The following is a 143,824-nucleotide window of genomic DNA, read 5'->3' as shown; positions in this document are numbered from 1 at the left end:
GAGGTAGTCAGCACAGCACAGGGATGGTGGGAGCCCCTCATAATAAGTAGCCCCAGGAGGATGTCAGCATAGCACAGGTATGGTGGGAGCCCCTCATAATAAGCAGCCCCAGGAGGATGTCAGCATAGCACAGGGATGGTGGGAGCCCCTCATAATAAGCAGCCCCAGGAGGATGTCAGCATAGCACAGGGATGGTGGGAGCCCTTCATAATAAGCAGCCCCAGGAGGATGTCAGCATAGCACAGGGATGGTGGGAGCCCCTCATAATAAGCAGCCCCAGGAGGAAGTCAGCACAGCACAGGGATGGTGGGAGCCCCTCATAATAAGCAGCCCCAGGAGGAAGTCAGCACAGCACAGGGATGGTGGGAGCCCCTCATAATAAGCAGCCCCAGGAGAATGTCAGCACAGCACAGGGATGGTGGGAGCCCCTCATAATAAGCAGCCCCAGGAGGAAGTCAGCACAGCACAGGGATGGTGGGAGCCCCTCATAATAAGCAGCCCCAGGAGGATGTCAGCATAGCACAGGGATGGTGTGAGCCCCTCATAATAAGCAGCCCCAGGAGGATGTCAGCATAGCACAGGTATGGTGGGAGCCCCTCATAATAAGCAGCCCCAGGAGGATGTCAGCATAGCACAGGGATGGTGGGAGCCCCTCATAATAAGCAGCCCCAGGAGGATGTCAGCATAGCACAGGGATGGTGGGAGCCCCTCATAATAAGCAGCCCCAGGAGGAAGTCAGCACAGCACCGGGACGGTGGGAGCCCCTCATAATAAGCAGCCCCAGGAGGATGTCAGCATAGCACAGGGATGGTGGGAGCCCCTCATAATAAGCAGCCCCAGGAGGAAGTCAGCACAGCACAGGGATGGTGGGAGCCCCTCATAATGAGCATAGCACAGGGATGGTGGGAGCCTCTCATAATATGCACAGCAGAGGTACAGCCCCAGCAGGAAGTCAGCACAGGGATGGTGGGAGCCCCCCATAATAAGCAGCCCGAGGAGGAAGTCGTGACACCACAGGGATGGTGGGAGCCCCTCATAATAAGCAGCCCCAGTAGAAATATGACACCGCTCAACCTCTTCAAACAGGAGTGTACGGGCATATAGTACGGTGTGCTTTTTTTGGACAAGGAAGTGAGCCAAATGAAGAAAGAAGGTCTGTGTGCTCGATTAAAAAAATCATTTATAGACATATACATGGTCTACTGGTCACATGTGTTGAATTCCTCCGAGATCCATGCCTCATTCATTTTTAGAAATTTGAGGTAGTTAACACTGTCGTGAGCTAGGCAATTACGCTTATTGGTCACGATCCCCCCTGCTGCGCTGAACGTCCTTTCGGACAGGACACTGAATGAGGGGCAAGCCAACAGTTCGATTGCAAATTGGGCAAGCTCTGGCCAGAGGTCAAGCCTGCCCACCCAGTAGTCCAGGGGTTCATCACTCCTCAGAGCGTCCACATCGGCCGTTAACCCAATGTAGTCGGACACCTGACGGTCTAGGTGTTCCCTGATGCTGGATCCGGATGACACCTGTCGATGGGTCGGCTGAAAGAATGACCTCATATCCGAAGTCACCAACACATCTTCAAACCGGCCTCTTCTTGCAGGCGCTGTTGGATTGGTACCCGCAACTCCTTCTCTGGGAGTCGGAATTGCTCCTCTGCCAGCGCACGCAAAAGCAGAATGCAGCATTTCTCTAAGCAAGGCCTGGAAGTGCTCCATTCTGCCAGCCCTCTGTGACGGCGGTAACATTTCCGCCATTTTGTGTTTGTACCGGGGGTCTAAGTATGTTGCCACCCAGTACTGGTCCTTGACCCTTATGCTTTTTATAGGGGTCCCTATTAAAACACTGGAGCATGAAGGCCCCCATTTTCACTAAACTGGAAGCGGTGTGGTGGCCTGGCTCCTGCTCATCATCCAGGATATTGTCGTCCTCTTCATTCTCCTCTCCCCATCCACGCACAACAACAGGGATCCCAGAAAGGTTTAAAGCATGCTCTTCTTGCTCCTCCTCATCCGCCCCGGCACCATCCTCCTCTGACTCCTCTTCAGACTCCTGTTGTTCACTTGTCTCAGATAGAGTAGCCCCCCCTGGGAATTCATTCAGCATTGCGACTTACTCATCTTCCCGCTCCTGCTCCTCCACAGCTTGATCAATGACACGACGCAATGCACGCTCCATAAAGAAGGCTTAAGGTACCATGTCACTGATGGCGCCATGGCTACGATTGACCAGTTTGGTGATCTCCTCAAATGCCTGCAGAAGTCTGCATGCGTCACGCATGAGCAGCCACTGGCGCAGTGAAAAAAAACCCAGCTCCCCAGAACCTGTTCTGCCGCAGAGTTCATACAGGTAGACGTTAACTGCACGTTTCTGCTGGAGCAGCCTATCAGGCATATAGAAGGTTGAGTTCCATCGCGTCGGGCAATCGCAAATAAGACGTCTGACCGGTAGATTGTGTCGCCGCTGAATGTCAGCAAGGCGAGCCGTGGCCGTGTAAGATCTTCTGAAATGGGCCGAGATTTTCCTTGTCTTCCGCAAGATGTCCTGGACCCCGGGGTATTTGACAACAAATCGCTGCACGACCAAGTTTAAGACATGTGCCATGCATGGCACGTGCGTAATTTTGCCCTGTTTCAATGCGCTAAGCAGATTGGCACCGTTGTCACACACCACTTTACCAACTGTCAAATTGAGCGGTGTTAGCCACTGATCTGCCTGTGAACGCAAACCTGAAAGGAGTGCCGGGCCAGTGTGGCTCTTGGCTTCCAGGCACAACAGACGCAGCACGGCATGGCAACGTCTCACCTGGCATGTCGAATAGGTTCTGGGGAGCTTGGGCGGCGCAGTGGAAGAGACGTTAGCAGCGGAAAAGGAGGAGTCAGCCGAGGAGGAGAGGGAGGAGGATGGAGTAGGAGGAGGAGGAGGAGGAGAAGAGCCAGGCCTGCATGCAATCCGTGGCGGTAAAACCAAATCTACACGGGTGCCACGGGTTACATGCTTGACGGCCGTCAGAAGGTTCACCCAGTGGGAAGTAAAAGTGATATACCTTCTCTGCCCGTGTTTGCTAGACCACGTGTCTGTGGTCAGATGTATCTTGGCACCGACACTGTGTGCCAGAGATACATTCACTTGCCGCTGAACATGGCCATATAGCTCTGGGATGCCCTTCTCTGAGAAATACCTCCTTCCTGGGACCTTCCATTGTGGTGTTCCAATGGCCACAAATTTGCGAAAGGCCTCCGAGTCCACCAGTTTATATGGCAGTAGTTGGCGGGCTATCAGTTCTGACAAGCCAGCCATCAACCGTTGGGCAAGAGGGTTATCCGGCATCATCATTTTTTTACGCTCGAACATTAGGCCCACGGAAGCCTGCCTTTTTGCAGAAAAACGTGAGCTTGGTGTGATGGAAGGTGGAGTGGAGGACAATTGTGAGGAGAGAGGAGAAGGAGAAGTAGAAGACGAGGCTGGACGGTGAGAGCCTGGAGTGTGGCTTTGTGTGTTCCGTTGCTCCCACTGGGCTCAGTGATGGCTGCTCATGTGCCTTCTTAAGACGGTCGACCCTAGGTGAGTGATGGGCTTACCGCGACTAATACGTTGACTGCAAAGATTGCAGATGGCAACACTATTGTCAGCAGTGGACACGTTAAAAAAAAGCCCACACTGCGGAGCCATGTGCCGGCATCCTGGGAGCGCCAGATGTGACCGTACTTGGTCGATGCCTCGCTCCTGATACATTAGCAGTCTGCTTTGTCCCTCCTGTGCAATGTAAGTTATTCCTGCTTCTCCTCCCTATCTGCTGGTCCATATCTCCCTCTGAACTCCCCTCCTCTTCCTCTCTTGTGGGCACCCACGTGACATCACTAGACACGTCATCATCAACCTCACCTTTCCCACCGCTATAAGTAGAGATCTCGGAGTAGGCAGCAACACCGGGGACCAACCTCCTCCTTGGGCTGATCTGGGTACTGTTGTCAGATTGCTGAGTGGCGGTTCTTGCTACCTCCTCTTCCTGATCCAATGCCAAGAGTGGCTGCGCATCAGAAATGTCTTGATATGGATCAGAAAATAATTCCTGTGACTCAAGCGGAAGGTATGTGGTGGTGGTGGTGGTGGTGTTGTTGGTGGTAGTGTCTTTGGGGGTGCACATAGCAGAGAGTGAAGAAGAGGGTGCAGATCGAGAGGATGAGGAGGGTGCAGAAGAGTAAGGCTGAGCGAGCCACTCAACCAAGTCTGGTGTGTCCTTTAAAGTAATTGAACGCACCTTCTGCAACTTCCCACTTTGGCTCAAGCCTGTTGCTCCTGCCCTACCCCTACCACCCCTGTGGAAGGGCCTGCCTCTTCCTCTGCCTGTCATTTTTTAAATGACCCTGTGACAAAACTCTCAGTCCCTATACTGATAAAGGACTGCTGCAGTATAGGGCAGCAGTCAGCAGTAGTGCACCTCAACCCTATATATTGTGGACCTATACCAGTCCTTAAGGAATAGCAGACTGTACCTCACTCAACCCTATGTACTGTAGTACCGTATACCTTACCAGTCCTTATAAGGACCTTTGTGGAACTAGTAGGATGTGAATGATTAGCAGGCTGTACCTCAGTCCCTATACTGATAAAGGACTACTGCAGCAGAAGGGCAGCAGTCAGCAGTAGTGCACCTCAACCCTATATATTGTGGACCTATACCAGTCCTTAAGGAATAGCAGACTGTACCTCACTCAACCCTATGTACTGTAGTACCCTATACCTTACCAGTCCTTATAAGGACCTTTGTGGATCTAGTAGGTTGTAAATGAATAGCAGACTGTACCTCAGTCCCTATACTGATAAAGGACTGCTGCAGTATAGGGCAGCAGTCAGCAGTAGTGCACCTCAACCCTATATATTGTGGACCTATACCAGTCCTTAAGGAATAGCAGACTGTACCTCACTCAACCCTATGTACTGTAGTACCCTATACCTTACCAGTCCTTATAAGGACCTTTGTGGAACTAGTAGGTTGTAAATGAATAGCAGACTGTACCTCAGTCCCTATACTGATAAAGGACTACTGCAGCAGAAGGGCAGCAGTCAAGTATAATATTCTTTCTATATTTGGAAGAAAGAATATTATACGTGTACAAGCCTATTACCATACCAGTCCTGAAAAGAACCTTTGTGGACCTAATAGTAACAGCTACTGATTAAACTGACTGTCCCTCACTGCCACACACTGCTTCCTGCCTGTCCCTATTTAAACTGACAAAACACAGGCTGCTGGAACAATAACTTGAATAGCACTCAAAACTATATCATGTACTACTTTACCATACCAGCCCTGAAAGGACTTTTGTGGACCTAATAGTAACAGCTAATGATTAAACTGACTGTCCCTGCTGCACACAGCGTCCTGTCCCTCTCTCTACACTGACAAAAGACAGGCTGCTGCAACAATCACTAGCACAGCAGTGCCTTAAACCTATATCCTGAACTACACCTAACACCTATACCATACCAGTCCTGAAAAGAACTTTTGTGGACCTAATAGCTAGCGATTTGGGTCACTGCAGTCTCTCCCTGCTCCACACAGCAACCTCTCCCTAGAGTGACATACGAAAGAATGTAAAATGGCCGCCGGATTGGGTCTATTTATAAGTTAGGGGGAATGTCCACGTGTCCATGTGCTGTAATGTCTCAATTGGCTGTCCTGTACCCCATGATGGATGTGTCATCATAGGTCAAAGTTCTTTTACACAGTAAACACGGAAGTCCGCCGGGCGAACGGCGGCAATAGTCCGCCGATCAGGCGGACCGCGAACAGTCGAAATTCGCCACGAAACGACCGCCGGGCGAACCGTTCGGCCATCCCTAACTGTGACTGTTCTAAGGACACTGGCAGGTAAGTGGTTAACATCAGGGGCCATCAAAGGGTTAACTGTGTTCCCTGGGAGTGCTGTCAAACTATGTGGGGTATGGTTTAACTGTAGGAAGATAGAGATCTGTGTTCCTGCTTAGCAAAAGTCTTTCTTACTAGCAGAACGGCGATCTGCCTTGTTTACGTTCTGCCTCTCTCAGGACAATCGTCGGGTTTCCGACGGACATTGGATCCCGCTGTGTTCAAGCACAATGGGAGCGGGGATCACGCACATGCCCCGAAGATCAAGAAAAACAATCATGGAAGGTGATTTTGCACGTAAGAGCCACCCTGCCACAGTATACGTATGTGGGGTGGTCCTTAAGTGGTTAATAATGTGGAGTTACAGATATTTCTTCTCACAAATGCATTCTAATCATTAAAGCTGAATTCCAGGTATGGACACTTTTGCATAGTTGCATTGATGCAACATGGACCAATGTAAGTATGTAAGTGCCATACATATAGGTGTGAGCAGCCTATTGCATTAGGGTGTGCACCCCAAAGGTCAGACACAGAACAACAAAGACAGTGGTTAGGGGTATGCGCATGCCACGGCTGTGATGCTATGACATGGCAGAAATTTTTGAAATTATTATTTTTTCATTCTTTTAATTTGTATTTATTTATTTTTACATTTTTAAGTGTCCTGTTGGGGGGGGGCTTTGGTGAAATAATAGGGGCCTAAACAGACCCCCAATGTTTCACATTTAGGACTCTGAGCCTCAGCTGCACAGATGGTTGAATGAATAGGAAGCACTTATGTGCTTCCTATTCATTCACAAACTGAAGCATAGTAAACAAAGTTTACTATACTTCAAAGATGAATGGACACAGGAGCCATTTGCTATTTCCAATGACATTTACCAGCCCCGTCCCCCCGATCCCGCTGTAGTGCAGCTGGAGGGAGGAAGATGAGGAGAAGCTGGCAGTGCTGCTGGGAGAGGAACAAGAGGATTGGTGTCTGCAATAAGGCAGTCCTCCTGTTCAGTCCCTCTAAAACGAATAGGACCCAGGCCTGGTATAGGAGGGCTGCACTGCCTTATTCAGTGGTCCCGGTGCACGGGGGTGATTAGGGTATGCCCAGGCACCCCTGTGCATGCATGTGGTGGCATACCTGGCTGCAGGGCTGTTGTTGATGCAGTTACAAATCACTGGGCCCCTTACAGCTTACCTGACAATTGTTTACTTTTTTTTACTTTTTTTACAATGCTGTTGGGGGAAGGGGGGCTTGGATGAAATATCTGGGGTCTAAACAGACCTCGGGCATCTCACCTTTGAGACAGATAAAGGAACTGAGTATACAGATTATTCATTTTTTATGTAGCCTCAGCTGTACTGAAGATGAATGAACAGGAGACAGAGGCTTCTGTTCATTTATAAACAAGCATATTATGCTCAGTTATCGGTACTGATCGATCACTGTGTCCAGTTCAGGAATAGAAGGCTATACCTGCCCCTTCCCCTACTCTCCATCTGCCTGTGTACTTACCATAGCTGGTGGGAGAGGAAAGCTGCCAGCGATGTCAGGGGGAGACGAGCACACAGAGAGTAATCAGATGTGGGTAGCACAGAGAGGGGGCTTGGTGCAGCGGGATGGGAGGACAATTATAGAATGATGCACTGTGTCTGTGTCTCCAGCAGCTGAAAGCTGGCAACCAGAAGAGAGAGAGAAACCGCCTTTCAGCAGCTAGAGGGAGAGACACAGTACACTGTTCTGTCATTGTCCTCCCGTCCTACCACACCGATCCCCCGACTGTCTAGACCACTGTGTGCCCCTGTGGTACCCCCTATTGGTGGACCTGCCTGGCTGATCCCTGTGGAATCTGGAAATGATTGTAGTAGGCATCGCAATTACAGTAATTGCTGCTGTCTTCCAGGCCTCTTACTGAGTGGCTGCCCTGCTGCAAACTGAACTAAGGAGGTCACTTGTTTGGTACAGTCATCTTTTAGAAAACACTTTGGATTTTCTCTTTAAATGCAAAGCCTTCTCTGAATGAACAAGGTGAAGATCTTGACGTCACCACCCCACATCATCCAATCCGTGAATGCGTTGCATGCTTTGAGAAAATACAATTCCAAATGTTGACTGTGCATTATTATTATACAGGATTTATATAGCGCCAACAGTTTGTACAGTGCTTTACAATGTAAAGAGCGAAAATACAGCAACAATAAAATTCAGTACAGGAGGGTTAGGAGGGCTCTGGTTCTGGGAGCTTACAATCTAATAGGGAGAGGCTGGTGGAACAAAAGGTAATAACTGTGAGGGGTGAACTGGGAGAAATAGAAAATGTATTAGTTATTAGCTGAAGGCAGGATAGGCTTCCCTGAAGAGATAAGTTTTCAGGGATCGCCTAAAAGTAGACAGAGTAGAAGATAGCCAGACAGATTTTAGTAGGGAATGCCAGAGGATGCAAGAGGCTCTTGAGAAGTCCTGGAGACATGCATGGGAAAAGGAGACAAGTGAGTAAGAGAGAAGGAGGTCTTGGGAGGAGTGGGGAGGACAGTTCGGATGATATTTGGAGACAAGGTTGGTGATGTAGCTTGGGGCAGAGTTGTCGATCGGCTTTGTATGCTATTATCAATGTTTTGAATTTTATTTGTTGGGCAATGGGAAGCAAAGCGAGGTATTGGCAGAGAGGGGTGGGGGACACTGAACGGTCGGTAAGGTCGATGAGTCTGGCAGCATTATTCATGATAGACTAAGTGGGGATAGCTTGAGAAGCGGTAGGCGAATGAGGATGGAGTTAAAATAGTCAAAGTGTGAGATAACAAGCGAGTAAATAAGTTGCTTAGTGGTTTCAATTGTTAAAAAGGAATGTATTTTGGAGGTGTTACAAAGGTAAAGTCTACAAGATTTGGATAGTGATTAGATTTGGGGCTGAAAGGACAGGTCAGAGTCCAGGATTACACATAGCACTCTGGCATGAGAGGAGGGACTGATGTTTGTATTATTTCATCTTGATTGAGAAGTCAGGGGAGGGGGCACAGGCAGGAGGGAATAATATGAGCTCAGTTTTAGAAAGCGTTTTGAGGAAGTGGTGTGACATCCATTCTGATATGTCAGTTAGTAAGTTGGTAATGCAAGAGGAGACTGAAGGAGTGAGGAGAGGAGTTGAGAGACAGAATTGTGTGTCATTGGCATAGAGATGGTACTGGAAGACATGGGAGTTTATCAAGAGAAGAGGCGTACAGTGCATCCGGAAAGTATTCACAACACTTCACTCACAGCCAAATTTAGAAGAGAGGAGTCAAATCAAGACACCACATCCCTGAATATATGAAGAAAAAGGACTGGAGGTCACATGCCTCGGGACTTTAAAGGTGTCTATATAAATAAGATAATGGTACCAAATGTGTATGCTAAAAATTACAAATATACTTTTATTGTTTACAAAATTGAATAGAAAATTACAAAATTGAATAGAAAAACATGTAAAAACAATTTACAAATTACATAAAAACAAACTTATAATAACACATATACTGATTCGCTGTGGATATGTTTATACACAGTTGCTACTACTCTGTCAACATGTTTCGCTCTACAGAGCTTCCTCAGGAGATAATGTATGTGGAGACTGTAATGCTTAGTCTACAATCATCTGGCTAGCCTACCTCACTGACAACAACCTTCTTGAACCCTTTACAGTCTGGCTTTCGCTTACTACACTTCACTGAAACCGCCCTACTAAAACTCACTAATGACCCGCTAACTGCTAAAATCAATGGCTACTACTCATACTACCAGACCTCTCTGTGGCCTTTGATACTGTTGACCATCCCTTCCTCTTCAAAAATACTTTACTTACTTGGCCTTCAAGACTCTGCTCTCTCCTGGTTCTCCTCCTACCTAAGGCAGCGCTCCTTCAGTGTCACCTTAAACTCTGTCCACTCCTCTTCGCTTCCTCTTTCTGTAGGTATCCCCCAAGGTTCTGTTCTTGGACCCCTCCTCTTCTCCATCTACAGTGCATCTGGAAAGTATTCACAAATCATCTCAGTTTCCATTATTTCTGATGGGAAAATTAGCTTTGATATATGAGTGCTTTGGATTACAATACAAGCACATTTCTGGAATGAATTATGCTCTCAATTTATACACAATGTATACACGTACAATGCATCCGGAAAGTATTCACAGTTTTTCCACATTTTGTTATGTTTCAGTCTTATTCCAAAATTGATTAAATTCATTATTTTCCTTAAAATTCTACAAACAATACCCCATAATGACAATGTGAAAGAAGTTTGTTGGAAATCTTTGCAAATGTATTAAAAATAAAAAACGAAAAATCACATATACATAAGTGTTCACAGACTTGCCATGACACTCAAAATTGAGTTCACGTGTATCCTGTTTCCACAACTTGATTGGAGTCCACCTGTGGTAACTTCAGTTGATTTGGACATGATTTGGAAAGGCACACGCCTGTCTATATAAGGTCATACAGTTAATAGTGCATGTCAGAACACAAACCAAGCCATGAAGTCCAAGGAATTGTCTGTAGACCTCCTAGACAGGATTGTTTCAAGGCACAGATCTTCTGCAGCACTGAAGGTCCAATGAGCATAGTGGCCTCCATAATCTGTAAATGGTAGAAGAAAAAGAAAAAGAACTGGAGGTCACATGCCATGGGACTTTAAAGGTGTCTATATCAATAAGATAATGGTACCAAATTAGTATGCTAAAAATTACAAATATAATTTTATTGTTTACAAAATTGAATAGAAAAACATGTAAAAAACTATTTCCAAATTACATAAAAACAAACTTATAATAACACATATACTGATTCGCTGCGGATATGTTTATACACAGTTGCTACCACTTGCTCAACATGTTTCGCTCTACAGAGCTTCCTCAGGAAATAATGTATGTGGAGACTGTTAAGTAATGAGAAAAATAATATATATAATATAATAGAACAAATGAATGACATAATATACATAAATATATAAATCAAACAAAAACAATATAAACATTACAATATAGAGAAAAAACTAAATCAATAAGTCAATGAAAATGATATTTTCTTGTTAAGTAAATCAATAAAAAACTATTAATCAAAATTAGAAATTCAGGAAAAAAAACAAAAAACAAAGGGGGCTTACCAACACAGCTGCGCAGCATAGATCAGAGATGAAAAAGCAAAACTACATATTGATACATGCACAGAGGCTCATCCGTGTACTGATGCCCATTTTTTGAATGCAGAGTAGATAAACAATAAAATCAGAGAAAGTCTTTTTTCTATAGAGAAAAAACATTAAATAAAAAATGTGGATCTGAAATCGACCATCGGTTTTTTATCACAGAACTACCATCAATTAATAAGAATTTCCAATAGTTTACCTCAAAGAATTGGGTGATAATAGAATCAATGAAGAAATAAGGTGCGTCAATTCTAGATATGGATCCTCGAACCTCAGAAAGGATCAGGCTGAAGACAAATCCAAATGGTATAAAAACCACCAAGTGTCCTTACAGCTGAAGTAGTTAATTAATAGCAAGCTGAAGGGATCATATACTGATCCTTATTCAGAGACTTGAAAGACAATCTGTGAAAAGGGAGATTGATTACAATTATATTAGAAAGGGTACACCTCACTTAAAATATATCAATAATTAGTCTACCAGGCTTCCACTAACAGAAAAAGAAGTCTCACCTTGGTTGTTGCAAAAGCATCAGGTATAGGAAGCTGTCAGAGGAGAAATAGAGTTCTACCCTGCTTACGGAAGTTTCTGACAGACATTGAGAAGAAAAGAATCCTCATATTTATGGCCACTCCATGCGCAGCGGCGTCTGACATCACCACTACGCCGTAGACCGTATGCGCCTGCCATGCGCATGCACCCTGACAGCCAGTACTGGCGCACAGAAGAACGCCAATGCCATACATTGTATGCAACCATGCGCATGCACCTATTCAGGCGGCGATGGCGCATAGAATGACGCCAAAGTGAATCCATAGCAGCCGTTGATAAAAATCTATGTGCCCTCAGTAAATAAATTTAAAGGGGCAAACTAGGACTCTGGATGATGCCTCAGAGACTCCAAAGGGCATCCATCATGCATCAATCCTTAAAGTCTAAAGGACTGACAAAAAAAGGCAAACTAACAGGGGGCACAGCAAGGCAAACTAACATTAGGGCAAGAAAGAGGGAACCATTGATTAAATACCCATCAATAATTTCCCTGGGTGTCCGTACATTCAAGACAAAGGGAATATCCTTACACAGGGTCTCTTAAAGCGACATGCAAAATACATTGAATTGCATCAATCTTATATAGATTATTTGAATAACTTTTATCAAAATTGTATATATATTTAAACTTATATTGCTCACAATTTTTAAATAAATGAATACTGACATATAATCAAATATGTTTGAAATCGAATATTCTGAATATTAGGGGGGAAAAAAAAATCATGAAAATGGCTTAAAGCTTAAAGTGTCATTCAACCCTGGGGATTTGAGAGCAGACAGGTCAGAAATCCATTTAGCTTCGCTCTGCAGTAAAACCCTATCGTAATCACCTCCTCTTTCAGTAGGAAGAATATGTTCAATAGCGAAAAAATGATTTTTTTTTGTCGTCAAATTGATGGCACAAACCCATGCGCCGACTGATGGATTTTTCCATCTTTTCTTTGACACTAAGGAGACTGTCAGGTCACCTTGAGGCCAGGTGACAGATGCACACCGTAGGGATTAAGAGTGCACCGCAAGGTTGTGGACCCCACGGCTGACTGCTGCGGACGGGGGTCAAGGTGATAGGAAGGCAGGACCGCCAGAACACCAAGATGGATCCCACCGGGGTTAGAGCGTAAGATTCCCTGGGGCACGGAGTCTAAGAGCCAGCAGGTGTTCACCAGAGCCTCTAGTGGTGAGGATGGACTTGGCTGCAACTGGCTCCAGGTCGCGACCCCCAGGGTCCCCCAGCTCACACCCACAGTAGGCAACAGGAGGATAGGGATGGTGAGGGACAAAGCCAAGGTCAAGGCTACAAGCAGACAGGAATAGTCAGGGACACGCCAAAAGGTCAGGATCACAGGCAAACAGGGATAGTCAAGGAAATGCCAAAGTCGGTAACGGAATAACAGCAGAGCACACGGCAGGTAACAGGAAGCTAACACACAAAAGTAGATCAGCGGGGTTGGCCTGCAGTGCACAGGTTAATATAGAGTTGTCTGATAGGAGCTAGGGTGGAGCCATGCCAGAGGATGGATTACAAAGGCAGTCAGGTGAGGGTTGGCTGGTCTCTAGAGATGAACACATGGAGACAGGTAAGCAGACGAACTCTATTGCATAACCATGACAGTACCCCCCCTCTTACGAGGCCTCCCCCTTCCCCGCCTAGGACCAGGTTTAGAGAGAACTTCAAATTAAACTTCCTCAACAGACGAGGTGCAAAGACCTCGGAAGCCAAAATCCACGTCCTCTCCTGAGGACCAAAACCTTTCCAGTGCACGAGGTACTGGAGAATGCCTCTACAGAGTCGGGAATCCAAAATTTGGCTAACCTCGTCCTCTTGCTCATTCTCAGAGACCGGTCGGAGACGAGAGAACTTATTGAGGACTAAAGGCTTCAGAAGGGCAACATGGAAGGAGTTAGAGATTTTGAGGCTTTTGGGAATCTGGAGCTTGAAACAAACCGGATTCAGTTTAGAAATTATTGTGTATGGGCCAATGAATCTTGGAGCAAATTTGAGAGAAGGAACCCGGAGTTTGATGTTCCTGGTGGAGAGCCAGACTTTGTTTCCTGGCTGAAGAGAAGGTGGCTTACGCCTGCGACGGTCAGCAAAACTCTTGAATTTGTTGGCAGCTTTCTGGAGGGAATCATGAACGTCAGCCCAGATGGAATTGAATGATTCCTGAACAGTAGCCAAAGCTGGAATGTCAGAAGAACAAGTCATGGGAAGAGGGAGTTGAGGATGTCTTCCATAAACAGTGACAAAGGGTGTTTTCTGAGAACTGACGTTGACATGATTATTGTGGGAGAACTCAGCCCACGGTAATAGTGATGCCCAGTCATCATGATGGGCAGAGACCAAGGTACGGAGAAAGACCTCCAACTCCTGATTAACTCTCTCAGTCTGGCCGTTGGATTGGGGATGATAAGAAGAGGTAAAATCCAAGGTAATGTCGAGGGATTTGCAAAAGGCTCTCCAAAAACGAGAAGTAAACTGTACACCCCTGTCCATAATGACATGAGAAGGAACACCATGAAGGCGGAAAATCTCTCGTACAAAAATGGGAACCAAGGCAGGGGCAGAAGGGAGACCAGGAAGAGGAACAAAATGAGCCATCTTGGAGAACCGATCGATTACTACCCAAATGGCCGTATTATTCTCCGACAGTGAAAGATCAGTGATGAAATCCATGGCGATATGAGACCAGGGCTCCTTAGGAATGGGCAAGGGCATGAGAAGACCAGCAGGGGCTTGAGTGGAAGATTTGGACTGAGCACAGACGTGACAAGCCTTAACGTAGTCTTTAACATCCGAGCGGAGATTAGGCCACCAGTAGTGACGACTGATGAGCAGGAAGGATCGGAGGAACCCAGCATGACCTGCCACCTTGGAATCATGTCCCCAACGAAGGATCTTAGCGCTTAGCTCTGTGGGAACAAAGGTCTTGCCAGGAGGAATTTTTGATTCCAGGGTGGTAGAATGGGCAACAATGCATGAGGTAGGAATGATCGGCTCAGGATCAGGGTTGGACTCCTCGTCCAAAGTGTCAAATGACCTAGAGAGCGCATCAGCTCAACCGTTGCAGGAACCAGGTTTGTACGTAATCGTGAATTTAAAACGGGAAAAGAAGAGACTCCACCTGGCCTGTCTGGGGTTCAGACGTTTAGCATTCTGTAGGTACTGTAGATTCTTATGATCAGTAAAGATCGTTATGGAGTGAGGGGAACCTTCCAAGAGATGATGCCACTCCTCCAACGCCAATTTAATTGCGAGAAGTTCCCGATCACCAATGGCATAATTTCTCTCTGCCTGAGAATTTTTTTGGAGAAGAACGCACATGGTTGACGTTTCTTCTCAAAAAACTGAAGAAGCATAGCTCCCACCCCCTTCAAAGAAGCGTCTACTTCAATAAAAAATGGGTCCCCAGGATTTGGTCTCCTCAAGAGAGGTCCAGAGACAAAGGCCTGTTTCAGATCGTGAAATGCAGAGACAGCCTCGGGAGGCCAGTCCCTGGCATTCACACCCTTCTTGGTCAAAGCGATCATAGGTGCGACAATGGAAGAGTAATTGCTTATGAACTGCCTATAATAATTTGTGAAGCCAAGAAAGCGCTGTGTGGCCTTGAGGCTAGCAGGAAGGGGCCAGTTGGTAATGGCTGAGACCTTTCCGGGATCCATGCGTAGACCCACACTAGAAACAAAACATCCCAGAAACAGGACCTCGGAACATTCAAAGGAACATTTCTCCATCTTGGCATAGAGATTGTTCTCTCTAAGGCGCTGAAGTACGGTGCGTACATGGTTTCTGTGAGCAGGCAGATTTTCGGAAAAGATGAGAATATCATCCAGATAGATGACAACAAACTGGTACAGTAGATCCCTGAATATCTCATTGACAAAGTTCTGGAACACAGCTGGAGCATTACACAAACCAAAAGGCATAACCAGGTATTCGTAATGCCCGTCCCTAGTGTTAAACGCGGTCTTCCATTCGTCACCTTCCCGTATTCGAATGATGGATCCCACCGGGGTTAGAGCATAAGATTCCCTGGGGCGCGGAGTCTAAGAGCCAGCAGCTGTTCACCAGAGCCTCTAGTGGTGAGGAGGGACTTGGCTGCAACTGGCTCCAGGTCCCGACCCCCAGGGTCCCCCAGCTCACACCCACAGTAGGCAACAGGAGGATAGGGATGGTGAGGGACAAAGCCAAGGTCTGGGCCACAAACAGACAGGAATAGTCAGGGACACGCCAAAAGGTCAGAATCACAGGCAAACAGAGATAGTCAAGGACACGCCAAAGTCCGTAACGGAATAACAGCAGAGCACATGGCAGGTAACAGGAAGCTAACACACAAAGGTTGATCAGCAGGGTTGGCCTGCAGTGCACAGATTAATATAGAGTTGTCTGATAGGAGCTAGGGTGGGGCCATGCCAGAGGATGGATTACAGGCAGTCAGGTGAGGGTTGGCTGGTCTCTAGAGATGAACACATGGAGACAGGTAAGCAGACGAACTCTATTGCATAACCATGACAGAGACATGGTCAAGTATCCTATGAAAAAAGGGGCGCTTTGTTTTCCCCACATAGAATGCATCGCATTCACACATCATCAAGTACACTATGCCAATGGATTGGCATGTGGCTAAAAAATTGGGGGAAAATATACAGTGCCTTGCGAAAGTATTCGGCCCCCTTGAACTTTTCAACCTTTTGCCACATTTCAGGCTTCAAACATAAAGATATAAAATTTTTATTTTTTGTGAAGAATCACCAACAAGTGGGACACAATTGTGAAGTGGAACGAAATCTATTGGATTTTTAAAACTTTTTTAACTAATAAAAAAATGAAAAGTGGGGCGTGCAAAATTATTCGGCCCCCTTGCGTTAATACTTTGTAGAGCCACCTTTTGCTGCGATTACAGCTGCAAGTCACTTGGGGTATGTCTCTATCAGTTTTGCACATCGAGAGACTGAAATTCTTGCCCATTCTTCCTTGCAAAACAGCTCAAGCTCAGTGAGGTTGGATGGAGAGCATTTGTGAACAGCAGTTTTCAGCTCTTTCCACAGATTCTCGATTGGATTCAGGTCTGGACTTTGACTTGGCCATTCTAACACCTGGATACGTTTATTTGTGAACCATTCCTTTGTAGATTTTGCTGTATGTTTGGGATCATTGTCTTGTTGGAAGATAAATCTCCGTCCCAGTTTCAGGTCTTTTGCAGACTCCAACAGGTTTTCATCCAGAATGGTCCTGTATTTGGCTGCATCCATCTTCCCCTCAATTTTAACCATCTTCCCTGTCCCTGGTCCTTGGTTTTGGTAGTACAAGAGGAAGGAGGAGTGTAGTGACTATGTACAATCTTGTCTTTGATCGAACGTGACCTTCTGTAGGTAATTTCAGGATGATCTTTTAAATGTTTGGAGACCAGTGGATCCCCATCAGGAGGTACCAATGTCTCTGCATGAGATCTCAAATTTGTGTTGTCTGCAAAAAGTGGTGATCATCCTTAATTCACTTCCCGACTCTCGAGGATCGATCCTCCTTTTTGGCTCTAGCGTAGGCTTTCTTCAAGCATTTATTGCTATATCCACGTGCTAGTAGGCGAGTTCATAAAGCTTGAGCTTCCTGTTCAAAATGTCTAGTTTCATTACAATTCCTTCTAAGTCTTAAATACTGTCCATACGGCACATTGGTAATCAAGAAAGTGGGATGGGAGCTGGTGGCATGTAGAAGGGAATTCCCTGCCGAGGGTTTCCTAAATAAGGTTGTACCATTCAGTCCCTCTGAATTCACATAGATGTGAATGTCTAAAAAGGTCAACGATTGCTGACTAACTTCAATTATGAAAGTAAGATTATATTTATTTATTTTAAGAGTTTCAAAGAAAATGGACAAATCCCTCCCACTATCAGTCCAGATGAAAAAGACATTGTCTATATATCTTCTCCAAATGGGTATCTGTTCCAAAAAAGTTTGTAAATCCTCCCTGAAAAATAAATCAAGCTCCCACTCCCCCAGGTACAGGCCCGCATATGAGGCCGCAAACTTGGTCCCCATAGCTACTCCTGGAGGTAGTGGGAGCGTCCAAAGAGAAAAATGTTGGTTAGAATAAAACACAAAAGATCCAAAATGAATTTATTATATGCTGGAGAAGCACCATCATTTTGGGAAATGAAGCCCTCCACAACTCCAACCTCTGTGTCATGGGGTATGGAGTTGTAGAGGGCTTCTACATGCCACCAGCTCTCATCCCACTTCCATGACTACCAATGTGCTGTATGGACAGTATTAAAGCATTAGAAGGAATTGTAGTGAAACTAGACATTTTGAACAGGAAGCTCAGGCTTTACAAACTTGCCTACTAGCACCTGGATATAGCAATAAATGCCTGAAGAAAGCTTACACTAGAGCCAAAAAGGAGGATCGATCCATCCTGATTCACGGCCGAAAACCTCGAGAGTCGGGAAGTGAATTAAGGATGATCACCACTTGACTTGACATGATGACAACACAAACAAATTCGAGATCTCATGCAGAGACATTGGTACCTCCTGATGGGGGATTCACTGGTCTCCAAACATTTAAAAAATCATCCTGAAATTACTTACAGAAGGTCACGTTCGATCAAAGACAAGATTGTACATAGTCACTACACTCCACCCTCCTCTTGTACTACCAAAAGCAAGGGCACTAGACCTTGCCATAAATGCAATTATTGTAGATACATTTATGCATCAAGAAGTGTGGTTCTTCCCAATGGACGTATATTTTCCCCCAATTTTATGGCCACATGCCAATCCATTGGCATAGTGTACTTGATGATGTGTGAATGCAATGCATTCTATGTGGGGAAAACAAAGCGCCCCTTTTTTCATAGGATACATGACCATGTCTCCTTAGTGCCAAAGAAAAAGATGGAAACACCCATCAGTCGGCACATGGGTTTGTGCCATCAATTTGACGACACAATAATGCATTTTATCGCTATTGAACATATTCCTCCTACTGAAAGAGGAGGTGATTACGATAGAGTTTTACTCCCGCTCAAAGCTAAATGGATATCTGACCTGTCTGCACTCAAATCCCCAGGGTTGAATGACACTTTAAAGTGGCTGTAAACCCTTACAAACCACTTTGACCTACAGGTAGGCCTAGATTAAGGCTTACCTGTAGGTCCAAGAAATATCTCCTAAACCTACACGGTTTAGGAGATATTTGCCAAAAGACAGGCACCGCTGTCTACGGCGCATGCACCGTAGACAGCTGTGCGCAGGCGCACTGAGCGCGCCACAATTAACGGCGATATGCCGCGAGTGGCGGCTCCCATGCGCATGCACTGGAGTGACGTCATCGCGGCTCCGGCGAATGACAGCGCCGAAGCAGCAAGACCCACCAAGAAGATGGAGGCTCCGGACTACAGGGGACAGCGGTGACATCGCTGGCTCCTGTGTCAGGTAAGTGACACATAATGGATTACTATGCGATACATAGTAGTCCATTATGCTTTACCTTTGCAGGGAATCAAAGAGGAAGTAAACCCATAAGGGTTTACTTCCTCTTTAAGCTTTAAGCCATTTTTATGATTTTTTTCCCCCCCAATATTCAGAATATTAGATTGCAAACATATTTGATTATATGTCAGTATTCATTTATTTAAAAATTGTGAGCAATATAAGTTTAAACATATATACAATTTTGATAAAACATATTCAAATAATCTATATAAGATTGATGCAATTCTATGTATTGTGTGTGCTGCTTTAAGAGACCCTGTGTAAGGATATTCCCTTTGTCTTGAATGTACGGACACCCAGGGAAATTATTGATGCGTATTTAATCAATGGTTCCCTCTTTCTTGCCCTAATCTTAGTTTGCCTTGCTGTGCCCCCTGTTAGTTTTCCCTTTTTTGTCAGTCCTTTAGACTTAAGGATTAATGCTTGATGGATGCCCTTTAGTGTCTCTGAGGCATCATCCACAGTCCTAGTTTGCCCCTTTAAATGTATTTACTGAGGGCACATAGATTTTTATCAATGGCTGCTATGGATTCACTTTGGCGTCATTCTATGACCCATCGCCGCCTGAATTGGCGCATGCTCATGGTTGCATACAATGTATGGCATTGGCGTTGCTCTGTGTGCCAGTACTGGCTGGTAGGGCGCATGCGCACGGCAGGAGCATACGGTCCACGGCGCAACGGTGATGTCAGACGCATGGTGTGGCCATAAATATGGGGATTCTTTTCCTCTCAATGTCTGTCAGAAACGTCCGTAAGCAGGGGAGAACTCTATTTCTCCTCTGACAGCTTCCTATACCTGATTCTTTTGCAACAACCAAGGTGAGACTTCTTTTTATGCTAGTGGAAGCCTGGTGGACCCTTTCTAATATAATTGTAATCAATCTCCCTTTTCACAGATTGTCTTTCAAGTTTCTGAATAAGGATCAGTGTAATTAACTACTTCAGCTGTAAGGACACTTGGTGGTTTTTATACCATTTGGATTTGTCTTCAGCCTGATCCTTTCTGGGGTGCGAGGGTCCCATTGACGCACCTTATTCCTTCATTGATTCTATTATCACCCAATTCTTTGAGGTAAATTTTTGGAAATTTTTATTAATTGATGGTAGTTCTGTGATAAAAAAACTGAATGTCGATTTCAGATCCACATTTTTTTTAAAATGTTTTTTCTCTATAGAAAAAAGACTTTCTCAGATTTTATTGTTTATCTACTCTGCATTCAAAAAATGGGCATCAGTACACGGATGGGCCTCTGTGCATGTATCAATATGTAGTTTTGTTTTTTCATCTCTGATCATTACTGCGCAGCTGTGTTGGTAAGCCCCTCTCCCCTTTGTTTTTTTTGTTTAATAGTTTCTTATTGATTTACTTAACAAGAAAATATAGTTTTCAATGATTTAGTTTTTTCTCTATATTGTAATGTTTATATTGTTTTGTTTGATTTATATATTTATGTATATTATGTCATTCATTTGTTCTATTATATTATATATATTCTTTTTCTCATTGCTTAACAGTCTCCACATACATTATCTCCTGAGGAAGCTCTGTAGAGCGAAACATGTTGAGCGAGTGGTAGCAACAGTGTATAAACATATCCGCAGCGAATCAGTATATGTGTTATTATAAGTTTGTTTTTATGTAATTTGGAAATAGTTTTTTACATGTTTTTCTATTCAATTTTGTAAACAATAAAAGTATATTTGTAATTTTTAGCATACAAATTTGGTACCATTATCTTATTGATATAGATACCTTTAAAGTCCCATGGCATGTGACCTCCAGTTCTTTTTCTTTTTCTTCTGCCATTTACAGATTATGGAGGCCACTATGCTCATTGGACCTTCAGTGCTGCAGAAATTTTCCTGTACCCTTCCTCAGATCTGTGCCTTGAAACAATCCTGTCTAGGAGGTCTACAGACAATTCCTTGGACTTCATGGCTTGGTTTGTGTTCTGACATGCACTATTAACTGTGGGACCTTATATAGACAGGCGTGTGCCTTTTCAAATCATGTCCAAATCAACTGAAGTTACCACAGGTGGACTCCAATCAAGTTGTGGAAACAGGATACACGTGAACTCAATTTTGAGTGTCATGGCAAGTCTATGAACACTTATGTATATGTGATTTTTCGTTTTTTATTTTTAATAAATTTTCAAAGATTTACAACAAATTTCTTTCACATGCCATTATGGGGTATTGTTTGTAGAATTTTGAGGAAAATAATGAATTTAATCCATTTTGGAATAAGACTGAAACATAACAAAATGTGGAAAATCTTAAGCGCAGTGAATACTTTCCGGATGCATTGTACGTGTATACATTGTGTATAAATTGCAAGCATAACTCATTCCAGAAACGTGCTTGTATTGTAATCCAAAGCACTCGTATGTGAAAAGGGAATTTTCCCATCAGAAATAATGGAAACTGAGATGATTTGTGAATACTTTCCAGATGCTCTGTAGATGGAGAAGAGGAGGGGTCTGAGAACAGAACCTTGGGGGATACCTACAGAAAGAGGAAGCGAAGAGGAGTGGACAGAGTTTAAGGTAACACTGAAGGAGCGCTGCCTTAAGTAGGAGGAGAACCAGGAGAGAGCAGAGTCTTCAAGGCCAAGAAAGTGGAGTTTTTTTGAAGAGGAGGGGATGGTCAACAGTATCAAATGTCACAGAGAGGTCTGGTAGTATGAGTAGTAGCCATTGATTATAAAAAATAGGGGATCGTTTTATTGCATTTTTATTAATAATTTTTTTTTTTACTAGTAATGGCAGCGATCAGCGATTTTTATTGTGACTGCGACATTATGGCGGACACATCGTACATTTTTGACACATTTTTGGGACCATTGTCATTCATACAGCAATCACTGCTATATAAATGCAGTGATTCCTGTGTAAATGACACTGGCAGTGAAGGGGTTAACCAGTGGGTGGCAGTGTAGGGGTTAAGTGTTCCTAGGGGTGTGTTACTAACTGTGGGGGGCTGGGCTTTTCATTTAGTGAACACTGATCTCTGCTCCAATCCCATGGAGCAGAGATCAGCGTCATTAGTTGCTAGGCAGAATGGGGAAATGCTGTTTACAATGGCATTTCTCCATTCAGCCACCCCGTGAGACGATCGTGGGTATGCCCGCGGTGATTGAGTCCACGGGACCCGCGACTGGACTCATGGGGGTCCGAGCGTAGGCAGGGCGGCATTAAAGATTGGACGTACCTGTACGCCAATATGCCTGCCCGTGCCATTCTGCCGACGTACATCGGCGTGCGCCGGTCAGGAACCGGTTAAGTATGGGGTTGTACGCATGTTTTAAAGGAGAGGGGAAGAAAGTAGAGAGGGAGACATTGAAGATGTGAGTGAGGGAGCATAGGATAGAAGAAGAGGGTGGCCATAGTAATGAGGGAACAGGGTCCAGCGTACAGGTGGTAAGACAAGCTTCTGAGAAAACTTTAGCAGCCTCTCTGGTAGTAGCAAGGTCAAAAGAGGAAACTGTTAACTGCTGAGGGTGGTTTTATACAGGGGATAGATGCGCAGTGGAGATGTCCCCACGAATGGCATCAATCTTGTTTTTGAAGTGATTTGCAATCTTATGAACAGTGTGCAAGTTACTGGGTGGAGGTGGTGGTAGAGTAAATAGAGAATTAAAAGTAGAGAAGAGATGACGAGGACTAGATGACACAGTATTAATGAGAGCGACAAAGGCTTGTTTGGCAGCATGGGGAGAGGAATTGTATTTTAAGAAGGCTGATTTATATAGGGTGAATGCCTGCTGGGATTTGGTTTTACGCCACAATCGCTCCAGTGCACCGCTATGTACTTTAAAGTGATTGTAAAGGCAGAAGGTTTTTTATCTTAATGCCGTCTATGCATTAAAGCAGAGTTCCACCCAAAAATTGAACTTCCGCTTTAAACACTCCTCGCCCTCTTAGATGCCACATTTGGCATGTAAATTTTTTTAGGGGGAGAGTGGGGGGCTTCGTTAGGAGGGGGACTTCCTGTCCCACTTCCTCCTTCCGCCCAGAGACCATCAAGGTGACTCCTCCTTTAGCCTTAGGCGGCCCCTCCCTCTAGGCAATCTCCTGGGACACGTGACAGGTCCCAGGAAATTGCTTGTCCACGCCGGGAGCGCAACACAACTCGTGCATGCGCCGTGCATGCCTTGCCGTGAAGCCGAAAGCTGTCACGGCCGGGTGCCCAGAGTGGCAATGAAGACGATGGTGGAGTGGAGGGGGAGAGGAACGACGCTCTGTTCCGCCGCTTCGCTGGACCAAGGTAAGTGTCTGTTTATTAAAAGTCAGCAACTACACTTTTTGTGGAATGACTTTTAGAAATGTACCTGCCTACTCACAAACAAACTGTCCTATTTGAATCAAAACATAGGCAAGTATTTTGAGAAAATACAATCTCTATTTATTCTGGGTAACAAAATAAAGAGGAAGGCAACGCTGGATAAACTTTTGGAATCTGCAAAGCCTTTTGGCCCCCAGGGCACACATCAAGTCTGTGGAAAAGAAAATTGGTAGCTTGAGGAGTCCATATAATTTGGAACACAATCTGGTCCAGGACTCCCAGAGATTAGGACCAGCAGTAGATAACATATAGGGTCTACACTACATATAGGGTCTACACTAGGGTCTAGTACTACACCAGCCAGCGTCTTCTGTCAGATCAGACTGAAGCCAGGTCATCACTTTCTTCTCTTCACTGCAGCCTTCCCTCCACGCTTCCGTGCAGCCTTCCCTGCAGCTTTCCTTGGATGCTATGGCTCTGGTAGTGGACTTGTGACAGGAGGAGGAGGAGAAGGAGGAGGATGGGCAAGCTCACATACATGGCTGCTCTCAGTCAGCTGGCACCTCAACTCCTTCTTTAGGGCCTCACCAATAATTCCCTCACAGAGGAGGCGTTGGCCCTCCTCCAATTTAAGCAATCTAGTGGATAGATAGCAGCCATAGGCCTCTTCAGCATCGAGGTGGCTCCTGAGGACATCACTTGCTTCCCTAATGAGGCCCAGTGCTGCCTCCTCCGTCATCGTCCCCTTCCTGGGCCTTTTGGTTGTAAGGCAGAGGGGAGGCACCTGGGATTGGGTGAGGCTCCTACTGGGCCCGGCCTCGTCCTGGCTGCCACTGGGCATGGCCTCGTCTTGGCTGAGCTCATCCTGTGTATAAAAAAAGGGACATTTTTTGCTTCATCAATCACACACAATTTTCAGCTCATGATTTGCAAATTGAATGTTAATAAATAGAAAAGACTATCATTCTGACCCCAGCATTTTTCATTCTTGTCCCAAACATTTTTGGCCACTACTGTCAATTGATATGTATACATCACTTTTTTTTTAAATCATTAATTTGTTATCGATTATAACATCTAATTAACATCATTAATATTAGGACAATAAATATGTCTAAAAATAATATACCTGGCTCCAGCTGGGAGCATCCACTTCTTCCAGGATGGAAGGTCCAGGTTTTTCCTCGTCAGCCTCTGCTGGGGTTTAGGGAAGGCTGCAGGGAAGGGTAGAAAGTGATTCCCTGGCTTCAGACTGGTCATCCAGAAAACGCAGTTTGTTGAAGTACCACAGCCTGGGGACATACACTTGCGCTGCTGATGCTCCTGATCGGAGTGATTTCTGGATCTTATAATGCTCCTTCTTATACATGTTCCTGAAGATCCCAATTTTCTTTTCCAAGAACATGATGGTTGCATCGGGAACCCGAGTCTTCACAAATTCCAGAAGTTTCTCTACCGTTGACCTCCTAGCTTGTTTATTATAATATAAGCTGTTTTTCACCTCCCACAAATTCCATATCTCGCTGTACTTGTTAATGAAACTGGCCATAAATTCTAGGTCCTTAAATTGATACATATTTTCTGTCAGACAATACACAAGACAAAAACACTAATGTCAGCCTAAACTCTCATTATCTTATCCCAATATAGGCCTCAATCTTGAAGCAGTATAGGCCAATATAGGCCACTGATGTCCCAAAGATTTTACCTTCAATAGAACGTTCGTCCTCCTTCCTCAGCACACCGAACATACATACGACACACCAGTGTTACTTTATATACACTGCGCATGCGTCGCCTGCCCCTGACGTTCTTTCTAGTTTATTCTCTGCCCCTTCTCTTCAGTGGGCAGTAGGAGCAACATGGCGGAGACCCAGCAGGTGTGTGTTATTACTAATAATTCCAGTAAAGAGGAGGAGGAAAGCCCAGAAACGTCCCGATCCCCGAGGCGAAGATTTAAGGCTTCAAATATGTCCTTTGGTGAGATGGCTGAAATGGTGGACATCTTGAGGAGGAACGACTATGATGGGAACAATGGACCGTACAACAACCCGAATGTGAGAAAGGACAAAATCATGATGAAAGTTGTGAAGTCTGCACACAAATTTTGGGGTACGAGGATCCAAGGAGCAAATAAGGAAACGGTGATCAGACCTGAATCTGAGGGAGCTGGATCAGTACAGAAGGATCAAGAAAGTGCTGAGAAAAAGTAAGTAGTTTTCGTGTATTCCGATTATTATTGTTGCTTATATGCTGCGCCATGTGATTTTATTTACTCTAGGACATTTTAAAATGGCAAGTTTCAGGTTAGTGGGGAAAGTAACCCATCATAGTAAACATCGTTCTCTCATTAAATATGATGTTTTGGGCAGATACATGTTAAATACATTTGGTCATGCCTAAATATCTGCGTGCTAAAGTATACCTTTTGTTTTATCCTCATAGGAGACCAAAGACTCGGAGGACACCACTCAACAGAGGACACCAGGATCCCCCGACCTGACAAAGAAGGGGAACTCTGAAAAACACCACAGCAACACCCGAGGATCTGGAGGAAGGAGAGGTGGAGGAAGTGGGCAAACTTGAGTGTCTGACACCCCAGCTTCAGGTAATATATGTATTCCTGCATATATATAATACATGTTTTTCCAAACAATTTTTTTTAATCAAATCCTTTTTATTATTTTATATGAAAATGACATTGACACAATACAGACAAAACCACAAAAATAGAAATCACACCAAACCAAAGCCCCCCCAGAAAAAAAAAAACAAGCCCCACCAACCCCCCCTCCCCCCCACTCGGAGTATATATCTGGGGAAAATCGGGGGTGCGTGATATACGCAGATCCCTTGCCATTCCTAACCTTCTCTGCCGCTCTCGGCAGCTTTCAGGTATTTTCAGCTGTTCTCGTGTATTTTCAGCCATTCCCGGCTATTTTCGGCCACACTCGGCCATGCTCGGCGGCTTTTGGAAAACCGAAAGCCACAGAGAACGGCTGAGTGCGGCTGAAAATAGGCAAGAAGTGCCGAAAATAGCCGAAAGCTACCAAGAACAGGAGAGAACGAGCACCGCTGAGATACACAGGACATCCACTCTGTATCTTGGCGGAGCCATTTTTTTAAATGGCAAAGGCACTGACAAGCCTGGAAAATAACTGATAAGGCTGCAAACAACTGACAAGGCTGCAATGGAAGGCTGCAAACGACTGACAAGTCTGCAATGCAAGGCTGCAAATGACTGACAATGCTGCAATGGAAGACTGCAATGCAAAGCTGCAAATGACTGACAAGGCTGCAACGCAAGGCTGCAAATGACGACAAGGCTGCAATGTAAGGCTGCAAATGACACTGACAAGGCTGCATTGATGGGCATTTAAATGTAAGTTTTTTTCCTTAAACTTCCCTCCTAAAAATAGGATTTTTGTACTCACCGTAAAATCCTTTACTCTGTAATTCACCGACCGACACAGCTCCTCTCTGTAACTAAATGGGTTGTATAGCCTGCCATTAGGAGAAACTAGGCAAAATTGTTACACAATACACAGAACTTTAATCCCGCCCCGTGCTATCAACCCTCCTCCTGCTCCCAGCAGCTTCAGTACATCAACAAGCAGTACAACGTAGAAAAAAAGGAGGCGTGGGTGCTGTATCAGTCGGTGAATTACAGAGAAAAGGATTTTATGGTGAGCACAAAAAATCCTATTTTCTCTTATGTTCACCGACTGACACAGCTCCTCTCTGTAAATGGGATGTCCCCAAGCAGTGCCAAATGAGGGGTGGGAAAAAAACAGCATAAAAACTTCAACCACCATGGCAAGTGGGAACTAGTGAAACTAAACCCACACAAAAACAGCAGTATGTGGAAAAACTCCACCATATAACCGGGCATACTCATCAGGAATGAACCCCAAGACCGCAACAGTGCGGAGGTAATGCAACAGAGCATTAACAAAACAGTACTGTGTTTTTCTCGAAAACCAGGAAAAAACTCAATTGCAACTACATGGCCACCTGCAAAACCTTGCGACCAAAACCAGCATCAGCCGATGCACTGACATCTACTTTTTAGAACTTGGTAAACGTATGAGCAGACGACCAGGTCGCCACCTTACACACCTGAGCGACAGACGCTTGGTGTCGGAAGGCCCAAGACATTCCAATTGCTCTTGTAGAGTGGGCCGTGACTGGAAAAGGAGGCACCTGCCCCTTCAAGGCGTAGGCTTGGACCACAATCTGTCTGATCCACCTGGAAATGGTGGCCGACGAGACCGCCATGCCCTTCTTAGGACCAGTCACCGAAACAAACAGTGAGTCTGACTTCCGAAAGGAAGCTGTGGCAGACAAGTACACCTTCAGAGCCCTAACATTTAGAGCGTGAAGGGCCACCTCCTTGGGGTGCTTCAGCTTAGGACACAATGATGGCAATACAATGTCCTCATTGATATGAAAAGCCAAAACCACCTTCGGTAGAAAGGTCGTTTGCGGACGCAACACCACCTTATCCCTGTGGATGACCAGATAAGACAACTTGCAGGACAAGGCCGCCAGTTTCCGAAACCCTCCTGGCCAATGTGATGGCCACTAGAAAGACCACCTTCTGTGAAAGGGTCAGCAGAGGAATCTCCCTGATATTCTCAAAGGGTGGATTCTGAAGCACCGACAACACCAGGTTCCAATCCCACGGAAGGTAACGGAGGACGCACCGGAGGGACTAAAAGTCGCACCCCCTGCACAAAGGTACTCACTAATGAGTGAGATGCCAGGGGTCGTTGAAAAAAGACAACCAGAGCTGAAATTTGCCCCTTGATGGTTCTCAAAGCCAACCTCTGGTCTACACCTTACTGAAGAAACAGCAGGAATCCTGGATATAGAGAAGGAGCGCGGATGCCACCCCTTCTCCTCACACATGGAGATATAGGCCTTCCAAGTATGATGGTATATCTTCCTGGAAGAAGATTTCTGCGCCCTCAGCACAGTTGGAATCACCGAGTCTGACAGACCCCGTTCCTCAATACCTGGCTTTCAACAGCCAGGCCATTAAAGCCAGCGATGGTAAAGCAGGGTGAAGGATTGGACCTTGAGATAGGAGGTCCTCTCTCAATGGCAGTCGCCAGGGAGCATCTGCCATCAGGCGCACCAGGTCTGTGTACCAGGCCCGCTGAGGCCAATCTGGGGCAATCAGGATTACTGGAATCCCCTCGGCTTCCACTCTGCGAAGCAGACGTGGCAACAGTTTCAGTGGAGGAAAGGCGTATATCAGCTGGTACTGATCCCACGGAGCCACCAGCGCATCTGACACGTCTGCCCACGGATCTCCGGTCCTGGACACGAATCTCAGTACCTTCCATTTGAGACGGGAGGCCAGTAGATCCACATCTGGTGTGCCCCACCTCAGGCACAGCAGCCTGAAAACCTCCGGATGCAATGCCCATTCTTCTGGGTCCAGCATCTGTTGACTCAGATAGTCTGCCTGCCAATTTTCCACCCCTGGGATGTAAATGGCCGACAGGGCCAGTACATGTCGCTGTGCCCACCGAAGTATGTGAGCGACCTCCCGAGCAGCGGCTGAGCTTCTTGTTCCTCCTTGGTGATTCATGTACGCCACAGCCGTGGCATTGTCTGACTGAATTCTGATTCGGACGCCCTTGGAGGATCATCGACCACGTGTGGAGGCACAACCTGATCGCTCCCAATTCGAGCAGGTTGATCGGCAACCTGGATTCGTCCGTCGACCAGAGGCCCTGAGCCAACTGAATCCCTATCACTCCGTCCCAGCCGGATAGACTGGCGTCTGTAGTGATCACCGTCCATTTCAGGGGAAGGAACAATTTTCCGGACTGAACCACCGGGGACCTCAACCACCAGATCAGACTGGCTGGCTCACCTGGATATGCCGATCCAGGGACAACGGAGATTTGTCCCATTTTGTCAAGATCTCCTTCTGCAGGACTCTGGTGTGGAACTGGGCATAAGGTACTGCCTCGAAGGAGGCTACCATGAGCCCCAGCACCCGCATGCAAAAGCGGATTGATGACCACTTGCGGTTCATCAGTAGTTTGACCGCAGATCTGAGAGTCAGCTATTTGTCTGAGGAGAGAAAAACCCTCACTTCCCTGGAGTCCAACAGCAACCCCAGGTACTCCAGATGCTGAGTTGGTACAAACACTGCCTTCCTTAGGTTCAACAGCCACCCAAATTCTTGCAGGGACTGCAAGGTGATCGCCACATCCTCCTCTAATTCTGAGGTGGAAGAAGCTCTCAGGAGGAGATCGTCTAGGTAACCCACGATCGCGATCCCGCGTTGTCTCAACAATGCCAATACTGGAGCCAGTACTTTGGTAAAGACTCGGGGGGCTGATGCCAGGCCAAAAGGAAGAGCCACAAACTGGTAGTGGGCTTCCCCGACTGCCAAGCGCAGAAACTTTTGATGCCGAAGGCATATGGGTATGTGCAGGTAGGCATCCTAAATGTCCAAGGACGCCAGGAAGTCCCCTTGATGGAGTGCAGCGACTATTGAGCGAACTGATTCCATTCTGAACCTCTGCACTTTTACAAAGTGATTTAGGGCTTTTAGGTCCAATATTGAACGTACCCCTTCCTTCTTGGGAACAACAAACAGATTTGAGTAGAACCCCTGGAAGCATTCTGATTCTGGAACCGGTACAATCACCCCCTGATTCAGCAAGTCCCTCACAGCCCCTAACAGGGCCTCCCGGTGAACCGGGGACATGGGTATGCTGGAGGGAAAGAATCAGTTTGGCGGCCAAGAGAGAAACTCTATCTTGTAGCCTGTGGAAATCAGATCGCAGACCCATTGGTCTGATAACCGGGAGGTCCACCGGGCTGCAAACTCCCGTAGACGACCCCCCACCCGAAACGTGGGTGGGGGCAAACCTTCATGCTGTAGCACTTTTTTTCGCAGGCTTGTTAGGCTTGCGGTTCCAGGGACGCTTCTGACCGTCCGTGGACGTCCTGTCGGGCTGGGGTCGTTTTGCCGAAGCACCGGACGGACGAAGAAGCCGCTTGTGAGCAGAAAAAGAAGGCCCTTGCCTGTGGTGTGGCTCCTTAGCCTTCCTGGCCTGTGGGAGTAGTGTACTCTTACCACCCGTGGCATTTTTAATAATATCATCCAACGAGGCTCCAAAGAGCTGGTCGCCAAGGAAGGGAAGATCCGTCAGGGCTTTCTTGGATGCCTGGTCAGCAGATCAGCATTTCAGGCAAATGAGGCGCCTCAGCACCACGGCTGACACTGAGGCCCTAAATAGAAGGGGAAGAGTATCCAGGGCCGCATCACAAACGTACTAAAGGCCATGCACTAGTTGGTCTGCTAGTTCCACGCAGACAGGGGAGGTGTTCTGCTCTCCCAATTCGTGGTGCAAACGTTTTGCCCACTCAGTCAGTGTCTGCGACACCAGTGCGGATGCCAGTACAGGTCGCACGGCTGACCCCACAACCGTAAACAAGGAATGAGCCACTGCTTCGGCCTTCCTGTCTGTGGGATCCTTGAAAGCAGGAGTCCCCTCAACCAGGATCGTGGTTACTTTATTTAGCCTAGATACTGGGGGGTCCATGACCGGAGGAGCCACTTTTTGAGAAGGCTTTCTTCAAAGGGGTAACGCACCGCCAAATTTTTGGGGACCAAAAAAGTCCGTTGCGGGTGACCCCATTCTCTGTAGATGAATTTGTCAAAATAAGTCAAATACGGAAACACCTTAGGTGAACGTGCTGGCTTGCGGGACCCAAAAGGGACCGGTACATCAGCAGAGGAATCCGCTGGCTCCTGAATCTTCAGGGTATCACGCACAGCTGTGATAAGTGCTCCAACAAGTGCCTTGTTGTGCCCGGACGGGGAATCATCCTCACTGTCTGAACGGTCCTGGTCAGACACGTCTTATAGGTCAGAGCAGGGGTCTCCAGCCGCACCAGGGCCCGAGTCTGCATCAGAGCTCTCCCCAGAGGATGGAGGGGGCAGGTGCCTCTTAGGTGCACCTTTCCTGCCATGTGCCGCCTCTATCTTAGCAACATAGGAGTCAAGGACCGCCGTCAGGGTGTCCATGCGCACTGCGCTAACTGCAGGTGACCCGGTTGCTATAGCCTGGATTATAACTCAGGCTTTAAGAAAATGGCCGCCAATGTAATCAATAGGAATCCTAAAGAAAATGGCTGCTGAAGCTCACCAGCTTCCCCAAATCCAAGATGGCTGCCGGAACGGCACCATACGGTGACAGAGCAAAAGATAAAAACGTGCTGCCTGCTAACAGTCAGAACAACCTCCATAAACCTGTTTTGGGACCCCCAGATCTAGACCAGGACTAACGCCAGCCACACAGACCCCCACAGGTGAGAAACAGCGACCCACACACACTGCCCCGCAGCGCATGCAGACACCCCCCTCAGAGGGGGGAAGGAGGGGTGATAGGGACTTGGGAGAGAAGATAGGGAGGTGAGGTGGCCCCCGAATCGACCCCCCAGGGAATGCCCAGCTGCTCACCCCACAGAAGCAGAGAGAGCCTTACTTGCCAGTCCTGAAGAGCTGGGAGACATTCCATCACAGACCTACTCTTGTGCAGTTTCCGGGTAGCTGTCGGCCTCGGTTTACTGTGATCCAGACATCAGTAGCCCGGTCATATGTATACTCGGAGCATTGAAGCTCATGACCAACTCTGGAGTGTCGTGGCCTGTCAAGCCTTAGCTGCGGCCTGCTCATGCTCGATGGCCGGACTGGGGAGACTACAAGGATATCATTAACCAGCCTCTCACCCAGCCGGCAGTTGATAGAAGATCTCAGGATCTTTCATCTTGCGCAAAAAGCAGCAAACCTGCAGCAAAAATATGGACCGAGAGGCCCGCAGGGTTTCCTAGGTCATTCGCCTTGCTAGGCAAAATAAAAACTGAAGCTGCTGGGAGCAGGAGGAGGGTTGATAGCACGGGGCACGCCCTCCCGGGGCGGGATTAAAGTTCTGTGTATTGTGTAACAATTTTGCCTAGTTTCTTCTAATGGCAGGCTATACATTTAGTTACAGAGAGGAGCTGTGTCGGTCGGTGAATATAAGAGAACGTTTTTTTATTTTAAATTCCCTCCTAAACTTGGGGTGCGTGTTATACGCTAATTAAATATAAATTAAAGATTAAAGATAAATGCGGTAATTGTCTACTAGTTTTCCAGTATCCAGATCCACAATGTAGCACACCAATTGGCCTCCTTGATCAATGTTACCAGACTAGACATAATGTATAAATGCATAGATCTAAGAGTTGTTAATGAATGCATTGACATCGGTGTCTACGTTGAGGCCATAGGCGAGATAAGATTTCAATCTATATATCCAAGCCATTTCCTGTTTTGAAATCTCCCTCACCAGAGAGCTTCCTCTCCAGTGGGGTCTATACTTATCAATGCCCAAAAAACAGAGTACCTGAAGGGTCCCTATCATGCATCAAGACATAGTGCCTAGATACGGAATGATTTTAAAACCTTTTCTAATATTATTTATCTGCTCATTGTATAGTACAGCACATATAGCACATACAGTATAAAAGATATTAGAATCACGCTAAAAAAATATATAATAATTCTATAGATCAGTCCATCTGCTGAATGTGATGGACACATCAATGCAAGGAGTTGTTAGTAGTGGATCTGGGATGAACCCCACTATAGCCAGGTTGAGAGGAGACCCGTATCACTCACGAAGAGGGGCTCTCCTCAAAATAAATCCAGAACCCAGGGGAAAGGTAATCACCATGTCTATCAGGGGTCACCACCTAGGGGACAAAATAACAATAGGAACAATTATTGGAATGGTCCCCAGAACCAATATAGGCAGGGACCCCCTATGTAAACACAGGGTAACAACCAATATAGAAAGGGATCTCCTATAAAATCACAGGGCACGAACCACCAGGCTACACTTTGATGGAGAAGCCCCTGACACTTTTGGATTTGATAATAGAGGATTTATAAATGATACACCTAGGAGAGATCCAGACATGTATCATCCTAATAGTTACAGACCTAATAACAATCACTATGAAACGGGCCAGTACTTTGGACCCCCACCCAATCAGGGCTATCAGAGTTGGGGTTTTCCCAAAAGCAACCAGGGTATGAAAATACCCGTAGAACTACAAGAGGAACTAGAGGGGGGTACAATCAGCAAAAAAGAAAGAGAACTTAGGAGTGGGAATTTATAATTTAAGTAAGCAAACTTTAACTGATTACGGAAAATAAACTTTTGGACAAGGGTCTGAAGTTTGCTCCACCTAGGAAGTTGAGCAAATTCCAGAGCTATATGGATGTACACAAGTACGTGCGAAAACTCAGTATCAAACAATACTTGTTGTTCAATCCTATTAAAGAGAATAGAGTTACATCATCCGAGTTTCAAAACTCCAATCTCTCTAATGCCTCTCTATTCAGTCCCCCATGCACACTAGCACCCTCCATTAGGGTATTTAGGGATATTGTCCTATGGGACTTAGATCAGATTAGGGTGAAGAATGTTAAGATGCAGGGAGATTTAGAGATGGGATTGGATCCCCCGTGTAACAACAAAGCGCTAGTCATTAGACCTGCGGATAAGGGAGGGGGGATAGTTGTGCTTGATCGATGCGATTACCTGACGGAAATGTATCGCATAGTGGGGGACTGTGAAACCTATACCCCTTTGAATAGGGACCCTGTCATCAAATATAAAAAGGATATAGAGAGTATTGTAGCCTGAGGGTTTAAGAGCGGTATTATAAATAAGAAGAAGTTATTCCCAGTGCCGAGTACCCCACATACCCCCATTATTTATTACCAAAGGTAATCTACCAAAGGTCCATTAAATCAGTCTTGCCCCCCGGGACATCCTATAGTGAGTGGGATTGACTGTCATGTCCCTGATGGGCAAGTATATTGACCATTATCTGCAGCCACTGGTGCAGAAGATGCCATTGTATATTAAAGATACTAGGCATGTTATCAATTTACTGTCCAGAATCACCCCCAAATAGGAATTGTGGTTAGTTACAGCTGATCAAACTTTGTTGTACATGATTATCCCCTTTTTAGGGGGTTTAGAGGCAGTTGGTTTAAATCGAACTAGTTCATTATGGAATCATTAGAATATGCTGCGATGCATAATTACTTCTGGTTCGATCACCAGTTTTACCGCCAGAACAGGGGAGTGGCTATGGGGGCCAATTATGCCCCAAGTCTAGCCTACCTGTTCATGGCCAAATGGGAGGAGGACATCATCTATGCCCAACAGAGACCTCAGATGGTCCTGTGGGCTAGATATATAGATGATGTCCTCCTCCTAAGGGAGGGCAGCAACTTCAAACTTTTTGAATTTATGGAGATGCTTAATAATAACAATAGGGGCATCAAATTCAATTTTGAGTCCAGCATGGAGGCAATCAACCTTTGGCCCATAAGAGTTTGGGGAAGGGGGAGAGGTTTGTTATGACTACTTTCTTCAAACCCACTGATAGGAATTCTTACATTACTTCAGACAGCTGCCATTATGAACCCTGGCTAAGATCGGTACCTCGGAATCAATTTATGCACCTCAGGGGTAACTGTACTGCGATAGATGAGTTTGATATTCAAGTGGGAGCGTGGCTTGATGGTAGAGAGCAGACGTGTAGCGGCATAGCTCCGGCTACCAAACCGAATCCTACAGCTATCCTAGGTCCATTCTCCTCCAGACCAACACCAAAATACTTCCCACAGCTGTGGGAATACTTCAAGCTGGAGCACATGGTGAAATACGGGCCACCCGCACTGCCATCTGTGGTGAGCCAGCTAGCCCAGTTCAGGTGGCAAGATGGCGCCGGGACACAGGTAGAGGAGCGTGACATGCTGCAGCCATCCACCACAGCTTCACACAGACATCCTGCAGCCTCGGTGAGTGACTCTGCCCCTGTCTTGTTTGAGACCCAGCCAGATCCACTACAGGCACAGGACTCCCCTCTGAATAATGTGGACAGCTCAGGCCCTGGGTCCCCTTCCACAGAACCTACACTTGCCACCATAATGCTAGCTATACCGGATTTTAATGCCCCCCTTCACTGCACAAACTGCATCCATCCGCATGGATTTCTCTTTACTGAAACAAAATGTGAAAAATCTGAGGGACAGAACGGGCGCTAGAGAAGAACATATCAGCTCCCTGGAGGATGTAGTACACCCCTTACCTGTTAACGTGAGAGATCAAGCGGCAGCCCTCTGTGCAAAAATAGAGGATTTGGAAAATCGTTTGAGTAGGAACAATCCGCTTTGTGGGGTTCCCAGAGCGCAAAGAGGGCTCCGACCCCGAAAAATTTCTGTATACGTGGATGAGGGATATTTTTGAGGCAGATGCACCCTCCTTCTCCTATGTTACTGAATGTGCACATCGCACCCCCCCATGTCTCTGTCCTTCTGAAGCTCCCCTACGCTCCATAATTGCACGGATCCTTAACTTTCAAGAAAAAGTTGCCATTTTGTGTCTTGCACGAGAGAAAGGCCCATTGAAGTATAATGAAAACACCATTTAAGTTTACACTGACTTTTCAGCTGATGAACAGCGACAATGCATCTCCTTCGCAGTGGTAAAAAAAACCTATGCACAGAAGGTCTCCCTTACGCCATGCTTTTTCCCGCCAAACTGCGTATCATCCATGATGGCAAGGCTCACTTTTACACCAACCCCAAAGAAGCCATGGCATGGCTGAATGACCGGTATTGTACCGCGACGTAGAGCAGTTTGAACACGAGTCACTGAGCTCCCTGCATATCTCTATTTGTTGCTGTCTGGCGGTTTCACCACCCACCATGTCTATGGGAAGAAAGGGGGCCCATACACCTTGTCACCCACAGTTGTTCTTCAATCCTGAGGAAAAGCCATACCCCGCTTCCTATTGGTTTCAGAAACAGAACCTTAATGTTTACAACCTGGGCGGCACAGTGGTGTAGTGGTTAGCACTCTCACCTAGCAGTAAAAAGGGTCGCTGGTTCAAATCCCAATCACGACACTACCTGCCTGGAGTTTGCATGTTCTCCCTGTGCCTGCGTGGGTTTCCTCCGGGTACTCCAGTTTCCTCCCACACTCCAAAGACATGCAGGTAGGTTGGCCCTAGTATATGAATAGGGACCTTGGATTGTGGGCTCCTTGAGGGTAGGGACCAATGTGAGTGTGCAATGTACTGGGATAGGGACAATTGTAGACACTTACTCAGGTTGAACTGGATGGACTGGTGTCTTTATTCAACCTTACTAACTATGTAACCTGTTCAGATCAAAAACCCTTTAAGGCCAAATCCATTTTGATGAAGATGTTACTACGTTATTATATCCCTCTTGCATCCCCTCAACAGCAAGTGTTGACTATCCTGGAGCCGCACCACTTCAATGCTGAGGCATTTCTCTCTCATCTCCTGTTTTGTGGTTCGGAAGCCACACCAGACACCACAAACCCCCACACTAGTTAGTGGCAAGGCCACAGAATAGTTCACTCTTCACTTAAGTCAAGTTTATTTTTCCATATTCAGGGACCCAAGGCTCGCTATATTTGGGATGGCCAAGCGGGGATGGGGATACAGGATTTTTCAGGAGCTTCCAATGTTTTTCCTTTTTTGGCTGATCTTATCTTTGGCCTTGTTTTTGCACTTTGGTTTTTCATTTGTATTTGTGCTGGTCTAACTTGAATTGTGCCTTATACCTGTTATTGTATGTCTCTGCTTGTATATAACCCAAACAGCATGGCTTGCAATGGTGTGCCTGTGCCCCCAGCCTTCAGGTTATATACCTTATACTGATCACTGTGCCATGGGTAGACAGCTAAAAATAATTTCCTGGAACACTAGAGGATTGAACTTGCCTCAGAAGCGATCTCTAGTGTTCTCAATCCTTAAAAAGCAGCGTCCCCACATTATTTGTCTCCAGGAAACACATTTGGTTGATTCTAAAACAAGGTCCCTGAAGCGGCTCTGGCTGGCTCAATATTTTCATGCTACTCATATGGCTTACTCCAGAGGGGTCTCAGTTTTGCTGGCTAAGTCTCCACATGCAGAGGTTGTAGTCCTCATGATTCAGAGTGCCTCAGTAACTTTTACCTTGGTAACAGTTTATGTACCCCCCCCCCCCATTCTCCGCAGATATGTTGGTAAAACTTTCACTTATGTAATTGTCTAGGGCGGCCTTTAGGCCCACTGTTATATATAGGCGACTTTAATGCAGTAATGAGCACGGCCATGGACCGTCTGGGGGGTGGGGGCAGATCCTATCACTCCTTCCCTGACTGGGCCCAGGTACGTGGACTTACCGAGATATGGAGGTGGAAACATCCGGATGAGTACCAATTTTCCTGCCATTTGGCTCTCTCCGCACCATGTCCTGGATAAATCTGGCATTTGGCACACGGGAGACTCTCCCGGTGGTACCTGCCATAACTTACCTACCTAGGGAAGTGTCAGACCATGCTCCTCTGGTGGTGGATCTCCTTATGCTCCCAGAAACTGGCCCGAGTGTGTGGTGCCTGAACTCATACTGGCTGGAGTATGAGATAGTACAGGGAGAATGTGGAAAGAGTATAGTGAACTACTGGACCGAAAATACTGGTACAGTGGACTCGCTTACTGACCGGGAGGCCTTTAAGTCCACATTGCGGGGTACCTTTATGTCTATCACTGGCGTTATATGTAAAAATACCCAACAACATACTGTGGAACTAGAGGCTGAAATGACGTCCGCAGAAACTTTCTATACCTCTGATCCCAGTTCAACCAACAAAGACAAATGGTTGCAATGTCGCAGAAAATATGAGCTCTTTTTATTAGACCTTACACAAAAACGCATGCTACATTCTACACAGAAATCATTTGAGCATGGTAACAAGGCAGGCCATCTCTTAGCTTATCTGACCAGACCTGAACACTCCTCCATCTCAATCCCCAGAATTCTGACTGCACAAGGACAAATTAGTGACGCCCCTAGAGACATCATGGAGACATTTCTGATCTTTTAGTTACATAGTCACATAGTAGGTGAGGTTAAAAAAAGACCAACCTATGTGTGCGATTATATGTCAGCATTACATTGTATATCCCTGTATGTTGCGGTCGTTCAGGTGCTTATCTAATAGTTTCTTGAAACTATCAATGCCCCTCGCTGAGACCACCGCCTGTGGAAGAGAATTCCACATCCTTGCCCTTCTTACAGTACAGTACCCTCTACGTAGTTTAAGGTTAAACCTCTTTTCTTCTAATTTTAATGAGTGGCCATGAGTCTTGTTAAACTCCCTTTTGCGAAAAAGTTTTATCTCTATTGTGGGGGTCACCAGTTTGCTATTTGTATACTGAAATCATATCCCCTCTCAAGTTTCTTCTCCAGAGAGAATTTCAGTGCTTGCAACCTTTTCTCATAACCAATATCCTCCAGACCATTTATCAGTTTTGTTGCCCTTCTTTGTACTTGCTCCATTTCCAGTACATCCTTCCTGCTCCAGCTGCGGCCGGACCAGAGTCTTGTAGAGCGGGAGAATTATCGTTTTATCTCTGGAGTTGATCCCCTTTTTAATGCATGCCAAGATTCTGTTTGCTTTGTTAGCAGCAGCTATGGTCGAAGTCTCCTAATAACCATCTGTGGTTTAACCCCAACTACAAAGAATTGTACTCTTTGCTTAACCCTCAATGTTGGTACACAAAAGGAGTTAAATACCCGTGCCATCTGTATGACTCACAGTCTAAACTCATCTCCACATACTACGCTACCCTCATGACTGATAGCAACCCCATATTCCGAATGGCTCAAAAAAAAAACAGACCCTTATGGACGCTACACTTACTGAAGATGACTGGTCAGAATTTAGGAACACATACATAACTTCAGTGAAATCATCGAGGGACTGTATCATCGATGTTAAAATTTTTCATCTTTCTCCTGACCCCTGCTAGGTTATATAAACTGGGACTAACACCCACAGCAGAATGCTTTAGTGGCTGTGGCCAAGCGGCAGATTTTTTACATAGTTTCTGGACCTGCTCAATAGTCCAGCACTTCTGGACAGAAGTTCTTATATCTGCTGGACTGATCTATATAATTATTATATATTATTTTTGCGCGATTCTAATATCTTTTATATGATCATCTATACCGTCCAGTTCTGTGGACACAAAGATGCAAGAGTGCAACTATAAGCTACTTAACCGTTGGTATAGAGTCCCTGCTAAACTTATAAAAGGGAAAAAAAACTGTGCTGTATGCTGATGAAACCTAAATAACAGCAGACTCTGCTGCATAGGTGTGAGTAGCCTATTGCATTAGGGTGTGCATCCCAAAGTTCAAACACACATACACAGTAGAGCAGTGGATGGTGTCAGTAGAGCAGTGGATGGTGTCAGTAGGGGTGAGATTGGTGTCAGTAGTTTTTTGTTTTTATACATTTTTTTACAATATTTTTTTTTTTTACAGTTTGTTAGGAACCCCATTGAGGGGGCTTTGGTGAAATAGCAGAGAAAGGTACTCAGGAGAGAGATTCCCCAGGCCCTTTCTCTGTATCCTCAACTGCCACAGGGGTTCCGCAGGGGGAATCTGTTTTGCTTCGATGCCCACACTCCCTCCAGCAAGCATCTGATAGAGCTGGCATTTTGGCAATTTTAGCAGGGATAATAAAGGACATATAAGCCTGTGATGAATGGTGGTGAATAAGTATGATGAGCCACGTATACTATAATGATATATGTCCACATATATTCAGAAAAAGCAGTGTTCCTTGATGAGTAGGAGTACATAAAATGGCATTGTGTCCCCAATATAGATGGGTGCAATATAATCAATAAAGGAAATCATCCTCGTGATGACAGAAGTACCAGATTCTCCATTGGAGCTCTTGCTTCATGTGCCCTCCATTCCTCTCAGCCATTACGGCAGGTTGGCCCTGCCTCATCACTTAAATGCAGCAAGATGACTGATTTCCAGCTATTAGAAGAAGGCTCAGAGTCCGGATCGAACTGAATGGATTAGTCTTGTGACTACCATTATGGCTGTGGAGGAGTGGATGGCGACATGCAAGGGTCGTCCATGTTTAACCGTACAGTGTATGGGCCACGTGGATCAATTACACTACTAATTCCCCACCGGGATCTCAAGCTGCCCTGCCAGAGCAATCTCTCCTTCCAACATAGTTGAGGATCTTGAAAGCCTATTTGCCAGTGTATGAGCTTTGGGATGTTAATATGAGATTTTAGACCTATATCTCATCCCTGGAAGAGGCTTATTCTTCTGCATAGTTGTATATGTTGATGTTAGTTTCATTGTTTATTACATGTGAGTCGTTTAATTGCTTGACAATTATTAGGTCAGTGCTGCCCTGATCTACAGGGTTTCTCAATAGACAGCTGGGGGTTCATTCATGTTGGAGTGCACTCCTTGTTATCCTTCTCACCTTCCCCTTGTCTCCTTCCTTAGTCCCTCCCTCTCCTATACTGTTGTACTTTATGCCTCCTTGCTCGGTTTTGTGTTCTAGCCATAAGGACTAAACTGCCACCTGCCCTGGGAGCTGTTCACAGATTTGAGTGGATAATTATTGTTCTATTTCATCTGCAATGATACTGATATGTTGATTCTGCTCTTCGTTGTGAACAGCAGACGGGCACACTGACTCCCATGCTAAGCATGCTATGATCATTGCCCACATGGACTTTTTCTCTATTCTTTATTTCCTATTTTTGCTTTCCGTGTTAGTATGGTAATTACATTTGCAAATTTAAATAAAGCTTACATTTTTTTTCTTCACAGGATTTCATCTTTGGATGTGATAACACAAAGGTGGGAGGTGTATTGTAGTACATTTTTTTTTTTTATGGATGAATACAAGTAAATCATTTTTTTCCGTTAAGTGTTTAAATCACTATCACAAGGGGAATGTTTTTTATTGTATTTGGACAAACAATGCTGCACTTCACTCTTTGTACATACTTTAACATCTTTTGAATAAAATGAACTAAAAAAATAAAGTTAAGTGCACATACAGTAATAGTTAGCCTTTACTTACATTTTAAGGCTGCATGCTTACTATAGCGTTTCATGAATGTGCGCACATGCTTATCACGCTACACAAATAGGGCAGCCTATTCATTTCAATGGGCTGCCCTATGCGCAACAAATAAAGTAGCTCATGTACCTTTTTGAGTTTCAAGTGCGTGTTGCTCTTTTTTTTTTTTTTTTTAACCATACTTTACCATTTGTAGCTTGTTCTTTCACACGAAAGCTGCATGTCTGTTTTGACACATTTAGGGTGGCATTAGCAATGAATGGCACAAGTGCAAGATGCATTTTTGTATGTTGCCTAAACTCATGCAAAATCAAACAATTGTGTGCATGATTGCGAAACACTATAATGTGAATGCAGCCATATAAGTTTAATTAGCAGTTAAAAGCTGGTGACTTACATGTTAATATACTTGCCCTGGCACTGAGTGTATTTTGCATGGATTCAACATTGTCCTACAGTTTAGATTTAACAATAGTAAGTGTAAAGGGTAAGAGGGAAGACAGGCCAGAATAGGAGTACTTATAAACTGTGCAATGGTTAAAAAAAAATAATGCAGAAGGCAGGGCCAGAAGTCAATGACAGACTGCAAGAGGCAAATGAACAGAGATATACTGAAGTGAGGACAGGCAGAGACACTGAGCAGCACTGCTTGAGAGCAGAAAGTTCTCTAATACTTCTCAGAAGAAACATCTTACATTAAAAAGCTGATATATCAAATGGGATTGCTTCAGAGGTACACATTTATCATCTGCTTGATGATTCTTGTGATATCCTGGGTCTCCACAATATCCAATCAGACAGCAGACTTCAAACGCTTTGACGAAAAACAAGCGGACCCCGATGTGGCTGCTTTGCGGCAAAGACTTTCCTCTGGTATCCGTCCTTACAGTTTATCCTTGTCACCACTGGATTATCACTATGCTCCAAAACCAAAGCACCTTCGTGTGCCCCGTCTACTTCGGCTTCTGGGGTCCTCCTTTAACCCATTCTGGATGTCTGTGGAGAAACCAGTACACAACGATACCAACAACCATCTGTCACCCTTTAGCCAGGACATTGTCGAGGGTGCCAGTCGTTACCGAAAGAAGCTTACCCAGGAGGCACAATACATTGACTTTGGTGCTTTCAGACTGCCAGCAGAACTGTCTGCAAATAGTAGCCAGGCCTTGTTGAATGAACTACGTCAGTGGCTGGTACAGAAAGCAAGCTGCCAGCTAATGTCTACATGGGTGGATCTGGGCCCTGTGTTCTGGCCGCGGTGGGTCCGACACACTAACTGTGATGAAAGGAACACTGCATGTTCCTGGCCCCCTGGAATGTCTTGCCGTCAGGCTCAGCTCACTCAAATTAAATTGCTAGCCTGGCACTGCTGGATACAAGATGCTGGCAAAGGATGGACATCTCAGAACTGCATGTGGAGGCAGGTACCTTATCCAGTAGTGGCTGCCTGCAAGTGTACGTGCAGGTGAAGATACATTTCCGAGATGAGATTAGCATATTCAATTTTTTTTTTTTTTTTAATACATGCCACTGCAAAATATAAAGCCTTCTTCAATATAACATTTACATTTTTCATGTATTTTTATTGTTTATTTTACATTAGACACTTTCTATAGAAAACAAAAAAAACTGCATGTATTTTATAAATTATGTTTTACTCACCTTTTGCCAATTAAAAAGTTAAAAATGCAAGCTGGGAAGGAAATTTGTGATGTGGGGTTAATTTGTTCACCAAGAGCACAAAACAAGCCAGAGACAGCTTGTCTAGGAGAAGAGTGAAGGTCACAGGGTAACCCAAACACAGCTGACAGTAAACAGGGTACAGCAACCTTTACATGGAACACAAAGAGTGTGTGCGCATTTTACCCCTAGCATTGGATGCTGTGGTTTACCAATATTGCCATACATAAAATCTGTTTTATTTTGTTATTATTGTCTAAAAATGATTAGAGCAAAATGCATTAAGACAAACATTTAAAGTAAATTATGTGTTTATATTGAACAATTATATTTTTGACCAGCTAAACTTACTGTACTACACCAAAATGAACTTCTGTTATGTACCGTATAGATAAACATTATATATTGTGTATTTCCCATCCATTATTTGTCTTAAATATTTTCCGGGCTTTTCATAAAAGACATACAAAAAAGATAAGAGCAAAGATTTATTTTATTGAGGACAGATCTGGACAAGTTAAAAAAAAAAAAATTACAAATCATGAAGTTTAACCTATTCATGTATTTCGGAGGATCAAAAAATAAATTTTAAATTTGTATAAAACTATGAACCCAACCGCATTTACTCATTGATAAATTGATGCAAAGTACAATGTGCAAAGTGAATTAAAGTAGTACTATAGACATTTAAAAAAGTAAGAGTAAGGAAGGGTTACAACCCATTTTTTTATTTTATTTTTTTGCAATCTGTGTCCTATTTGGGTGATTTCCCTTCACTTCCTGTCCCATAGCCAAAATGGGAAGTGGGAGGAAATCACTGCAAATTAAAGGGAATTCATTATGGTCCCCCAGGTCACCAGAACCAATGTCCTCATTGGAAGACTTGCACTCTATTATTGTTCTGGGGACAGCCCAACATTTGAGATGTTCCCTTACTTTCACTTTTGACGATAACTGTAAAACAGGACAAATAGAGAGGATGAATCATCCTAACAGGGGGCAGAGGTAGCAATAAAACCTGAAAGGTGTTCTAATCCAAACCCACTCTTTCCAAAATTAAAAAGTTTTGCCTTTAGGTATACTTTTATACCTAAACCAACTCATTTCCACTACTGTAACCAGTAAACATACCAGATAATAGGTTACTATACTTTGTGCATCATCATAGTGTTTCTTGGAAAAACAGTCCTATTTATGCAGTCTATGACACTGGTATGAAAATGTCATACATCTCTCCCTGAACCTCATTAGAGGAGATAGTCAAGCAGATACTTTTGGTACAGAGGACCACTATATAGTAATATCTTGCTATTTCCAGTAAAAACCTAAAATTAATATTTTAATATATTTGTGAATGTTTTCACCTTAGTGCTGTCCAGAATCACTGGCAGTTAAACCAGTTCCAAGTAATAAAGTTTATGTACACCTTGTCCCCATGCTACAAAATACTGTCCAGTGCTTGAGATGCTTTTCAGCAGATCTGGGCATTGTTATGCGAGTTGACAACGTGCTTGGCTCTTTTTATGTAGCAAGAAAAGAACAGCTGCACACCACTGGAACATTCCAATGATTTTAATCCAAAAAATAGCAAACAGCCAACAGACAGTATCCGAACCCAGGAGGTGATGTGTGCATTTCACACTGACCTCAGAGCTTCTTCTGAAGAAGCACCAAGGTCAGTGTGCAACGCACGCATCACCTCCTGGGTTCGGATACTGTCTTTGCTGGCTGTTTATTGCCATTTATTGTAATAAAATCATTGAAATGTTCCTGTGGTATGCAGTCGGTCTTTTCTTCCTATTGATCATCAGTGGCGCGCCGTAGCTTGCACCCAGTGCATTTGGACTGTAGTGACTGCTCACCTGGAGCGGCATCTTCCTTGTTGGAATCTTTATGTAGACCATGACTTTGGAAAAGTTGCTTTTTGCATATACAGTAAAACCTTGGATTATGGGCATAATCCAAAGCATTCGTATATCAAAGCGAATTTCCCCATAAGAAATAATGGAAACTCAGATGATTAGTTCCACAACCATTTATTCATAAGTCCTTCCGTCTATAGTCCATATAAAAAGATTATAGCAATGTGACTTTTAGGCAATTTCGGGGAATAGAATACCTGGGTAATCTTCCTGTATTGTTGGATCCAAATAACATCAATTAAGATGAGGATCTGACTTAGGGCTGCAGCCCAACACACACTGCAGCCCAAAAAAAAAAAAAATAAGCATTTGAGCTTTTTTTTCACCTTGAAGAAGCTTGTGCTTTTCTTTATGCTCTTTTGCATGTTTTATTGCGCTTTGAGCATAACCCTTTTTTTTTTTTCGCAAGCCCTCCTTACAGTCTATGGACACAAGCCACCTTGAAGTAGTACAGGAAACTTTTCTAATGTCAGAGCGACTTCTGTAGTGCTAATAAGACAGCTCTCATTGACTAAAATGGGATTTCTCTTCTCTTTTATAATCAGTTGTGACATGACGCTACTCGTATTGTAAGACATTGCAGGTTTATCAAGTTAAAATTTATAAACAAATATTGCTCGTCTTGTAAAACAATCGCAGATCACGTTACTCCCAGATCCAAGGTTTTACTGTACAGTATAATTGTGAGGCTTTGATCACCTACCTGCTGTTGCCTGTGGCACGTGTGCCGGTCGGGACCCCCGTGAGTCTGTTTGCGGGTCCCGCGGACTCGATCACGGGTAGACTGAACGGGGAGATGCCAATGTAAACAGCATCTCCCCGTTCTGCCTAGCAACAAGTGACACTGATCTCTGCTCCCTGTGATTGGAGCAGAGATCGGTGTTCACTAACACACAGCCCAGCCCCCCACAGTTAGTAACATGCCCCTAGGACACACTTAACCCCTACACTGCCACCCCCTGGTTAACCCCTTCACTGGCAGTGTCATTTACACAGGAATTAGTGCATTTGTATAGCACAGATTGCTGTATAAAATGACAATGGTCCCAAAAATGTGTCAAATGCATCCACCCAAATGTCGCAGTCACAGTGAAAATCGCCGATCACTGCCATTACTAGTTAAAAAAAAAATATTAATAAAAATGCCATAAAACTATCCCCTATTTTGTAAACACTATAAATTTTGCGCAAACCAATCGCTTATTGCGTTTTTTTAACCAAAAATATGTAGAAGAATATGTATCGGCCTAAACTGAGGAAAAAAAACTTTTTTTATATATTTTTGGGGGATATTTATTATAGCAAAAAGTAAAAAAGAATGCGTTTTTTTTAAATTGTTGCTTTTTTGTTTATAGCGCAAATAAAAACCGTAGGGTTTTTACCACCAAATACCACCAAAAGAAAGCTCTATTTGTGGGAAAAAAAGCAATTGCCAGTTAAACCGACACACTGCCAAATCGCAAAAAAGTGGTCTGGTCTTAAGCCAGCAAAATGGTCCGGTCTGAAAGTGGTTAATGAAACCTGAACTAACAGAATTGTTATGCTGTCTTTGCCGACTTCAACTTTAAGTTTCTTTAATTGCATGATTTTTTGTGCATCAAAGACTCAGAACAAATATTTACATAATTTCTGGCTTTAGACGCCTGCTGCATTCTTGTTTGGTGTCAGCGATTCAGGGTATTGAAGCCAGAGTAAACAGTAGCAGCCTGCACGTGTTTTAGCAATAAAGTTCCCATGTTAGGGTTGGCACAATTTGTTCAAACCAAACCCGTACACTTCAATAGTGCAAAATACATTGTTTTGTTTTAGTAAACACTATAGGATTGTAACAGACCTGGGACAGTTTTGGGCACTCCAAAGAGAATAGAAATGTGGCGCACATAGTGCCCCTGCATCCTGCTGTCAAGCCCGGACTGTCCGGGTGAATCCTGGACAGGTGGCAACCCTACCCCATGCACACAGGGCATTTTTACAACTGGCCGGTGGCTTCCAGTTTAACAGATCAGATGCCTACTCTGATCTGTGACACTGGAAGCCACCGGCGCTGACAGACAAGAGCATACAGCCTGAGAGGATCATCTCCTGTGAAGCCTCGCTGTCCATCCTGCTGTCCATTTGGATTTCTTTTATCATATGCCTGCTTACATCTTACACAGAGTGAGTGCATTTTAAACTATAATGAAAAGCATGTTTTAAACTACTACACTCAGGTTGGCGCTGCTTGTTCTCTGTTCCTCCTGCTCGTGTCAGTTACATCTCCCTGCGGTCATTCACCCAGGTTACAGACTTTAATCTTCCCAATACTTGAACTCACATCAGGAACCAGTCCTTTTTGAATGACCTTTTATTGACATTGTTTTATTTGTGCCCCACTCCGGGACAATTTTTAACCCCTTCTCCCATACAATACAGCCTTGCTTATGTTTGATATCTCTAGCGCAACCAAAAAAAAACTTTTTTTTTTTACACTATCCATTCAGTATCCTAAAACTTACTTCACATGTGTCAGTAGATGCAGTTTGAACTGTGCTGGCGTTGTGTTTTGGTGGATGAGACTGAGACTTGTTTGTTCTCCAGCCTTCTCATAGCCTATACTGTGTCATAGGCCTATACCTCACAAGTCCTTGAACAAAGCAGGCTGTAGAAAGTTTCAACTGTGTACATGCCAGGCATTGGGAGTTGAACTACGAGACTATGTAGACACAGCTGCAGCTTGAACGTCGCTAGATATGTGTTGTGGTGCATGAGACTGTTGATCCTAGATGAGGGAGTACCTTGATATACTGGATGGGTAGCATGAATTATTTTTTTTTTACAAACTTACTTTGCATTGATCTAAGGTGGGTAGGCAACCTTGGCACAGCTATTGTAAAACTACAAGTCCCACAAGACATTGCAATACTGACAGCCAAGTACATGACTGCTAGGCAGAGGCATGATGGGATTTTTAGTTTCACCAAAGCTGGAGTGTTGAGGTTGTACTTTTATATATCTTTCATAAATATGAAACTGGATAGTGAACCCACCACTGTCTGGTTACCCATGTAACAATTGCATGATATAAAGTGCATTGCTACAGATATTACATCCAAAGGGCAAACTTATTTTTCTTTCACTGTTGCAGCATCTTCATGATAGGCAATTCCAAAATGAGACTTTATGACCAGTCATGTCCTCCGTTAGTTCCACTGTCTTATGGCACTATGCTGTATTTACGGCCCACTTCTGTGAATGCCTGTACACAGGTGTCAATATCTTCATCACTATGAGCTGCTGAAATCTGTACTCGAATGCGAGCTTTACCCTTTGGCACCACAGGGTAGCTAAATCCAATGACATAGATTCCTGGAAGAAGAAAGATGGGATAAATGTAAACATGTCATACATAATTAAAGTGGTTGTAAACCTTCACAGGTTTTCATCTTAATGCACTCAATACATTAAGGTGAAAAACCGTTTGTGCTGCACCCCTCCTCCAGACCACCCCCCCCCCCCCCTTTACTTACCTGAGCCTGAATGTTCCTGCGATGGGGACAATCTCATCAGCTATAGCTGCTGTCTCAGGTCCTCATTGGCTAGATTGATAGCAGCAGGAGCTATTGGCGCTCGCTGCTGTCAATCAAATCCAGAGATAAGGGAGCCTGGGTGCAGGGCCGAGTCCAACTGTCTCAGTCAATGGACGCAGCAGCAGAACTTGGGAGCACGCCTGCATGAGTGCCCCCATGGAAACCGGCCCTCCGTGGAGTCACTTGAAAAAAAAAGGAGGAGCCAGGAGCGACATGGGGGAACCCCAGAAAAGGAGGATTGGGGCCACTCTGTGCAAAACCCTTGCACAGGGAAGTCAAGTATAACTTTTTTTTTTTTTTTAATAACATAAGGACGAAGCTTTAAAATCACTTTAATACTTCAAATGTTACTGTATCGATTATATACATGGAGAGACCATGGAAGAATCCAAGTTCTAAAAAGCATGACTGGCTAAATCAGGAGAGCAGCTTAGCATTCACAAAGGGATCTGGCAGATCTGCTTTTTTTCCTGAAGAATCATGGCTCATTCACCAACACAACCAAAGACACATCAGTGATTGCACACGTTTAAAGTGCATTGCATTGCTCTGTCTTTCGTTGCCGTGTGATACTATTTTCTCTACATGATTGACTTTAAAGCACAACTGTAGGTCAACCCATCCAAAACTATTCTGAAACATACTGCAATGCATCACTCTGCTGAGACCAATCTCTAAAGTCATAATCACTTGCTCAGTCATGTAGGCAAGTGACAAAGTCTCTTTGCTTGCACTCCATCATATGCTTATGGCAGCTTTAGTAAGGATTGGTCATAATCATTAAAAGTTAAAGTGGAATGCCAGATATTACCCAACTATTCTCTAAAAATGCTCCATCATCCCGCCTAACACCTATTCTGACTAACCTGTGTAGGTAAAAGGTGTATACTTTTTTTTCAGTCCACTCTGGTCCGGTCACATGATCCAGCTCTCCTGTGTCAGCCAGCCACCACTGCAGAGGAGAGGAGGGAGTGCAGACAAGAGATCGGACATAGTAAGCCTTTGGGTGACATCACCTCTTTCAGGCATAACCAGCTGTTGACTAGTGCTCTCTCCTATCCCTGCAGCCAGCAGTAGATCATTTTCTGAAAGCAGAGACCCTGTGCAATATAATGGTGGTGGTTGCAGATTTTTATGTCACAAGTTTTTGTGCAGTTATCAAACGCATGTTTTCCAGAACAAAATACACTAAAATTTAATTGTGCAAACAAAACAATATAAGTATTTTTTGACAACATATTAGATTGCATTAAGTAAATACAGTTGCAATAAAAAGTATGTGAACCCTTTTGGAATGATATGGATTTCTGCACAAATTGGTCATAAAATGTGATCTGATCTTCACAACAATAGACAATCACAGTCTGCCTAAACCAATAACACAAAGAATTAAATGTTACCATGTTTTTATTGAACACACCATGTAAACATTCACAGTGCAGGTGGAAAAAGTATGAATCCTTGGATTTAATAACTGGTTGAACCTCCTTTGGCAGCAATAACTTCAACCAAACATTTCCTGTAGTTGCAGATCAGACATGCACAACGGTTAGGAGTAATTCTTTACCATTCCTCTTTACAGAACGGTTTCAGTTCAGCAATGTTCTTGGGATGTCTGGTGTGAATCGCTTTCTTGGGGTCATGCCACAGCATTTCAATCGGGTGGAAGTCAGGACTCTGAATGGGCCACTCCAGAAGGCATATTTTCTTCTGTTTAAGCCATTCTGTTGATTTACTTCTATGCTTTGGGTCGTTGTCCTGTTGCAACACCCATCTCCTGTTGAACTTCAGTTGGTGGACAGGTGGCCTTAAGTTCTCCTGCAAAATGTCTTGAAAAACGTGGTAATTCATTTTTCCTTCGATGATCGCAATCCGTCCAGGCCCTGACGCAGCAAAGCAGCCCCAAACCATGATGCCCCCACCAACATACTTCACAGTTGGGATGAGGTTTTGATGTTGGTGTGCTTTGCCTCTTTCTCCACACATAGTGTTGTGCGTTTCTTCCAAACAACTCAATTTTAGTTTCATCTGTCCACAGAATATTTTGCCAGTACTGCCGTGGAACATCCAGGTGCTCTTGTGCAAACTGTAAACGTGCAGCAATATTTTTTTTGGACAGCAGTGGCTTCCTCTGTGGTATCCTCCCATGAAATCCATTCTTGTTTAGTGTTTTACACATCGTAGATTTGCTAAGAGGGATGTTAGCATATGCCAGAGACTTTTGTAAGTCTTTAGCTGACACTCTAGAATTCTTCTTCACCTCATTGGAGCAGTCTGCGCTGTGCTCTTGCAGTCATCTTTACAGGACGCCCACTCCTAGGGAGAGTAGCAGCAGTGCTGCAGTTTCTCCATTTATAGACAATTTGTCTTACCGTGGACTGATGAACAGCAAGGCTTTTGGAGATCCTTTTATAACTCTTTCCAGCTTTATGCAAGTCAACAATTCTTAATCGTAGGTCTGTGAGAGATCTTTTGTGCAAGGCATCATTCACATCAGGCAATGCTTCTTGTGAAAAGCAAACCCAGAACTGGTGTATGTTTTTTATAGGGCAGGGCAGGTGTAACTGACACCTCTGATCTCATCTCATTGATTGGACTCCAGTTGGCTGACACCTCACTCCAATTAGCTCTTGGAGATCTCATTAGTCTAGGGGTTTGCATACTTTCCCCATCTGCACTGTGAATGTTTACATGGTGTTTTCAATAAAAACATGGTAACATTTAATTCTTCGTGTGTTATTAGTTTAGGCAGACTGTGATTGTCTATTGTTGTGACTTAGATGAAGATCAGATCACATTTTATGATTTTATGAATTTGTGCAGAAATCCATATCCAAATTCATATCCATATTCCAAAAGGGTTCACATAATTTTTATTGCAACTGTAGCTATAAAGCAAGTACTAAAATTGTACACGCCTGTGGAAAAATCAAAAAAATACAGTACAAAGCTTTAAAAGTGTTTACACGTTATCAGCTTAGAGTTAACTATGAAACACGGCCCTAGAACTATTGCTCTCACACCAATGTTTGCGACAATATAGGTGTGGCGTAAACCGATATTAAATACATATGCTTGCCCTACACTGAACTTTTTTCTTTTTTAATGCTGTGAATGCGGGGGTGATGGGAATGTTTAAAAAAAAAATTTTTTTTATTTTTTTTTATTTTATTACTTTATTGCCATTCCATTGGGAGTTTGGAAGCCCCTGTGTGATAGCATGGGCAGGTCTACTGGACCCCCAATGTCTCCACTGCCCACTAGTGCAGAACATGCTGGGATATAGCTGCATGCTCGGTTACATTAGCCATGGTATGATAGCCGTGACCCCAGAAGTGATGTAATACAAGTCACTTTCAGGGTTATTAGTTGCAGGAGGGACCAGGTCTGAGAGTCTGGTAGAACTGCGTGATCCTCATTACCAGAAAGCACTTTGCCGACACTTACAGCCAGTATCAAGCTCACATGTGCAGAAGCAGCTTTGCGGTTGATTTAACCACTTATCACATCTACCATGACATTTTCAAACCTGAAAAGGCAAAAGTGCAATCCCCCCATATCATACCATGACATTTTTAAACCCAAAAAAGGCCTCTTCTGCCTACCACTCAGTTTGGCCCTGGTATGTAGAGGAAACACGAGGAAACCAGTCACAAGACAAACAAAAATTGTTTGGCTGTCACTGATGCTTTTGTATGGATCATTTGAATCCTTGACCTGGAGAAAAGATGCAGAAAATATTCTGAATTCTCTCAGACTTTCCCAATTGATCTGAAAACTGGGTTAATTTTAGTGGCTCTTAACGTGTACTAAATGAAGGCAGTGGGTCAGCACAGTAGCCAGGCAACCAACATTTTCCAAAGGAGGCCAGTAAGGGCAGTCTCATTTTTCTCCTTGCAGAAAAAGACCTACAGGATAAAAATGATTGGACTCGCCACTGCTGACCTATTACTACTTTGTGTGTCACTGACATGCAACACACATTCATATCAGATGTAAACATAACATGTACATATTTGTTCCAGCTCCATAAACCATCTAGTAAAGCAAGGATAAAGAAAAAAGATAGCGTCCCAGCTGAAACATTTTTCTGGAAGGGGAACCATGAACACCAAAGACCTAATTCAGGCAATGTTGTTGCCCAGTTCACCCAACAACCATTTATTGGCCCAATTGGAGGCAGGTGGGTATAGGACTGGTTGTCAGTATCCTACCTTACTAATGATGGCCAAGGTTTGGGATAAAATGTGCAGAATTATGGAATACGTGGGTATCTTAAGTTTTCACCTAATACGGGAAAGAGGAAGGCTGGAGGAGCTTGGAAAGTTGCAGGGATTTTCTAACTGGTACAACCGAGGTATAATTTTCTTTTACCAATTATACACCAATGATCATCTTAAATCGTTCAAAGATTTACAGGACCTCCCTCACTCATGCTTTTTTCAATACCTCCAGCTTCGCCATAGACTTCTTACCCAAGCTAGTGCTATATCTCTAAAACAGATTGACACCCCCCCCCCCCAATAATAAATCAACTAGCTAATGTTACTGATAAAAAAGGTCTTATATCCTCGATCTATGGGTCATCCACACATTGTTATCAAGATAAGGTGCAAGTTCATGGTAGAAGGGACTAATATAGTCTAATATCCCAACAATTTATGGTGAAATATGGCAGTCCATTTTAGAACAAATCCATTGGCTTCCATTTCCCCAATTCAGCATTTGTTACAAATTTTTGTTATAACTTTTTGTTATTCACCAGATTCATAGACCCTCCATCTATTTAAATGGCATTGTAGAGAGGACCCTGACTGCCCCAGGTTTGGGGGTACTACAGCTGATCATCTGCATATGTTCTGGAGGTGCCCCAAGCTTGTAAGATACTGGAACAAAATTATATCAATTATCAAGCGTTTCAGGTCTCCCTTCAAAATGACCCTCTGACTTGTGTTCTAGGGTTTCTTGATGAATAACTTTTTACACCTAATGTCCATATGGCCATTATGCGTCTGTTGTATTTGGCGCGCAAATGTATACTATTGAAAAGGATAGCCCCCTCCCAAATTTGAGTGGCGTACCCAAGTAAATACCACCTTACTCAAGGAAAGGCATATCTTGAAATCTAGGAGGTACCCCTTTTAAATTGAACTATGAGACCCATGTATTCAGGTTACAGGGTTAGCTCCAATGGCCCTTGAAGGCCTATAACAGTGATGGCGAACCTTGGCACCCCAGATAGTTTGGAACATTTCCCATGATGCTCATGCACTCTGCAATATGAGCATCATGGGAAATGTAGTTCCAAAACATCTGGGGTGCCAAGGTTCACCATCACTGGCCTATAATAATTCTACAATCAAGTGTAGATAGGCAAAAAAAAAAAAATCAAGATAATTGATATGTCTACATTGTAAATGATATGGACACCAAAATAAAAAACACAAAAAAATAAAATAAACAAAAATAAAAAAAAACTTTGCTGAACGTTGTCGGTTTGGTTTTAGTTTAGGTTTAAAAAACAGTTCAGTGGCACAGATTTAGGGTTGCCTCTACGATTTCTTTTTGTATACCTTGCTACTAGAAGAAAGTTTTGGTTTATATACACGTTGAATACATTGTTTATAAGTGGTGGATATTGACACGTGCATGAACACGTTTTAATGATTCTTCTTGTTAGTATGATACCATAAATATGCAAATGAAAAACAAATTTGCTTTAAAAAAAAAAATATTATGGGGATATTTATTATACCAAAACGCACAACAGTGTTGTTTTTTTTCAAAATTTACGCTTTTTTGTTTATATCGCAAGTAATAAAAACCGCAGAGGCAATCAAATACCACCAAGAAAGCTCTATTTGTGGAGGGGAACGACATCAATTTTGTTTGGGTACAGCATCACACGACCCAAACAATTATCAGTTAAAATGATGCTGTGCCGAATCACAAAAATGGCCCGGTCATTCAGCAGCCAAATCTTCTGGAGCTCAAGTCGTTTAAAAAAAAAAAAAAAAAAAAAAAAAAATGGATAAAGGACCCTTTAGCAGCTCATGTTTCTTATCCTGACAAAATCCATTTTAAAAAGGGACATTCTTCCTTAACTACTATACTGAAGAGGCCTTTTCCTTTGCAAACTGGAGAATGTCTTCTGATTTTCTCAGGTATCAGATTTCTTTAAAAAAAAAAAAAAAAAAAAAACACACACACACACACACACACACACAATACATGTACACCTGCTACTCCATACCTCTTTCTAACATATCATCTGCCATAGCTGCAGCTAGTCTAGCATCTCCAAGCATCACAGGACAAATGGGATGGTCATTTCCAGAAATAGTGAAACCTGCAGCTGCCATCTTGTTGCGAAACCTATAATTACATTACAGGTTATTTAGATGTAAAGTTATACAACAGATTTGCTGTCAACATAAACAAAAAAGTTATATACATACGACTCCTCAAATTTATTAATGTATACCCTGATGGAGGCCAGTGAACACCAACATTACAATGGTCTTGTCAAAAAAAAAAAAAAAAAAGGGAAGATGTATCTTAGCTATTTTAAAGGGAGATTATGATTAGATATACCTCAGACATTTCCTTGCTCTAGGTTCCTATCCTCATCCCAGACCCAATTACAACCAACCCCACCTTGAGGCCCTCAGCATGTAAGCTTTTTTTTGTAAATACTTAAGACTAACAAGATCTTGTGGCATTAAAGCGGTGCTCCGCACAAAAAAAATAAAAATAAATTGAAAGCCAGCAGCTACACATACTGTAGCTGCTGGCTTTAAACATTAGGACACTTACCTGTCCTGGAGTCCAGCCATGTTGGCACCGCAGCTGATTTTCCCATCAGCTGTTGGGTGCTGCTGCCATCATTGCGGGTAAGGGTACCTGGCAGTGTAACCTTATGGCTTCATGCCGGGAACCCTACTGCGCATGCAACTGGCCCAGTGTCAGGAAGAGGAGGGAGGCCCGGACTCCTGGAAGTGGGAACAGGATACCTCAAAGACAGGTAACCCCCCTCCCCCCCCCCCCGAAAGGAGCCAATTGTGGCACCGGAGGGGGAGAGGAGACAAATGAGCAGAAGTTCCACTTTTGGGTGGAACTCCACTTTAACCCATTTATGCTTGAGGTTTATTTTTTTGGAATTTGAAATATAAATAACTCCCACATCACTACCCTTCAGATAATGGAACACGAGGCATTAATGGGTCGAGGTGCTGAATGAGACCGCTCTGGATCAAAGGAAAATATTGCAGCCAGAGCTGTTTTTTTTATTACACGTGAGAACACTCAGCACAATTTACACACTGGTATTTGAAAGCCAAAAAACAATTCATATTGCAAGCTGAACACCTGAAGTATGTTCCACACTACCTATAACACACAAAAAAAAAAAAAAAGGGGGAAGTGCCGCACAATGGCAGAATTATAACAGTTCTAAAATGTCCATATAAAGTCTATGTCAGAAACCGGAAACAGCAAAGATGCCCATCAACTGGTGGATAATGGAAGGGATGGAAGCGTGAGGACAGTTTTGTGGTGGACTCTCGGTACTGATATACAAAATCCAAATCTTGGATAAAAATGTAATTACATACAAGAAGATATACATAGAAGACAAAAAAAAACAAAAAAAGAAACGGTAAGCAAATACTCAAAAGGTTTCCCCATGAGATATCTGTTGATGGGGGGTTTCTCATAGATTATCCAGTCCTCTACTAGTTTTGCCGTGCATAGGCCGGTCTTTATTATACGTAATAACTTATTTAATTTTTATCCAAGATTTGTATTTTGTGTATCAGTACTAAGACAGTCCAACACAAAACCTTGTGGGTTGGAGTATATATGTTTGGTCAGTCTCAGCAACGGTCACACTCCCATCTCCTCCCCCTTTTTCCCCCTATATCATTTTTGGATGATGGTACCTTTTTATGCCTAGGTTTTGGCTTTGTTATTTGAGGCTATACTCAAAAATGTCCTAATTAGTGGATAATGCATGTGACAAAACAGCCAGGTGTACAAGGGTGTTCAGTCCTGTCACCAAAAAAGTAAATGTGGCCACTCATCTTAAACAAATGACCACTGAGCTAACAGGCAGGTCAAATCGGGCTGTCCCCTACAGGGGGTATAACTAGATTAGGATGCCGCTGTTCCGTGATATTGAACTCCTCGAATATATGCAAAGTTAAAAAAAGAGAGTGGCCACATTTACGGTTTCAAACACCTTTACTGAAAAAGATGCTAAAAACACTCACAAAATCCAGCACTTGGCTGTATGCATGTAAAAATTCTCGATAAGCGAATGAGCGTTATGTCCTGGGTGGGAACCGCGTATGGGAGGAGAAGCGACGTTGCTGACATCACCCGTAGCCGTCTTCAGATTGACTATCTTTTGATCAACTTATTGAGAGTTCTGACATGCATACAGGTGAGCGCTGGATTTTGTCAGTGTGTTTTAGCATTTTCGTAAAAAAAAGGGGGTTTAAGAAGGTGATATTATAGTGCTCTCTATTTCAAAGAAGAACACCCCCAAAAAAAATAAGTCAGCAGCTACAAATACTGTAATATTTAATATTAGGGGACGTACCTGTCCAGGTATCCAGTGGTGTCCTCACCCAGGCTGATACTTCAATTGGCTACTGGTGCTGCCATTTGGACTAAGGGAAACCGGTAGTGAAGCCTTGTGGCTTCACAGCCGATTTCTGACTGCACATGTGCGAAGTGCACTGCGATTGTGTGGGCTGAAGTCTTCTGGGACCTGTGAAGTGGGGGGTGACTAACTGTAAAAGCCAGCTACCCCCTCAAAAGGCACCAAATGTGGCATCCTCTTTTGAGTGAAGCTCCACTTTAATTTTGCATATATTTGGAGAGTTCAATACCACAGAACAGCGGCATCCCTATCCAGTTATACTCCAGTTAGATCAGGGGTCATTTGCTTATGGTGAGTGGGCACATTTTCTTTCACTGGAGGGACTGCACTCCCTTATGCGCCTGGATGTCTTATGTCACATGCATTATCCACCAATCAATGGGCATTTTTGCTGATCCAGTTTCTGACAGGATTTGTTTGGGACATTTTAGAAGCGTTATAATAAAAAAAAAAAAAAAAAGTTCACTAGATTCCAATTCGACTTTGATGTGACTTTACACTCTCTGGATCAAAGTCACACCAAAGTAGTGCAGGCACCTTTTCAAAGTCGCGACGTTGATGTCCAAAGTCGCATGACAAGCCACACAAGTGTGAATGAAGCCTTAAAGTGAAACTTCAGGTAAACAGCTTAACAAAGTACATATACAATACTTTCAAACACTCTGCCACACTTCACAGCCAGGAAGATGTTACTACACTTTATCAGTTTCATGGCTTCCTTGGACACCTCCCTACTCATTGAACAAAAGGAAATTATGCTAATTATCCACAGAGACAGCTGAAGATAGAGAGGATACATAAAAAGCCACAAAACTAAACCAGAAAAGAAGGGCAGTGCAGGAGAGGTGTGTGAATCACAAAATACACTAAAAAAGAATGATATATGTCTGTCTTACATGTCTTCTTACCGTGCAGTTTTAGCAGTCATCGACTGAGCAATTGTATTGTTTTCCATCAGGAGGTCAAGCGCTTTAGAGGCACTGCCAACCACAGCCGGAGGAAGTGTATTGGAGAAAAGGTATGGTCGGGAACGTTGCCGTAGCAAGTCAATCAGAGGCTTTGGGCCTGTTGTGTACCCACCTAGGGGGATGAAGAATTATCACGTTATAGCCAGTAGAAAACAGTTAGTTAAAGTGCATCTAAACCCGAGAACAAATGTTTTGGATATTGCAGTTTACAAGTCCTTTTTTTTTTTTTGTTTACCCATTACCACACTTCCTATGCTAGGGTTACTGTGACTATGAATGAACAGCATTGTCTCTCCAAACAGCACGCTCCTAATTTGGGCTATTGAACACCACCCCTCACTCTATAACATAAATAGGATGTATTCTGTAGTTCAAAGAGGAGATACGGGTGCGCATGCGCGAGGCTTCCAAGATGGCCGCGATCATCTAAAGCTCCGCTGCCTCGCGGAACAACGGAACCCCTACCGCACGGCACGGCTACCCTTCCGCTTCCCGAGCTATAGGGGCGGAATCCCGAAGTGTTGGGGCACATTTCTGAATGACCGGTGGACTGGCTAAACGCAATCTCGGCCCGCTGTTCGCTTCATTGGACGTGAGGGAGACATCCAAGATGGCCACCGCAGCACAGCTCCTGTCTCAGGATCACAGATCCGCAGGCACAGTGGATTTCAGGTCAGATACAGACTTTCCTCCCCTCCACGCCACCCCAGGCAACCCCAGGGGTCTTCCCAAGGAAGCCACACCGTCCCCGGCCTCCACGGTCTCTCTGCTGGAACGCACCATCCAGGAGTTCTCTCCCTCCCCAGCGGGGACCCACAGAGTTACCCAGACCGCCATGGCCCCCCACGAGGCTGCTCATACAGACCCAGTCTCCCACATGGATGCCCTGTTTGGCAAATTCTCTGAATTATTAGAGAGGGGCCTCTCCCAAACTGCCTTGCAAATCACGGGGGAATTGAAAGCTGATTTTATTAACCTAGGCTCCCGGATCGAAACGATCGAACATAAAATGGAGGATACCATAGCCAGATCCATCCAAAACTCCAGACACATCTACTCAGTACAGGAGCAATTGGACATAGCCATGGCCCGTATAGATGACCTCGAAAATAGGTCACGCAGATATAACGTCAGAATTCGCGGGCTTCCAGAATCAATAACTGATGTGTCCAGGGCGGTGCAAGACCTCATTCAACAGCTAATCCCTGACATCCCAGCTACTAAGCTTGAACTTGACCGGGTCCATAGAACCCTCGGCCCCCCTAGGAAAGATGGCACCCCGCGAGATGTTCTGGCCAAGCCACATCACTTCTCGGTGAAAGAAGAATTCATGAAGAGAGCCAGATCCCTGCAACACGTCAAGTACCAGGGTCACCAGGTTCAGATCTTTGCGGACCTCTCCCCCTCCACGATACAGAGACGGAGAGCTCTAAAACCCCTCTTGCTTGCAATGTCCCACAAAGACATAAAATACAAATGGGTATTCCCTTTTGCGGTCAGGTTCACGGACAAAGGGAAGTCTTTTGCCTTCTCCACTTTTCCCGAGGGGGAAAAGCTCCTCACCAAGCTGAAAATCATCTCTCAAGAAGCTGACATGGACACTTCTAACCCTAGCCAGGGATCTAACAAACGACCCACTCCTAACAGCCCACAATCCCCGTTGTGGACCTCCGGAAGAGCCAAGAAGGTCAAAGATAATGCACCCACCTGAGCAACTTCCAATCCCATTATCAGTCTCTCCATTTTGTGACTGACCGTCCGAGGTCCTGGAGAGGGCAGGAGGTCTGCTCCCCAAACTTGGAAAGTTTGGCCCTCCAACCCGTTTTGCCCTCCCCTTGCCTAGGACTTGTGATACCCTTGTCCTACCCTTATCCCCATTGCCTCCAATAATCCGGGACGCTATGCAGTACTTTGTCCATCTAATGGACTGCCCATAACCCCGCATATATTTTTTTTTCTTTACATACCCTCGAAATGGGCCCTAAGGTTGCTTTGAGGATTTCCCAGGGGGCTGCATTCCTCAACACCCCCCCTGAACGTACCATCCTTCCTTATGCCTTAAGAACAGCGTTAATCTCTTAGCCCCAGGATCTTTTAGGCATTATGTTTAGCCGTGCCTCAAAAGAAAAGTTTCTTTTTATGTATATTGCAGCTTTTATGTTATTGTTATTTAAAGTTGATTTCACAGTTCGGGTAGTTACCCGACTAGGGGTCCCCAGTTCCGCGAGGGACCACATGTGTAACTCTCCCTCCCTCGGCCTTTCCCAGGCGTCTGGGGGTCGGGACTCCTGACCTTATGGGTCGGTTGTCTACATTGTGTTTGCTTGGGATTTCGGGGGGTGTCTCCTGCCCTGATCTCCTCCTTCTCTTCTCAGGAACCCTTTCTTTCCTTGCCCTTTCTCCCCTTCTCCTCCCCCTTGATGGTAAGCTTCCCCCGTTGAATGTTTGCATGACACTATTTTTTTTCTCCTCAGGTTGGGCTGAGCCAACCCAGTCGACATGGTATCCTGGGAGACATCCTCGGGCCACCGATCTCAATGCCCTTACCAAGAACCCAGCTATAGATTGGGTAAGTGAGGTCGTTTTTAGATGCTGGGCTCCCCCTCTGCTCCATGGCTGATCCACAGGCTGCTAGGCTTAAGATAGCCTCCCACAACATTCAGGGTCTCAATTCCCCCATCAAACGGAGAAAAGCCCTCGATTACTACAAATCCCTGAAACTGGATATAATTCTGCTTCAGGAAACCCATTTCCCTATCCGGTATAGTCCCAAGTACCTACATGCCCACTTCCCTCAGTTCTTCTTAGCCAATGCGGAATCCAAGACCAAGGGGGTGGCCATTTTGATGGCCAAAACATGCAATTTCATTAAGTGTTTTGAAAAAGCGGATCCGGAGGGCAGATTTTTACTTGTAAAGGGCACTGTGGGGGACCAACTTTACTCCTTGGTCTCCTACTATGCCCCGAACACGGGTCAGGCCAAATTTTTTGAATCCATGCTACGCATATTAGCACCTCTTTTAGAGGGGACGGTTGTTGTCGGAGGAGACTCTAACGTCGCCTTTGATCAAGGACTTGATAAATCCTCCCCCTCACGTCCCCGCTTAACCAGGCCCACAAAGGCAAGCTTACGGATTGCCAAATTGCTACACGCTCATGGGCTATCCGATGTCTGGCGGGAATTAAACCCCACAAAGAGAGACTACACTCACTTCTCAGCGCCTCACCAATCATATGCACGTATAGACCACGTATTTGTCCCCTTCTCGCTCCTTCCCAGGATGCTCAAAGCCTCCATCACTGACACAGTGATCTCAGATCACTCTCTTGTAATTGTGACGGCCCTGGGGGGCTCGAGTGGGAGACATCCTAGGCATTGGAGGCTAAATGAATCCCTCCTCTCGGAGCCATCACGAATTATAGAACTCGACAAAGCATTGAAGGAATATTTTTCTATTAATGCGACTCCTGATGTCTCCCCCGAGACCCTGTGGGCGGCACACAAAGCTTACATTAGGGGAAAATTCATGCAATTGGGCTCTCAAATAAAACGGGAAAGGCAATCAACCATCCTGAAGCTAGAAGAGGAATACTCTAAACTCAGAGCTCTTCACAAAAAGGACCCCCTCCGTACCCCCACGGCCATACTAGACAGGACTCGCTTAGAACTAAATCTCGCCCTCACCACGAAAGCTGAAAAATCAGTTAGGTGGGCTGGCCACAAATTTTACTCACAGGCGGATAAAATAGGCACTCTCCTGGCCAATAGACTCTCCCCTAGAACCAAGCTGAGCACCCTCCCTCGGATCAGAAGCGCGGGACTCCCGCCCACGTCTAATCCGGTCACAGTTTTGAATGCCTTTCAGAAATTCTACACCTCTCTCTACAGTAGCTCCCCACCCCCCAAAGATAACCTCCTCCCAAAGTTCTTGGAGGGTCTGCCCATCCCGGCCTTATCGGACGTTCACAAACAAGTTATGGAAGCCCCCTTCCAGACAGAGGAGATACTGGAAGTCATAAAGACTCTTAAAAAAAGCTCCGCCCCTGGTCCCGACGGCCTTTCGATCCCTTATTATAAAGCTTTTGCCAACACACTAGCTCCCCACCTGGCCAATCTCGGTAACCATAAAGCTAATGGAGACCCCCTAGATCCCCACCTTAACACGGCGTATATCACGGTCATCCCCAAACCTGGCAAGAACTTGGAAGATGTCAGCAACTACAGACCGATTTCCCTTATTAATAATGATCTCAAAATTCTTACGAAAGTTATGGCCAATAGGTTAGCCTCCTTTATTGGACGCTATGTCCACAAGGATCAAGTTGGTTTTATTCCCGGCAGACAGGGACCTGATCAAATTCGGAGGGCGATCGACATTATCTCCATTTTGCAGTCTAATTGGGAAGGGGGATCCGGACAATCTGGCTTCCTCCTTTCCTTAGATATTCAAAAGGCTTTCGACTCGGTCTCATGGCAGTACATCTTCCAGCTCTTTGACAGGTGGGGATTTGGGGCTCGCTTCCTTGGCCTATTACAGGCCTTATACTCCCAGCCGAGGGCCCAAATTCGAATGCAGGGATACCTTTCTGAGCCAATTCCCATCACCAGGGGGACCAGACAGGGGTGCCCCCTATCCCCCCTCATATTTGCAATAGCCATTGAAACACTGGCGATCGCAGTCCGCCACAATATGGACATTAGAGGTGTCCAATGCGGTAGTCAAACGCACAAGTGTGGACTCTTCGCGGACGACATACTGTTGTTCCTCACTTCCCCCCTCACAACCCTACCCAACTTATCCCGGGTATTGGACGACTTTGCCAAGGTCTCAGGCTTGAGGGTTAATTACTCCAAGTCTGTGGCGTTAAATGTTTCTCTCCCCACTCACCAAGTCCTCTCACTCAAACAATCCTTTCCGTTCCAATGGAGTGACACTGCCATCCAATACTTGGGTATCTCCCTCACACCTAAAATAGAGATGCTATATGCCCACAATTACCCCAAATTATACAGACAGTTGGCAACCGACCTCTCCTCATGGTCTAAACATGAATTATCCTGGCTTGGCCGGATTAACTCCATAAAAATGACCCTTCTCCCCAAAATCCTGTACTACTTTCGAGCCCTGCCAATACCAGTTCGGAAGGACCACCTTTGCTCTCTGCAAAGCAAAATACTGAAATATATTTGGGGTAATAAGGGATACCGTCTACCGCAAAACACGCTCTTCCTGCATAGACGCAGAGGGGGGCTGGGTCTGCCTAACCTCCACAAATACTACCTTGCAGCTCGCCTAGCCCAACTCTCCTCGATCTACTCCACATATGAGAAACCGGACTGGCAGTCCATAGAACGCCGTGCGGTACCCTCCTATACACTAGATTTTTTATTATGGTGCCCGCCCAAAGCCAGGCCGCCCATTATGTCCCCATCCCTTTCTCACTCCTGTGCCCTATGGGACGGCCTTCGCAAAGAGCCTTCCCTAGTCTCCTCTATAAGACCCCTTGCTCACATTTTCCGTAATCACGACTTCCCCCCCGGTCTGAACATTGAGGCCTTCAGATGGTGGTTGGACAAGGGACTATACCGGATAGGTCACTTTTTTAATTCCAGGGGTCCGATTTCCCTAGCTTATTGTATCGAACACTTAGAGCTACCAGACACAGAGAGGTTCCGCTTCCACCAAATATCTCACTATTTGAACTCACTTTGGAAAAACAAACCCCTTCCTCCTCCCTTTACTGAATATGAAGCCTGGTGTGGTGGAGTTGGGGAGCGGAGGGGTGGTATTTCAGTGATCTACACGGCTCTCACTTCCCCAACGGGTAAATCCCCCTATATGACGGCTTGGGAATCTGATCTCCAGACGTCTGGGAGTCTCGAATCCTGGCAGCTGGCCTTAGCCAGATCCTTTCGTGGGATCCAGAACACCTCACTAATGGAGGCTAGCATCAAAGTGATAACCAGGTGGTACCTCACTCCAGTAAGGCTAGCCAGAATATATCCCACGGCTAATCCCTTATGTTTCAGGGGGTGCCAACTTCGCGGCTCCATGATCCACATCTGGTGGGAATGCCCTAGACTCCGTTCGTTCTGGACTAAAATATTCAACTTGATTTACTTAGTCACAGGCTGCCGGGTTTCGAGAACTCCAGAGGTTGCGTTACTCAATACCCCGATTCCTTTGATGTCTGGTAACATTCAGAGACTTACTTATTTTATTCTATTAGGAGCCAAAATTGCGATTGCCTCCGCATGGAAGCAACCCAAACCCTCCTTCCTCGCAGTTAAGAGGAAGATATCGTGGATAATGTCCCAAGAAAAACTATCAGGTATTCTGTCAGACACCACACCTAAATTCCGAAAGGTGTGGGACCCTTGGGCCCGCTACATGGGAATCTCTCTGCTGCCGGGGGTGCCCCCAGGCCCTCCCCTAGGAACCAGACCTCACCCATAAAGCACCCATTCTTACACTGATTGTGCAACATTCCCTCGCTATATCCTTCCACCCTTTCAGGACATAGCTTACCTCCCCCGACCCCTCTGTTCTCCTCTTCTCCTCTTTACTTTTCTTCTCTGTCCTTCTAGTCGTTCTAAGATTTTGGTTTGCTCAACAGAGCTGTAATTGACAGGTTCACCATACAGTCCAATTTATTATTGCGGTACCCACGGCAGACGATCCTCCGACTGTTTTTCCCCTCTGCGGGGGAGGGGCCTGGGAGGACACTACCTCATCCTTGCACAGCAAGTTCCCTATTAGGGGTGTCGGGATGGGGGCTCCTGGGAGTTACCCTAATAGTTTTACCTGGTGGGCTCTCACGGGGGGGACACCCTCCGTTTACCTCTTATTGATGTAGCCCCTCGATAAGGAAGGGCTTGCCGACTGTACACTCTTGATAGTATCTGTTTTGCACTAATGTCTCATGTTCTTTATTTTACTTACATTGTGACAGCAGGCCCTCCCTGCTATTGCTAGATTGTGTACTGTTTTACGTATGTAAGTGCCTTGATATAAAATAAAATATTTTGAAAGCAAAGAGGAGATACGGGCAGGGCTCATACTAAAGGCTTGAAATTTCAGTGCAGCGTACACAGGAAGTTCCAGCTCACTGGATTTCTGACCAGATCAACAGGTATTTTTCTGTACTGTGCAGAAGAGGTTTTTATTTAAAAAGAGGAGCTCTACCCAAAAGGGGATGTTCTGCTTTAAGGCCTCCTCGTCTCAAAATGGCCATTTTTTTTTTAAGGGAGGAGTGGGTACCTAGTTTTGATAAGTAACCTATCTAAGCGGAAGTTCTTTCCCCTTCCTCCCCACACTCATCTGGGACCCAGAAGACTGGAAGACCATTCACATGCGCAGAGTGGCGCGCTCACGTGCACTGGGCACCTGACTGAAGTCGCAAGTTGAGATGCCAGGGAGAGAAGACGAGAAGGAACAGCTCAGGTGAGCACGTCGCTGGAACCTGGGACTGGTGAGTGTTTATAAGGCAGCAGCTACATAAACACCAAAAAGAAAGAAAGAAATTAGTTTATTTCACAATGATAACACCAAAGACACCAAACTGTGGTCACGTAGACACATTTCACATAAACATCTTGTGCTTAATCATTAGGTAATGATTAAGCACAAGATGTATGTGTGAAACACGTCTTCGGAAGTTCTGGATGTGCAACCATTTCTTTCCTCTTTACAAGTTTCCGGAGGTGGGCCGGGACTAACACTCTGCAAGATACTCCAATCAGCCTTTTTTTTTTATACACCTGGAGCAGCGGTTCTTTTACATGTATACAAAATTACTGGAGCTTCTCTTAAATTTTGTGTATCTACAGTTTAAAGATAAAGTAAAACAGGATTTAGGACTTACCGTAAACTTTACTTGGAGTACATTAAGGGACACAGGATAAAGTAATTCTGCTACACTGGGTTATGCGGATGCCTTCAGAATATTGGACCATGGCAAACAAAGCTGTAAGACAGCCCCATATAACCCCTCCACTTCCATCATGCTCCACTCTTTTGGAGAAGCAATAGTACATAGGAGTGGTCCAAAATATCAAAGAAGAGGTAACTGTGTCCCTTTAAAGCAATACTAAAGGCAAAACTTTAAAATAAAAAAAAGATTATACTTGCTTGCCGTGTGCAAGAATATTGCCCCCACCCCCCCGTACATTCCACACCACCTTCCTTTAAGTGTTCCCATAGCAAGCCACTTGCTATGGGGGTACCCATACAAGCACACTCTTAAAGCAGGCTGTGAGCATCCATAGACACACACAGCTTCAGTAAGTCCCACCAATGTGCTCTGCTTACAGGAGTTTGACTGACAGCAGTGGGAGGCTGTATCTGAGAAACCAGGCAGTGCTGCAACCGGGACAGTGCCTTAGTGATGAGACAAGGTAGGGGTGCCTTTTTTACCTTAATGCAAGAGGCGCTCCAGTCTGGGGAAAAAATAAGTCAGCAGCTACAAATACTGTAGCTGCTAACTTTTAATATAAAAGGACACTTACCTGTCCAGGGATCCTGCGGTGGCGGCACCCTGAGCCGATTTAGTCAATCTGCTTCAGGTGCAGGCGCTGGCATTGTAAGTAAGGGAAACCAGCAGTTAAATGGGTTGTAAACCCTCAAGGTTTTTCACCTTAATGCATTCTACAGTGATGCAACTGCCCCCGGAGCCCCCCCCCCCCCCCCCCCCCCAACTACCTGAACCTGGCCTTCCCAGTGATGAACACACCAGGTCCAGCAGGTGCCTCGGGTCCTGATTGGAAAGGCTGATAGCAGCGCAGCCATTGGCTCTCGCTGCTGTCAAATTTAATGACGGCGGGGCCAGGTCGTGCTGTCTGTGTCAAAAGACACAGCAGCAGGACACGGGAGCGCACCCACATGAGTGCCCCGAGAGAGAGTGGCTCTCCAATGGGGCACTCAAGAAGAGGAGCCAGGAGCGCCACTGAGGGACCCCAGAAGGGAAGGATCAGGGTCACTCTGTGCAAAACCAACTGCACAGAGGAAGCATGACATGTTTGGTTTTTTTCTACTTTTTTTTTTTTTTTTTTTTTTTAGAGGAACCTTTAGATAGCCTTGAAGGTTTCAGGCTTCACAGCTGGTTTCCTATGGCTCATGTGTGAGCTGTGCTGTGCTTTCTGAATGGTCCAGCCGACTTCTGAGACTTGTGTGTCCCAGATGGCAGCAAGTGGGGGGTGGGGGCGGAAATCCTTGTGGCGACCTTACCCAGAAGTGGGAGAGAGTACCTGTCAAAACGAGAAAGTGCCAAAATGTGGCCAGGGGTGGGGTGCAAACAAGCAGGGCTTACCCTTTTGGGTGGAGCTTCGCTTTAAGCGAAAAAAAAAAAAAAAGTTATTAACCACTTTAATGTACTCCAAGAAAGATTTTATGGCAAGTCAAAAACCCAGTTGTTTTCTTAAGCGTACAATAAAGGCACACAGGGTGAAGTAATTCTGGTACATTGGCACATCCAAAACCAGTCCAACCAAGGCTCCGTTCACATCTTTCTGCCCACGATTCAAAATAGCAGCAAAACGCAGGACGCCTGTGTGATCCCTGTCACTTCTAATGGCACCCCGATCACAGTATGACTTTGCCACGATTTGCCAGGCAGCAATCGCTGCAAAAACGCGCAAGCAGAATCGCAGGATGCCTGTCGCCCAAAAGAAGTACAAAGAAAGTTTCTTCAGAGCCTTGCGCTGTGACTGGCGGCTCCCACAGTCACACAGCCTGAGTCCACGGCCCTGAAAGGAAGGCGGGTCGAAGATGAATGAGTCCTCCAGGGGTCACAACGAAAGTTTCGTCTGCAGGCAAGTCTGACATAATGTACTAGTATGCGATGCATACTAGTAGATCATTTTTTTTTTTTTTTTTTTTAAAGCACCCCATCCCTCTGTGCATGAGCGCAGAAGCAAACATACGTAATTTGCGTCCGCACATGTAAACCGTGTTCAAACCACACATGTGAGGCATCACCACGAGAGCAATAATTCTAGCACAAGACCTCCTTTGTAACTCTTAACTGGTAACCTGTGGATATTTTTAAGTACTATAGTTTGTCGCCATTCCATGTGTGCGCAATTTTAAAGCATGACATAGGGCATCTATTTACTTGGCGTAACAATCTTTCACATGATTTAAAATAAATAAATTAAATAAATCGGGCAAACTTTACTGTTTTGTTTTTTTTCAATTCATGAAAGTCTTTTCTCCCCAAAAAATTGTATTTGAAAGACTGCTGAGCAAATACAGTGGGACAAACTATTGCAATCAGGGCCGCTGATAGAAATCATGGGGCCCCGTACAGCCTACCTGACGGGGCCCCCCTTCAGCTCCACCCTGGCCCCGCCCCTAGTCCCTCCTCCAGCCCCACCCCTGGCCCCACCCATTGCCCCTCCCCAGACCCCGCCTTGAAACACTGAAACTGCAGTGCGGTGCGAATCACATCCGGTTCACGCTGCCGCAGCGGTGTGGACCCAGCCTAAAGGCTTTTAAAGCGTCGTCTATGGATAATATAAATTTACCGTAGTGTTCTGCCATTCCACAGGTGGGCATCGTTTTAAAGCATGGTATGTTTGGTATCTATTTACTCGGTGCAACATCTTTTATATTTAACAAAAAAAAAAAAAGGGTATTCTTTTGTGTTTACATGTGCTAGAATTCATTAACCACTTGCTTACTGGGCACTTAAACACCCTTCCTGCCCAGACCAATTTTCAGCTTTCGGTTCTCTCACACTTTGAATGACAATTACTCAGTCATGCAACACTGTACCCAAATGAATTTTTTGTCCTTTTTTTCCCACAAATAGAGATTTCTTTTGGTGGTATTTGATCACCTCTGGGGTTTTTATTTTTTGCGCTATAAATGAAAAAAGACAGAAAATTTTGAAAAAAAACGCATATTTCTTTGTTTCTGTGACAGAATTATGCAAATTATTAATTTTTCTTCATAAATTTTGGCCACAATTTATACTGCTACATATCTTTGGTAAAAAATAACCCAAATTAGTGGATATTATTTGGTCTTTGTGAAAGTTAGAGTCTACAAGGTGTGGTGCGAATCGCACAAAATTGATCACATCTGATGTACTGGTGGCCTAGCTCGCTTCTTGTGACCCGAACAAGTCAGGAAAGTAAAAATACCCCCCAAATGACCCCTTTTTGGAAAGTAGACATTCCAAAGTATTTAGTAAGAGGCATAGTGAGTTTTTTGATGTCATATTTTTCCCACAATTCTTTGCAAAATTAAGATTTTTCATTTTTTTTTTTCTCCACAAAATTGTCATTGTAATAGGTTATTTCTCTCACATGGCATGTGTATACCACAAATGACACCCCCCAAAAAATTCTGCTACTCCTCCTGAGTATTACAATAGCACATGTGTGGGACTTTTTCACAGCCTGGCCACAAAGAGAGGCCCAACATGCAGGTAGCGCCATCATGTGTTCTAGGAACATAAATTACACATCTAACTTGTTGACTACTTATTACACTTTTGAAGCACCAGGACAATGACACGTGACACTGATGACAGATGGCACTGATACGTGGCAATGATGACACTTATACGTGGCACTGATGACAGGTGGCACTGATGACAGATGGCACTAATATGTGGCACTGATGACACGTGGCACTTATACGTGGCACTGTTGACACGTGGCACTAATACGTGGTACTGAAGACACGTGGCACTGATGACAGATGGCACTAATACGTGGCACTAATATGTGCCACCGATGACAGATGGCACTAATACATGGCACCGATGACACGTGACACTGATGACAGATGGCACTGATAAGTGGCATTGATGACACGTGACACTGACAACAGATGGCACGTGACACTGACAGGTGGCACTGATGACAAATGGCACTGATACGTGGCACTGATGACAGATGGCACTATGTGGCACTGATGACACGTGACACTGACGACAGGTGGCACTGGGGGCAGGTGGCACTGACGACAGGTGGCACTGGGGGCAGGTAGCACTGGGGTGGATGGCACTGGGGCAGGTAGCACTGGGGTGGATGGCACTGGGGCAGATGGCACTGGGGCAGATGGCACTGGGGCAGATGGCACTGGGGCAGATGGCACTGGGGCAGATGGCACTGGGGCAGATGGCACTTTTTATTTGTTGCTTTTTACTTTTTACCACATCGACAAAACAATTATTTTATCTTTTATGCCTCAAGATCAAGAATACACAGACACCTCACCTTGTCCCCAACTTCTCACCTCGATCGCCCGGCCCCTGCTCTCTCTGCTTCTGGTTAGTCATGTGTAGAGAGAGAGAGAGAGAGAGGATTGGGCATATCACTCCGCAGCATAACCTTTCTATGTTAATGCTGTGCGTTGTGCGGAGCGGGTGCAGAAGATGTATTCCTCCGCGCCCGAAAAAGAAGAAAGAGTCCCCCCCACTTGCGCACGGGTTAGTTGTGGGACGGGTGGCGGTGTGCTGGAGGAGGAACTTTTTTTTTTTTTTAATACATACAATTTTTGGCAGTTAGGTTGCCCGGGCCCCCCTGCTGGTCATCACTGCCCTAGGGAATAAAATGGCGAACCTATGGCAGGCATGCCACAGCTGGCACACCAGGGGGATCCCCCTGCCAGGCAGTCACTTCCAGCTTTTCAGTGACAGGATCTTGGGTTGGCCCCAAAGGGCAGGAATTAGTGCCTTAGCGGTGTTCAGCAGGTGGGGGATGATGGAGCGCTTGTACCGGCCCACAGGATCTATAGTAGCATGGAAAAGAATGGTCCAGGGTTCATTAGGGAGAAGGATGCCAGGAATACGTTCTATAATCTGGATGACGCTACACCAAAACGGCTTAATAAGGGGGCATGACCACCAGATGTGTGCATGAGTGGTGTTGAACCCACATTTTCTCCAGCATAGCGGGGAGTTTTTTGCCATCTGGTGAGCAATTTGTAATTAACTTCAGCCATTTGTGAGGCATTGGATGAGACATGGGTTAGTTGTAGTACCTTCCTTTTTTGTAGGCCTGTGAGGCTCGTACTTAAATCTTCCTCCCATGTAGCCAGATAGGGCAGGAATGAGCCGTGGAGGAGTCCGATGAGGGCCTTATAGAACAACGAAATGCAGTGCAAGGGAGGATCCTTGGGGTAAAACACTACCTCAATTTCATTTAGAGTCTCGGGACCTCTCAGTGGTCGGGGCAAGGATGGCAGGAAGCACTGTAATTGAGCATGCAGGAATGTAGTCGGTTTGGTGCCGAGTATGTCAGATAAAGGCTTAATGGCAGTGTTCGAGGACCTGGTGTAGCATCAGGGGCCCATCCGAGGACCAGGCACGGAAGCCCGGATCTAGCAGTCCTGGTAGAAAGTACCGATGGTGAAGAAGTGGCATTAGAGGGGAGTTGTAAGACCAGGAGAACTGTTTGTGTAAGTTGTCCCATATAGCCAAGGTGGAGGAAGTAAGCGAGGAGGTTTCAGTGCCAAGATGTCTGTGTATGCGAGGGATCCACGGTGCAACCGTAAGGTCTGCCCCACATAAAAAGTGTTCCATGGCCACCCACAGCTTAGCATTAGCAGCGTACTTCCAATCTGCTATCCTGGAGAGTATGACTGCATGATAATACATCCTAAAGTTTGGTAGGGCCAGGCCCCCAGCAGCTTTGGCACGATATAAGATGTCCCTGGATACTCTGGGATGACTGTTCCTCCAAACATAGTGGGAGATCATGGTCTGTAACGTTGCAAAAAACCTATGGGTACCCCCATGGGGATCATTTGGAATAGGAACAAGACTCTGGGCAATATGTTCATTTTAATTATGTTAACCCTCCCTAGCCAGGAGTGTGAGAGGTTCTTCCATTTTCTCAGGTCTTCCCAGATATTGTTCAGTAGTGGGAGGTAGTTATATCGGAAAAGGGAGTGAATATTTGGTGTAAGGTAGATTCCTAGGTATTTCATACTGCGCTGAACCCATTTAAAAGGAAAGAGGGGCCGCATTAGATCTGCTTCTCGTCTAGGGAGATTAATGTTTAGAACTTCCGATTTAGAAAAGTTAATTTTAATGTTGGAGAGTTTTTGGTAGGTAGAGAGGGCCGACATCAGATTAGGCAGGGAGATACGGGGCTATTGAACAAAAAATCATCAGCATACGCTCCATATTTATGGGTCATGGGACCTATCTGAACCCCCAGAGCCACTGGTAGGTTTAATTCTGTGTTGGCACTTTGAAAGAAATAAGTTTGTTTTGTGTTGGGGTTTGAGCACTCGGGCTCAAAAAGGTTTGCCATCACTGCCCTAGGGTCTCTGCTAAAATAACAAAATATAAAATAAAGTGGTTTGGGGGTTCCAAGTCATTTTCTAGCAAAAAATACAGATTTTACCGTGTAAGTAACAAGTGTCAGGAAAAAGTTTAGGCGTGCAGGGGTTACTTGATGGTAGGCGTGTACTGACTGCTGTTTAACATGCGTTGGAATGCGATTGCTGAACTCTGAACTACATCCCCAGTTATAAGAGGGTGTGCAACACTTATGCAATCACATTATTTTAGCGTTTTATTTTTACTTTTTTTTTTTCATGCAAGTTGGACAGTTTATAGGTCACATTAACCACTTAAGCCCCGGACCAATTGTCAGCCTAAGGACCAGAGGTCTTTTTACAATTTCGCACTGCACTGCTTTAACTGGTAATTGCGCGGTCATGCAATGTTGTACCCAAATGAAATTTGCGTCCTTTTCAACCCACAAATAGAGCTTTCTTTTGATGGCATTTGATTGCCTCTGCGATTTTTATTTTTTATGATATAAATGGAAAAAGACCGAAAATTTTGAAAAAAAATATATTTTATACTTTTTGTCATATGAAAAATCAAATAAACTCAATTTTAGTCATACATTTAGGCCAAAATGTATTCAGCCACGTCTTTAGTAAAAAAAATGTCAATAAGCGTATATTTATTGGTTTGTGCAAAAGTTATAGCGTCTACAAACTAGAGTACATTTTCTGGTATTTATACAGCTTTTAATTTATGACTGCCTATCTCATTTCTTGAGGTGCTAAAATGGCAGGGCAGTAAATTACCCCATTTTGGAAAGTAGACACCCCAAGCTATTTGCTGAGAAGCATGTTGAGCCCATTGAATATTTTTTTGTCCCAAGTGATTAAATAATGACAAAAATAAAAAATAAAACGTTTACAAAAAGTTGTCACTAAATGATATATTGCTCACACATGCCATGGTTATATGTGGAATTGCACCCCAAAATACATTTTGCTGCTTCTCCTGAGTACGGGGATATCACATGTGTGGGACTTTTTGGGAGCCTAGCCGCGTACGGGACCCCGAAAACCAAGCACCGCCTTCAGGATTTCTAAGGGCATTCATTTTTTATTTCACTGAGCCTGAATCTGACAGATGAGCGACTTCCTCTTCACTATCTGTCATGCTCAGAAACGTGTAGGCCTCTTCACTAGTGTACCATCGCTTTGCCATTTTGGGCTCTAAATTTTGTGGTACACTAGTGAGATTCAAAGGTAAAAACGCACCTAGGCTGTCAGCGACTATATAAAACGCTACCAAAAAAAAAAAAAAAAACTGTTAGCGATCGCAGGGGTATAGGCCTGACTCTGCAAATGCTGCAGTTATGTGTTTAGTGTTTTGCAAGTGACAGTGATCGATTGATACTGCACTTGGGTGGGCTGAGCTGGGCTGGGCAGAGGGGCAAAACGCAGGTGCTAGCAGGTATCTGGACTGATCCCGCTAACAATGCGTTTTTTGGAACCCCCATGCATTGTTGGGACATGTCTTGCAGGATTCTAGACAATAGCATGGAGGAGTTATTTTGTTTTGAGATGAAAAGATCAAGCATGCAAGCAGCATTGTCTTGGTCCTGTGTATCTGTTGACCTTCCAACTTTCAGAGACATGTGTTGTTTGGTTGGAGAGCCTGTGTTTGAGGCTTCCTACTTGATGTAGCCTAAAATGTTTGCAAGTGTTCATGTGGGGTCTCAAATGTGTAGTTTTGTGGGAATAGTTTGTGTAGCTAGTGAAGAAATCTTGTTTTGACGGGATTAACAACTACATTTCATGTGTTAATGGCGCCATTTTGTTGTGGCCTGGCTTTCGTCTGTCCATTTTCTGTGTGTGTGTGTGTGCGTGCGTGTGTGTGTGTGCGTGTGTAAATCTCCACTTTGCACTGAATTTACTATCTTTAACTTTTATCTTTAACTGAGTTTTTGTACTTTTAGCAGTGTGCGTTTTTATTTTTAATGGTTTTGAGTTTTATCACTAGATCTGGGGTTTGTATTGTATAGCCTGCAGTAGGAAAGAATGGCTTTGGTTGACCTCCTTGAGCCATTTTTTTTGCAGGAGTTTTTGTTGCTATTCGGTCTCAAAACTTGCGGTTTGACTGACCAGGGGATATGCGAGTCAAGGGGGATTCCCTCCCATTTGCAATATGGGGGTTTATTCCACCCTTTTCTGGACAAAAGTTTTTTAAATTGCTGAAGTATATATGATGTTAGCCATAGATTTTTTTGAATGTCTTGATAGACATAATATGAAACAAGGCTTCCCCTCCTTCCTCCTGTTCAGGTGTGCAACAGGAAGTTGGTGGGAGGAACTTGGGGTCTTGACTTGTGTTTGGAGGTATGACAAAATAATTTTGATTTTTAAATGTAATTAATTAAGGTTTGTACTGCAATACAGTTTTGAGTAGAGAGCAAACAGGAGGCATCCACATAATTGTTGTAATAGCTAGGTACAGAGAGAAGCCACATTGTTCAGTAGAGAAAGCGAGTGTAAGTGTTCTGTGCAGTTTAGTCTGGCAACGCAGTGTACAGTCGCATAGCGCAATGTGCTTGTGAAATGCATATACTGTGAGGGTTAGACACACAATTCAGGAGTTGATCTGTGGTTGTTGACTAAACATTTGGCATAGTTTTGTAGTTCTGTGCCAAAAGTGCTGGGACGACAATCCATAGTGTTGACACCTCGGTTAGGGTTTCTAGTTGGGGACTGGACCAGATATAGTGGAAGTAGTCTGTCAATCCACCGTAAAACAAGACACCGGGCGGTGCCCTCCTAAATGGGTGCAATGGTTTCCCTAGATGCAGGGGTAAGACGATAAGCCGATTCGAATCGCCATGGGTAATTAGCAATCAGTGCAAGGGAAGGAATGTGAGGCTTCCCACAGTCAGACGGTTGCACAGTACATGAAGTCTAGTTTTGGGGAAAAGGCATATGGTCAGAGGGTACAGTAAGGTGCATTCCTTTTGAAGGTACGAGATCCTGAACCTTGTTGTATTTTAGTAAGAATGTGAAAGTAATGGTTACAGAGGGTTTAGTTATTGCTGGTTGTGAGGAATGTCAGTGACAATTTACCAATGTACACAAATCTTGTACTGTTTACCATTCTTCGCAGGTTAAATATGAATGATAGAGTAATACGTTTTGTTTATAAGTATCTTTTCAGGTCCAAGGAGTTTCTGAAAATGTATGTACATAGAAAGCAGGTGTATAAGAAGATAAAAGTATCATAGGCTATTTCACTGTTTCATTGTTTTTTTTTCTGCACCATTCTAAACCCTGCGTGTCTTCCTCCAGTTTGTAATGAGGGGAGTTGGGGGGGGGGGGGGGGGGGGTGATAGTGGTGATAATGACAAATTTTCAAACCAATAATACTAACTGCTCTAATTCCAGCGAAGTTTGTAACCTAGTAGGAATGGCAGGATGAGGAGTATCTTTGTTAATTTATATTTTTTTGTTATTTATATTTTTAAAGTGTATTTTCCCAACTAGCTAAGAAAGCAAACAGGACACATGGCTGAGTCTCCACCGAGCTCTAGTGCCCCAGCGATGATGGCGGTACATGTTATATGTGATGTTCATATTGATGTGAGGAGTTTTGACATACTAGCAAAATCCAAACAGACACTTGTCAATAGAATTTAACAATACATTTCTAGAGGGTAAAATTTGTTATAGAATTTAATAGCTCTTTTATTAAAAGACGGCCCATGATTATCTGTTGGCCTCCAAAGGGGGGTTTCTGTGAAATCACAGGAAAAGTTTGTTATACCTGGATCAGAGATACTAGAGACAAAGTTCAGGCCCATGTGGATAAGGTTTAGATCCCTGGAAGGCAAAGCCAGAGCTATAGTTAGTGAAGGTTGAAGTCCTTTTAAGGGTCTGGGAATTTTTGGGGATTCAATTTTTTTTTATTTTGGAGCGGATCATAGTTGAAGGAAGTAGGGGTATACTCATGTTATTTTTGTTTCTATTCCTTCTATATGCCGTGATGAGGTGCTACTGTTGCCTGATTGGATGAGTGAACAGAGTCGGAGATGATCATGACGCCCTGAAGCCCAACCCAAGTACAAGACTCCGAGAATCCCAGACCGACTAGCCTCCATGTTCTCCTCTAAGTCATTCCTTCTGAAGAACAGAGTCTACATGTCAAGTGTTTTCCTTTTTATGGACTCATATGGACTGATATGGACTGTAAGGACCGATTCATTTCCAGGTGTAAGAAGATAATCAAGATTAATCGAGGGACACATGGGAGAATATGACAAAAGGAGGAACTCTAGTGGAAATTTTATGAAGATGTATTTTAATATGTATTGTCATAGTGTCTCCCAGTGTTAGTTCTCCCGCAACCCGACTGGGGCAGACCGACGCTGGTTGAGATCCATTAGGTAGTGGAAAACTTCCTGAAATTGGAGTGAGGATATGTCTGACAGTGGGGGGGGGGGGGGGGGGGGGACATTATCGGTTTAGCACATGTGCGCTCGTGTCACCCCTGTATGCCTGATCAACATATTTGAGGTGCCATGATGTACACCTGTAGATAAGCTCCCATCAGCAGGTCATTGTCATTAGTCATTGGTTGTTTTATAAACTCATATCCTGCGTTGACAGTCACATCCTGTGTTGACACATCCTGTGAAGGAAGCAATTGGCTGTTGGAGCCAGGACTTCCCATTTGTGACCTCTTTTGTGTGTGTAAATAAAAGAGCCAGTGCATGGCTCAGGAGTTATGCTGAGACGACGCAAGTATGGTCATGTCTGTTTACTGGGGAAATGCAGGAGACAAGGGTTAAGTAACATGTATTATACCATTAGACTGAAAGGGCGCGTTAGCGCAGGCGAGATTGATTATAGCCAAATCTCCACCACAACAGGTACAGTGATTTCCGCAAAGTGATTAAATAAGAAAAAGAAAAAAAGGCACACAACCACAATTTTTGATCAATTTAAAACAGGGATATAAAAAGAGGTACTAGACAAATTTATATAAATAAGTAAATAAAGTGACATCATGCTATACTAATTGTTCATAGAACTGACCTGCAGCTCCCCCCAATGCCTTGCCGAGTGTAGAATTCACAATGGTCACTTGGTCCATGACTCCAAGAAGCTCATCTGTGCCCCTGTCAAAAGAGATGACACTCAAATACATATGTTATCTTCAGGAAGCTGTGGTATAGCTTCACTTGAAAATAAATCTATGAGTTAACTAAATATTGCAGGGGGATTTAGATTGTTTTATGCAACAATTACACATTTGTACAAGTAGCACATAATGAGGTGCAATGCATACTGTACATACAGTGCATTTCGTAATTAGCATTCAGACAATAATTATGGATAATTTTGAAAAGTAATGCTGTAGAAACATGGAAATCCCAAATTAAATTGCAACTAACTATGCATTAATTTGCCTAGCCAAACACAAACACATATACATACGCAGACCTCAAGCCAGATACTTCTATTTAAATAGGAGTTGATTTTACTGGTATCATGTTTCAATCTACTAGATTTACTCTATTAGATAAGAACACTTACTATCTAAAAGGGCCACAAGTATTTAAACTGTTTGTTTGTTTACAGGTTCAAAAACATAAAAGCTGCAGACCCAAATGGCAGGTTGAAAGGGCAAAAACGCCAACACTATCATTCTCTTTTCTATTACTCCATCACTATGATTATAATTATACAGGATTTATATAGCGCCAACAGTTTGTAACTGTAGCGTCTGCCCTCATGTTTTAAAGCGCTGCACAATAACTTTCATGATGGTGACACTACTCTTGTGCAAATACAGGGTGGAGATAGGTTTAGAATCCTGTGCAAATGGGAAGTCTATTGGATATTTTCCCTCAATAACAGTCTACCTATGGGCCTAAATTTGAGTGGGACTTAACCCATTACTATGACTAAGTGTTACCACCGTTTGTTTTTTTAACTTTATTTGGACATCCTTAAAGCGTTTTTTATACACCTGTAAGGCAAAAAGGCATAATGAGCTAGTATGCACCGCATACTAGCTCATTATGAAATACCTTAGAACGAGGCGTCGGTAACTCACCTGGTCCATGCCGAGGGAGCTGACATGTTGCCTCGGCAGGTCTTCCAGGTATCGCAGCTTCAGCGCTGTGAGTGGCGGGAGACGCGATGCAGTCACTCCTGCCCACTGGAGACTTCTTTCCGGCAAGGTCCAGCGCCTGTCGGGCTTTCAGCCGAGAACCCCCTGTGCGCATGCACTGCTGAAGTCAGCGGCTCACTGCAAGGAGAATATCTCCTAAATTGTACAGGTTTAGGAGATATTCTTTTTACCTACAGGTAAGCCTTATTATAGGCTTACCTGTAGGTAAAAGTAATAAAATGGAGTTTAGCTCTCCCGTTTTGCCGCTCTTTCAAATCGATTTGAAACAGCTACCCATTCATTCCAATGGGCAGAGTTTTGGGAGCGCTAAATACAACCCGCCCCAAAGATGCTGCTTGCAGGACTTTTCGGAAACATCCTGTAAGTGCACCACCTTAGTGTGAAAAGACATGCTGGAATGAATGGGAGGCGGTTTTCAGGTGCTTAGCAGAGGCCATTTCCAGCGATAAAGCACCTGAAAAACTGCCCCAGAGAATATTTCACTAGTCAATGACAGTTATTAGTTTGCCCTTGTTCATTCATTGTCTGTAGTCACACAGTGTTTATGGTGTACATGTCTTTTTTCTCCTATTGGAAGGTCTTTTCTTCATTGGAATGTAATTTTTTCTTTAATCTGAATTTTGTACTGAACTTTTCTTGTTTTTTCTTGTCTGTATTCTGTTTTAATCATATGACTTCACATTATTGTTGGTTTAAAAATGGCAAAAGTCTCTCTAGGACGATTCCTGCAATCACTCCATTAAATTCACCTGGACCAGCATGTGATCCACCTTATATAATAGAGTGTATTGTGCTTCCAACTCTGTGGTTTTGACAAAGCATATAAATCGCGTGAAACGCGTCAACCTCGTTCCTTCTCATTCCCGGCTTCCCCCCCAATTTGGACTTTTATAGTTTTCCATTAAAGAATTTGATTATACATCATTGTGTAAACATCGTTGAGTGGGAGTGCAGCCTATCTGGAATTTTTACTTCACACGTGACTGATGCAGCGACAAGGCATACACCCCACCCCTCCCTGGGATTACCTTTTGGAATACAGCCGATGCCGTCTCACCTGTGAGCAGCGGGTTTTTTCCTTTTGCTCACCCGGACTTCACTTGCTACGCTGGCTCGGTGAGTACTTGGCTTGAGGCTACATCATCCTAGTTCATATGCATACATGAGTACTTCTTTTGATGAAGTTACCCATATGGTGGGGGGAGAGATATAGCAGAACTTTGAGCACGGCACACGAGAATCCTTTGCAATCAGGGGCCAGCCAAAGTTTACACACCATTGTAGATGATGGGATGGGCTCTCTGAAATTTGTTTTGTAAAGTGGAGAATCTAATGGCCAAAGATTAAATATTTTTGGGACAAGAATACACCTGAAGAGTACCTGTCCCTAGAGAGAGTCCCACAAAGTTTAAGAATCAGTTTAAGAATCAGTTTAAGAATCAGTTTAAGAATCAGTTTAAGAATCAGGAAGTTCCTGACTTTTGAACTTGCCAATGAAGGTTTAAAGAAATCATGGACTGCTGCATGTACGACATGTTCTCTGGAACTCATGGAGGATCATAGTTGGCTTTAATACTGAGATTGAAAGTTTAAAAAAAAAAAAAAAAAGGAGAGCTCGGATGCCTTTCAAAGATCTGGATTTAAAATCTGTATCAGGCAATGTAAGCAAGCATGTCAGTTTCTGACACGGAAATGGAGATCTTTGAGTCTACCATCAGCGGCTTTGCCCCCGACTCATCTGTGGGGGGGGGGGGGGGGGCATTGGAGAACCAGCTCATTTAAGCTCTTAAATGGGCCTCAAATGGGATTTTTGTACTCACCGTAAAAACCTTTACTCTAAGCCCTTGTACACATGGTCGGACATTCCGACGGAAAATGTCAGATTGGACCGTGTTGTCGGATAATCCGAATGTGTGTGGACTCCATCGGACTGTTTCTGACGGACAAAGTTTTAGAGCTGGGCCACGCATGCTCAGATCAAATTCCTAGACCAAAGCTATTGGCTACTAGCCTGAACATAGTCCCATCGTAACGAAATAACGTCGCCACGTTACGTACGATTGGATTTTCCAACAACTTTGTCCGACCGTGTGTATGCAACACAAGTTTCAGACAAAATCCGATGGATTTTGTTGTCGGAATGTCTGACCGTGTGTACAAGGGCTAAAAGGTTCATTGGACGGGCACAGCTCCTTTAATTCTTGACCTTAGGGTTATCACGCCACTTCAGGAGAGGACTAGGCAGAACATGTAACATGTAAAAACAGCAAGAATGCACAGCCCCGCCCAGGGGGCGGTCCCTCTGGCTATAACCCCTCACCCTGCTTCCTGCAGCTCAATTCGTCAAAAAGCAGTACAAACATAAATAAGAGGGGTGGGTGCCGTGTCCGTCAATGAACTTCAGAGAAAAGGATTGTACGGCGAGTACAAAAAAAAACAACAACATTTTCTTTCTTTCATTGACAAACACAGCTCCTTTAATTCTTAACCTTAGGGATGTCCCCAAGCAGTGTCAAATGAGGGGTGGAAAAAAACCATAACTTCACCCACAACAAAGAGGAACTCCTCTACAGAGGAATTGCTAACTTAAACGGCCGCCAGCAAAACCTGCGGCCAACGTATGCATCCGAAGATGCGTTCACAACAACCTTGTAACTTAAATGAAAGTGTAATTGCAACCAGGCCCGGACTGGCCATAGGGCAGACCGGGCATTTGCTCGGTGGGCCGGGAGCCGCGTGTCTGGGACATGCAGAGTCGGCCGCGGGTTCTGACATGCAGGACCGGTGTACTAACACTGATGTTCCGCCAGTGGTGTACGAAGTGGGGGGCGGGCCACCAGTGACAGGCTCTTTGAGAGCTGTAGTTGCTCTTTGCAGTGGGGGGTGGGTGCGTGCTAGCCTCGGAGCCGCACTCGAGTGACACACGTAGGCACATGGGGGGGGGGGCGGAACCCGCAACGATTCCCCTTCTCTCTGGCACGGTGGAAGTGTCTGATCAGTCTCGGTTCGGCTGTCTCACACAGCCGAGCAGAGTAAAGCTGTCTCCCCCTACCCCTCCTCCTTTATGTCTACACAGGGGGAGGGGACTCGACATGCAGTCCTGTGCTGATCTCAGGACCTGAGACTCAGGTACATTATGGGTCTGAAGGGGAGGTCTGAAATGTAAGGGGGGGGGGTCTGTATTGTAGTGTAGGGGGTCTGTAATTAAGCAGGGGTTCTGTATCGTAGGGGGATCTGTAATGAAGGGGGGGTTCTGTAGTGTAGGGAGGGGGTATGCACTGTAGGGGGGGTCTGTGTAACATGCAGGGGGTCCAGAACTGGAGGTTCAGGGTGCTGTGTAATGTAAAGGGGTCCATAGGTGCAGGGCGCCGTGTAATGTTCTGTAGCTTAGGGGGTCTGAAATGTATGGGGGGAGTCTGTAATGTAGGGGGGGGGAGTCTAAAATGTAGGGAGGGGAGTCTGTAATGTAGGGGGGGGGAGAGAGTCTGTAATTTAGGGGGGGGGGAGAGAGTCTAATGTGGGGGGGGGAGAGTCTGTAATGTAGGGGGGGGGGGAAGAGTCTAATGTAGGGGGGGGGGAAGAGTCTAATGTAGGGGGGGGAAGAGTCTAATGTAGGGGGGGGAAGAGTCTAATGTAGGGGGGGGGGAAGAGTCTAATGTAGGGGGGGGAAGAGTCTAATGTAGGGGGGGGGGAAGAGTCTAATGTAGGGGGGGGAAGAGTCTAATGTAGGGGGGGGGGAAGAGTCTAATGTAGGGGGGGGGGAAGAGTCTAATGTAGGGGGGGGGGGGAAGAGTCTAATGTGGGGGGGGGGGGGGGGAGTCTAATGTAGGGGGGGGGGGGGGGGGGAGTCTAATGTAGGGGGGGGGGGGGGGGGAGTCTAATGTAGGGGGGAGAGTCTAACGTAGGGGGGGGGAAGAGTCTAATGTAGGGGGGGGAGGTCTAATGTAGGGGGGGGTTCTTTAGTTTAGGCGGCCTGAAATGTAGGGGGGGTCTGTAGTGTAGGGGGGGGGGGTTCTGTAGTGTGAGGGGGGGTTCTGTAGTGTGAGGGGGGGGGTCTGTAGTGTGAGGGGGGGGGTCTGTAGTGTGAGGGGGGGGGTCTGTAGTGTGAGGGGGGGGGGTCTGTAGTGTGAGGGGGGGGGGTCTGTAGTGAGGGGGGGGGGTCTGTAGTGTGAGGGGGGGGGTCTGTAGTGTGAGGGGGGGGTCTGTAGTGTGAGGGGGGGGGTCTGTAGTGTGAGGGGGGGGGTCTGTAGTGTGAGGGGGGGGGGTCTGTAGTGTGAGGGGGGGGGTCTGTAGTGTGAGGGGGGGGGGTCTGTAGTGTGAGGGGGGGTCTGTAGCGTGAGCTGTAGCATAGGGGGGGGTCTGCGTAACATGCAGGGGGTCCACAACTGGGAGGTTCAGAGTGCTGTGTAATGTAAAGGGGTGCAAGGTGCTAGAACCCCACATCCCATGAAATGTGTGGGGGGGTTCTGCAGTGTAGGGAGTTCTGTAGTGTATTGGGGTCTGTATTGTGGGGGGCGGGAAGTCTAGTTTAGGGGGTCTGAAGTGTAGGGGTGAGTCTGTAACGAGGGGGGGAAGTCTGTAACGGGGGGGGGGGGGAGAGTCTGTAACGTGGGGGGGGGTTCTGTCGTTTAGGGAGTCTGAAATGTATGAAGGTTCTGTATTGTAGGGGGGAGAGGGGTTCTGTAATGTAGGGGGGTTCTGTATTGTAGGGGGAGGGGGGTTCTGTAATGTGAGGGGGCCTTCTGTAATGTGAGGGGGCCTTCTGTAATGTGAGGGGGCCTTCTGTAATGTGAGGGGGCCTTCTGTAATGTGAGGGGGCCTTCTGTAGCATAGGGGGTTCTGTAGCGTAGGGGGGTCTGTAATGAAGGGGGTTCTGTAGTGTAGGGAGGGGGTCTGCATAAGATGCAGTGGGTCCACAACTGGAGGTTCAGAGTGCTGTGTAATGTAAAGGGGTCCATAGGTGCAGGGCGCCGCGTAATGTAAAGGGGTCCAGGGGTGCAAGGTGCTGGAACAACACATCCCATGAAATGTGGGGGGGGGTTCTGTAGTGTAGGGGGTTCTGTAGTGTATTGGGGTCTGTATTGTGGGGGGGGGAGGCTAGTTTAGGGGGTCTGAAGTGTAGGGGTGAGTCTAACGGGGGGGGGGGGGGCGGGGAGTCTGTAACGAGGGGGGGAGTCTGTAACGTGGGGGGGGTTCTGTCGTTTAGGGAGTCTGAAATGTATGAAGGTTCTGTATTGTAGGGGGAGGGGGGGGGTTCTGTAGTGTAGGGGGTGTTCTGTAATGCGAGGGGGGTTCTGTATTGAGGGGGGGGTTCTGTATTGTGAGGGGGTTCTGTAGTGTAGGGAGGGGATCTGCACTGTAGTGAGGGGGTCTGCACTGTAGGGGGTCCAGAACTGGAGGTTCAGAGTGCTGTGTAATGTAAAAAAAAATGCTTATTTTTTGTCCCAGTCCGGGCCTGATCGCAACCTTACACAGCCGCGTGCAAAACCTTGCAGCCAATGCAAGCATCCGAAGATGCGCTTACGTCAACTACGTAGAATTTAAAGTGTGAACGGATGACCAAGTTGCCTCCTTACACACCTGGGAGACAGACGCTTGATGTCGGAAAGCCCTGCAGGTCCCATTTGCTCTGGAGGAATGAGCCATGAAATGACCAAGAAACGATGGACAACGAGACCGCCAGAACTTTTCTCGGACCAGCCACCAAGACAAAACAAAGTCCGACTTCCGGAAGGGAGCCGTAGCAGACAGATACACCCATAAAGCCCGGACCACGTTCAGGGAATGTAAGGTAACCTCTTTTGGGTGTGTCGGCTTAGGAAATAAGGAAGGTAACACAATGTCCTCATTTAGATGGAATGCCGAAACCACCTTTGGAAGGAAAGAGGGCTGCGGACATAGCACCGCCTTTTCCTTGTAGATGACCAGGTAGGGAGACTTGCATGACAAGGCTGCCAACTCAGAAACCCTCCTGCCAGATGTAATAGCCACTAGAAAGACTACTACTTTCTGAGAGAGTGTTAACAAGGGAATCTCCCTAATGTTCTCAAACGGCGGTTTCTGAAGCACCGATAGCAACAGATTCAGATCCCACAGAGGTAGCAGTGGACGAACTGGACGGACTACGTGTCGAACCCCTTGCACAAAGGTACTCACCAATGAGTGAGTCACCAAGGGGCATTGGAAAAAACACAGCCAAGGCTGATATCTGTCCCTTGATGGTGCTTAAGGCAAGTTCCTGATCCACTCCTCGCTGCAAAAACAGCAGGATCCTGGAAACTGAATAAGTGTGAGGACGCCACCCCATCTCCTCACACATGGAGATGTAAGCCTTCCCTGTACGATGGTAAATCTTCCGAGAAGACTTTTGTGCCCTCAGCATAGTGGAAATTACCGAGTCTGACAGACCTCGGTCCTTTAGCACCTGGTTTTCAACAGCCATGCCATTTAAACCAGCGACGGTAAAGCAGGATGAAGCATCGGGCCTTACGCTAAAAAGGTCCTCTCGCAGCGGTAGCCGCCAAGGAACATCCGCCACCAGTCGTTCTAGGTCGGCGTACCAAGGACGCTCAAGGCCAATCTGGGGTAATCAGAATTCCTGGAATCCCCGCGGCCTCCACTCTGTGCAGTAGACATGGTAGAAGCTTCAGTGGGGGGGGGCATAAATCAACCCCCATGGAGCCAACGCGTCTGATGCATCCGCCCAGGGGTCTCTTGTCCTGGACACAAACCTCTGCACCTTCCAATTGAGCCAAGAGGTCTGGTGTGCCCCACCTTAGGCAAAGGAGCCTGAATGACTCCAGATGCAACGACCATTCCCCTGATTCCAGCATTTGACGACTTAGGTAGTCCGCCTACCAGTTTACTACACCTGGGATATATATGGCCGGCAGGGTCGGCACGTGTCGCTCTGCCCTGTGCTGCAGCTGAGCTCCTTGTTCCTCCTTGATGGTTGACGTACGCCACCGCCGTGGTGTTGTCTGACTGGATTCTGATCGGACACCCTTGTAGCCTCATTGACCATGTGGAGAGGCAAAGTCTGATCGCCCGAAGCTCGAGCACATCGATCGGCAGTTGGGATTCTTCCTGCGACCAAAGGCCCTGGGCCAACTGTACTCCCAGCACTCCCCCCCCCCCCCAACCGGTCAGGCTGGGGCCTGTTGTGATCACTGTCCAATTGAGAGGAAGGCATGATCTCCCGGACCGAAGGATCGGAGATCTCAGCCACCAGAGAAGGGAATCCCTGACTAACTGGCTCACCCTAATTTGACATGCCAGGGATAATGGACACTTTGGTAAAGACTCGGGGTGCTGACGCCAGGCCAAAAGGGAGAACCACAAACTGATAATGCTCTTCCCTGACTGAAAATCGCATAAACCTCTGATGCCTGAGGCATATGAGTACATGTAAGTACGCGTCCTGGATACCAGGGACGCCAGAAAGTGAAAGGGGGGCGCTTTTTTAGATGCCTGGTCCGCAGACCAGCATTTCAGCCAAATCAGGCTCCGTAGCACCACTGCCGATACTGATGCTCTAAAGAGCAGGGGGACCGTATCCAAGGCCGCATCACAGACAGACATACTTAAGGCCATGCACCAACTGGTCTGCCAACTCTACAACTGGAGGAGACTTGCTTCTCCAATTAATGGTGCAACAGCTTTGCCCATTCAGTAAGCATCTGCGACACCAAGGCCGTGGCCAGCACAGGTCATAACGTTGACCCCACTAACGTAAATATGAACCAGGCCACTGCTTCGGCCCGTCTGTCGGCGGGATCCTTGAAGGCAGGAGTCCCTTCTACCGGAATCATGGTTACTTTATTTAACTTGGATACCGGGGGGTCAACGACCGGAGGAGACGTCCATTTTTTCAGGAGACTTTCCTCAAAAGGGGTAACGTACCGCCATTCTTCTTGGGACTGAACAGGCCTGCTGCAGACTTCCCCATTCCTTGTAGATGAACTTATCAAAATAAATCAAATGCGGAAACACTTTAGGCGTGCGGGCCGGTTTGCGGGACCCAAAAGGGACCACCACTTCAGCAGAGCTTCCTGCTGCGTACTGTATTTTCAGGGTACCCCGCACCGCAGTGATAACTGCGCCTACTTTTTCCTGTGTTAACCCAGACACAGTCAGTCATTCTCACTGTCCGAACGGTCCTGGCCCGCATCCTCCGACACGTCAGAACAGGGGCCGACAGTCACCGTGGGACCCGAGTCTGAATCAGAGCTCTCCCCAGGAGAGGGGGGGGGGGGGGGGGCTCAGGGGACTTTTTTTACCCCTCCTCCACCCTGCAAAAAAGGTCCCCAGGACCGCCAACAAAGCATCCATAGCAAACGCATTTCTGCAGGTGAGCCGGTTGCAATAGCAGGGATGTCTGGGGAAGAAGCGCAAGCTTCTGGCGCCATGCTGACCCTCAACCACCTGCCACAACTTAGGGACTTAAGGCAAGGTACACAAATCCCACCCTACTAGCTTCTCACAGACTGAGGGGCCCCTCCGCAGGACTCACCACCCTGACCAAGTGCTGCACTGAGGCTATAAGAAAATGGCCACCGGCCATCCATGGTACAAAAATCACCAAGAAAATGGCCAACAGCCATACACTGCATAAGACTACAGGAAAATGGCCGTGGCCTCTCCCGAGGTAAATTTACTCAGGCACTTTACAGCGCAGTAAAAAAGGGGCAGAAAAACAAAAAACTGACCCCAACAGCCAGTGCAGCTCTGCCACAGCTCAGAGCCCCCCCGGCCTAGGTACATACACTGCACTTCATGCCCAGTCAGTCACACAGCAGCTCCAGCGGGGGGCGAATGAGGGATAGGGAGAGAGGAGGAAAGGGAGATAGAGAGAGACCCCCTAGTCCACCTCCCAGGGAATGCCCAGCTGCTCTATCCTGCCAAGGCAGGGAGAGCCATACATACCCTACCCGTCGGGATTTCTGGACGCATTCCACCACAGACCCATCACCCGAGCAGTACGGGGGGGCTGCTGGCCACAGCACACTATGACATGGACAGCAGTAGCCCAGTCATATGTGTGCCCCAGAGCATATAGCTCACTGGCCGCCCATGGAGCAGAAGGGGCATGTCGTGGCTGACGCAGCTGGCCAGGCTGGGGAGACTACAAGGATCTAGATTATCCAGCCTGTAGCCCAGTCGGCTGTTGATAGTAGATCACAGGATCAACAGTTGTAGAAAAAAAAAAAAATTTAAGAAATCCCAGGACCAATGGTCCCCCTCAGGGAGCCAGGTCCTTCTCCTAGACTAGGCAGAAAAAAAAAAAAAACTGAGCTGCAGGTAGCAGTGCGAGGGGTGACAGCCAGAGGGATCGCTTCCCTGGGCGGTGCTGTGCAGTCTTCCTGTTTTTACATGTGTTACATGTTCTGCCTAGTCCTCTCCTGAAGTGGCGTTATAACCCGAAGGTCAAGAATTAAAGGAGCTGTGTCTGTCAATGAATGAAAGGAATAAAAAGTGAAAAGAAATCCCCCACAAAAATCAGGAGGGGAGGTAGGAGAAGGAAGACGTTTTTACAATCTCAGGGGACAACAGAAAAACGGCTCAAACGCCCTGAATCTATCCATCAGATCGTTAACTGCATCAGAGATTTCTTTGCTTTAAAAAGGTTTAAATTCTTGGCCCACTAGACATTTTAATTCTTGTGGAGGCCTCCCTTAAACTGCGGTCTGACATTTAACCTGTGAATTCTAGGGGAAAAGTTTGCGCTCTGGAAATAGGGGACATATCTGTCATGATAACCTATCTTCTGAAGAGAGAATTGCACTCGAGTCCCTTAGTTATGATTCCACCATTGTAATTAAAAACTCTGATAAGGGTGGGTTAGTGGTAATCCAAGATGCCACTATGTATAAAGCAGAAGCTCTCCAACAACTATTGGATAAAGACACCTATTGTGAACTTAGTGAAAATCCCAATGACAAGTTTAAAAAGATTTTAGGTGAAATTGTATTGAAAGTAGAGGTCGACCGATATTTGCAGTTTTTTAATTAATCGGCATCGGCCAATTGTGCTGATAAAAAGGCCGATTAGATCTACAGCGCGACTTGCAAATGACTTCTGTAATAGAAGTCAATCCAAGTTGCCTGAGTCTTCATAGAAGCCACTCCTTTCCTCTCTGGGCAGTCTGCCAAGAAAAGAGCAAAGAGATACAATGTTTACACTTGAATGAACACAACTGTGTGTAAAGTTCTCAGTTTAATCATTTAAAGACAATCTTTTCTGACACTTGTTGCTTACAAGTAAAAATCCTGTATTTTCTGCTAGAAAATCACGTAGAACCCCCAAAAATTATATATATGTTTTTAGCAGAGATCCTAGGGAATAAAATAGCGGTTGTTGCAATATTTTATGTCACACGGCATTTGCGCAGCGGTCTTTCAAGTGCAATTTTTGGGGAAAAAAATACACTAATGATAAAAAAAAAAAAAAAAAAAAAAAAAAAAAAAAACACCACACTAAAACAGTAAAGTTAGCACATTTTTTTGATGATTTTATTTAATATATATGTTTTTATTTCATATATAGTTTTTTTTTTAAATATAAATCATACATACAAGTAAACTGATTGGAGGTTTGTTTTGTTTAATAAATGTAAGAAATTTTCTGTATCACTTATGAAGGCTGCTTTCACACTGGAGCAGGCAGGAGTTGATGGTAAAACGCTGCTAGTTTTAGTGGCTCTTTACCATCATTTTAGCTGTGCTATTCGGCTGCTAGTGGGGCACATATAACCCAGCTAGCGACCGAGGAAGAGGTTAAATGCGCCCATGAAGCACCGCTGCCAAATCGCATTGCATGCGCTTCGGCAGTGGTGCCCATTAATATCAATGAGCAGGAGTGGTGGGGGAGGGGTATACACCACTCCAAACTTGCTGCTTGCAGGACTTTTTTTTAACATCCTGCCAGCGCATTGCCTCAGGGTCCGTTCACACAGGGGCAACACGACTTTGAGCGAGACTTTGGGAGGCAACTTGGACACGACTTGAGTATGAATCACAGCACGACTTGAGGCAACTTACAAGGCAACTTGAAGTTGCTTCCAGGAGAGGAGACTTTACCAGTGGCCAATCACATAATAATCAGCTCTGTGGGAGGGAGGGGTTTGCCTAGAAAACTATTTTTACTTCCTGGAAAGTTGCTTCAGTTAAGACAGGGGATCAGACTTGGAGGCAACTTCTATTGAAATCAATGGGTACAAGTTGCCTAGAAGTCGGATTGAAGTAGTACAGGAACTTTTTCTGAAGTCGGAGCGACTTCAGTAGTGTACATTAAGACGGCTCTCATTCACTTACATTGATTTTTATCATGTTGCGCGACTTGAGGCAACTTGGGACGACTTCAAGTCGGATCCAAAGTTGCTCCTGTGTGAATGGACTCTAGTGTGAAAGCACTCAGGCTTTCACACAGACTGCAGGGGTGCCGTTTTGCAGGCACTTTACAGGTGCTATTTTTAGCCCAAAAGGGCCTGAAAAATGCCCCAGTGGGAAAGGTGTCTGTTAGATTTTATAAGATGAAGGGAGAAAAAAAAAAATAAAAAATTAAAATCGGCATCATATTTTGGCCATCGGCCACCATGATTTCTATATATCGGCATCGGCCAGAGAAAACCCATATCGGTCGACCTCTAATTGAAAGGGATACATTTAGGTATGCTTACACAAATGGAAGGTGAAAATTCAGTCCCTGAGGCTCCTATAATCCGTGTTTCACCACCTCCATAAAACACATTAAGGTTTAGTCCCTCTTATGGGACATCCTATAGTGGCCGGGATAGGTTCCCTCAATGAACTTCTTGGGCTTTGGGTTGATTGTCAGCTGCAGCCTATTGTGAGGGGCCTTCCTGGCTATCTGAGGAACACTAACAGCGTTCCGACAAGTTAATATGGGAGGTTGTTGCCACCTGGATCACTTGTGGCATCTCCAGTCTATATTCCTACATAGCTCACCATCTGGATCTATGAGCAGTTGAATTCTTCCTAAATCATTGTCATCAGTATTCTTCCATTCATAAATAATACATCTGGATATGTCTGGAGTATTTGCTCACCCATAATTTCTTTGCCTTTGGTGGGGGTTTATATCTCCAGAGGTGCCGAGCAGCCATGGGGGCTCGGTTTTCACCATCTCTCACCAACCTTTACATGGGTTGGTGGGAGAGTTGAATCCGTTTCTTTTATATCTAAATGACAACGATCTAAAACTGCACTTTAATGGATGTTACACTTTCAATTAGAGATGGTTATATCATGTCCAGTACATATAGGAAACCTAACTCCAGGAACACCTTGCTCCTTGCTGACTCAGGACATTCTAATCATGTCACTTGCGGTATACCTTTGGGACAATTTGAGATTACGGAGAGTGAGAAAGATGATTTCCAGAGGGAGTAGAATAAAACGAGGGAGAGGTTCTTAAGAGGTTACAATGTGGGTACACTTTGCAGAGCCACTAATAAGGCAGACACCACAGCTAGAGACACACTCCTATGTGATAGGGTACGCAAGTGAGATTCTGTCAATACTCAGTTTTTTCATAATGGCTTGAATTTCAGAAGATTAAAAAAATATTAGCACGTCATATCCCAATCCTCTGTGAGGAGGACATATATGCCAAGACTTTATCAAGGGGTTTTAAATCGGTATCCCACCAGGCACCTACTTTAACTATTTATCGCCCAGTGATTTGAGGTCTGGTGTCCAACACAGGACATGGCATGGCTCGACTTTGTGGTGACTTTAAATGTGGTGCTTTTCCATGTTGTCCTTGTGAAGGGAGATCGGCTTCAGTCCACCGCCAACAATAAGATCTTTAAAATTAAATTGTTTATCAATTGCAACACTAGAAATGTGATCTATCTGATCACATGTAAAGCATGCAAGATCCAATATGTGGGGCGCACAAGAAGAAGACTTTGAACTATCACATTTACAATATAGTAAAGGAACATGGTACTAATGTGGCTTGACAGTTAAAAACTTTCATGATAGCAACACTACTCTTGTGCAAATACAGGGCATAGAAAAAGTGACAACACCGAGAAGGGGGGGGGTCGAATAGGTTTAGAATCCTGTACAAATGGGAAGCCTGCGTGGGTTTCCTTCGGGTACTCCGGTTTCCTCCCACACTCCAAAGACATGCAGGTAGGTTAATTGGCTTCTGTCCAAAATTGGCCCTAGTAAATGAATGGGGACTTTGGATTGTGGGCTCCTTGAGGGTAGGGAGTAATGAGAGTGTGCAATGTGCAGGGATAGGGGTAGACACTCACTCAGGTTGAACTGGATGGACTGGTGTCTTTATTCAACCTTACTAACTATGAAACTATTGGATATTTTCCGCTCAATACTAGAATACCTATGGGCTTAAGTTTTCAGTGGGACTTCACCCATTTCTATGACTAAGTGTTACCCCCGTTGGTTTTTTAGACATCCTTAAGAGAATATTTCGCTAATCAATGACAGTTATTAGTTTGTCCTTGTTCAGTCATTGTCTGTTGTACCATCTGTGGTCACACAGTATTTATGTTGTACATTTGTCTTTTTTCTCCTATTGGAACGAACGTTATTTCCTTCTTTGGAATGGAAACCATTTTGTACTGAACTTTTCTTAATTTTATTTTTGTCTATATTCTGTTTTAATCATATGACTTCACATAGTTTGTTTAAAATGGGAAATCTTTCTAGAACAATTCCTGAAATCACTCCATTGAATACACCTGGACCATCATGTGATCCACCTTATATAAAATAGAGTGCATTGTGCTTGCAATTTTGTGATTTTGACAAAGCACTTAAATCATGTGAAATGCGTCAACCTCGTTCTTGCTCATCCCCCACTTGTACCCGTCCTGTACTTTTATGTTTTTTCATTAAGAAATTTCATTATACATCATTGTGTGGGAGTGTAGCCTATCCGGAATTTTAACTTCACAGTTACAATACAGTAGGAATTAGGGGGAAATATGGACTGCCTCACTGGCCAATAGGGGTCCTTTAAGAAAAAGGGAGGACATGTTTTGCCACTACCAAAAAAAAAAAGGGTTGGAGCTTTGCCCAAGCAAAACAGTCATATTATGGGCATGAAAGACCAATGACAAATGCTATGGCTATGTGCATATTCCCTGCTACAGGCTTAAAGTGGTACGATGGGCTTAATTTTAATTTTATTTTTTATAACAAACATGTTCTACTTCTGTGCAATGATTTTAAGTTTAAAGCTCAACTCCAGGTAGATGTAAGAAACACAGCTGAACAGTTAAAGTGAATATGTCTCAAAATGTTTTACCGTCCATTTGGTCCCATAAATCCGGTGGCATGGCATTCATCTATAAACACGAGGGCATTATAGCGCTTTGCCAGGTCACAAATTCCACTCAGAGGAGCAATATCTCCATCCATAGAGAAGACACCATCCGTAGCTATAAGACGCAAGCGGTGTTTCTGAACAGAGAAAATTTTCAGTTTCAAACATTTAATTAATTGTAAACAAAAAAACATTACAATGCTCCAACCACAACAGATAACTAGTCATTTGAGAAGACTGATCTATTAAAATCAAATCAGCATAACCTACTAAATGGCACAACACATAGGAATAACCCTACCTCAGACCTAGTGAATTACCCCTCCCACTGTGCCATTATCAAGCGGCTGTCATTTCTGTTTGTTGTATTTGACATGTGCATATGAGCAGTGTTTTTTTGCAATTCTAGGCTTGTAAAGGGTATATACCATTTTAGGAAAACAATATGCTAGTTAAGCTCACTCTTAATTTATTTGAAAACTATAAAAACATATGTCCTTGGTGTTCTGTTAGATAAATGTAGTTGATCATATTGAGGTGCTTTGACGTACTCTTTAGTTTGCACATATATCTGTAAATAAACGCAATTATTTTTAATCAAAGCCAGATTCAATAGGTTCTGTTGTCTAGAAACATGGGGGTTGTAAGTGTAGAGGAATCTTGTACTGTTTTGATCCCCTTATCAAGAATAAGCCAAAAATAAATATTTTTAAACCTACAATAGTACAAAAATAATGGATTTCAATATAAAAAAAGCTGGACTCTAGGGAAAACACCTAAATATACAAAAGTAGTATTTTTATAAGAGCTTACCAGTAAAATCCTTTTCTTGGAGTACATCATGGGACACAGAGCCTTAAGTAATTACTTAATGGGTGTTAGACCACCTTCACTTGATGGACACTGGTACACCCAATCCAAGAAGTTTACTCCCTATATAACCCCTCCTCCTTCCAGGAGCACATCAGTTTTTGTAGCAAAACAATATACTTAAATCCCAAAAAAGAGGGAAGGGACCTCTGTGTCCCATTATGTACTCCAAGAAAAGAGATTTTACAGGTAAGCGGTTATAAAAAATAAAAAAATAGGATTTTTGTACTCACCGTAAAATCCTTTTCACTGTCTGACACAGCTCCTTTATTCTTGACCATCGTGTTGTTATGCCACCTTCAGGAGAGGGCTAGGCAGAACATGCTAACATGTACAAAAAACTGAATATTCTAGTTCCGCCCAAGGGGCGGTCCCTTCAGTAACACCCCCCAGCCTGCTTCCTGCAGCCTCAGTACGTCAACAAGCAGTATAACATAATCAACAGGAGGGGAGGGTGCTGTGTCAGTCAGTGAACTTCCAGAGAAAAAGGATTTTACGGTGAGTACAGAAATCCAATTTTCTCTTACGTTCACTGACTGACACAGCTCCTTTATTCTTGACCATCGGGATGTCCCCAAGCAGGGTCATAACGAGGGGTGGGAAACAGCATAAAATAACTTTACCCACAATTAGAAGTACTCCCTAACAAGGGAGTCACCACCTTATCTAACCGCATCAGAACTTGCGGTAACAATGCAACAGTGCATTATACTCAGAGGTAACTGTATTTTCTTTAAACAGAAAAAGGAGTTCAGAATTGCAACCTTACACGGCTGCCCGCAAAACTTTGCGGCCAAAGCAGGCATCAGACGATGCCCTTACATCCACTCTGTAGAATTTGGTAAAAGTGTGAACGGACGACTAAGTCGCTGCCTTACACACCAGAGCGACTGACGCTCGATGTCAGAAGCTCAAAAGGCCCCAATTGCCCTGGTGGAATGGGCCGTGACAGGAAAGAGGGGCACCTGCCCCTTCAAGGTGTAGGCCAGTACCACATCTGTCTGATCCACCTGGAAATGGTGGTCGACGAGCCATACCTCTTTTTCGGACCAGCTACCAAAACAAACAGAGAATCTAACTCCCGAAGGGGATCCATGGCAGACAAATATATCCTTATAGCCCTGGCCATGTCCAGGGAATAAAGGGCCACCTCTTAGGATGTGTTGGTGCAGCGACTACTGAGCAAACTGATTCCATTCTGAACCTCTGCACTTTTACAAAGTGATTTAGGGCTTTTAGGTCCAATATTGGACGTACCCCTTCCTTCTTGGAAACCTCAAACAGATTTGATTAGAACCCCTTGAAGCGTACCGATTCTGGAACTGGCACAATCACCCCCTGATTCAGCAAGTCCCTCACCACCCCTAACAGGGCCTCCTGGCGAATCGGGGACATGGGTATGCTAGAGGGAAAGAATCTGTTTGGCGGCCAAGAGAGAAACTCCATCTTGTAACCCGTGAAAATCAGATCGCAGACCCATTGGTCTGATAACCGGGAGGTCCAACGAGCTGCAAACTCCCGAAGACGACCCCCCACCTGAGACATGGGTGGGGGCAAACCTTCATGCGGTAGCACTTTTGTTTGCAGGCTTGTTAGGCTTGCGGTTCCAGGGACACTTCTGACCTTCCATGGGCGTCCTGTCGGGCTGGGGTCGTTTTGCTGAAGCACCGGGCGGACGAAAAAGCCGATTGTGCGCGGAAAAAGAGGGCCCTTGCCTGCGGCGTGGCTCCTTAGCCTTCCTGGCCTGTGGGAGTAGTGTACTCTTACTACCCATGGCATTTTTAATAATGTCATCCAACGAGGCTCCAAAGAGCCGTTCGCCAAGGAAGGGAAGATCCGTCAGGGCTTTCTTGGACGCCTGGTCAGCAGACCAGCATTTCAGCCAAATGAGGCGCCTCAGCACCACGGCTGACACGGAGGCCCTGAATAGCAGGGGGAGAGTATCCAGGGCCGCGTCACAAACGTACTTGAGGCCATGCACTAGTTGGTCTGCTAGTTCCACGCAGGCAGGGGAGGCATTCTGCTCTCCAAATTCACGGTACAAAAGTTTTGCCCACTCAGTCAGTGTCTGCGACACCAGTGCGGATGCCAGTACAGGTCGCACGGCTGACCCCACAACCGTAAAAAAGGAACGAGCCACTGCTTCGGCCTTCCGGTTCGTGGGATCCTTGAATGTAGGAGTCCCCTCAACTGGGATCGTGGTTACTTTATTTAACCTAGATACTGGGGGGTCCACGACCAGAGGAGTCGACCACTTTTTGAGAAGGCTTTCCTCAAAGGGGTAACGCACCGCCAAATTTTTGGGGACCGAAAAGGTCCGTTTCGGGGGGCGACCCCATTCCCTGTAGATGAATTTGTCAAAATAAGTCAAATACGGGAACACCTTAGGTGAACGAGCTGGCTTGCCGGACCCGAAAGGGACCGGTACATCAGCAGAGGAATCCGCTGGCTCCTGAATTTTCAGGGTATCACGCACAGCTGTGATAAGTGCTCCAACAAGCGCCTTGTCGCACCCGGGCCCAGACGGGGAATCATCCTCACTGTCCAAACGGTCCTGGTCAGCCACGTCAGGTCAGAGCAGGGGTCTCCAGCCGCAGCAGGGCCCGAGTCTGCATCAGAACTCTCCCCATCGGGGGGGGGGGGGGGGGGCAGGGGCCTCTTACGTGCACCTTTCCTGCCACGTGCCGCCTCTATCTTAGCAACATATGAGTCAAGGACCGCTGTTAGGGTGTCCATGCGCACCGCGCTAAGTGCAGGTGACTCAGTTGCTATAGTCTGGATTTCGGGGGAAGAAACACCAGTTTCTGAAGCCGTGCTGACCCTAGCCTGTCTGCCACCTGCAAGGGGACTTAGGACAGTGAAGGTCCCACCCTCCTGCTGCCACCACGTGGGGGGGGGGGGGGGTGGAGGGTTACTTAGCGCTAGACTCACCACCCTGGGGTGTTCTGTGATAGCTACAGCAGTGCCTGTAGTCCCTAGGAGGTTCCCAGTTGCAGAGAGGAGAACACTGTCAGCAGCAGCAGCAGCTCCCACCAGCGGTGCAAGGATCTGCAGAGTAGCTTCCGCGTTCAGCAAAGAGCCATCCAGCATCCTGCACACACACAGTGGATACAGGAAGCAGCAAGAGAAAGCACATGTAATGCTGCCACAAGAGGCCAGCGGTGAAAAAAGCGCTCAGGCTTTTAGAAAATGGCCGCCAATGTAATCAATAGGAATCCTAAAGAAAATGGCTGCTGAAGCTCACCAGGGGAATTTATAGCTTTCCCAAATCCAAGATGGCAGCCGGAATGGCGCCATGCGGTGACAGAGCAAAAAATAAAAACGTGCCGCCTGCAAACAGTTAGAACAACCTCCATAAACATGTTTTGGGACCCCCAGACCTGGACCAGGACTAACGCCAGCTGCACAGACCCCCACAGGTTAGAAACAGCGACCCACACACCGCCTTCAGACACCCCCCTCAGAGGGGGGGAAGGAGGGGTGATAGGGACTTGGGAGAGAACATAGGGAGGTGGGGTGGCCCCCAAATCAACCCCCCCAGGGAATGCCCAGCTGCTCACCCCACCGAAGCAGGGAGAGCCGTACTTACCAGTCCTGAAGAGCTGGGAGACATCACAGACACACTCCTGCGCAGTTACAGGGTGGCTGCTGGCCTCGGTATACTGTGATCCAGACATAATTAGTCCGGTCATATGTATACCCCGGAACATTGAAGCTCACCGACCACCTCTGGAGCTGAGGCATGTCGTGGCCTGCTGAGCCTTAGCTGCGGCCTGCTCACGCTCCATGGCCGGACTGGGGAGACTACAAGGATATCATTAACCAGCCTGTCACCCAGCGGGCAGTTGATGAAAGATCTTCTATCTTGCGCAAAAAGCAGCAAACCTGCAGCAAAAATATGGACGAGAGGCCTGCAGGGTTTCCTAGGTCATTCTCCTTGCTAGGAAAAATAAAAACTGAAGCTGCTAGGGAGCAGGAGGAGGGTTGATAGCACTGGGGCGGGATTAAAGTTCTCTGTATTGTGTAACAATTTTGCCTAGTTTCTCCTAATGGCAAGCTATACAACCCATTTAGTTACAGAGAGGAGCTGTGTCGGTCGGTGAATAGAAGAGAAAACTGATGTGCTCCTGGAAGGAGGAGGGGTTATATAGGGAGTGACCTTCTTGGATTGGGTATACCAGTGTCCATCACCTGAAGGTGGCCTATAACCCATTAAGTAATTACTTATGGCTCTGTGTCCCATAATGTACAATAAAGAAATGAAATTCTTAGGCCCTTTTCACATGGACTTTTCAAACCAGATCCACCTGTCGTTTTTTCAAGCGGCCTTGATCTGAAGCTACAATGCAGGTCTATTTAGGCAGGCGGATGTAAATAGACTTGTATCCTACTGGAATGCACTTTAGTATTTAGGATACTGTGTAACTGCTTAAAGAAAACGAAGGGGAAATTATGAAAATAAAAAGTTGTCAATGCAATTTCCCACTCTGAGTGCTGCTGTGCAGAGAAATTATAGGAGAGTTGCCAACTGCATGAGAATTTGCTGCCTACACTGGCATTACTGCAAGTCACCTGCAGATATATAAAAAAAATAAAAAAATAAAACACATGTAACAAAAACATAAGTGCACTGCATAGAACAGACCATTCTGTTTATTGAAGAACAGTTAAAAATTACCACGTAATGTACTTAGTACTCCGGAGCACACAGGCTTTGATTTTAAATCAAAAACCATTGTAACTAACCAAATCTTTGGAAAATTCCTTCCTGTTGCCAAAAAATAAAATAACAAAAAACATCCAAAACAAATTAAGAGCATTTGAGAACCATGTCATTTTAGAATTCCAATGAAGGTGCATGGCCCTGGAATGTGTCAGTGGCTATGCAAATCCGTACAGGGTTATGACAATGGGAGAAGCTGTGTGACCTACCTTTTTAGTTAGAAGCCTTGGGAAGGGTGGGTGGGACCTTGCTTTGTGCATTGGTGAATGTTGGAACAAGAAGGAGCATGTAATTGTCTTGGTATGCTGATGCCTAAAGAGTTCCCTTCACTGGATCTAAGGGGCCAAGCTCGACCCCTGTAAAACAACCCCACACCCACAAGATGAAAGACAACATGCAAACACACACACACAATTAGACGACAAACGGTCCAATCTTAAACCTCGGTTAAGAGGTAAAGATGCGGAACTCCTCTACAGTTGGTGGTGTCAACAGGGAATGTAGATAAAATAAAATAAACTTTTAGATGTGTTTCTTAGTGAATGCAATGTACAGAGATATGGAAAATAGTAATGACAAACACACACACAAACACACACACACACACACAGGTTGAACTGGATAGACTGGTGTCTTTATTCAACCTTACAAGTTATGTAACTTAAAAGCAAAATGTTTCTTAACACTGCACCTGTGCTTCTTTCAGCTTGGCCTCCAGATCACCAAGGTCCATGTGCTTGTATCGGTACTTGTTGGCCTTGCAGAGGCGGATACCATCAATGATGGAGGCATGATTCAGTTCATCTGACAGAACTGCATCTTCTGGAGTCAGCAGTGCCTAAAAGGAATTTGAGAGTTAGAAGTGGTCCAGAAAGTTGGAAATCTGAGTAAAGTAGTCTTATGCTGGCCATAGATAAGCAAATTTCTTTCCTTTCACCGTGGGTGGAGGGAAAGAAAATTGTATTGATTTCCCATAAATACAAGCAGTGTTGATGGGGAATGCCTCCCGTTGCGCTATGACGTTTTCCTGGGGGGGGGGGGGGGGGGAGATGAGCATTCCCAGCCAGCTGGTAGAATACAGAATTACTGCTAGCGGCTATAGTTGATGGCAGTAACCATATGTAGAAAAAAAAAAAAAAAAAAAACAAGCTGGTTGTACGCAAATTGATTGATCAATCAACTTTGGTACAATCAACCTGTCTATACATGGATTGAATTTCAGCCAGTCCCTGCTGAAGCAGCCGAATTTTAATCCATGTATGACTGACTGCAAAAACACAGTATGTTATAACATAATCGGTAGAGACAAAAGTATAAAAAAAATTTAAATAAAAAGGACAGGCTTGAGCATAAAGCATAACCTTGGCAAAATCTTATAATTAAATACAAGTTACATTGAAATAAACCACAAAGTGTTAATAAAAAACCCTGTTCTGCCAGCACATAGAAAAGAAACTCTAGCTCATGCACAAACTAATATGCAGTCAGACATACCCCACTGAACAAAAAAAACTCTAATCACAAATGATTCTCGCTCCCCTGAGCAGAGCTGCTGATGAGAGTATAGTTCAGGTGGGGAGGGAATGGCATGTCAGAGAATTGGGCTGCCCTGCTACAGCTGCCACCATATGGCTCGATTTGCAAAAAAACAAACAAACAAACAAACACACACACAAAACCGGCAACCAATCCAATCGAGTTGGGCAAATGGTTTGGCCCAAGCATGAATTTGGGTCAAACATTGGCTGTTCGCCCATTTGACAAACACCCGAATTATCGGGGTGTTAGACCGTTTGTTCGGCCTACCGAATGACCACAATGCACCATACATTAGAAGCCCCGATTGGCTCAAGCAATGAAAGCTTTGCAAAATCAGGGCACACAGCACTGTCAGAGCCATTATTGGAGAAAGTATTGACGACTATCCAACCATGGCTCATTGCTCTTAGTCCCCGCCCCACACTATAAAATTAGTTAGTGTGCTATAGTGTACTATTGTGATTCTATTATCAGTCAGTGTACAATATCATTTTAGTGTGAATCTAGTGATATTTCAGTGTGACCATGCATTTTTACTTTAGTGTCCGTTCAATTTCTCCAGGTTTCCTGCAGTATAGATCAGTGTGTTACTGCACATACATACATACATACATATTATATATATATATATATATATATATATATATATATATATATATATATATATATATATATATATATATATATATATATATATATATATATATATATATATTTTTTTTTTTTTTTATTTCAGTGCAGTTTTAGTGGTGTTTGGTGTACTTTAACTTGAGTAAAAGCCCCCCCCAGCACTAAAGGAGCCGGCAGCATTTGTGTCCAAAGGCAAAGGTGGACATGGTCCATCCTCAGGCAGGGCATAATTTCCTCTGTTAAGTAATGTTGCTCCTGCCATCCAGCCACAGCATGCAGAGGAGGTGGTGGACTGGCTTACTAAACCATCATCATCTGCAATCACCCAAGCAGAGACTAAATGCACAGTCCACTGCAGCTTCCAAATTGGCTTATTCTGCCTCCTTGTCCATAGCTACTCCTGCCATAGTCCCAGCATCAGGCATGGAGGAGTCAGCCGAGTTATTTGAACCCACTTGCACCTTGACAATGCACAGACATTACTTGTTTCAGATCTTGGTTCTGAAGTTGAGGAAGGTAGGAACATGAGCCTACAGAGAGGGGAGAACACTGGTAAACAAATTGGCAGTCATATTGATGAGTGACGGATGATGGTGTGACTTGGGTGCTGGATAGAGCAGAGGAGGAAAGTAAGGGTGAGGCACAATCCCAAAAGAGGCAGCTATTGTGGAAGAGTAGAGAGCAGCCATCCTATTCCACCAGATTGTGGAGCGCTTATCTCTTGGCCCACCTCCCACAGCTCAGCTGTTTGGACTTTTTTTTAGCACATGTGCAGCCAATCGCACTGTTGCAATTTGTAAACTTTTCCTCAAGCATATCAAGTGTGGAAAAAAACACCAGCTATTTTTGTACCACATGCTTGACAAGGCATTTAACTTTCCCACCACTTAGTCCATTGGCAAGAGCACCTGAAAGCCACACAAAAAGGGATGCAATTCTGCTCCACCTCACCTTCCTGTTCTACCTCCGCTATAGCTCATGACCTCTCAGCAGCCTCCACTGACAGGAATGATGGTATAGCGCAGGGTGTCCCAGGTCCTTGCAGCACATCTGGCAGTAGCACACCACTGGCTGTAGACTACAGCAGACCAAATTTCTCTGCCCCATCTGCTGCAGGAAAAAAAAAAAAAAAAAAAAAAAGGAAAAATAAATAGTGAAGTCACTGGCACCCACATGCCCAGCATCTAAATTCAAGCTGGTCAAAGCTGCTGGATTTAAAACTCCTGCCTTTCTATTTGGCGGATTCTGCCCCAATTCCGTAATTTTGCAGAATGTGCTGTATCACAATGGCAGGTTCCTAGTCACTATTTCTTTTCACGTAAGGCCATTCAATCTCTGTACCATCACCTGGAAGATGCAAGGTCCATGTTACTGCTGACACGTGGTCCAGCAAGCATGGTCAGGGACGATACATTTCATTCACAGCACACTGGGTAACTCTGCAACTCAGAAGGGTGCAGGACAGGGCTCGGTGCTGCATCTTGTTGAGCTGCCACATCTTCATATAACTAGTGGTGATTATGCAAGATTTATCAGCTCCACCTTGTCCTCTATGGCCTCCTCTGCTGAATTGTCTTATGACCCACAAGTACCCGCTAAGCGTTCAAGGGTCTTTTCAATGAGTCAGGCTAAAAGGTGCCATGTAGTGCTTCAGCTGCTCTGTCTAGGGGACAGGAGTCACACCGGAGCAGAGATTCTTGCAGCTCTGCAAGGGCAGGCCAAGCCAGCTGGAGACAGGAAAGGTGGTTTGCAACAATGGCACAAACCTCATGTCTACCCTTAGGGAAAGTTGACATGTGCCATGCCAGCCATATGTCCTCAATTTGGTGGTGCAGCATTTTTTAAACAGGTACCCGGGGTTGGAAGATCTGCTAAAGCAGGCCAGAAAAGCCCGTGGCCATTTCAGGCAGTCATACACAGCCAGTGCTTGGTTGGCTAAAATTCAGTGGGAATTCCACTTGCCCGTAACCCGCCTGATTTGTGACATGCCCACCAGGTGGCAATGCTACAGCGGCTGCACACGCAGCAGAGGGTTGTCAATGAGTATCTGTGCGAGTATGGCACTACAGGCCCCTGCCTGCGTGGCTTTTTTTCCCCTCCACGCTGAAGGCTAGCGATAAAGGATGCATACACCTTACTGTCACTATTTGAGGAGGCCACAAGGATGGTGAGCCATGACAATGCAAGCATCATTGACACAATCCCTGTCGTGTTCCTGCTGGAGCATGGCATTATGGACAGGGCACTCGAGGTAGAGCAGTGGGAGGAGGAGGAGGACTTCTTTTCCTCTCAAGGCCAACTTTATGCAGATATTCTTCCTACACCACAGAACACACCAGAGGAGGGAGGATTCCGGCAGCTTTGAAGGCACTGAAGCAGAGCAAGACATATGCCAACCGTTAGAAGTTTTCCATCCCCAGAACCCTTGGGAGTAGTACATGGCTGGCAGGAGGCAGTTTCAAATACTGTAATCCTCAGTGACCAAGGAGTCTCATGCTTCAGCAAACTTGTGGTGCATGGGCTTCCTCATTCTTCAAAGCCTGCAAAAGGACCCAAGAATACGTGGCATCAAGGAGAAGGATCACTATTGGTTGGCAACCCTCCTTGACCACAGTTACAAGGGGAAAGTCTGGGAACCTATCCCATCCCCACATAGGGAGCAAAAGATGAGATCGAGGACACCTTAAAGAGGAGTTTATAGAACGCCTTTCCCAACTCCGGTAAGTTACAGTCTGGTGGAAAATGTTTTGAGGCTTCTGTTGGTCAAGAAAGGAACCGCCTCAGTGGTGTCTTTTTTTTAGTCTTTGGCATTCAGGGCTGTCAGCTTTCACATCCCATAGGCAGGGTCTTCATCATATGGTAGGAGATTATCTAGGGGCAAAAAACAGATATGCAGAGCTATCCAGTTGATGATCCACTGGGTCATGAGAATAGAGCACTGCCCAGTATACAATAGAGCGGCTGGGCAGCTCTACATCCAACGTGCTTGCCAAACTGAGGTTTTGTGACAGATAAGAATCCACAGACTCCATGGACCAGCTGACATCAAAATGGATCAGCAGCAGCTATCAACCCCCTGATGAAGATGGCGCTGATTAAATGCTTTCTGGATCTCGAATCTATGAAAGACTGTCGATTTCATTTTGAAGAAATTTTTGTTGTAGGTTTCATGGGCACAATTAACACCTAAAGACCAATTTTTCACACCTATTTGACAGGAGCATGTCATTGCAATGTTTGAATCTAAGGTCAATTCTTGCTTTCATCAAGAGTACCTCTATAGTGTTACGGTGTGAAGACACCACCCATACACAAACACCAATTTTTCCGCACCTGGTACTTCTATCCAAAGCGTGCGAAAGAGACACTAGAATTTATCCCAAAAAACTCTAAATCTTGTTCCGAGCGCACAAAAGTGTGGCCTTATCATACAGACTGGCTCCCCAAGCTGTTGGTTATAAAATAAAGAAAGCTTGAATGGAAAATGTAACTTTTTTGACTTAAAAATTGCTGCACCATATTCTAAACATGGTACAGGTGTGCCACTTTACAGGCACTATATTTAAAAGGAATTTTTCACTTTAACAATCAGTAAATCACTGCTCTTTTTAAAAAAAAAAAAAAATGTTTTACAAAACGTTTTTTTCCATTGATACAAGTCCCCCAAGGCAGACCCCCATAACCATTGTATGCCCAATTACTTGCCTATAAGCTTTCAAAATGGGCACTTTTGATTTTTCCATTTCAGGGCCCAAAGACTTCAATGGGGTTCGTTATTCGGTTATGAACGTTCAAAAGTTCCACTGTGGACCGAACAGGGGGTTGTTCGACCCATCTCTACCAATCAAATATACATAATTTTTACAGTCACTGCACATGGGAAAAGCATGTCACGGAACATCCATAAAGTTTTGATTTTGTCTCATACCAGCTAGCCACTAAAAAAAAATAAAAAAAATTCCTCACTTTCACTGACATTTGTAGCTGCAAGCACTGCAGAGCAACTCCTTCCCCAAGTTCATAGCAAAAGCACTGAAGTTGTTCAAGTTCTTTAATCATCAACCTCCACCCTCCTCCCAACACAGCTCCTATGTGTTTTTTAGTTGGGATTAACAGAGCTACATGGACTACTTTAAAAATGTTTTAAACATCTTAATTCCTTCTGGTGTAAAAACTTTGAAGTTTCTCCAATGGGACGAGGCACACACTCTGCTGCACAGATGCTTTTTTGGATTAATGACTGTTTGAAGGATAGCACTGGCTATAGTGGAAAGATTTACAGCCAGCAGCATCTTTGTTTTATATGCAAGTGCACCAATTTTAAAATAAAATGGTTGAGACCATACTACACCACGAGGAGTCTTCCTGTTTTTCACCCATTTTATCTCTGAGAATGAATGCATCCATCCATTCCATCTGAGACAGTGAGCTGGATTATCTTGTAACCATAAGGGGAACACAGCGAGGTTGGCGGGGGAACACTTCTGGATTTCCATTGAGGAACAGAAATCCCAATAAGCTTAGCATGACCTTCGTGAGTAAGGCAGATCGCTGGTGGTCTGGTAAGCCCCCAATCTGATTTATGATGAAAGTGTCACAACGGAGAATGTCTGAGCACTGCGCCGTCAGTATTGATCTATCCAGTGTGGGACACTGGCATGCATGAACTGTTTGCACAGGAGCACTTTAGGTGATCAATTTATGAACGCAATATATTTTGCACAAAGACATTTTTGGATTGAATAATATTCTGATTGGATTTTTCACTGTCATATATGGTGTTTTGTACATAGTAATTTTATTTAGGGCTGCACTTTTAGGATATACATAGCTGTACCACGCACTGTATTGTAGTTTTCCTTTTTTCGCAATATTGTACTCTCCTTGAGTTGCCTACCTCTTGCTGCATAAAGAATTAAAAAAAAAAAAAATCCACAAGGTAAATCCACAAGTGGCTATTTTTAGCGACGATTTACCATTGTTTTAGCAGCGCTATTCAGCCACTAGCGGGGTGTTTTAACCACCCATATTGGCCGAAAATGGGTTAAAATCGCCCGCAAAGCACCGCCGCAGCATCGTTTTGCCGACGGTATAGCATTGATTTCAATGGGGAGGACCGGTGAACTGCTGCTGGCAAGACTGTTTTTCTGATGCCCTGCCAGCACGCCCTCGGCTTTCACACTGGAGTGACACACTGCAGCTGTTTTAGGGAAGTTTGCAGGCGCCATTTTTAACGCTATAGTGCCTGCAAAACGCCCCCAGTGTGAAAGGGGGTCTTAGGTTTGGTATTTCATTGGTTTCTAAAAGTGTAGGTTGGCAGCAGTCATATATGTGAAATACAACATTTTACAGCAAGGTTTCAGAATGGATATCTGGTAGATGACCTGGTATAAGACCCACCTCATATCACCCTCACCCCTGACTGAAGTAGTTTAGCAAGGAACATGAATCAAAGTTAGCACCTGCCATGTAAAAGTGAAATATCTGTCTTCCATAGTTGGTGCCACAGCATGCAACAATACAGGATATTTATGGGCGCAAGCTTTCATCCATGACACTTACACATTTTTAGGGCATTAAAAAAAAAATATATCTTTTTGTAAGGAAGTCTAGAATCCATAAACCTCCCATGCATGTACTGTATTTCTTAGTAAACAACTACAAAAAGTTTTGTAGTTTGTCTGAAAAAGACTCACCTCAAATATGCCAGCATTGGCATCAAAACAGCTAATATACAGGATGGCGTCTTCTTTTTTATGGAACTGTGCAATCTTCTCCTCAAGTCTCTTGTGTATATTCTAAAGAAAGAGAAGCCATTATGATGCTTTTCAGGATCAATCAGTTTAGAGAGGGTTGTTATCCATTTTTGAAATGCCATCACCTCTGGACTCAGCCTAGCCTGTTCATAAAACTGAACGCATTACTTGGAACCTGCATTAGCTACATAACCTAAGAAAATTACCCAGATGAAAATTATCCAACAGACAACACCAGAGACTAAGGCCCTTAAAAGCACACATTCATGAACAAATTGATACACTAATGGATTCCACAGTAATCGATATGACAAATTTCTCAGCAAATGCACATATATTCTACCTATAATGTAACCACATACATTCTGCTAACTAATACAGTATCTCACAAAAGTGAGTACACCCCTCACATTTTTGTAAATATTTTATCATATATTTTCATGTGACAACACTGAATAAATTACACTTTGCTACAATGCAGGGACATGCAGTCATGGGAGCCTTACCTGCCATAAAACAAAAAAGGGAGGGGTTGAGCTTCAAGGGTCGTAGCTCAGTGATCTGGGAACACAGAGACCCCAAATTTAGGGGATTGGTAGCCGAAGTCCGATCACCAGGGTGGATAAATAAATCATTGATTTTTTTTTTTTTATTTTTTTTTTTAATCGGATATTTTTGATTTATCACATTTTAATAAAATGCTTTTGGAGTAAAAAAATCCTAAGAAATAAGTAAGAAATCCCATTTTCTTTATTGTACATCATAGGACACAGAGCCTTAATTACTTAATGGGACGTCCCATAGCAATGCTACTTGAGGGGAGAAACAACCCGCAGGGTACTCACAGACTTGAGGACTTGTACTGCTGCCTGCAGTACACTGCACCCAAAGGCAATATCCTCATACCTTCTTACATCCACCTGATAAAAAATCTTTTGTGAATGTATGCACTGAAGACCAAGTTGCGGTCTTAAAGATCTGAGCCATGGAGGCCTGGTGACGCACTGCCCCAGAAGCACTAACCAACCTGGTAGAGGGCGCCTTAACTTGTAAAGGGTGAATCTTACCCCTTTAATAATAAGTTTAAATTATAACTGCCGAATTCACTTAGGAACAGTGGATTTTGGCACTGCCTGTCCACTTAAAACTCTCTGGCAGAATAAATAAGACATCGGTCTTAATATGAGCAGTTACCTTTAAATAAATTTTCACTGCTCTCACCACATCGAGACAATGTAGTGAATTTTCTTTCCTGGAGCATGGTTTTGGAAAAAAAACTATGGCAGGAAAATATATATCTTTGTTCAGGTGAAAAACTGAAACCCCATTTGACAAAAAGCCTGGACGAGCTCTTTCAAATAGGATGGATTCGTGATGATCCGCCCCACGAACATCCGCTTGCTCAGTGGGGATCGCTACGTTGATCCCCACTGAGCAGGAAGATGACCGGTCCGTCTCGGAGCGGGTCAGATGTCAGCGGACATGTCAACACTGACATCCGAGGTCTATGGAGCATCCGTTCAGGTTTGCCAAAAGAAAAAAAAAAAAACTGACAAGCGGACCTGAACGGATCATTTGTCTGAAAAGGGCCTAAGGCTCTTTACAAGAAAGAACAGCCAATTCTGAAACCCTCATTGCTGAGGATATAGCAACCACAAATACCAGCTTCCTTGTCAGAAGTACTAAGGGAATATGCTGTATCGGTTCAAATGGCTGTTTTTGTAACACTGAAAACTAGACTAGACTGACTAAAGTCAAGTCCCAAGGGCTTAAAGGTGATTTAACCTCCCTGGCGGTATGATTCAGTCTGGTTTTGTTTTAAATATTTCTTTATTTTATTTTATCTTTTCATATATACAAAACTTCCATCCATTACAACATAAAACACCCGACATATTACCAACATAATTGACATTAAAAACTTCTCAAAAAAGAAAAAAAAAAAAGCAAACATTCCCCCCCTACATTCCCCAACATCCAACACTTACAAAAAATCTTTCAACTTCCATGAGGTACTAAACTCCTCCCATTTTTTCCAATACTTTGAGATTGGATTTCCCACATATCCTTCTGCTCTTATTGGTTTCTCCAAATAATATATTTCACTCATTTCATATTTCCACTCTAATATTGATGGTGCCATTTCCGTTTTCCATTTTTGAGCTATTACGACTTTTGCAACTGTGGTCATACAATGTAAAAACTCCATCTCCTTCTGTGTTATTGATTTGGTTGTATGTGAAAATAGAACTACATTTATATCCAGCGTTATCCCTATACCTGTCACCTGCTGATATATTTTCATAATCTTACCCCAAAAAACTCTTATCTTATAACAGCTAAACCATATATATGTTCTAGAGTTCTCTTTTACATCTCCAACAGGTTTCAGAGTTCCTTTTATTTATTCTATTCATAACTACTGGACTTCTATACCATCTTGTTGCTACTTTATAATTTTTTCCCTGATATTTAATTGCTACAGGTATTTTATGCATTCTTACAAATATCGCTTCCCATTCTTTCTCCGTCATCTCTTTCCCCGTTTCCTCCTCCCATTTTTTTACCCCTATTATTTTTTTTTTTTAATATCACCATAAGGGAGTAATAAATTCTAGATCTTAGATAGTTTTTTTTATTCGCCTTATCTTTATTTGTTGCCATTTGTTCAAATATAGTTAATGGTCTGTTAATCATTATCACCATTGGATCTATATACGTTTTTAACTTCTAATTTTACCCATTGTTAATTTTTTTCATTGTGCTGCCAATCTATGATTCTTATTAATGAAGCTGCTTGGAGATATTTATCAAAATCCGGCATTGCCAGTCCTCCATTTTGTTTTGTTCTTATTAATACATCTCTTCCTATTCTAGGGGAATTATGTGCCCATATAAAACTCTCTACCGCTTCCCTTAGATCTTTCATATTTTTCCTTAAATATTTTTATATCCATATATTTTTCCTGATTCAGTCTGGTTTTAGGTGCTGAAAGCGGTACAATTATTTTGCATGGAAATTTGGCGTTTTATATTGTAGTCCTGTAATTCTTAGGAATAACTCTCTTAAATCTGTTTAAACCAGAGTCTAGCAGACATCCCAGGTATGACAAAGTTTATAATATAATAAATAATAATAAAAATTATTCAATAATGTAATCAAATCCTAAAACACTGAAAAAGGGACACTTTTTGGTCGCTAAAGACAATCTCCAAATTTCAGGCAAAAAAACATAATATAAAAGTGCATGCAGGGCACTGCACAGACCACTAAGGGGGGTGTGTATTTTTTAATACAGTACTGTAATCTGTAAGATTACAGTGCTGTGTGTTTGGTGTCTTTTTACTTTTTTGAATTTGCCGCCGTTCTCCACTCCCGTGCGCCGTAACGTCGCAGGGAACGGAGCTCGGCAGCATTCGGCACTGTGAATCGAGCGGAGGACAACGCGATCACACAGCGCGGAGGAAATCGCTGGATCCAGGGGACAAGGCAAGTAACTCTCCCCGTGTCCTCCCCTGCATCCAGCGATGCGATCCCGAGTCTGGCTCGGGGGTTACCGCTCCTGTTAGTAAAATCCCAACCCGAGCCAGACTTGGGATTACCGCTAGGGGGGTTAACTAGCGGATTAATCCGCATCACCCCTTGCATAAAACTCTGGTTTAAGAATGCTTTGTTTTTGTTTTTTTAAGTAAAATCGATAAAGCCTTTAATAGCACTCAAGGCCTACTTCATCTCTACGCCTAATTGTAGAAAGGCAAGAATTCTGCCTATGATACATCTCTGAGGGTCTCACCCTTGGAGTTGTACCAGGAAACATAAGCCTTCCAGACTCTAATGTATAGTTCTGGAAGCTGGTTTCCTTGCATTAATCAATGTAGAGATAACTGACCCTCAAAGCCCACGTTTCTTCAGAATGTGGATTTCAATAGTCTGGCCATTAAATTTAGCATTAGTAAAGTAGGATCCATGGATCCTCCACTGCCATCTTTAAGATTTCTGCATACAATGACCTTCTAGGTCACGCTGGTGGTGCCAAAGAAATCGAAGCAGCAAATAGAGAGAAATGCATGGATCAGTGAAAACTGATCCCACTGTATCACAAACGCATCTGTTCTACATGCGAATGGATACTTTGTTGTGGACAAATTTGACTAACTTTATGCTGAACTGGATGCTAGAAGATCCACATCCAGAGTTCCCCATCTTTGACAAACAGCCCAAAACTATGTCGGGTAAAGAAATCATTCCCCTGGGAATAACTGCTGGCAATTGAAGTAATTTGCCTGCCAATTCTCTATTCCTGGAATGAAGACTGCTGATAGGTATGGGACATTCCTTTCTTCCCAAGTTAGAATATGGTTCAGCTCTCTGAGTAGAGAGATTCTTGGTGCCCCCTTGGTGATTGATATAGGCCACAGCCGTGGCATTGTTGGATTGGCTCCTGACAGGACAATCCCTGAACTTGGAAGTCCAGGTCTTTAGAGCCAGACGCACTGCCCAAATCTCTAGGATGTTGATAGGCAAGGCTCTTTTGGTTCTTGACCACTGTCCTTGGACAGTTGTCTTCTCTAGTACTGCTCCCCAGCCTGAAAGGCTGGCATCTGTCGTTACCACTTTCCAGATAACAGGTCTGAAGCATCTTCCTTTCAGCAGATTCTGGTAACACCAATTGAGACTTTGGAACACCCTTGGGGACAGCCTTATTAGCAAGTCCAAAGCTTGGATTGTCCTGTTAGCAGATAGAATACTGTTTTGCAACAGTCTCGAATGGAACTGGGTATAGGGAACAGCTTCGCATGAAGCCACCATCCTTTCTAACAACCTCATGCAAAGGTGAATGGAGGGATCTCCTTTTGACCTGACCATCCGTACCAACTCTATTATAGAGTTGTCTTTTGGCTGGGCAAGAACACCCCCTTTTTCTGGGCTGTATCTATGATCCAAATACTCCCGCTTTTTAGATCGCCTAGGTATGCCAAGACTGTTTAAGCCCTGTGCCCTTGACCTGGCTAGAGGTGGGGCTAGCACTCATGAACACTCGGGGTGTTGTAGCTGGCCCGAAGGGCAAGGTTATAAACCGAAATGCTGCTGTTCTACTTTGAACCACAGAAACCTTTGGTGAGCGGGAAATATATGGACATGCAGATAGGCACCAGAAGTTTTCTTCCTTGTAGGATAGAAACTACTGATCTGATCGACTTCATAGAAAGGAGCAGATCTTCAGGAACTGATTAAGATTCTTTTAGATCTAGAATGGTTCTGTTGAATTTCTGCGTGGATCTGTAGATGTACAGGAAACACATGAAAAAAAAAAAAAAAAAAAAACAAAGACAGTGAAGGTTCTAAAGGGACCCAAGAAGAAACAGAACTATCAGCTGACTCTACTAGAGATAGCTTGAAAAAACACAAACCATCTCTGTAAGAGATTTGTACCAGCAATGTCTCAGATTGCAAGGCTGTAAAAGGTTCAGCTGCAGTTGTTTCCCTCATCCTCTACCCACTGTTCCCTTGATAAAGGGGTCTAAGGTGGGGGAGGGGGATCTAACACTCTTCCTATCCTTTTTAATAGCGTATGCGATTAAAGTCGCTAATTTTCCTTCTAGGCCTTGCAGGGCGTAGGAAAGGCATTTTCAATCATGTATCTTGTGGCTGAAATGTTTTCTGTGACTGAGGCTTACCCTGAGGCCTTCCTTTAGAGTCTGATGGTGGAAGCCCTCGCCGCTGCCTAGAGGGGGATGCCCCTGGTGCAGAAGAAAAAAAGTCAGTTTAATGAAGGACGTTTATACTTTCTTTTGACTGGCAAGAGAGTAATCTTTCGCTTAAATGTATTTATCCAAATCATCACCAAATGGTCACTCCCCGTGAAAAGGGAAACTAGTCAGAAGCTTCTTGTAAGGTATTAGCACAAGGTAGAACGCCTGGGGAATAGAATCTTATATAGCATCTATGGCAAAACATAATGCTTCTGGTAACTCGGCCAATTGACAGGCCTGTTGTGCAGGGAGTTAAGAGCATTTGTGAATTGGTCCTTTAAGGACTGACAGATACTCAGCCTGCAGTTGCAGCTATAGGTAACAGTCCCTGCTAAAGAAAAAAAAAATTAAAAAAATAAAATAAAGAGGATCTTAACAGGAATTCCAACTTTTTATCTGTTGGATCTTTAAGCATTTGTACATTGTCTACTGGACAAGTTAGACTTTTATTCACATTGGAATCGCAGCGTCAACTGCTGGAACTTCAACTTTTTGTGAATTTTTCCTCCATGGGATAGAGAACTAAGAATCTCTTTGGAGGGAAACAATGCTTATTTGGATGATCCCATTCAGCGTAAATAAGCTTTTCTAGTAATGCATGGACTGAAAGCACATGCAAAAGGTTTGTAAAGGTTTCAAAGAACCCAAGAGAAAACTGGACCTTCAGCTAACTCTGTTAGTGGTAGCACGAAGGTGGAACAAACCATTTCTGTAAGGGTTTGTACCTCAGATTGTGAAGCTGATTCATCAGCTGTTTCCTCAGCTTGCTTTTCCTCTCAATCACCTGAGAGTAACACCTCATCTTGTCCCCATTGTTCCCTTAATAATGGGTTTCCAATCAGTTCCAAAGACTCACCCTGGCTTGCCATATCTGGGGGCATGGCTGGAGTTCCCAGCGTCTGGTGGGTGGAACCTTGGTAGTAGCCTTTAGAGGCCATAGTGCCAAGCACAAAGCAGCAGTATTCCAAGAACTGTTCTATTTTCTGAAAAAATCTGGAAAAAAACACTAACAGCATAGATTAAAAACAACGATGCATTTCCTTGTACTGAAAATGCCTGTGTAAACCCCCCTCACATGCTCCAGCGTTCCTGTGTCCTCTGGCAGCCTTGCTTCAGCTGCTCTGGTAGACAACTGTGTTCTCACAGCATTAGCTTTTAAGCCCCTCAGGTGTGAACCTGATTGTAGTGCGCTGTGTGCTTTCTAAAGACGCAGAGTCCACACGCAGCGCCGTCATTAAGCCACGCCCCTTGCCTGACCCTTCCACCTCCTTCCTCAGTGAATTCTTTCAGCCTGGTGCGCACACACGAAACGGCTTTGTGACAAAGCCAGGAGGAGGAGAGGAGGCTGCACCCGCCATGCAGAGTGTCTCCCCTCTGAAGGGAGTGCTTTACAGTCAATTTATAAGTAAATGTTTTCTTTACTAAAATAAAAAAAAAAAAAAAAATAAAAAAAAAAAGCCACCTTGTTGAGCACAAAATCAACAGGGTATATACATTTTCTACTCCCTCTAGAGGTGTTTAAAGGCATTACAACATTATATGTTAAGGAAAAGTCATAGGTGGACTTTGCAGTTCCCATGCTTTCCTTCTACATTTTCCTCAATGCAGGATACTGCTGTAAACAGATAGATCCAAATTTCACCCATCACAGCGGGCAGCGTAGTTAAACCTTCAAAGACTGGGTCCCTTTTAATAGGGGTTCCACTCCTTTGGGCCTTGTATAGCACCCCTCAGGACAACTTTAGGTGATGTAGCAAGACCAAAAAGAGTCCTGGTTTCTGGGGTCCAGCTCTCAGAGAAGCGTTACAGGCAAAACCTTGTTCTTCAATGTGAGGCCCTGGTACCATCCTGAGGCCGCAGTGGCATGGATGGATCCGGTAGTGGAGGCTTTTTAAATCCAGCATGGATCCCTCCTAGAGCTCCTCAGAACACATCTTCACTCGTGACCAACACCTTAGACACTGGCGAAAAAACTGATGTGTTCCTGGAAGGAGGGGCAATATAGGGAGTGAACTTCCTTGATTGGGTTTACCAGTGTCAACACCTGAAGGTGGCCCATAACACATTACTTAAGGCTCTGTGTCCTATGATGTACGATAAAGAAAATAGGACTTTTATAACAGCTTACCTGTAAAAATTCTTTTCTTGGAGTACATCACGGGACACAGAGCCACAGTAATTACTATATGGGTTATATAGGCACCTTTAAGTGATGGAAACTGGCAAACCCTAGGCAGGAAATTTAGCTCCTTATATTGCCCTCCCCTTACTGGGAGCACCTCAGTTTTGTAGCAAAGCAATACACGTGTAATCAGAAAGAGGGGAGGGACCTCTGTGTCCCGTGATGTACTCCAAAAAAAGAATTTTACAGGTAAGCGGTTATAAAAATCCTATTTTCTTTATCGTACATCACGGGACACAAGTAATTGCTGTATGGGATGTCCCAGAGCAATGCTATCTGAGGGGATCGAAACAAAAGTAGTGTGCAATCAGACATGAGTACCCATACTGCTGCCTGCAGCACACTGTGCCCAAAAGCAATATCCTCATGTCTTCTTACATCCACCTGATAGAATCTGATGAATGTATGGGCTGAAGACCAAGTTTCGGTCTTACAGATTTGAGCCACGGAGGCTTGGTGATGCACTGCCCATGAAGCACTAACAGCCCTGGTGGAGTGCGCTTTGATTTGAAAAGGTGGAACGTTCCTCTTCAAACATAAGCTTGAATAATTACTTGCCAAATCCACTTAGTAATAGTAGATTTTGACGCTGTGTGTCCTTTCCTAGGATCTTCAAGCAACACAAACAAAACATCTGTTTTCAGAATCTGAGCAGTCGCCTCCAAATAGATTTTGACTGCTCTCTCTACATCCAGAGAATGCAGTGACTTTTCTCCTGTAAAACAGGGTTCTGGAAAAAAGTAAGGTAGAACAATATCTTGGTTTGGATGAAAACCTGAAACTACCTTCGGCAAAAAACTAAGATGAGAACGCAATACTACTCTATCCTTGTGAATGATTAAATATGGCTCTTTACAAGAAAGAGCTACCAATTCCGATACCCTTCTTGCTGAAGATATGGCCACCAGAAAAAAATAGCTTCCTTGTCAAATGGACCAAGGGAATATGTCGTATTGGCGCAAAAGGCTATTTCTGTAATGCTGACAGAACTAAATTCAAGTCCCAAGGGTTCATGGGTGGCCTAACTGGTGGATTAAGCCAAGTTACCCCCCTGTATAAAGTTACGGACCAAAGAATGCAAAGCAAGTGGTCATTGAAACAATACTGATGAAGCTAGCCAGGTCTCGGCCTTATCTCTAACCCCATATGCAGAAAGGCAAGGATTCTACCTATGACATAATTTTCTAGGATGCCAACCTCTGCATTCACACCAGGAAACATATGCCTTTCAGACTCTAATAAATTACCCTGGAAGCTGGCTTCCTTGCATTAATCAATGTAGTCATCACTGAGCCTGAAAGCCCACAATTTTTTTCGAATGTGGGTTTCAATAGCCAAACTGTTAAATTTAGCATTTGTAAGGTAGGATGGAACACTGGTCCCTGCGATAGGAGGTCTGGACGTGGTGGTAGGGGCCTTGGGACCTTTACCACCATTTTTACGATCTCTGCCTACCAAGATCTTCTGGGCCACAAAAATCACCAACTTCCTTTTCTAGTTGATCATGCGAAGAAGTCAGGGTAGCAGCAGAATAGGAGGGAATGCATAAATTAGCGAGACCTGATCCCACAGGATCACCAACGCATCTGTTCCGTATACGAACGGATACCTTGTTCTTGATACAAAGTTGTCGACTTTGTTGTTGAACCTGGATGCAAACAGATCTACGTCCGGAATCCCCCATCTTTGGCATATAACCAGGAAGATGTCAGGGTGAAGAGACCATTCTCCCAGAAACAATTGCTGGTGACTTGAGTAGTTCGCCCGCCAATTCTCTACCACTAAAATGAAGATTCCCAAAATGTACGGCACATGCTTTTCTGCCCAGTTTAGGATACGGTTTACCTCTCCCTGGGCTGCATGGTGACAAACACATTGGGAAATCTAGCGCCTGGACCTTCTTGTTCCAGGCAGACAGGATACCATTTTGCAGCAGTCTCAAATGAAACTGAGCATAGGGAACCGCTTCAAATTAAGCCACCATCTTCAACCTCATGCAAAGGCGAATAGAAGGACCCTTATTAGCCCTGACCACCTGAACCAGCTCCTTTATGGTGCTGAGCTTTACCTGGGGTAAAGACAACCTCTTCTGGGCTGTATCTATTACCAGACCCAAGTACTGTAGTCTTCTTACTGGCTTTAAAGAATATTTCTCTATGTGGAGGACCCAACCTAGGTATTCCAGGTAGTTGACTGTGGTGACCATGCTTTGGTCTAAGCGAGCTACTGACCGGTCCATCAAAAGCAGGTCATCTGGGTATGCTATAATGGTTATACCTCGAGTCCTTAATCTGGCCAAAGGAAGGGAAAGAAGTTTTATAAACACCCGGGGTGCAGTATCTAGACCGAAAGGCAGAGCTAAAAACTGAAAATTACATTTTTCTACTTCAAAACGCAGATATTTCTGAGTGGGGAAAATAAGTACATGCAGGTATGCATCCTTGATGTCGATTGACGGCAGAAGTTCTCCTCCTTGTAGGATGGAGTCTACTGATTCCATGCGAAAAGAGCAGATTTTCAGGAACCAGTTTAGATCTTTGAGATCTAGAATGGGTCTGACATCTCCATTTGGTTTTGGTACCGTGAAAAGGTTTGAATAAAACCCCAATCCCTGCTCTTCCATGGGAACCACCATGATCACTTTTTGCAACAAAAGTCAGTCTAATGCTTGATGGAGAGACTTCTTTTTCTCTGGATCTTTGGGATGTATTTGACCTAAGGAAACAAGGAGACGGGAATTCTCAGAACTCTAGTTTGTAACCTAGAGTTATTGCGGAGACCAGCCATCTGTGTTGAAACTCCTCCTGCCAGACCCTTGAGAACTGTAGCAGTCTTCCCCCCACTCGAGCGAGCAGGGGCGCCCCTTCATAAAGGGGCTTTAGCGTTCTGTCGTTTTCCTTCCCTCTGTTTGAGGGTCCTGGGTGGTAGAAGGGAACCTAATGCGTTTTCTTCCACTCTGTGAAGATGCAATTAAAGCTGTTAATGTTTCCTCCAATCCAATCATGGCTGATGAGAAAACCTCCTCAGTAATATATACAGGGGCTGAAATGCTGGAAGCAGTTGCAACCCCTGACAACCCCAATGGCTCGCTCTGACCAGCCTCCCTAGGCCTTTTGGGGGGGGGGGGGGGTGGCGTTGCAGAGGGAGGGTCCTCAGAGCCTGAGGGAGATCACTTTGAGCCCCTGTTTTTTGCAGTATTCATATCTCCCCTTCTGCCCATAGGGCCAAGCACAGATGCAGAGGTAATAACAGAAAATGCACCCACTGCTGAGCAAATAGATCAGCAACTGCCACTGCTATCAAAGCTCAGGCTGATGCTTAAGTGAACGTACCCTGGGAATGCCTGTGTTACCAACACTCACATGCCCCCATCTGCTCTGTGTCCCTCCATCAGCCGAATGCACCTGTAAAAGGTGTATTTATAGCCTACACAGCCCCTGCGTTGTAAACTTGGAAGCCCGCCGACGCCACACTTAGCCCCCCCCCACTCTTAAAAAAAAGATGCTTTCCCGTGCAAGCGGAGCCCTGATCCGGCCAGATTGGCATGTAGGGAGGCTGGGTGGAGGAGAGGAGGAGAGCTGCTGGAAAAAAACTGCCATGCTATGACAGTGGTGACGGGAGCGATGCAGCATATCGCCCACTGGTCCGTGCTCCCTCGGCCTCTTGGAGTGAAAGAAAGAAATACCTCAGTCCAGGAGGGGAATGTCTAAAAGAAAAGCACCCCTTCCAACATCTTACCTGGGCTTGGGCTGGAGGAAGAGTGCAGCTTTTAATGACACAGAGCGAGACTGACAAGCATGGAATCGGGTACATGCTCTTAACAGCCCCCCGGTGGCGACTTTAAGCATGACAATATTTACTTAAAGGAGAAACCCCACAAGAATTCGAAAATTCCTTAGGAATCTACGCTTACCTTATCCAGCTGCAGAGTTCTGTGGTAAACCAGACAAACCCAATATTCACCGCTCACGGTGGGCTCAGTTTAAAAAAGAAAATTCAAGGACCAGGGCCCCTTTTTATTGGAGGTTCCACACCCTTGGACCTGTAAATCACCCCCCCAGGAAATATGGCTGAAAAAAACTAAGCACTGGATCCCAGGGTCCAGCTCTCTAATGAGAGAAGCATTACAGACAAAACCTTGTTTCTTCCGACAAGGCCCGGATACCATTCAATTTGGTCTGAAAAAGACACTTTGAATGGATCCAGTTGCATAGCTTGCCCCAGCAAAGGAATATTCTAGTGGAGCTCAGCCTAGCACATCTTTACTCGTGGCCAACACCCAAGACACTGGCGAAACAAACTGAGGTACTCCCAGTAAGTGGATGGGTTATATAGGGAGCTAAACTTCCTGTCTAGGGTGTGCCAGTGTCCATCACCTAAAGGAGCCTATATAACCCATACAGTAATTACTGTGTCTCTGTGTCCCCTGATGACGATAAAGAAATGATGATTTAAATAGAGTTTATTTAAATCAAGCCTTTTTACTAGCGATTTAAATCAAATCCACCCTGACCCCATCACTGGTCAAAATTTGGGGCTCCTGCCACCTATGGTTCTGGAGATACGTGCTCCTTGCGCAGCCTGTCAGAAGTTACATACAGCACGATCAGTTTAAACACAAGCTGGCACACTCAGTTTGAAGCAGACAGAGGGTGAGCTCACATAGTACCCCTCACTTGTCAGAAGCACTGAGCTTATTGGACAGACAGTTTGGAGCCTTGGTCCAATGGTAAAGTACCATTGGCCCAATCTGTCCAATAAAAATGCTGCAATGAAGGCTGTCCTCTCACTGCAAAGTCATAGAAGGGGGCATGTGTCTAAAAGACACATGCTCCCTTACAGTCTAGCCCTCAACTACAATGAAAAAAAACCCCATAGGTTTATGGGTAAATTTTATACCCATAATCCCATGTTCATCTCACAGTTAAGAGGGACAATCTTCTGCTACTGAAAAGGTACTTTTTAATCAAGCTAAATCATATTATGCTATATGTTATAAATGATCCATTTACTGTGAAATTACTGGTTTGAAGTTATAACTTCAAACTTCCTTAATTTGTCTGTTGAGTATAGTTTTTTTAAAATATAGTAAAAAAATTCCTTAAAAACAATATATAATAATAATTTCTATATTAATTATGGTAGTTCACCCCTTGCCATCTAGGCCGATTCTGACATTTCTCGCTTATGTGTAAAAATCTTATTTTTTTGCTAGAAAATTCCTCAGAAACCCCACACAAAATATATATTTTTTAGCAGACACCCTAGGAAAGAAAATGGTCGCTGCAACTTTTTAGGTCACGCGATATTTGCGCAATTTTTCAAATGCTTTTTTTTTGGGGGGGGGGGGGAAATGGTTTAATTAATTAAAAAAATAAAGTTGGTCTGATTTCTTTTATAAAGTGTTGTGAAAGAAGATGTTACGCTGACTAAATAGATACCCAATATGCCATGCTTCAAAACTGCACACACTTGTGGAATGGCGTCAAACTTCAGTACTTAAAAAAACTCCATTGGACGATTCTTTATATTTTTTCTACAGGTTACTAAGGAAGTCTAGTGCTAGAATTATTGCTCTCGTGCCAAAGTTTGCGGCATATGTAACCTGTGTGTATTTGGCTCTGATGCCAGCCAGTGCCTCACCAGCCACTGCCCTCACTGCACGTCCCTGCTACAAATGTAAAGTAGTGAGAGTGTACAGCTTGTATAACAGTGTAAATTTGCTGCCCCCTCAAAATGACACACACAACCATTATTGTCTAAACTGCTGGCAAGAAAAGGGAGTACACCCCTAAGTAAAAAATGTCCAAGTAGGGCCCAATTAGCCATTTTCCATCCCAGTGTCATGTGAATAGTTAGTGTTACAAGGTCTCAGGCATGAATGGGGAGCAAGAGAAAACTCACCCAAGCTCTATGCTCTGCTATGATGAAGGCTTAGGCCAAAATGTGTCAGGATTTTGGATGTTAATGCTATGAAGCTACAATAAAGTTTTCTATGGAGAAGCTGTCGAGTTGCCAGCTCATATTTGTTATGGATTCACTGTGAATGGGAAGCCGTTTAACAGGAGAGGTTCCACTCAGAACAGGACTCGCCACGGCCGACCAAAGAAGTTGAGTGCACATGCTCAGCGTCATATCCAGAGGTTGTCTTTGGGAAATAGACATGAGTGCTGCCAGCATTGCTGCAGAGGTTGAAGGAGGGCGGGTCAGCCTGTCAGTGCTCAGACCATACACCACACACTGCATCAAATTGGTCTGCAAAGCTGTTGTCCCAGAAAAAAGCCTCTTCTAAAGATGATGCACAAGAAAGCCCAGTTTGCTGAAGACAAGCAGACTAAGGACATGGATCACTGGAACCATGTTCTTTGGTCTGGTGAGACCAACATTTAATTATTACTTATTTGGCTCAGATGGTGTCAAGCATGTGTGGCGGCAACCAGGTGAAGAGTACAAAGACAAGTGTGTCTTGCCTACAGTAAAAGCATGGTGGTGGGAATGTCATGGTCTGAGGCTGCATGAGTGCCTCCAGCACTGGGAAGCTACAGTTCATTGAGGGAACCATAAAGGCCAACATGTATTGTCACATACTGAAGCAGAGCATGATCCCCTCTCTTCAGAGACTGGGCTGCATGGCAGTATTCCAACACAACGACCACAAACACACCTCCAAGACGATCACTGCCTTGCTAAAGAAGCTGAGGGTAAAGCTGATGGACTGGCCAGGCATGTCTCCAGACCTAAACCCTATTGAGCATGAAACAGAAGATGGAGGAGCGCCAGGTCTCCAACAGCCACCAGCTCCGTGATATCATCATGGAGGAGTGGAAGAGGACTGCAGTGGCAACCTGTGTAGCACTGGTGAACTCCATGCCCAAGAGGATTAAGGCAGTGCTGGAAAATAATGGTGGCCACACAAAATATTGACACTTTGAGCCCCAATTTGGACATTTTCAGGGATGTACTCACTTTTGTTGCCAGCGGTTTAGACATTATATACAGTGTGTGGAGTTATTTTGAGGGGACAGACAATTTACACTGCTATACAAGCTGTACATTTATTACTTTACATTGTAGCAAAGTGTTAGTGTTGTCACATGAAAAGATATAATGCAGGGGTTGACAAATTTGCTTTGAATTTAGGAGCCAGTTTTTTTTTTTCAGCTCCCGGGGTAAGGCCACTCATTTTCACCCCCTATCCCTAACTCACAATGGAGCACCCAGTCAATAACTCCATTGAAACGCTGTTACATCAGGGGTATGGGCTGACCAGAAAGAGTAAGGCTGGCAACAGATGGAGCTGGCTGGCACTGGCAGGTGGCACTGGTTGCCATTGGAAGGCACGTGGAACTGCCAGATGGCACCGGCAGGTGGCACTGGTTTGGAAGTGGCAGGTGGCCCTGGTTGGCGGTGGAAGGTGGCCCTGGTTGGCGGTGGAAGGTGGCCCTGGTTGGCGGTGGAAGGTGGCCCTGGTTGGCGGTGGAAGGTGGCCCTGGTTGGCGGTGGAAGGTGGCCCTGGTTGGCGGTGGAAGGTGGCCCTGGTTGGCGGTGGAAGGTGGCCCTGGTTGGCGGTGGAAGATGGCCCTGGTTGGCGGTGGAAGATGGCCCTGGTTGGCGGTGGCACTAGTTGTCACTGGCAGATGGCACTGATTGGCGGTGGCACTGGTTGGTGTTGGCAGGTGGCACTGGTTGGCGGTGGCACTGATTGGCAGTGGCAGGTGGCACTGATTGGCAGTGGCAGGTGGCACTGATTGGCAGTGGGCACTGATTGACGGTGACACTCGGCACTGGCAGGTGGCACTGACTGATGGTGGCACTGGCAGGTGGCACTGATTGGCACTGGGTGGTGGCAGGTGGCACTGGGTGGTGGTTGCAGGTGGTATTGATTGGCGATGGCACTGGTTGGCACTAGCAGGTGGCACTGATTTGTGGTGGCAGGTGGCACTGATTGGCGGTGGCAGATGGCACTGATTGCCGCTGGCAGGTGGCACTGGTTGGTGGTGGCACTGGCAGGTGCCACTGGCAGGTGGCACTGATTGGCAGAGGCAGGTGGCACTGATTGGCAGAGGCAGGTGGCACTGATTGGCAGAGGCAGGTGGCACTGATTGGCAGAGGCACTGATTGGCGGTGGCACTGATTGGCGGTGGCACTGATTGGCGGTGGCACTGATTGGCGGTGGCAGGTGGTATTGATTGGCGGTGGCACTGGTTGGCGGTGGCAGGTGGCACTGACTGGGGCTGGCAGGTGGCACTGGTTGGTGGTTGCAGGTGGTATTGATTGGAGGTGGCACTGGTTGGCACTAGCAGGTGGCACTGATTGGCGGTGGCACTGACACTGGCAGGTGGCAGGTTTCACACGGAGCACTCTGTTACTGAAATGTAACAGAGGAGCTGTCAGAATTGAGCTTAATGTCGGAATGGGCGGGACCCTGCCGGGGTGTGAAACTGACAAGTAACAGAGAGGCGGATATGTCAGATTTCAGCCTGATGTCGGGGTGGGCGGGACCCGGCCGGGGTGGGCGGGACTCAGCAGCTATCAAACACCAGCCAACGATTGGGCTGCTTAAGTAAAGGGGCAGGCCACATACACGTAGCGACCCGCCCAGATCCCATTGGCTGGTGTTTGATAGCCGCTGGGTCCCGCCCCCACCCCGGCCGGGTCCCGCCCACCCCGACATCAGGCTGACAGATCCTCCTCTCTCCATTGTGTGTCAGTTTCACACACTCAGCACAGCGCTGCTGAGTGTAAAGGGAGGAGGACGGCAGTCAGTGTTAATGCTGCTGCATGTCTGGGGCATCGATAGTGAGTGGGCTGGTGGCAGCTTAGGCGCCAGGTCGCGATTTCTGGTCGCATTGGCGACCTGGCGCCTGGGGTTTGTCGAGCCCTGATATAATGAATTATTATTTTATTTTTTTAAAACACAGAAATGTGATGGGTGTACTCAATTTAGTCAGATACTGTATAAGGCCTTGTTGGGAACTGAAGCCAGATGTAGCACTGCTAATTAGGACTTTTATACAATTGATAAAAGTTATATCTCTGAAGAAACTATATTGAAAAGGAAAAACACATTATCAATATTATAAAACTTTCCTATTGCTCAGCATAGTCACCTGTGTTCCACAAATGAACCTCACAGAGCTCAACCCAGCTCCAAATTTTTCCAGGGCTTCATGTCCTGCACGGATAACTTCAGGGTGGCTGGAAAGGCCAAGGTAGTTATTGGCACAAAAATTTAAAATGCCTAAGAGTAAAAAAAACAGTTTTATTTAATCCAAACGCTTTTAAAACAAAATATTTCTTAGTATAAAGTTGGAATTAGATACCAGCAGCAGGCCATTGCTCTGAAAGAAGATTGGAGTTGCCACCAAGTGAACACATTTTAGTAATATTTTGTCACAAGAAGCTGCTTATTTGTTTTTTCCTTCATTGATGGGGTTTCTTTAAAACATTTATGAAAGCCAGCCAGAAAGCATAAGGCTGCATTCACACTTCAGTTTCATTTTCAAGCAGAATTGCCGCGAATCTGCCCGCGATTTGAAAGCGCCGGTGTGAATGGAGAAAAAAAAATTAAAAATAAATAAATAAAATCGCAGGACTTGCATTTGAGATTCCACTCATTTGAATGACACCTCAATTTGAAAACGCGGGTCTGCCACGATAAACACGCATCACCGGAGGCATGTCGCCCAAAAGTAGCTCCAGAACTTTTTTGGGTGACATGCTTTGCGCAATGCTTGTTGCCACGATTTGCCAAATGAAAGGCATCTCAAAATGTGAGTCCCGCGATTTGCCATTCACACATCAGTGCTTTCAAATCGCGGGCGGATTCGTGGCAAATCTGCCAGTGATTCAAAACCCCAAAGCATGAATGCAGCCTAAGAGGAATAGGCCAAGTACATCAAGTACAGTAGTTGATATTGAAAAAAGGTACTGAAATGCCTGTAAAGCCAAAGTTGGAGAGATGGAGAGGGCTTGCAGGAGACAAAGGCCTTCATTAACTTAAAGTGGTTGTAAAGGCAGGAGTTTTTTTTATCTTAATGCAAAAAGATAAAAGAAACCTGTTGCAGCAGCCTCCCCTCATACTTGCCCGAGCCCCATCTCCAGCGATGTGCCTTCTGGGACTCTCCCACTTGATTGGCTAAGACACAGCAGTGACGCCATTGCTGTCAAAGTCAGTTAGCCAATCAGGAGAGAGAGGGGGTGGGGCCAAACCGGGGCTCTGTGTCTGAATGGACACACGGAGATGCGGCTTGGCTCGAGTGCCCCCATAGCAAGCTGCTTGCTGTGGGGGCACTTGACAGGAGAGAGGGGCCAGGAGCACTGAAGAGGGACCCAAGAAAAGGCTGCTCTGTGCAAAACCACTGCACAGAGCAGGTAAGTATAAACACTCCCCCCCCCCCCCCCTTTTTATTTAAAAATAAACACACACACACACACAGGAGACTTTAGTATCGCTTTAAAACTGACCACATTCTACTAAATATTTGTACGAACATTCATACAAAAATTCTACGAAATGACAAATGTTGTTGGAAAGTACTTTTAAAGCGGGAGTCCACCGGGACTCCGCGTTTTTTTTTTTTTTTTTTTTTAAAAGCCAGCAGCTACAAATACTGGAGCTGCTGACTTTTAAATAGTGACACTTACCTGTCCAGCGCGCCCGCGATGTCGGCACCCGAAGCCGATCGCTCGCTCGTCTGGCGGGTCCTGCCGCCGCCATCTTGGGTATGGGAATCAGGAAATGGAGCCTTTCGGCTTCATTTCCCGGTTCCCTACTGCGCATGCGCGAGCCGCGCGGCGCAATCCGGACGGTCCCCGCTGCCTCTGGGAGCTGTGTGTTTCCCAGCAGGCAGCGGGGCGCTTGCTGAAAGGGGCGTAACGTACGCCCCTTTCCGCAGAGAGCTAGCCCGGAAGTGGGTGCAGTTACCTGGATTATCCAGGTAACTGCACCCCCCTCCCCCCTGAAAGGTGCCGATTGTGGCGCCGGGGGGGATTCCGATGAGCGGAGGTCCATTTTAGGGTGGACCTCCGCTTTAAACATACAAATGAAAACCACATACACTGTTGGAAACTTGTTCATTCAAGAAAAAAAAAAAATTATATTATATTATAATATAAAAAAAAAAATATACATATATCTTTTCGTATCCCCCTCCGGCACCAGTGCCCCAATGCCTGCCCCTGAGCCCCGCTCTGTGTCCATAAGACACACTGGCTGTGACTAATGACAGGAGCCAATGACTCGCGCTGCTGTCTCAGCCAGTAAAGAATGAGACCCGGGAAAAGCTCAGTTCTCGTGCACATCGCTGAATCAAGAGGGAGCTAGGTGAGTATTAGGGTGGACTTGTGTGGGGGAAACGACACTGTACACAGGTTTTTTTTAATAGCCTTTTAGGAACCACCTATATATTTTTTTCTTTTCGTACAAGTCTTCCCCAACCCCTTTAACTGGAATAATAAAAGTCACATCAAAATATACCCTTACTCTCCAAAAATAATTCATACACATCCACTACTTAAAGAGGGATTCCACCTAAAAAAAAAAATATTAAAAGCCAGCAGCTATAAATACTACAGCTGCTGACTTTTAATAAATGGACACTCACCTGTCCCGGGTTCCAGCGATGCCGGCAGCCGAGGCCGATCGATCGCTCGGCTCTCGGCTGCTGCCGCCACCATTCTAGGTGAGGGAATCAGGAAGTGAAGCGAATCGGCTTCACTTCCCGGTTCCCTACTGCGCATGCGCGAGTCGCGCAGCGCAATAGGAATTGTCCGCACTGTCACTGGGACCCGTGTGTGTCCCAGCAGACAGCGCGGCAGGACAGGAAATGACATAGACTCCCATGGGAGTCTGTGCCCGGAAGTGGGTGTAAATACCTGCCTTTGACAGGTATCTCCACCCCCCTCCCCCCTGTAAGGTGCCAATTGTGACACCGGAGGGGGGGGGAGGGTTCCGATCAGCGGAAGTTCCACTTTAGGGTGGAACCCTGCTTTAATGGCCTTTTAATCTTTTCATTAAATCGTTTTAGGTTTTTTCTGCCTCCTTGCAATGTGTGAGCTCCCGGATGTCACCTTTTCCTTCTCACTTCTGTTTGTTTGGAAGGAGCAGTGCACATAAGTTATGGTCATGCGCACTGTTTTATGCACACCATATATCTATAGCTCCCAACTGTCCCTGATTTGGAGCAGAAAAGAGAGAAGAAGACGATGACAATGGAGGAGAAGACCAGGCCAACGCTAGTAAAAGAGCTGGAAGAAGATAGCGGAGGAGCCTGGCCGAAGGCACTGGAGAGCAGGAGAAGAGAGCAGAGAAGAAGTCAGAAGAGACCCCCGAAGTCGGAAGAAGACCCCCGGAGCTGCCTAATGAAATTACTTTAAAAACCTGTGTAGTGTTTTTTCTTTTTATTGACACTTTTTCCCTCCAGGTGAATGGGTAGGGGTACAATGTACTCCATATTCATAGGATGGGGGCCGGGATCTGGGGTCACCCTTATTAAAGGGGATTCCAGATTACGAGCCCCCCCACCCGCAGATCCCAACAACCAATGGCCAGGGTTGCCGGGAAGGGGCCCCTTGTCCTCATCAACATGGGGGCAAGGTTCTTTGGGGTGGGGGGCCCCTCTGCCTCAAAGCACCCATCCCCCCATTGTTGAGGGCATGCGGCCTGGTACGGCTTGGGGGCTCGCTCGTCCCCACCCACTTTCCTGACCGTCCAGGCTGGTGCTCAGATAAGGGTCTGGTATGGATTTTGTGGGGGGACCTCATGGTGTTTCGGCGTGGGGATTCCCCTTAAAATCCACACCAGACACCAAAGTATGCTCATGAAGGGGGATCCCATGCCGTTTTTTCTTAAAAAATAAAATTTAAAAAATTGGCGTGGAGTTCCCCCTAATTATTTGGTAATCAAAGTCGCATCCCTGCTCATTGAAGCCCTACTTCAAATCGTGGGGCAAAGTCGGATCCACAGTCGCATGACTGTCTTGTCAAAATCGCGGCAAAACCGTGTGCCGTTGGAGTAGCACAAGTGTGAAAGGGGCCAACAAAAAAAGTTTCATCACTTTTATTCCTTTTACAAGGAACGTAAAATATCCCTTGTAATAGGAATGGTGTGTGAAAGGTCCTCTTTATGGAGAGAGTTGTGGAGTCTATACACATCTCCTCTAGACAGGAAAGGCTGAGATAAAAAAAAAAATTAACCACTTAACGACCAGCACACGCTGATGTACGTCCTATTTTTGAAGAGGGATTTCTCTGTAACAGCAGCAACTGCTGCCACAACTGAGATAGCCATCTCTTCAGACCCCGGTCGTCTGTGCGATAACGGTGGTCTCCGCCAGATCACCGCTATCGGCGGCGGGAGAGGTGCCACCCCCCCCCGCGCGCCCTCCGCCACTTACCGGAGCCGTCGGTAGCGGCGGAGGCGATTGGGTCCTCTTCCTAGCTGGGTATAGAGACGAGTGAGGCTAAGATGGCCCCCACTCGTCTCTATACCATAGGAGGGCGGAAGCGACGTCAAAACGTCACTTCGGCTCATACCTCTTAAAAAAAAAAAAAAAAAAAAAGATTTTTTTTTAATGTCATTTTTTTCAAAAAACTTTTTTTTTTTTTATTGCATTTAAGTCCAAATATGACATCTGAGGACTTTTTGACCCCAGATCTCATATTTAAGAGGACCTGTCATGCTTTTTTCTATTACAAGGGATGTTTACATTCCTTGTAATAGGAATAAAAGTGATCCGTTTTTTATTTATTTTTTTAAAACAGTGTAAAAATAAATAAAATCAATTAAAATAAATAAGAAAAAAAAAAAGTTTTTAACAACACCCCGTCACGACGAGCTCGCACGCATATGTGAGTAACGCCTGCATATGAAAACGGTGGTCAAACCACAGGTATCGCCCCGATCGGTAGAGCGAGAGCAATAATTCTAGCCCTAGACCTCCTCTGTAACGCAAAAAAATACAACCTGTAGAATTTTTTAAATGTCGCTTATGGAGATTTTTGAGGCTAAAAGTTTGATGCCATTCCACGAGCGGGTGCAATTTTAAAGCGTGACATGTTGGGTATCAATTTACTCGGCATAACATTATCTTTCACAATATAAAAAAAATTGGGCTAATTTTACTGTGGTCTTAACAGTCTCCACCGCTGCATCTGCCACATACGCTACCGCTCGACTGATTACCTCCAGTGAGTCTAAAATTTCCTTAGTCTTCTCACCCCGGGAGACGTGATCCATTAATTTGCCAAGTGTCTGCATTTCTGGCTACACAGGCGGAAGCTAGGGCCGGCGCCATTGCTGCCGCATTCGCCTCCCAGGCCCTTTTAAGTAATGTCTCAGATTTTCTATCCATCTGATCCTGGATATTTCCAGAATCTTCAAAGGATAAATCAGACCTCTTAGACACCTGCGCCAGGGCTGCATCCAAACGAGGGGTTTTAAAAAATCTTTCCTCCTCCTCATTCTTAAAAAAGGGACACCTTCTTTTCCAAGCTTTCAGTCTGAGAAGCTTACGTTCAGGTTCCTTCCACTCTCTGAAGACTATCTCCTTCAGAGACTGGTGGATGGGAAAGGTTCTGGCCTGCAACCTTCCTAGGCCCCTATACACCCTGTCCTGTGCTGAAATTTGGGCAGAAGGGACCTGGATATCCTCCGAGGTGTAAATGGCCTTTAATAGACCCTCCATGTCCTCACTTGAGAACAAAAAACCCCCAGGTTTTGCCTCCCCCTGGCTATCCTGGTCCGAATCCTCCCCAGAAGTGAATTCTGGGACCTGACCTTCCTCCACCTCAGACAATAGGGAGGGCTGGCCCTGGGAACTCTCCGTATAGGATGTGGAAAAATTCTCTTGCGAGTGAGGAATCTCTCTCTCAGAGGGACCCTCATCCTGACTCTTCACTAGAGTAGTTTGGAAGGATTGAAGGGTGGCTAACATTTCAGACTGTAAAGCTCTACATTCCTTCACGACCTGAGCGGTCTCCCTGCCTGCGAGTTTAAAGATACATCTATCGCAGAAAGGTTTGGTGTGGTCCTGTGCTAACTTAGCATTACAATAACCACAACGTTTGGACTTTGAAGTAGTCTTTCCTTTAGACCTACAGGCTGACCCCTGGGCAGAGCCTTCAGTCCCTGGAAATAAGAAATTAGACAATTAGCTACACATGTCTAAAAAGGGCCAAGGGGAGTCTGCCTCAGAGTACCCTGCCTCTCAAAACACAGCTGGATCACTCACCCCCTGTGGCAACCTCAATGGCTGTCTGCTCAGACGGACCTTCCAGTTCCATGGCGACTTAGCTGCCCTGCAGGATCGCTGGGTTAAGGTGCAGTCCTGAGCGTTCCCCTGTTTGCCTTTTTTGAAGGTGCTGCAAAGTAAACGGCGGTTTCACAGACTGTAGCCAGGGTGCTTCACTGCAGCCTCCACTGTTTAAATATCCCGCCGATCGGCGCCATCTTTAGGAGGTCCGTCGGCCGGAAGTGACGTATTGCCTCTTCCGGGCCTGCGCCGTGCTGCTGGAACGCACGCCAGTGCGTCCAGACCTCCCAGCCTCCATCCGGAAACTCGATGGCCGGAAGTGATGTGTCCGAACTTCCGGACCTGCGCAGTAGTGCTGGAACGCACGCCACCGCGTTCAGCACTGGAAGAATGCAGCTCACCGTTCCACCAACGAACAAAGTTCAAGGTAGGCACAACATAAATGGGGGGCAGCACGTTTAGGACAACTCCCCTGTCCCACGTAGCTGAAAACAAGGCTCTTAAAAAGAGACCTTAAGTGAGGACTATCTCCCCCAGGTGTCTCTGGGGGTTGCAAGGGAGTAAGGCAGACCCTGTCTGCTGAGTCCCAAAGGAAAGATAATCCTCTCTAGGAAAAAAAGCGAGGTCCCAGACCTCTCAGTAAAAATAAAAAAAGGAGAAACTTTGGTTTCGCTGCCATCCTGTGGGAAACACAATCAAGAACTGAGGGTCTGAGGGAAGGGTGGGAACTTTTAAACTTGTTATTGATTGTGTTTCCTGTCAGGTGGACCAGTCATCTCTCAGGTGTGCCATCCTGGAAGATGACTGGAGAAAAGAGGTTTAACCATAAACTACGTAGAGGGTTCTTTACTATAACGAGTGGCCAGGATGTGGAATTCCCTTCCAAAGGCAGTGGTCTTAGCAAGGGGCATCGATAGTTTCAAAAAACTATTAGATAAAAGCACCTGAACAACCAAAACATACAAGGTAATACTGACTTATAATCACGCACACACACCGGTTGGACTTGATGGACTTGTGTCTTTTTATTTCAACCTCACCTACTATGTAGGTATGTGACAAGTTTCAGGGGAATTGTCTCCCCCTTCTTCAGTGCAAATTCTTAGGCCTCATGCACACTGTCGTTTTTACAGCTGCTTTTTTGCAGGTTAAAAAACGCCTGTCCATGTTAGTCTATGGCTTCATGCCCACCTAGGCGTTTGAGCTGCAAATTGCATAGGCGTTTTTAAGCTGTAAAAGAAAAAAAAAAAAAAACCCAGGACCAGTGCGTTATGAGGCTCCAGCATTAGAGCTGCAAAAACGTCAGACGCCGGCAAAAGGTGTTAAACACGAATTAACGAGGCTTAACGCTGTGTTAAGCCTTGTCTGGCGTTTCTGTCTCTATTAAAAAATGGTTCCCTATGGGAGCCCATTGATTTGAATAGAGGTTGTACCAGAAGTCGGATCAAGATGAGCCAACTTGCAGTGCAACTTGTGTGCTGAGAATCTTGAAAAAAATAAAAATAAATAAAAAAAAAAAAAATTGCGTGAGCCCCCCCCCCCCAACAAGACAATACCAGACCCTTTGGTCTGGTATGGATCTTAAGGGGAACCCCCCACACCCCAAAAAATTGGCGTGGGGTTCCCCTACCCCCCGATCCATACCAGACCCTTATCCGAGCACGCAGCCCGGTAGGTCAGGAAAGGGGGGCGAGTGAGTGCCGCCGCCCCTCCTGGACCATACCAAGCCACATGCCCTCAACATGGGGGGGTTGGTGTTTTGAGGCGGGGGGGTCATGGGTGACATCACCCGGTGACCACGCCCTATATAAATCGTTGCACACCGCGTACACTGCATTAAAAGGCGGGAGAGAGCATTGTGTCAACATCGGAAGAGAGAAGAGGGAAGAAGACGACGGAGAAGACTGGACCAACACTAGCTGGAAGAAGATAGCGGAGGAGCCCGGCAGAAGGCACCAGAGAGCGGGAGAAGAGGCCGGAAGAGATTTCTCCCCCAAAGTCGGGAGAAAACTCCCCGAGCTGCCTAATAAAATGATCTCCTTGATATATAAATTAAGTGAAAAGTAAATACTTTCCAAAATTAATTTACATAAGTGAAGCGTAATAAATAAATATTACACAAATTCATAAACAATCAATAACTGTGAATAAATATTACACATATAAAAAATATATGATAAATAAATATGGTGAATAAGGTAAATATTACACAAATGAATAAATATTACACGAATTAATGAGTGCCAGTGAAAAATAGATATGAACAAATAAAAAATTTAATAAGTACTTAATCTAAAAAATAAATAAAAAAAATACAAAACAACTATACATGAAAAGAAGCCTTCTTAAACTTTTCAGTTGTGCGTCATGCCGGCTGGCAGGGAGGGGTCTAACCCCAGCACAGGGAAAAGTTTCATTGTAACCAGTCTGATAACTCTGCAGTGACAACTCTGGATGTTTTTAAATCTCTGCTAAGGTGGATTGGGTTTTAAAGTTGACATTTAAATGGACACATTGCACCTCTGAATCACATTATAGGAGACTGAATGGATGTTTCCACCTTTTAATTACAATCATATTTGAACTGATTATTTGCCATCACACGGTCTGATGTCCAACAGACCAGCTCGGTGTATCTGACTTCACCATCTTATTGTCATAGAGCATCTATGTCATAGAGCATCTATGTCATAGAGCTCTTATTGTCATAGAGCATCTTTTGTCCCTTCTGCCATGAAGTTGTTACCATCTGAATTGCTACCTGCCTACATGAGAATTTCCTGTGATAAGTTCCGGTCAGAATCGGTGGGGTTCGTGTGATCCATCTATATACCTAGCGAGCGTTTATACGCTTCCTTTTGGTAAGTGTGCATTTTTCCTGGTGATCAGCACTTTTGGTTTTGGTGAAGGAGGACTGCACGTTTGACTAATATTCTAAAGGGATATTCCTGTCACTGAAAGGACTTTGTTTGGACGGTTTCACTTTGGGCTGTGGGTTATTGCTTCACACATTTTTCATGTATAGTTGTTTTTTTATTTTTATTTTATTTTTTAGATTATCTATTTCATTATTTATTTGTTCATATCTATTTTTCACTGGCACTTATTAATTTGTGTAATATTTATTAATTTGTGTAATATTTACCTCATTTATTCACCATATTTTTTTGTGTAATATTTATTTATTCACAGTTATTGATTAACGATTGTTTATGAATTTGTGTAATATTTATTAAGCTTCACTTATTATTATTATTATATATTCCCAATTAACATAACTCTTAACATTTACTATCAAATGAAGGCCCAATTTATCTGGAAAAAAATGGGGGTATAAAGCATTTGAGTACACTACGGTCTAATTCACACGGGTGATCATCTACACCCCCATTTATGGATTTATCATTGCAGAGCTGTTTGTTTTGTCCTGGCACTGGAGCTGTGTACAGGTCACCCATGTGAACGGGCACACATGGACTGTACACAGTACACAGGGGTGAATACAGTCCGGGATCTTGGCATTTAATATGTGCATAATGTAAAAAGAAGCCAGCTACACCAGAAATCACCTGGCTTCATTTTCTGCCACTATACCTTTTTTTTACATAAAAAATAAATAAAAATAATAGTCATATTTATAAAGATCCCAGCAAACAATGAATGTGCAGATGTGAACGGTGCACTTTGTAGAACACCCAATACCTGTGCTGCTCCCCTCCACAGTAATGTGAGCTCCTTGTTTGGAGGTGATGATCCTCTCTTTCTTCCACGTCCCCGCCTCCTTGATACTTTCCAGCTCTCCTTTCAGTATGCCCCTGAGATGGGCAACGCTGGACTGTGCCCGGCCCAGCCTGGCAGACCCCCTGACAACACACCCGCTCCACATTGCTGCACACTCCAAACAGGGAACGAGAAGAGGCGGCGACCACGTGGATGGAGGTGTGGACCTTGGCAGCCAATGAGAATCCAGGACACGTCCCCGCCCGCTCAGCGCCGCCCAGGCAGCAGGGCCATTTAACCCTTTCCTGAGCACAGGCGTTCCTGGTCACAGTAGTCAGGTGTCAGTGAGCCGCTCTCCAGTCCGCTGTATTCTGAGGCTGATCACACTGACATCAGCATTTCCGGTGTCCTCTAATCTTATGCCTCTGCTCCATTGTTACTGCTGCACACAATGTATAGCTTTGCTATAAAAACTGTAATAACCTGACTATACGTCATGTATGCCCGCCCACAACAAGGAGGAGGAGGAGGTGATCTGTGTGATCAGTTGTGACCTGTGTGTGGGGTGACAGCTGGTCTGTCATCTTATGTGTCCCATCAATAAACAAAGGCAGGTGTTATAGGGCCATCTGCTGGTCCTGCAAGGAAGTGAGGGAAGAAATGCTACATCAGCAGTCATCATAGGTTATACAAAGCGATGTAGGTGGTAAGGCTGAATGTAGATACCAGTTCATCCAGTTATTATTATTATTAGTAATTATATAGCGCTGTCAATTTATGCAACATTTAAATATATACTATACATCTATACAAGTAGCTTACAATTTAAGGTTCCTAATAAGGATGAGCTCCGGCGGGTTCGCAAACAGCAGTGCAGAGCCCGCCAGGAAGTGGGCACTGCAGAGGGCCAATCACAAGCAGTGAGACATTGTCAGATGTGCAGCTGCAGAGATCGGGAAATGTCTCACTGCCTGTGAATAGCGCTGTGCAGTGCCGACTTCCTGGCGGGCTGTGCACGTGCTTTTTGCAAACACACCTGAGCTCATCCTTAGTCCCTAAGGGCTAGTTTACACTTGCTTCAAAACATGGCTTCGCACAGGCTTTGTCAAAGCTCTCTGAATGCCAGTTTTTGCTTTCGATGAGGCTTCAGTGGGGCTTCAAGCGAGCTTTGCCTTAGACTTCTATGGAGGCTTTGAAGACGCTTTGAAGCACTACTAAAGTGACATGGGGTATAATTTTTGAAGCCAAAGCAAAGCAAAGTGCAAACAGGACTGTAAGCTAACTGTTTTACTTAGGCACAGGAGCTTTGACTAGCATTTGGAGAGCTTTAACCACTTATGCCCCGGACCATTAGGCTGCCTAAAGACCAGAAGACTTTTTACAATTTGGCACTGTGCTGCTTTAACTGGTAATTGCGCGGTCATGCAATGTTGTACCCAAACAAAATGTGCGTCCTTTTTATCCCACAAATAGAGATTTCTTTTGATGGTATTTGATTGCCTCTGCAATTTATATTTTGTGCGATATAAACGGAAAAAGGCTGAAAATTTCTAAAAAAAATTATATTTTCTAATTTTTGTTATAAGAAAAATCCAATGAATCAATTTTAGTCATACATTTAGGCCAAAATGTATTCATCCACATGTCTTTGGTAAAAAAAAAAATGTCAAACCAATTTTTATTGGTTTGAGCAAAAGTTATAGCCTCTACAAACTAGGGTACATTTTCTGGAATTTACACAGCTTTTAGTTTATGACTGGGCAGTACAACCCCCCCCCCCCATGACCCCATTTTGGAAAGTAGACACCCCAAGGAAATTTCTGCGAGGCATGTTGAGCCCATTGAATATTTATTTTTTGTCCCAAGTGATTGAATAATGACAAAAAAAAAAGTTTTTCAAAAAGTTGCCACTAAATGATATATTGCTCACACATGCCTTGGTTATATGTGGAACTGCACCCCAAAATGCATTTTCCTGCTTCTCCTGAGTACGTGGATACCTCATGTGTGGGAATTTTTGGGAGCCTAGCCACATACTGGGCCCCAAAAATCAAGCACCGCCCTCATGATTTCTAAGAGCGTAAATTTTTGATCTCACTCCTCACTACCTATCACAGTTTTGAAGGCCATAAAATGCCAAGATGGCACACCCCCCCCCCCCCCCCAAATGACCCCAGTTTGGAAAGTAGACACCCCAAGCTATTTGCTGAGAGGCATGTTGAGTCCATGGAATATTTCATATTTTGACACAAGTTGCAGGAAAATGACAAACCTTTTTTTTTTGCACAAAGTTGTCACTGAATGATATATTGCGCACACGTGCCATAGGCATATATGGAATTACACCCCAAAATACATTTTACTGCTTCTCCCGAGAACAGGGATGCCACATGTGTGGGACTTTTTGGGAGCTTAGCTGCGTACGGGGCCCCGAAAACAAATCACCGCCTTCAGGATTTCTAAGGACGTACATTTTTTATTTCACTCCTCACTACCTATCACAGTTTTGAAGTCCATAAAATGCCAAGATAGCACAACCCCCCCCCCCGAATGACCCCATTTTGGAAAGTAGACACCCCAATCTATCTGCTGAGAGGCATGATGAGTATTTTGCAGCTCTTATCTGTTTTTGAAAAAGAAGAAAGAGAAGAAAAAGAATGTTTTTTATTTTTTAAATATTCAAAACTATGTGACAAAAGCAAGATCTGCAAAATACTCACCATACCTCTCAGCAAATAGCTTGGGGTGTCTACTTTCCAAAATGGGGTTATTTGGGGGGGGTGCTAAACTGTGATTAGCAGTGAGGAGTGAAATCTAAAATTTACACCCTTAGAAAGCCTGAAGGCAGTGCTTTGTTTTTCGGGGTCCTGTACACGGCTAGGCTCCCAAAAAGTCTCACACATGTGGTATCTAGACTTGTGCACAACGGAAAATTTTGTTTAGTTTTGGTTCGTTGTCATTCGTAAAAAAACATCATTTTGTTCTGTTATATTCGTTATGTTACGTTAATACGTTTTCGGATAATTCGTAATTATTCGTAGAGTGTCGAATTCATTCGTTCGTATTCGCTATTTATGTATGTATAGACATTCGTGATAATGATTCGTAGTTTGGAAAGTCGTTTGTTTATTGAATCTTTTAACACACACAATGACAACATCTCTTCTCCTCGGCTCAAATACAATACAACACCCTTCTAACTCAGTTCTCAGGAATGCACTTTGCCAGTAATCCATCCTCCGGCACGAAATGAATTAGCTGATTGGACTATAAGATTTACTTTGAGCTGACCTTTTGTTTCATTAGATCTTTAAAGAATTACGGAATCATTCGAATTCATTCGTTATATTTCTTTCGTATTCGTTGTAATTCGTTATTTTTATTCGGACGTTCGGATGCATCCGACTGTCCGAAAGATGCAAAATTCAGCCGAATTTTGATTAGTTATGAAACGAATTGCACAAGCCTAATGGTATCCCCGTACTCAGGAGAAGCAACAGAATGTATTTTAGGGTGTAATTCCACATATGCCCATGGCATGTTTGAGCAATATATCATTTAGTGACAACTTTGTGCAAAAAAAGAATGATTGTCTTTTTCCCCCAACTTGTGTCAAAATATAAAATATTCCATGAACTCGACATGCCTCTCAGTAAATAGCTTGAGGTGTCTACTTTCCAAAATGGGGTAATTTGGGGGGGGGGGGGGGGGGTTGAACTGTCCTGGCATTTTATGCACAACATTTAGAAGCTTATGTCACACATCCTCTTCTAACCACTTGAAGACAAAGCCCTTTCTGACACTTTGTTTACATGAATTTTTTTTAATAAAAATGTATAAATAAACGACAACTATCCACATGTTCCATAGGAACCCATGTTAAAAAATCTCCCTGCATTTCTATAAAATGCAAACTGCATCAAAAAATGCATTAGTGTGAATCGAACCTTACTGGCTTTCTATGTGCAAGCCTGTTTGGAAACGCCATTTTACTGAGTTGAAAGCCAGTAAAACTGCAGTTCCAAACAGGCTTGCACATAGAAAGCTAGTAAAATGGTGGCTACAAACAGGCTTGCACACAGAAGCCCAGTGAAACAGCAGCCTTTGACAAGCTTCCACATTGCAAGACATCACGTCAGAGAAAAAGTCAGAGCCATTAGAGACAAGGACTCAAGTCTCGGTTAGCTCCAAAAGCTCAAAGAGGTCACTGAGCAGCAAGATGGTCGCTATTGCCCGCGCAAAAGCAGAAACTGCAGAAGTAGAGGCTGCCGTTGCTGAAAAAGGGATGCAGATGAAATTAGAGAAGCTACACATGGAAACGGTGTTAGAGAAATTGGCTGCAGAGAAGGAAGCACCGGCAGCAGTCACTGAGACAGACATCTTATGCCGCGTACACATGACCGGACTTTCCAGCAGACTAGGTCCAACGGTCTTCCTGGCGCACTTTCGGCTAAGTTCCGATGGATTTTCCGAGGAACGGATTTGGCCACACATGAACGGACTAAGTCCGTTCGAAAGTCCATTCATTTTGAACGTGATGACGTAAACAGGACTAAACAAGGAAGTTCAGTAGCCAGTAGCTTCCCTTGCGTCATATTTGGTCCGTCGGACTAGCACACAGACGAACGGTTTTCCCAATTTTAGTCCATCAATTGAGTCCGTTGGATAGATTTGAAACATGTTCTATTTCTAGGTCTTTCTGTTTTTTTTTTTTTTTTTGAAGAATGATCGGACTAGCCCACACACGATCGAATTGTCCTTCGGACCTAGTCTGCCGGAAAAACACCCTACATTAAAAAAGAAAATAATCCCATACTCGGTCAGCCTTCAGTGCAATCTGCATCCAAGCTATCAAACCCCTATGATACAGTCACCCACTTCAGAAAGGAAGGGTCACAAAGTAGGAATCACAGCGAAAGCATTTCTGACAACCACACAGCAGAGCACCTCCAGACTACTCACACAAAGACCAAGATATGTTGTATTTTCTCAAGTTCTTTGCATGGCGTAAGCTGTTGACAAAAGGACTCACAAGGTTTAACGACCAACCTGAGCACTATAGAGCATGGAGATCGTCCTTCAGAAATGCAATAAAAGATCTAGACCTATTTGCGAGGTGGTCGATCACTTAGTCAAATGGCTGGGGTCTGAGTCAGCAGAGCATGCAAGAAGAATCAGGGAAATCAATGTTAATTATCTAAGCAGAGGATTGAGCATGATATGGGAGAGAATTGAGGAGTGTTTTTTACGGTTGCCCAGAAGCCATAGAAAATTCACTCTTTAAAAGAATAGAGGACTTCCCTAAGATTCTGTCAGGGCTGGGCTCAGCCCTTCCTTCTCTGAGCTGGCCACTCAGCTATCGGCTAATTGCCAGCTCATATCTCTCCACGGGTACTCAGCTGATGATGATATCCTGCTTGTCAGTCCTGCCTACTTAAGCCGTCCAGCCCAGAGGATCTCTGCCTCTCTGCCATTGACTTTAATGGCAGGCAAACCTTAAAAACCTCCAGGTCATATTTTCAGCCACAAAATACTTACTAGCTGTGCACACATAGTCCCACAACATGGACACTGACATAACAAAAGTATTAAGGGAATCTGGGATTGACAACGACAAGCATTCTTTTTTTATCTGTGAAATTTTGACAATTCAGGAGCGCATGAAGGCCATGGAGGAGAGGCAAGGTCAGGGCAGGCTATGAAGGGGGTGCAGGAGATGATCAGTGTCACAGTCAGAGCAGTGCAGTCCTGTGCCAGTGTCCCAGTGTGCCAACCTGTGCTTGAGCCCCTTCCTCTGCCCTTACCCCCACCTATGCAGGGCTCCACTTCGGTGGTCCAGAGGTGCCAGTCCAGTGCTGATCCTCAGCCATGGTGCTGGCACTGCCTGCTGATTGGCTTCTCCGCTGCTATCTTCCTCACTGTCTGAAACCAGCACCACGATAGAGACTGAGCACTGACACCAGCACTGTGATAGAGAGCACTGAAACCAGCACCGTGATAGAGAGCACTGACACCAGCACCGAGATAGAGAGCACTGACACCAGCACTGAGATAGAGAGCACTGACACCAGCACCATGATAGAGAGCACTGAGACCACACCAGCAACGAGATAGAGAGCACTGACACCACACCAGCACCGAGATAGAGAGAGAGAGCACTGACACCAGCAACGCTCAACCTCTTCAAACAGGAGGGTATGGGCATATAGTACGGTGTGCTTTTTTTGTACAAGGAAGTGAGCCAAAGGTAGAAAAAAGGTCTGTGTGCTAGATTATATAAATCGTTTATAGAGTTATGCATATACATGGTCTACTGGTCACATGTGTTGAATTCCTCCGAGATCCATGCCTCATTCATTTTTATAAATGTGAGGTAGTCAACACTGTCATGAGCTAGGCGAGTGCGCTTATCTGTCACGACCCCCCCTGCTGCGCTGAACGTCCTTTCGGACAGGACACTGGATGAGGGGCAAGCCAACAGTTCCATTACAAATTGGGCAAGCTCTGGCCAGAGGTCAAGCCTGCCCACCCAGTAGTCCAGGGGTTCATCACTTCTCAGAGCCTCCACATTGGCCGTTAACCTGATGTAGTCGGACACCTGTCGGTCTAGGCGTTCCCTGATGCTGGATCCGGATGAGACCTGTCGATGGGTCAGCTGAAAGAATGATCTCATATCAGAAGTGACCAACACATCTTCAATCCGCCCTCTTCTTGCAGGCGCTGTTGGATTGGTACCCGCAATTCTTTCTCTGGGAGTGGGAATTCCTCTGCCAGCGCACGCAAAAACAGAATGCAGCATTTCTCGAAGCATGGCCCTATATACTGTACACCTATACCAGTCCTTAAAAGGACCCTTGTGGACCTAGTAGCTAGTGATTTGCAGACTGTCCCTGCTCCAAACACCAAACTGTCCCTCCCTACACTGATAAAAAACAGCTGCAGAATCGGTCAGCACTCAGCAGCACAGCAGTGCACCATAATATACTTTCTATATTTGAAAGAAAGTATATTATAAGTGTATTACAACCCTATATACTGTACACCTATACCAGTCCTTAAAAGGACTTTTGTGGACCTAATAGTAAGAGCTAGTGATTAAACTGACTGTCCCTGCTCCACACAGCGTCCTTTCCCTACATTGACAAAAGAATGTAAAATGGCCGCCAGATCAGGTCTATTTATAAGGTAGGGGGTATGTCCAATTGTCCATGTGCTGAAATGTTTCAATTGGCTGTCCTGTACCCCATGATGGATGTGTCATGGGTCAAAGTTCTTCAAAATGTAAACGCATATGCCTGCTGTACGAACAGCGCTAGAAGTCCCCCGGTTTGGCGAATCGCGAATGAGCAAAATTTGCAGCGAAACACAAGGCCATCTCTACTGACCAGGAGTGGAAAATTGAGACACTGACGCTCTTTTCCGAAGGGCTCATTTCACCAACACTGGCCAGAACTGTTGAGTACAGGCTGTGTGTCAAGGAGTAGAGCATAAACGCAGAGGGGCGATAGGGGGCGAAGCTGTGGGAGTCACCCCTGTGGGAGTACCAAGATATTACTGTGATTTGACCCAATTCCGCAGCCAAGAATTGCCTCAATTGACAAGAGAGGACATGGGACTAATGTGAAGATCTATTGGGGAATCTTGTGAGAAAATTATTAGCCACCCAGAACCCCCAGATACTGTTGAATAGCCCTATTTAGGGAGCAATAGTCATCCACAGAGAGTGGGAATGAATGCGGTTGGAAGATGGAGTCATCTGAATTAGAGGGTGTTCATCAACTGTTCCTGCCTAAGAAATACTGACTAGTAGTGATGACCACTCTTCATGATGATCATGGTCACTTAGGCCCAGATAGAACCTTCAAGTTAGTCAGAGATCTATTTTATTGGCCACCCATGAGGGCCGAGGTGGAAAGCTACTGTTGCTTTTGCAGCAGGTGCATTAAGAGAAAGACTTTACCGGGAAGGGCAGCCCCAATGGGCCATCTTCAAACCAAGTATTAATGGAGTTGGTGTGCATTGTTTTCTTGTGCTTGGAACTGACCTGAGTGGATGGAGTAATGTCCTGGTTGTGACAGATCATTTTACCCATTATGCTCAAGCTTTCCCCACTAGGGATCAGCAATCCAGTACTGTAGCAAAAACGCTAATGGAAACTTTTTTCACTGACTACGGCTGCCTCAGCGCCTACATTCAGATCAGGGTTGGGTTTTCGAGAGCAAGCTGATCAGAAGACTTTGTGAACTTTTTTTTTTTTTTAAATCAGAAAGAGTTTATTAAATAACAAAGCGTACAAGTATAATTTACAGCTTACAGCTTAAGCATATATTCTTATCATAACATAGAAGCATATTCAACCCTTCAAGAGGAATATTCAAGCATTATTTTCACATCCCCCCATACCAAATCATCCTATCTACCGTGGATGTGGACACTGTATAGCTTGGCCCTTCTTTAGTTCACCTATTCAAAATTATCTATAGTAGGTGTCTTACATTTAGTGCCCCCTCAGCTTAAACCTCCCTTCCCCTTCTTTCATCTCAACATTCTGTCCATGACCAGATCAACCGGAGAGAGGCCGGGGGTATCCAACCAGGGTGCCCATAGTTTGTCAAACTTTTCTGGTTGTCCTCTATGCTGAAAGACATACTTTTCCATCCTAATGGTGTCCCCCATTTGGGCGATCCACTCCACCAGCAACGGAGGCTCAGTCGCCTTCCAGTGCCGAAGGATCAGCTTACGAACTTGGAACAGGGCCCTGGCCACGGCCTGTCTAGCATTGTCCCCCAGGGGAATGTCGTCAAGTATCCCCAGTAGGCATGGCTTTGGGTCTGTAGGTATGGTGGTCTGATACACTCTGTTAGTGGTGGCCAATACCCCTGTCTAGAATAAATGCAATTTGGGGCACCTCCATAACAGATGAATTAAGTCCCCATGATCTCTCGTGCATCTGGGACAACTTGAGTCCTGTCTCACCCCCATCCTAAACAGTCTGAGCACAATGTATAGTTGAGATAGCCGCTGGGCCACGTTTACTGAGCAAATTTGTAATGCCCGGTGTGCCTCCTCCCATTGCTCATAGTCGAATGTTCCGACATCCCTCTCCCATTTATTGGATGCAGCCCGCGGAAATCCCCCCAGGTAAGGATTGAGGACCATGGAGTAAGTTCTAGAGATAAAGCCCTGGAACTGTGCTACATTAGCCATATAAATCGAAAAGATCGGGATCGGTGAAAGAGACCATGGGGGTTCCCCCAGCCTGTGCCTTCACTGCATGTTGCAGTTGTAGGTAGTAGAAGAGCATTGATTGTGGGAGGTGCAATTTTTCCCTCAAATCAGGGAAGGGAGTCAGCTTGCCTGCTGTAAAAATGTGTCTCACATGTGTGACCCCATATCTCTTCCACCGTGTACCACAATCCAGCAACAGTAGCTCCTCGTAGTGCCTATTTTCCAATATTGGGCTGTACTCAGTGAAGCCCTCCACTCCCTGCAGTTGTCTAAGTTTATTCCATATTTTCTGCATAAGAGCATAAGTGGGGAATCGTTTGTTTGATTTTGCATAAGCTAGGGCCTCCATACCCGAGGGTACATCGCCATGGCCAGAAGCTGAGCACATCAGGGCCCTAATGGGTTCAAATTGTATGGTCCCCTCCTCCCCTCCCGTCTCTTCAGGCATTGCCCTGGCTATATATTGCGCCTGAGCTGCCCAAGGATTAGGGTGGGCAAGGCCTCCCGCTTCCTTAGACTTTTGTAGTTGTTCTAATTTTATCCATGGGGGTTTATCCAACCAAATGAAACCTCTAAAAATTGAGTTAATAATTCTAAACAGCTTCAGGGGGACTACCATAGGTGTATTGTGCAGAATATATAGGAGTTGGGCATAAAGATCATCTTTATCAAGTTGACTCTTCCAACCAGAGACATCTTAAGATGGAACCAAATTTTGGTGTTGTCTCGAATTCTATTTAATAGTGGGGTCAGGTTAAGGGAGATATAATCAAGTGGTTCTGACGTGACCTGTATACCTAAGTACTTCATGCCTGTGGACACAGGTATGTTATGTATTATCCGACCTCCACTGTCCTGTCCGGATTAGCATCCAGCAGCAGTAGTGAGGATTTGGTCCAGTTTATGTTCAGTCCTGAATAATTTCCAAATTCACCAATTGTTTCCATGACTTCCCTCAGGGAGTCAGATGTGTCTCCCAGGAGTAGCATGGTATCGTCTGCGTGTAGCATACGCTTTTCCTGGAACTCCCCATACTGGAAGCCATGCACTCTCTGGTTTGCTCTAATCAAGACTGCCATGGGCTCGATGGCGATGGCGAAGAGGAGGGGTGACAGTGGAGGTGCCCCTATGCAAGGTAAATGGGGCAGAAATGTGTCCCGCCTCTCTAATGGTCGCCTGTGGTGAACAGTATAGTAGCTTCAC

The 143,824-nt window shown here is 45.0% G+C and overlaps 2 protein-coding genes across 2 annotated transcripts; one reads left to right on the top strand and one right to left on the bottom strand.

Moving 5' to 3' along the window:
* Positions 1 to 42,051: 42,051 nt before the first annotated feature.
* LOC143927894 (noggin-2-like) lies at positions 42,052 to 43,264 on the top strand. The gene has a single exon (XM_077452342.1). The coding sequence runs from the start codon at positions 42,129 to 42,131 to the stop codon at positions 42,879 to 42,881; it is 753 nt and encodes a 250-aa protein (XP_077308468.1). The 5' UTR covers positions 42,052 to 42,128; the 3' UTR covers positions 42,882 to 43,264.
* Positions 43,265 to 43,567: 303 nt separating this feature from the next.
* GCAT (glycine C-acetyltransferase) lies at positions 43,568 to 133,727 on the bottom strand. The gene is made up of 9 exons (XM_077452340.1): positions 133,376 to 133,727; positions 123,530 to 123,660; positions 106,424 to 106,525; positions 99,250 to 99,396; positions 92,948 to 93,102; positions 77,545 to 77,627; positions 58,154 to 58,325; positions 54,834 to 54,955; positions 43,568 to 48,359 (listed from the first exon to the last, which is right to left on the bottom strand). The coding sequence occupies exons 1-9, from the start codon at positions 133,557 to 133,559 to the stop codon at positions 48,208 to 48,210; spliced, it is 1,248 nt and encodes a 415-aa protein (XP_077308466.1). The 5' UTR covers positions 133,560 to 133,727; the 3' UTR covers positions 43,568 to 48,207.
* Positions 133,728 to 143,824: the final 10,097 nt, after the last annotated feature.

This window comes from Lithobates pipiens, unplaced genomic scaffold, assembly GCF_037356315.1.
Source record: "Lithobates pipiens isolate NorthernLeopardFrog02 unplaced genomic scaffold, aLitPip1_a1.2 Scaffold_23, whole genome shotgun sequence".
NCBI classification, from domain to species: Eukaryota; Metazoa; Chordata; class Amphibia; order Anura; family Ranidae; genus Lithobates; species Lithobates pipiens.
Note: the sequence above shows the minus strand (reverse complement) of the source record. Positions and strands in the feature narration are given on the sequence as shown.

Coding starts and splice junctions, on each gene's coding strand:
- LOC143927894 (XM_077452342.1), top strand. CDS start 42,129: ATGGGATTGCTTCAGAGGTACACATTTATCATCTGCTTGATGATTCTT.
- GCAT (XM_077452340.1), bottom strand. CDS start 133,559: ATGTGGAGCGGGTGTGTTGTCAGGGGGTCTGCCAGGCTGGGCCGGGCA. Junction 93,103..99,249: donor CCAAGCTGAAAGAAGCACAG/GTGCAGTGTTAA, acceptor TTCTCTGTTCAG/AAACACCGCTTGCGTCTTAT. Junction 54,956..58,153: donor ATGACTGCTAAAACTGCACG/GTAAGAAGACAT, acceptor ATGTAATTATAG/GTTTCGCAACAAGATGGCAG.